Source organism: Microcaecilia unicolor, chromosome 1 (genome assembly GCF_901765095.1).
Source record: "Microcaecilia unicolor chromosome 1, aMicUni1.1, whole genome shotgun sequence".
Taxonomy (NCBI): domain Eukaryota; kingdom Metazoa; phylum Chordata; class Amphibia; order Gymnophiona; family Siphonopidae; genus Microcaecilia; species Microcaecilia unicolor.
Window position 1 is genome coordinate 617,480,371 of NC_044031.1, and position 144,179 is coordinate 617,624,549.

At 43.9% G+C, this 144,179-nt stretch overlaps 1 protein-coding gene across 1 annotated transcript; it reads left to right on the forward strand.

Annotated features, from left to right (window-relative positions):
- The first annotated feature begins 12,781 nt into the window (after positions 1 to 12,781).
- On the forward strand, positions 12,782 to 106,588 carry LOC115460477 (UPF0598 protein C8orf82 homolog). The gene is made up of 3 exons (XM_030190241.1): positions 12,782 to 13,026; positions 23,500 to 23,548; positions 105,698 to 106,588. Exons 1-3 carry the CDS (start codon positions 12,886 to 12,888, stop codon positions 106,147 to 106,149), a joined length of 642 nt encoding a protein of 213 aa, XP_030046101.1. The 5' UTR covers positions 12,782 to 12,885; the 3' UTR covers positions 106,150 to 106,588.
- Positions 106,589 to 144,179: the final 37,591 nt, after the last annotated feature.

A 144,179-nucleotide genomic window follows, 5' to 3' on the forward strand; every position in this document is an offset into this window, starting at 1 on the left:
ACTCCTCCACCGGGGAGGGCGGTTACATTAGACCTATAAACAAGAAATGAATAACTAGCATAGGACTGAGTGTGGGTGTGGGGGGAGGGGTTACATTAGACCTATGAACAAGAGATGAATAACTAGCACAGGAAAGTGGAGTACAGAGAAGATTTTACACAGTCAGCATAGAAAAACTGGTGAACCAGAGAAATGCAAATTCGGTACCACTGAACTGGAAATGGTTATACAATTTTTTGTGGCTTGCGATGAGCTGATGTGGGAAGACTTATTTATTTATTTATTTACTATATTTATAGTAACAGATGACAGATAAAGACCTGAATGGTCTATCCAGTCTGCCCAACAGTCGCATTCATTCTCAATTCATGGTAAAATCAACAATGAATATGATGGATGTGATATTATATACTTGATCATGGTCTTTCTTTGCTGTTTCTAGGACATAGACCATAGAAGTCCACCCAGCTCTGTCCTTATGTTCCAACTACTGGAGTTGCCGGCAAAGCCCACTCCAGCCTATCTGAATCCGTCTTGTCATTTGTGGGACACAGACCATAAAAGTCTGCCCAGCACTGTCCTCGCATTCCAAATTATTGGAGTTTCCGTCAATACTCTCTACAGCCCACCCTAAACCAGTTTGCTATATGCAGGACTCAGTCCGTACAAGCCAGCCCAGCACCAGCCTTAGCTGATACAGCCAGAGTTGCCATCTAAGCACCACTTGACATGCAAATATATATGCAACCCTTTCAGTTTTGTTTTTTATACCACTCATTTTCTACTTAGTGATCCTCAGTGTTCATCGCACACCATACTGAATTCCTCCACAGTTTATTTTCTCCACCCCCCCCCCCCACCCCCCTTTGGGAGAGCATATCAGGCATCAGACACCAATTCTGGTCACCACATCTCAAAAAAGATATAGTGGAATCAGAAAAGGTACAGAGAAGGGCGACAGATGATAAAGAGGATAGGATGACTTCTCTATGAGGAAAGGCTGAAAAGGCTAGGGCTCTTCAGCTTGGAGAAAAAATGGCTATGGGGAGATATGATAGAGGTACATAAAATAATGAGTGGAGTGGTAGATGTGAATCACTTGTTTACTCTTTCCAAAAATACTAGGACTGGGGGACATGCAATAAAGCTACAAAGTATTAAGTTTAAAATTAATCGGAGAAAATATTCTTCACTCAACATGTAATTAAACTCTAGAATTCGTTGCCAGAGAATGTGGTAAAAGCTTAGCGGGGTTTAAAAAGGTTTAGATGGCTTCCTAAAAGAAAAGTCCAAAAGCCATTATTAAATTGGACTTGGGAAAATCCATTTCTTATTTCTAGGATAAGCAGCATAAAATGTATTGTACTTTTTTGGGATCTTGTCAGGTACTTGTGACCTGGATTGGCCACTGTTGGAAACAGGATACTGGGCTTGATGGACCTTTGGTCTGTCCCATCATGGCAATACTTATGTACTATATTAATACCTTTCAAGTATTTAAACGTCTGTAGCATATCCCCCCGGTCCCTCCTCTCCTCTAGGATATACATATTTCGGTCTTCCAGTCTCTTATATGTCTTTTGGCACAATCCCCATATCATTTTTGTTGCCTTCCTCTGGACCGCTTCAAATCTTCTTACATCTTTAGCAAGATACGGCCTCCAAAATGGAACACAATACTCCAGGTGGGACCTCACCGATGACTTGTACATGGGCATCAACACATCCTTTCTTCTGCTGGTTACACCTCTTTCTATACAGGCTAGCATCCTAGCTACAGCCACCACCTTATCACACTCTTTCATTGCATCGATGTCCTCAGATACTATCACCCCAAGATCCCTTTCCCTGTCTGTTTATATCAGCCTCTCACCACCTAACACATTCGTCTCTCTTAGATTTCTACTCCCTATGTGCATCACTGCAATTTTTTGCACTGAATTTTAATTGCCAAACATTAGACTAACTAACGTATAGCTTGCCTATCACCTAGGCTGGGTACAAGTAAACATACACAAAAGGGAAATGGATATACATAATCTTGTATACAGAAAGGCATAATAAGGTCAGGCATGAGTTATCAGCCAGCATGTAAAACTAATGGGCTGATGATCAAAAAGAAATGCGAGCACTAAAGGCTATTAACGCCATACTAGCGCCTGCGTTTGCTACCGCCCCATGATCAGAGCCCCCGAGTGCATGAAACAATGCGCTTGCAGGCTCTTACCGCAACTAGCATGCAGATGCCTGCTAAACAGGGCTCTTATCGCAAGTAACATGCTAAACATATTCCTCCCCAGTGATCAGTGGTGTTTGGTGCACTGTCTGTGGCAAACCCTATGCCAGCTCGGAGCTGGTGTTAGGGTTTGTAAACCATTGGGGAGGAATGGTGAGCCCTGTTCAGCATGCATTTGCATTCTAGCAAGCGCCCCATTCCTCAAAATAGAACCGCTCCCCACAGGAGCAGGAACCCCGATCCCCCACCCCAACCCAGCGACATGGGGATGGGGGCTGAAGATTTGGTGGATCTCCAGCCCCCCTGTCATCCACCCCAAAAAGCCCTGGTGTCCATGTGAGCTGCAAACCAAGCCCCCCCCCCCCCCCCCCCCCCCCCACCGCTGGTGGTCTAGCAGCCCTCTTCCCTTCCCTATACTTTTGTTGGAGGAGGAAGTAGTACACTCCCTCCTCTTTCAGAACCACCTTGAAAATGCCCAGTGTAAAAGGATTGAGAAAAATTACAAGAGGACCTTACGAGACTGGGTGACTGGGCATCCAAATGACAGATGACATTTAATGCTAGCAAGTGCAAAGTGATGCATGTGGGAAGGAGGAACCCAAAATATAGCAATGTAATGCAAGGTTTCACGTTAGGAATCACCAACCAGGAAAAGGATCTAGGTGTCACCAATACAATGAAGGTTTGTTTGGTTTTTCTTTTTAACTGAAATGAGCCAGCACCAATGGAAATTTCTCTCATTATGCTCCTTTCACATTCACACAAATTAGCATGGGGACAGTGCACTTTCCCTAGGCCTGACACAGCACCATCTCTGTTCACTTTCTCCAAATACCAGTTCTTTCTCCTTCTTTACCATCCACAGGCAGCACTTTTTCATCCCATCATCCCACCCCTTACGGGCAGCACTTACCATGCCCCTTCCCTTTTGGCATAACTTTTTTCATCTTGGCTCCCCTCCAGTGACAGAACTTACCCCCAGGGCAGATCATGACAGTCTGCTACCTGAGGCAAGGGATGAGGTGATACTCCCTCAAAGCATCCAAAACTCTGATTAGGAAGGAGGATGAGTAGGTCCTCTCACTCTAAACACTAGTCAGGCAGTTGCCCCAGGAAAAATAGAATGCAACTTATATTCCCAAGGTACACAAAACAAACAAACAAACAAACAAAAACTGCCAACACTGGCTATACTTAACAAAAAGTATCTGAATTAAATTATGTTGCCTGGAACTCTAATATAAAAAAATTACCGACCCATGCCTCATCATTGTCACAGTGTTGAATAAAAGCATATATTCTGCATCCACAGTGTGTGCAGAACTGAACCGGGATTCACTACTACTACTATTTAACATTTCTAAAGCGCTACCAGGGTTGCGCAGCGTTGTACAATTAACAAAGAAGGACAGTCCCTGCTCAAAGGAGCTTACAATCTAAAGGACAAAAAGTGCAGTCAATCAAGATTGAGGCAGTCTAGATTTCCTGGATAGAGGTACAATGGTTAGGTGCCGAAAGCGACATTGAAGAGATGGGCTTTGAGCAAGGATTTGAAGATGGGTAGGGAGGGGGCTTGGCGTATGGGCTCAGGGAGTTTATTCCACACATAGGGTGAGGCAAGGCAGAAAGGGCGGAGTCTGGAGTTGGCGGTGGTGGAGAAGGGTACTGAGAGGAGGGATTTGTCCTGTGAGCGGAGGTTACGGGTAGGAGCGTAAAGGGAGATGAGGGTAGAGAGGTAGTGAGGGGCTGCAGATTGAGTGCATTTGTAGGTTAGTAGAAGCTTGAACTTCAAAATAAACTACAAAATAAAATCTGATTCTGGTTTCATCTCAGTATGAGCAATATAACCCCTCTCTAGCAGACATATTGGACCCAATATTCAGCTGACGGCAGTTAGTGTTTTGCTCACCACTCCTGACTTTACTCCCGGATAGTCAATGCCAAGCCATGTCCATGCACTGGCACTGAATATTCAGGCATACGCGGCTGGATAAAACATAGCTTGTGTGATATTCAGCACTTAACTGGCTAGGATGAACCTATTTAAGAAAGTACTGTGTCTGATGCAGGTATCCTAGCTGCTTAAGTGCTTTATACCCCTTACAACTCATCATTCAAAAATATTCAAATTGTGATCACCACCACCTCAGAAACAGCAAATGCTTAAAGCAGACAGGTTTTTGTTTGCCCCCGAACCTGCTTTCAAATAGGGCCAGAGCCAGACACTGTATAAAATAATACAAAACCCTGAAAAAAAGACACTCAAAACCTATACAGAAAACATAACAGCCCTATCCTACCTATGAAAGGATAGTGCTATAAGCCCTAGAGCACCAATATACCTGCTACTGGGAAACTGGAACAATCTGGATTGTTACACATTCCTACACAAACACTACACGCTAGCAGAATCCTTCACCTAAGTTGCACATGCAGAACATGGACAGACCCTCACATGATACAAAATAGGGAAAAGAGGGAGAGTAGTGAAAGGATCTTCCAACATAGGAGACTATCACATAGGTAATTGGCAGTAAAGCCTCTTGAACAATTACCTGCATGTTAGTGTCCTATGTTGGAAGACCCTTCCACTACTCTCCCTCTTTTCCCTTCTGGACTATTCATAGTGGTCATCTGTTCCTCCACCTCTGTGGTTGTTATCACTATTCAAAACAGGGAACCACAGAAAAACTGAAATAGAGATCTCCCGCAAGAAAGCCGGACTCTGTAAGCAGTGCAAACACTGGTAAAAGGAAAACAGAAATGTATTTTCTCCTGTATTCAAAAATAGAAAATATGTACATTTCACAAAGCAGGCATATCTCAGTCCTTAAAAAGTATTAAATAAAAATATTTTTCTTTTTTACCTTTGTTTTCTGATCACTTTTTTTTTTCTAATTGGGCTGGTCCCAATCTCTTTTCCATGTGTCAGTCTTCTCTAAATTCTTTTCTAAGATGGATTTTCCATTTCTTCTTTTGGCTTCTTCCTTCTCTACATCTGTCTAGCAGTGACCTTTCATTTCATGTTTCCTCCTCCCCTTTTTTCTCCTCTTTGTTTATCCCCCTTTCTCTCACCTTAGTCTCTGTTTCACTTCTCATCTACCTACTAGCTTTTACCACCACCCTTTCATTCCCTCTCCAGCACTCCCATTCAGGGCCGTGCTGATGCGGTAAGCGAGGTAAGCACCGCTTGCCTTCGAGGGGCGCCACTGCCCTGCCGTCTGTCTGCTCACTTGCAAAATCTTTCACCTGAACTTGTGATTCTCCTATCTCCACTGCCCGCCCCTTTTCATGCAAAGGAGCAGTATTAATTGAGGCAGGCACGCTCTTCAAGTTACGTGAGAATACAACCAGATTGCTATTTATGCTTCGGTTTGGGGCTAGCTCCTCAGTCAGGGTGAGTTTCAGAGCTTGAAACAGCATTCAAATTAAAGAGAACCTGAAATTTTAAAAGTGCTAAAAATAAGTTTTAAAAGTAGTTGCCTTAAATCTAATTGCAGAATTCAGGTGCTGGGAGTCTGTACTTGGTTGTCATATGCTCAGATTTGTTTAAATCATATGCAAATTAGTCCAGTGTTTTTCACTAAACATTCCCATGAGTGTCTTATGTTAATCTGCATTCAAATAGAGCTCTCTGATTGGATGATCAGCTTCTGTTAAGAAATCTGCCCGGGAAGTGAACAGAGTGAGAGCTGTCCTTTGCCAAGAGAGACATCCAGCTGTGACTTCCTGTGTTTGTTGACTGAAGTTATAAAAGAGTGCCTGATTGTGGTAAATGAGAAAATATAAGTGAAAAGAGATTGGTGGCGATTGAAGTTTCTCTAGTGAGAAAAGGATCTGAATATTTCAGGATTACTTGAAGTTTATGAAGAATAGAAAAGGGTGAATTTCAGTTTAAGAGTGTTTAAATCCTGTAAGCTATATAAAGGCTAGGTAGATTTAAGTGACTGTAAGCAAGGAAACCTTAATATTTGATCTGAAATAAATATTTGATCTGAGATAGTTGATCAGAGATAAATGTTTGATCTGAATTATATCCTTTGGTGCAAAGGAGATTAGAATGCAATAGAGTATTTCTTTCTGTTTACCAGTACAGTCAAATAATTCCATTCCACTTAAATAATTTTTTGTTATATATATGAGGGAGTAGTATCTGGATTTATTGTAAATCAAATTGATTACATTCACAGGAATTCATATTCACCTTCATGCATTCATCCGATATTATCTTTTAAGGATGAAGTTTTATTTTATGTTCACTCTGTCTCTTGTGAGCTGAGCACAGTTAGTTTCCTCGGCTGGCACGACTACTTATTAGAGGTATTTTGATACTGTGTGAAGTTTTACCACAGACGGGTGACATATATAAAACATTCTCCTTGGATAGGATGTGATATGTGAAAATACATTTTGCTTTAATGAAATTGCTAAACTTGTCAGAGACTTATCAATGAGGGATAGGAAATACTGCTGGGCAGACTTATACGGTCTGTGCCCTGAAAAAGACAGGTACAAATTCAAGATATGAGTTTATCTTGGGCAGACTAGATGGACATGCAGGTCTTTTTCTGCAGTCATCTACTATGTTACTATGTTACAGTGCTATTTTTTCCTGAGGTCCAGCTTACTTGCCTGCTCCCTTCTGTTCCTGCTCTGCTGGACGGGGGGGGGGGGGGGGGGGGGGCGCCAACCGATAGTTTGCAGGGGGCACCAGAGACCCTAGGCACGGCCCTGCTCCCATTGCTCCTATCTCTCCCAATTTCCCCCCCATTTCCTTAGCCCCCATTCCCATCCTCTTAGTGCTCATCTACCCTCCACTGGATCTCATCACCCTATCAGTCCCCAGCTCCATCCCTGTCTCTCCTTCATTCCCTTGCCTCCAAGGCCATTCTTATATCTCTTACCCTGTACCCCATGCCCAATGGCATCTCTTTCGCCATTTTTTAAATTAATTTTTTACAAATTTTTACAAGTTAAACACTTGAATGAGCAATACAGACAGGACATTTTTTGAAAGCACCCAAAAAATATATGAAAGTATAATTATAAATCAGTCCTAGCAGTCCACTATAACCTTGAGGATTGTGCTAAGAAAGGATAAGGAGACCCAAATATAAAAGAAAATAGTTAAAGATGCAGGCTTAGCATAATTCCCTCGCCCTTCTACTATAATCCCAACAAAACGGCTAAACAGTTCCAGTGACCAGACCAGCTTTTTCATGTCAAGAAAAGTCCTCAGCTGTTCCGGGGGGGGGGGGGGGTACACATATCTGATCCCCAAGTATTTCACTATACATTTGCAAGGATAGACTAACAAATATGTAGCACCCTTCGCTAAAGTTTCAGATCTCATAACTAAAAATCATTTTCTTCTTTCTTGAGTCTGTTTTGTCACATCTGGATAGATCCATATTCTCTTCCCACAAATTAGAGCCTTAGAATCACGGAAGTAGAGTCGCATCACAGCATTCAAGTCTTGTTCGAAAACAAATGAAACTGCTAAAGTAGCTCTCTCAGTAGTATCTGATAAAGATGACTAATAATTCAGACATGCCCAAAAGATCTTCATTATTTGATTTTGAACACCAATCCCTGATAATTCATCTGAAGAAGGTTTTGAGGAAATATAATACACCCCCTCCTCTTTCATCATCTTTTTAACCCCATTTCCACCATCACTCAACCCCTTCAGAGAGCCATATCCCTCTCCGAAATCCCCATCCCTTTTCAGTGCCTCTCATCCTCTCTCAAATCTTCCATGTCATTCACATTATGTCTCAACCTTTCCCCACATCATCCCCTTTTCTTGCCTTTCTTCTCATAACCCTCATTTCACACCCTCACTCATTTTCCCATCAATACACCTCCCATTCATATCTAAAATTGCCAAGTATTCACTGCTTCCTCAAATTCCCACTCCATCTCTCTTATCCATAATTCCCTGCTCTTTTCTCCTTCCCCAGTCATGTTTCTATCCACCCACTGCCCTAGCCCTATCCATCTTCTGTTCTGATCCCCTCCTTCTACCCACATCCCCTAGCCCCATCTCCTACTCCATCCCCCCCCCCCAACACATATTAGCCTCATCTACTCTGTTCCCCTATCCTCTACCCATACCCCATCCATCTCCTCCTGCTCCTTTCCCCTCTCCTTCCATCTTTTGCTCCTTCTCTCAGCCCCCACTTCCCCTTCCCATCCATCTTCTGCTCCTTCCTTCCCCCCACCCCCAAGCTCATCCATCTTCTGCTCCTTACTTCCTCCCTTCCCCTCAGTCCCATCAATCTACTGCTCCATCCTCCCTCCCCATCCCATCTTTTGCTCCTCCCTTCCTCCCCCAGTCCCATCTATCTACTGCTTTCTGGTATCTCCTATTTGACTTTTTTCTTTCCCCATGTCCACTGTCATTCCCTCTCTGTCCTGACCAGCACCTCCTTGTCCCTATTCCCATTCTGCGCCATCTGAAACTAAACATAACCAAGACTGAGCTTCTCATCTTTCCCCCTAAACCAACCTCTCCTCCTCCCCCATTCTCTATTTCTGTGGATAACACTCTCATCCTTCCTGTCTCATCAGCTCGTAACCTTGGGGTCATCTTTGACTCCTCCCTCTCCTTCTCTGCACATATTCAACAGACTGCTAAAACCTGTTGTTTCTTTCTCTATAATGTCACCAAAATTTGCCCGTTCCTTTCTGAGCACACTACCAGAACCCTCATCCACACTCTTATCACCTCTCGCTTAGACTATTGCAACTTGCTTCTCACAGGTCTCCCACTTAGCCATCTCTCTCCTCTTCAATCTGTTCAAACTTCTGCTGCACGATTAATATTCCGCCAGTGTCGTTATGCTCATATTAGCCCTCTCCTCAAGTCACTTCACTGGCTTCCTATCCGTTTCCGCATACAGTTCAAACTCCTCTTATTGACCTATAAGTGCATTCACGCTGCAGCTCCTCAGTACCTCTCCACTCTCATCTCTCCCTACATTCCTCCCCGGGAACTCCGTTCACTGGGTAAATCTCTCTTATCTGCACCCTTCTCCTCCACTGCTAACTCCAGCCTCTGTTCCTTTTATCTTGCTGCACCATACGCCTGGAACAGACTTCCTGAGCCGGTACGTCAGGCTCCATCTCTGGCTGTCTTCAAATCTAAGCTAAAAGCCCACCTTTTTGATGCTGCTTTTAACTCCTAACCCTTATTCACTTATTCAGAACCCTTATTTTATCATCCTCACTTTAATATTCCCTTATCTCTAGTTTGTCCTGTTTGTCTGTCCTAATTAGATTGTAAGCTCTGTCGAGCAGGGACTGTCTCTTCATGTTCAAGTGTACAGCACTGCGTACGTCTAGTAGCGCTTTAGAAATTATAAGTAGTAGTAAGTAGGTACCCCTGTTGTCCTCCTCATGTCAGTTCAATCCTTCCATTTTGCTTCTCATCCTTCTCTTTTCCTCCATCCCCCTTTCACACCCCCTTCTCTTCTGTGTCCTCTCTGCCACTTCCCCTCCCATCCTTTTCCTTGCATTTTTTCCAGCTCATACTCCATCTGGATTTTCGATTTAGAGTGGAATCCAGAATGCATAATGAGACCTCGTTGAAAATGAGGAAAAGGCCCCAGTTTGATTTGTTTGTGTTGAAAACAGAATGGAAACAGAGATTGATTGTGACAAATGATATGTCTTTGATAGAGATGGTGGATGGCTGGAATGCATCTTTGTTGGAGTCTTTGGATGTTGTTGCGCCTGAGAAATGTGTAGTTTTGAAACAAGGATGTATGAAAGAAATGTGATTTAATTCTGCTTTGAAGGAGGTGAGTTGTGGTGTATGGAAAGCTGAACAAATGTGGGGGAAAAAACGTGACGTATTGATGACCGTGACTCTTATGTTTTAAGACTGACTGAGTACAAGGCTCTCTGTGAACAGACTGGAAATTTGTATTACCAAGATAAGATAAAAATGGCTTTAAATCAATCTGAGTTATTCCAAAGGGTTACTTTTTTGGTTAATGGTGGAACTGAGAAAGTTTGTGATGTGAATCTGACACTTTAGATTTATGGTGATTGGCTGCATGAAAAGGTGTATGTGAAAGGGATGCAGTTAATTGCAATAGAAGATAATGTTAACTCACATTCTCCGATGAGTTTTTGGAGTGAGTTTGCTTTTGTTAATGTTTCTGATATACCTGAAGTTGTAGCATCCTTAACTCCTACTTGTTCTCATTCTGATACTTGTTCATCTATATTGTTTTGTCCATTGTCTGAGATGATAGTGCCATCTTTGGGTAAAATAATTAACAAATCGTTATCTGAGAAATATTTACCAGAAAGTTTGAAATTTGTGACTGTAAAACCATTATTGAAGAAGGGAGTGGGAAACGCAAATCTGAAATGTTAAAGGCCTATTTCTGTGCTACCATTTTTGGCCAAAATTATTGAAAAAGCAATTTTAAGACAGTTACAGGAATTTGTTAGGAGCCGTAGTGTACTGAATGATTTTCAATACGGTTTCAGGGAAAACCATAGTGTTGAGTTTCTCTTGTTATCTTTTCCCCAATGTATATAACTTTGTATTTGTTCACATTAAATTTTATCTGCCATTTGGATGCCCAGTCTTCCAGTTTCCTAAGGTCTTCCTGCAATTTTTCACAGTCCGCATGGGTTTTAACAACTTGAATAGTTTTGTGTCATCTGAAAATTTAACCACCTCACTTGTCATTTCGATTTCCAGATCATTTATAAATATGTTAAATTGCACTTGTTTGTCTGTCCTAATTAGATTGTAAGTTCTGTCGAGCAGGGACTATCTCTTTATGTTCAAGTGTACAGCGCTGCGTACATCTAGTAGCGCTTTAGAAATGATAAGTAGTAGTGGTATGTTCAGTATCTGCCATCTGTGTACTCATCCCTCCCCGTCTCGCTTCTCCCCCTTCTTTCTCCTGTTCTCCCACTGCAGGGCCAGCATCTCTCCCTCTTCTCTTCCCTGCCCCCTTCCCATGGTACTGCATCTCGCTCTCCCCCTCCCATGATACAGCATCTTTCCCAATCTGCCCCCCCACGCATCCCATCTTTCTCTCCCACCCCCTCATCTGTTTCTCTCTTCTCCCCAGCAGGTCCAGTTTCTTGCACTCTCTCTTCCCCAGCTCCTCATCCAAGCTCTTGCTTCCCTCTCCCCCTCCCCCATGGTCTGGCATTTCTCTCCTTATCCCCTGTGATGTGGCATCTCTTTAACCTTTTCCCTCCCCATTCATAGGTGCAGCATTTCTCTCTCTGTCCTTCTACCGCCCCCCAGCAAAATCCAGAGTTGCTCTCACCAGCAAGATTTGATGTTGCTCTCCCTCCCTTACTTTCTCTCCCCCCCCCCCCCCCTTGCAAGGTCCAGTGTCACTCCCTCTCCCTCCCTCCCTACAAGATACAGTGTCACTCTCCCTCCCTCTCCCCTCATAAGGTCCAGTGTCACTTTCCCTCCATCTCTCCACCACGTCCAGTGTCACCCCTCCCTCCCTCCCCCACAAGTTCAGTGTCACTCTTCCTCTCTCTTTCCCCCCACAGAGTCGGGGTCACTCTCCCTCCCTCCTTGCTCACAAGTCCAGTGTCACCTGCCCTTCCTCCCCCACTCCTGCAAGGTGCAGTGTCATTCGCCCTCCCTCCCTGCCTACAAGGTCTGGTGTCACTTGCTTTCCCTCCCTCTCCCCCCCCCCCCCGCCACGCCACGCCACGCCACGCCACGCCACGCCACCACCACTGCCAGGTCCACATATTATATACAGGTACTTATTTGTACCTGGGGCAATGGAGGGTTAAGTGACTTGGACAGAGTCACAGGGAGCTGCCTGTGCCTGCAATGGGAATTGAACCCAGTAGTTCCCCAGGACCAAAGTCCACCAGGTTAACCACTAGGCCACTCCTCCACTTAATATTGTTTATTACTACTAGAGAGACTGAATAATCATAACACCAGACTTCCCATGGCAGATTACAACAGTTAAGATGAACCCATCAGGAAACCGGATATCCTCACTAAAATTTGGCCATCTGTATTGTATAGAACAGTGTAGAATGAGCACAAAATACAGAGTTCATAACTGCTTTTACTATCAGCTGCAATATTTTTTTAAGCTTAGTGATATTCAATTTTTATTCATGATATTTATATCTAGACATGGGAAGCTTTCAAATAAATAAAAAAAAAGTTAAAAAATGTTTTTGTTTTTTTTTACTTTGTTCTCCACCTTTTAAGGCACTGTCTATCCAACAGGAACAGCATTTTGACTTTTTATAGATGGACCACGTTTAGGCAGTAGACCCTTATTTCTAATCCTACTACTACTACTTAACATTTCTAGAGCGCTACTAGGGTTACGCAGCGCTGTACAAATCCTGTGCTATTGTTTTGGCCGGGTGTACCAAAACCGCGGCAAGCCCCGCCTACTGGCTTCAGCTCATATAACGGGTTAGATAGGTTCTCTTCGACTCCAGGTTTTTGCAACCTCCTTCCCTCGTAACGTCTTTTGTTCTCAAGGTGTACACTCCACCCCTTCCGGCTCCCTGCCCTTGCCTGGTCTGGTGTTGCCAGTGACGCGCTCCCCGTAGCAACCGAGGCCGGTCAGGAAGGTTCCGGTGGGATTTTCTGCAGGTCTCCGGCGGCTCTTCACGTTATGCTACGGGTGGCTTTGCTGCTGCGGGGGTCCTGGCGCTCCCTCCTCCAGAGCCCGGTTCGGCCTTTGAGCTACGAGCAGGGCCAGAGCCCTGAGCCCAGTATTCGAGAATATTTCTATTATATCGACCACCAGGGCCAGGTGAGAAGAAGGGACAGGGAGTTGCGGCATGTGACAGTCCCGAGGTTGGGCATAACGCCCTGTTGATGACAGCAGGGGGCCACAGCTGTCAGCGCTCTCTCTCTCCAGAAAAGCACTTCGGTTCCGCACAGCTAACTTCCAGGAATGGGCAGTAGCTTTCTTAAGTATACCTGGCTAATAATTTTATATGGACTTTCCCTCCTCGAGTTTGTCCACTTCTCGTTTTAATACCACTGTCTTGGTCGTCACCACCTCCTCCCCTCCCTCCCCCCCGTCCTCTCCTTTAACCATTGATCTCCCTCCCAATCTGGTCACTACCAATCTCTTTCAGTGATGCCCTGTTCACCGCCGTACCCCCCCCCCCCCCAACTCACACATTTTAGAGCTGGAGAGTCATCGCCAACCTCTTCTAGTGATCTCTTTCCCTCATTCTGCAGCTAGAGCCTCTTCCAATCTCATCTAATGACCCCGTGTCTATGGTCATCTACCCTCATTAAGTGGCCTTCTTTCATCCTGCACTATGATCACCACTAGACTCCTTCAGTGATTCTGTGCCTCCATCCTATGGCTATAGCAATTTTCAACTTTCTTTAACCCAATCCTGGGGTTATGATCACTTCCAGCCTCTCCCAATAGCCCCTCCCCTCCTCAGTGCTGTGGCTATGGTCAGCACCAGTGACCTCCTTTCACTCATCCTGGGACTATGGTCACCTGCATCCCCCTATGATGAAATGGGGCTTTTGTCCTTATAGTCACCACCCTACTCCCGACTCCTCTGGCCATTTTGCCTCTTCTTGGGGATTTGGTTCCTTTTCCTAGTGATGGTGAATGCTCCTTTCTTTCCCAATGTGCATGAAAACACTCGAAAATCTGTAGATTATTCAACTTTCAGTTTTTCCTCAGTGGCTGTGCTCTTACTGGACCTCTCCTATGCTTCCTGTAGCATTCAGAGAGGTTATAAGTACATAAGTATTGCCATACTGGGACAGACCAAAGGTCCATCAAGTCCACCATCCTGCTTCCAACAGTGGCCAATCCAGGTCACAAATACCTGGCAAGATCCCAAAAATGTACAAAACATTTTATACTGCTTATCCTACAAATAGTGGGTTGTGCTAGTCTAATTGCATGAATGGAAATAAAGCTCAGTAAACAAAAACACTACCTAAGGTGGTACTGTTTTCTTGGACTACTACTACTTAACATTTCTAGAGTGCTACTAGGGTTATGCAGCGCTGTACAGATTAACAAAAAAGGACAGTCCCAGCTCCAAGGAGCTTACAATCTAATGGGCAAAATGTCAAGTTGGGGCAGTCTAGATTTCCTGAAAAGAGGTATGGTGGTTAGGTGCCGAAGGCGACATTGAAGAGGTGGGCTTTGAGCAAGGCTTTGAAGATGGGCAGGGAGGGGGCCTGGCGTATGGGCTCAGGGAGTGTATTCTAGGCATGGGGTGAGGCGAAGCAGAAAGGGCAGAGCCTGGAGTTGGTGGTGGTGGAGAAGGGTACTGAAAGGAGGGATTTGTCTTGAGAACGGAGGTTCCGGGTAGGAATGTAGGGGGAGATGAGGGTAGAGAGGTAAGGAGAGGCTGTTTTCTTGGACTAAACTATATTTCTTGAGTGTTACATTGTTTTCACCTCTTTGAGACTGCTTTTAAATATAAAACATATGATTTGTTTTCTAATCCTGCTTGCACCTACTATGATACTTTTGCCAAAGAATTTGTAGAAATCACTTATTTATATGTCTCAACTGGATTGTAAGATCCATGGAGAAGAGAACTGCTCTGCTTTACCTGACTGTACAGCACTGCATATGTCCATTAGCAGTATAGACATGTTTAGTAAGTAGTAGTAAAAGCTAGTGAGGAAATTATATTAGTCCAATAAAATGGGATCTTATTAGTTTTGTTGCATGGCCTTTGATACAGCAGAAATAAAAGGTCCAGAAACATAAAAATAAAAGTTGATAGTGCAAGAAAGTACTGTCTATAAACAGGAAAAATTGAAACACTGCATTTGGATCATTAAATATTTTATGTAATAATATGTTTTGTAATTATGAGATGACAAGTAGATAAAATTGCATACATTGCTTAGAGGACAAGATGAGCATGGAGTATGCTCTCAAGTTTAAGGAAACTATTATAGATGGGTACACTGAATCATTTCACTGATCTACAACAAATACATGTGCAATGTGAAATAACAATTACAGATATATTACAAATAACTGATTAAGAAGAAGAAACCAAAAGTGTTGATTGTAGAGATTTTTATACACTTTCAGGGGCATAATCGAAAGAGAAGGGCGCCCATCTTTCGACACAAATCGGGAGATAGGCGTCCTTCTCTCAGGGTTGCCCAAATCAGCATAATCGAAAGCCGATTTTGGGCGTCCCCAACTGCTTTCCGTTTCAGGCACGACTGAAGTTCATGGGGGCATGTCGGCACAGTAGCGAAGGCGGGACTGGGGTGTGATTAAGAGATGGCGTCCTCGGCCGATAATGGAAAAAAGAAAGGTGTCTCTGACGAGCACTTGGCCGACTTTACTTGGTCCATTTTTTTTCACGACCAAGCCTCAAAAAAGTGCCTGAACCGACCAGATGGCCACCAGAGGGAATCGGGGATGACCTCCCCTGACTCCTCCAGTGGTCACTAACCCCCTGCCACCCTCAAAAAAACTTTAAAAACTTTTTTTGCCAGCCTCAAATGTCATACCCAGCTCCATGACAGCAGTATGCAGGTCCCTGGAGCAGTTTTAGTGGGTGCAGTGCACTTCAGGCAGGCGGACCCAGGCCCATTCCCCCCCCTACCTGTTACACTTGTGGTGGTAAATGTGAGCCCTTCAAAACCCACCAGAAACCCACTGTACCCACATGTAGGTGCCACCTTCACCCCTTAGGGCTATGGTAGTGTTGTACAGTTGTGGGGAGTGGGTTTTTGGGGGGCTCAGCACACAAGGTAAGGGAGCTATGCACCTGGGAGCAATTTCTGAAGTCCACTGCAGTGCTCCCTAGGGTGCCCGGTTGGTGTCCTGGCATGTGAGAGGGACCAGAGCACTACAAATGCTGGCTCCTCCCACGACCAAATGGCTTGGATTTGGTCGTTTCTGAGATGGGCGTCCTCTGTTTCCATTATCGCCAAAAACTGGGGACGACCATTTCTAAGGACGGCCATCTCTAAGGTCGACCTAAATGTAGATTTGGGGACCCCAACCGTATTATCGAAACGAAAGGTGACCACCCATCTTGTTTCAATAATACGGGTTTCCCCGCCCCTTTACGGAGCCGTACTGCGAGGACGGCCCCAGGAAAACTTGGGCGCCCCGTTCAATTATGCCCCTTCACGTTATATTGAATTGAAAGAGGATCCAACCGAACAGCTTAAAACTGAGATTGCACAGGTAGTTAATTCAGTGTACAGTGCAGGGTACATTACATTAAAAGAAAGAGATTTCCTCATTGTAAAATTTCCTTTAATACCCACCATTTATAGGCTACCAAAAGTACACAAAGCATTAGAGAATCCTCCCGGTTGTCCAATTATTTTAAGTTATGGCTGTGTTTTGGAGCCACTTTCCAAATTTGTTGATTAGTTTTTATAAGACCCTTTGCCCCATCTATTGAATCATATATATGAGATTCTTCATAGATGATAAAATGGCTAGAGGAATTTGATGGAGACTTGAATGATACAATCATGGTCACACTAGATATAGACGCTCTATATACGGACATCAGTGGTATTTCTTGGTTGGCTGCCACCCGGGGTGGATCGCCGCTGTTCACCCCCCCCCCCCCCCCCCCCCCCGGGTGCAGTGTCGTCCGTCCCATTCCGGGTACAGCAGCATAAAACCCACCCTGGGTGCAATGACAACCCCCCCCCCCCCCCCCCCGTTGCAGCATCCCCCTCCCCTCGGTGCCGTGTCGTCCCTCCTGCGCATCACCTCCAAACCCCCACCCTCCAGGTGCATTCTTCTTACCTGCTGGGAGCAGCCGCGCGGCTGTCGACTCCACTGGTTCCCTGCTTCCTCTGCCCCAGAACAGGAAATAACAGCAGAGGAAGCAGGGAACCAGAGTAGCCAACAGCCACGCGGCTGCTCACTGCACCCCTCCTGCAGCGTGCACCTGGGGCGGACCACCCCCACCGCTCCGCCCTCGGTACTCCACTGACAGACATCCCTCAATTGGAAGCCCTTATAAAAAGAACAGAGATGTGATGTATTCTAAACCATTTCATATTGACTTTGGTCACAATAGCATTGACGCAAAACTATTTTGTTTTTTTGTGGAACATTCTTTCAACAAATTAGAGGTACAGGAATGGGGTCAGCTATGGCCCCAGATATTACTAATTTGTATGTGGCAGAATTCGAAAGGTGGTTTTTGTAAGATCATTCATATTCAACAGATCAAATTTTTATAAACGTTACACAGACAATATTTTTTTGTTGTGGAGAGGTGACATCAATAAATTCTGTTTCTTTGGTTGAACACAAGAAATCCTAATTTACACTGCAATATGCATTATCGTGATAGATTCCTTTCTTAGACATTTTAATTTAAAAAACTGCATATTGCGTTAAAACTACAATATACAGAAAACCTACTCATAAAAATAATTATTTACATTTCACTAGTTTTCACAATCAAACTTCAAAAGAAAACTTACCATTCTCGCAATTTTTAAGGTTGTGAAGATTATGCACAGATTTTCGTGATTTTCATGAACAATCAAGTTAGATGTCCAGTAGATTTACACACGGGGTACCCTCGGAAATGTATTGATGACTGTTTATTCAAAGCAAAAGAAAAAGACAAATGCTTCTGAGTGGCACTACTGACAAACCTAAACCTGATTTGGTATGTACAATAAAGATTTTCAAAATTTGCAGGTAATATTAGGAGAATTATCAAGAAACATTGGGAACATATGAATGTTTTCAAAAGAAACAACCAGTGGTTGCATATTCACGCAACCAGAATTTGAAAAAGTTCCCTCAGCTCTCCCAGATCCTCAGGTTATGAGACCTAGTGCAAAAGGCTTTACAGTGTGTGGGAGATGCTCCGTGTGTAGACATTGTTTTAACTATAACATCTTTTGTCATCCTTCTACAAGTAGAGTCATTCGAATACACCACTTTTCGGATTGCAACACATTGTTTGTAATATATATTATTATTTATCCTTGTAAATTACTCTATGTGAGGAAAACCAAAAGGGCAATCAAAACTTGAATAACTGAGCCTAGAAGTTACATAGGAAGAAATATACAAAGTACACCTTTAGTCACACACTGGTATGAGAAGGATAATTCAATAGATGATATAAAGTTTTTTGTGGTTAAGAAATTAGAGCTAACATGGCGAGGAGGAGATGTCAACATCAGACTTTTAGGTGAGGAACAAAGTTTGATATATACACTAAATACTTTTACACCCAATGGGTTAAATACTGAAGTTGACCTCTGTTCTTTTTTGTAGTTCTCCCATCCCATGTGCCTCCTCAGAAGTTTTGTATAGTAATTTTATGAAACACTGATCTGGTACAAATAGTATATATTGTGCATTCTTTGTCTCTCTTTTTGTTTAGGGAGAATGGACAAATATATATCTTCATCTTTAAATGCATTTTATACATTCCTTTCTCTGGTGGTTTATTAACACATAATGCAATTTGTAATATATACTTTTTAGGTAGGTTTTCAGATTTATATATAATTTTTTCTGTGTGTATTTTGCCCCATTTATGCATGTATATTAGAATACATTTCAGTGATATATTTACTCTTTTATGATACATATATTTTTTATAAAACCATTATATATGTATTTTAAGAAATAACCCCTTTTAGTTTCATATTTTATTTCAATTTTTTATTTCAGTTTTAATTTTTATGTCAACTTTTCGGTGCTGTTTTCAAGCTGACGTCAGCGTCAGCTGTTTTAAGAGTAGTGCGAGCAGATGAACTTTTCTCTACTGTTGAGAGCGGCGTTTAGCAAGCATCATTGCTGCTAGCGATGCGATTTGTTTTATACAGATGCTATTTTGTATGTTTCCTTTTAATCTTTCTTTTTAAGATACCTATTTCTGGTAAGCCCACTGTTTATCGTCAGCTTGGAGTAGTTTTTAACTTGATTTGTTATTATTGGATTTTGCTGGTCCAAGTCCGTTTTCAAAGTTACCCTCAACCTTTTGAATAGTACATAATGATTTCACTGTTTCATGTATATATGTACCAGTGCATCTTTATGACATTCATTTTTATATTTTATTTTATAGTGGGCACACACACACATCTCTCTCTCTCTCTCTCTCTCTATATATATATATATAGATAGATAGATAGATAGATAGATAGATAGATAGATAGATAGATAGATAGATAGATAGATCTGGCGTCATTGCTCTAAGTAGATATGACATCATTGTCAGTATTTCTTGAGTAGAGCATGAAGGCAGCTTTTTTTTTTTTTTTTGCTTTTTCATTGTTGGAATGAAAAGTGTTTATTAAGCCACTGACCTGTATAAATGTGTTCTGCTCTGCATAGATGCTATATTTTTTTTTATGTAAGATCTTTTTAAGAGTGATTTTCAGTTATTTGAGTCTCACCACTTAACTTTGTTTTAGTGGACAATTAATTTCTCTGTGGAGTGGAATGGGTAGACACTTGCAATCTATTGGTCATGCCGTAGCATTCTGAATTAGTTGGAGCTGGTGCAAACTCTTTTTGGTTTTGTCACGCCCCTCACCTGGTCTACAGCAGCATATCATGACAAGATGGATCTGTTCTGCATGGACAGTGATCATTTAGCTACACAGCTGAAGTAACGCCCCAGTGACATCACTGACCCGGCCTTTCTAAAGCACAAAAAACTCAAACAGAGCTCTCTGCACATGTCCCTGCCTTCCCGCCACCAATAGCCACTATATATACTGTACACTCAGCCTTCCTGCCTCAGTTTCTTTTTGTCCGTGGTATGGAATGACCCGAGTTGCTTTTTATCACATCAGTTATTTTCAATTTTTCAGTCATTGTTAGAGAATTATTTATTGGCTTTTGTTTACTATGTTGACAAAATAATAATAATATGAAAATAATAATTATATATAGTGCTCCACATCAAAGTGCTCCACTTGAGCATTGACTTTATATTCTTCAGTGGACCAAACAGTACCTGCTCTCCCCCTTGCCTCTGTGCCCGGGGATCAGGTTTCTCCAGTGCCTGCTCTCCCCCTAGCCTTAGTGCCTGGGGATCAGGTCATTCTTGATAAACTGTTGTGTTCACCCTATCCTCTTGGCTAGTGCCGCTCTTTGTATTTATGTTCCTGGTCTGCAGAATTCGTTCCTTTGTTCCTGGACACTTATCCTGGACAACTTATGACTGCTATTTTTGCAAAAGGGGGTTTTCCCCAAGTTTTGAATCAAGGGTGCTTAAAGACTTATGCAGTCAAGATTTTGGTTTCTTATTCTTAATAACTTTTGCTGTTTTAATATTTTGTCTCGCATGTTGAATATGTTGTGGGGGGTCAGGGAAATAGACTCTTTAGTGCATTTTGAATTAGATTTGAAAAGGTTCATGATATGAAGCCTTTTTTTTTTATAAAATACAAAGGTCAGCAACCCAGTTGTAGATTAAAATGCTTTTACTACACTTAACAGATTGGTGACTAGCTTCCCAAAGCTCTGCCCTCTTCATCTAGTCATTGGAAGATAATATCAATTATGTATGACTTGATTGTTGACCGTTTAATTTAAGCGTAACCATAACTCAATATATATAGCACTGTTCCTTGAAGTGAGTGTGCATGATACGAGAGTTCTCTAAGCTCTGCAGACAGGGGTGGTAAAATATAGCACCAGTCAAAATTTTATAGGAGCTACTAAATGTAGGCCTTTATGAATACTATCTTTTTTGCTTATTCTTATTTTGTCTGTATTTCAAATTTGTTTTTAAATTTTGGATAATTTTTCTTTGCTTATAGTGCTGTTAGGGGGAGGGGGAAAGTTTGTTTCTAAATTGTTATTAATAGCTTTTTTAATCAGTACATACAGTGGTATTATTTTGTCAGCCTTCTAGCCTCTGGTGCAAGTATCCCAAAAGCTAGTGTTAAGTTCAGCCATGCTATCAGCAGTCTGGTAGCATGGCTGCTGCCTGAACTATTCAATAATAGATGCAACTGTGGTGACAGTAATCCACCCCCTCCCAGCATCTCAATCAAAACCTCCCAGCATCAGATCCCTCAGCAGATTCCCCCCCCCCCCCCCTCGGTAGTCTAGTGAAATGGAACGAGTGTGGTCTCCCTCTATGTATGACTAGGTGTCAAAATGGCATTGATGATCTCTAGGTGTAGTCTTTGGTACTACCACTAGGTGTCATTGACACGATTTTGATGCCAGGAGCTAGATCAGGGTTGTCAAACCTCGATCCTCGAAGGCCGCAATCCAGTCATGTTTTCAGGATTCCCCCAATTAATATGCATGAGATCTAGTTGCATGCACTGCCTCTATTATATGCAACTAGATCTCATGCATATTCATTGGGGAAAACTCGAAAATCTGACCTGGCGAGAGCTGAGGTTGGACACCTCTGAGCTGGATAAAGTGGGTTCAGTGATTCCCAAACTTGTCCTGGAGAAACCCCAGCCAGTCAGATTTTCAGGATGTCCATAATGAATATTCATGAGTTACATTTGCATACACTGCCTCCTTGGTATGTAGATCTTATGTATTTAAGAACATTTAAGACTTTGTGTAAACATTTAGCAGTTTAAAAAGTATTTAAAAGCACACTGTTTTGTGAAGGCTTTTCTGGGAAGATGAAATTTATTGATTGGACCCAAATATGAAAATTCAGATGATGACTGATATGGTTTTATGTATTTGAGTTTTTCTTTTTAAGTTATGTATGCTTGATTGTAACTTGCTTTGGTTAAAGTAGGATATTTATTTATTTATTTATTGCATTTGTAGCCCACATTTTCCCACCTATTTGCAGGCTCAATGTGGCTTACAGAGTTTGGTTATGACATAATCATTCCATGTTATCAGATACAATTAGTATTGTACAAAGATTAGGTAAGGGAAGAGAGAAGGGAGGTGTTAGGTAGGATAGAAGGTGGACTTTAATAACTGGGTGAATTAGTGAGGTAGTTTTGTAAGGCTATGGGTTCTCTTTGTAGGCCTTGTTGAAGAGATGTGTCTTCAATGATTTGCGGAAGTTAGTTATAAATGTGGATCAATTAATCTATCTCATGTATATTCAGAAAATCTGACTGGCTGGGACTCCCCCAAGGACAGGTTTGGGAACCTCTCTCTTAGAATAAGGAACAATAATAATCTTTTAAAATCCAAGTTTTCAACTGTTTACAAAAAGTCATATAATCATGCAAATTCTTTAAGTCTGCAGGATGCTTGTTCCAAAGTCCTAGGACTGTGCCAGAAAAACACTGTACTTGTGTTCTTACTAACCTAAATTCTTTAGCTGATGGGAGGTCTAAATTCTGTATATCCTTAGAGCGCAATTCTCTCTTTGGGATATGAATTTTTAAACAGCTTCCTGAATAGGCTGAGCCAAGCCATGAATAGCTTTAAACACTATCCCCCTAATTCTGTAAAACTTAGCACCTAAATGAAAGCACTATTTGTGCACCAAAATGATAGAATATTATCAGTTATGCATTGTGAATGTTACATTCATGTGCACAAGTGTGATGGGTAAGCTCAGTGGTATCTAGAATGTGAGCGTGCAGGGTGCATAGTGTCTCACATTCATAGGTAGATGCACACTCGTACCTTATAGAAGTTATATTCTAAAGAGCAATATTTATACACACAAATTTATGCCCACCTTTTATAGGGCCTGAGTGATAGTGGGCAAATGCCGGCTTGCACTCTATTCTATCATGGAATCTGGCCACCCCAAAACTTATAGAATTTATGCTCAGCACAGTTCATTTGAGCAAACTTTATAGACTTGCCCCCTATACTCAAAACCTTAAACAAGAGGTGTTTGTTTTGGGGGGGGGGGGGCTGGGAGATGTGTCAGAGTGTGCTGGGGGGTTAGAAGGAGGGAGTGCTTACACTAGGTAGGATCAGATGGGAGGGGGAACTGTGCTAGGGAAGGTTCGGGAGGCTGCACCTCTGCCACTGTTGCTTCATCTATGCTTGGACAGTGTGGACAGCACTGAGGCTGCCACTTTGCATGCACCAGCAGGTAGCACAGGTGCACCCACGCTGTCTTCAGGTGCATGTATTGCGGTTGCCCATGTGGTAAATGTCTCCCTGTCTTGGGCATGGTGCATGGGCTTTGCATTTAGCAAACCTTAACTTTGGCAGTGAAAGGGCCCCTAAGTGTCTCATGATTGCGATCATAAAACAAACCAATGAAGCACTGTATCTTTGGTAGCTGAGCTGCCTTTCATCTTCAGACTTCTATGACACATTAACCTCACCTCATGTCTTGTTTCTCAGCTTTTTCTGGACGATGCTCGAGTGAAGAATTTCATCACCTGCTTCAAAGGTATTTGCTATGTTTACTGCTCAATAGAACCAATCGAGTATCAATGTCAGCTGTGGCCCTGCAGCCCCTAATGTGATTCTTTTCTGCATGCTTTAAGCTTGGATGTGAAATTACTTAATTGTGTTCTGTTTCATCAGGGCTGTGCTGATGCAGTAAGCAAGGTAAGCGCCGCAGGGGGGCGCTTGCCTTCGAGGGGCGCCACTGCCCTGCTGTCTGTCTGCTCACTTGCAAAATCTTTCACCTGAACTTGTGATTCTCCTATCTCCACTGCCCGCCCCTTTTCATGCAAAGGAGCAGTATTAATTGAGGCAGGCATGCTCTTCAAGTTATGTGAGAATACAACCAGATTGCTATTTATGCTTCGGTTTGGGGCTAGCTCCTCAGTCAGGGTGAGTTTCAGAGCTTGAAACAGCATTCAAATTAAAGAGAACCTGAAATTTTAAAAGTGCTAAAAATAAGTTTTAAAAGTATTTGCCTTAAATCTAATTGCAGAATTCAGGTGCTGGGAGTCTGTACTTGGTTGTCATATGCTCAGATTTGTTTAAATCATATGCAAATTAGTCCCGTGTTTTTCACTAAACATTCCCATGAGTGTCTGTATGTTAATCTGCATTCAAATAGAGCTCTCTGATTGGATGATCAGCTTCTGTTAAGAAATCTGCCCGGGAAGTGAACAGAGTGAGAGCTGTCCTTTGCCAAGAGAGACATCCAGCTGTGACTTCCTGTGTTTGTTGACTGAAGTTATAAAAGAGTGCCTGATTGTGGTAAATGAGAAAATATAAGTGAAAAGAGATTGGTGGCGATTGAAGTTTCTCTAGTGAGAAAAGGATCTGAATATTTCAGGATTACTTGAAGTTTATGAAGAATAGAAAAGGGTGAATTTCAGTTTAAGAGTGTTTAAATCCTATAAGCTATATAAAGGCTAGGTAGATTTAAGTGACTGTAAGCAAGGAAACCTTAATATTTGATCTGAAATAAATATTTGATCTGAGATAGTTGATCAGAGATAAATGTTTGATCTGAATTATATCCTTTGGTGCAAAGGAGATTAGAATGCAATAGAGTATTTCTTTCTGTTTACCAGTACAGTCAAATAATTCCATTCCACTTAAATAATTTTTTGTTATATATATGAGGGAGTAGTATCTGGATTTATTGTAAATCAAATTGATTCCATTCACAGGAATTCATATTCACCTTCATGCATTCATCCGATATTATCTTTTAAGGATGAAGTTTTATTTTATGTTCACTCTGTCTCTTGTGAGCTGAGTGCAGTTAGTTTCCTCGGCTGGCACGACTACATATTAGAGGTATTTTGATACTGTGTGAAGTGTTACCACAGACGGGTGACATATATAAAACATTCTCCTTGGATAGGATGTGATATGTGAAAATACATTTTGCTTTAATGAAATTGCTAAACTTTAGAGTCAGAGACTTATCAATGAGGGATACATACAGTGCTATTTTTTCCTGAGGTCCGGCTTACTTGCCTGCTCCCTTCTGTTCCTGCTCTGCTGGATGGGGGGGGGGGGGGGGGGGGCGCCAACCGATAGTCTGCAGGGGGGCACCAGAGACCCTAGGCACGGCCCTGTGTTTCATAGTATTGCAGAGGGCTCTGGGTAACGGGATACTGCTTTGGAATTGCCCTTTCACAACACTTATACAAAATAACAAAAACCAAACAGGGCTCTTCTCTTGAAATGGGGATTTATTTTAAACCATATAAACCAATTACACTGTCTCTCTCTCTCTCTCTCTCTATCCCATGTGCACATTCTTCAAGCTGTGACTGGCTTATGGAGTCACCACAAGCGTGACAGTTTTCATGGTAGGCCCTAGACAGGGTGACATTGGCAGTAGCTTGGCCAAGGCCACAAGAGGCCACTGTGGAATTTTGATCTTGGGCCTAAACCAGTTACTTTGGCTTATGAATTATGGCTAGATGATAAAGACAACAGAGACGCATAATAAGAATTTTTGGTGATATAGTTCGTTAAATTCTTGTGTGTGTGCCGTATTGAGAGATTACCTTTACTAGTCATATTGCCTGTCCTCTGTTATGGATCTTATTAAAGGTTCAGTCTCCTTGGCACACTTTGCACAGTCATTATCTGCAGAGCAGACATTCACAACATCCAGGGAAGGAATTATGGTCATTGTTTCAGGTTGTTAATAACTATAATGATGTCATGATTTGTATAACACATACAAAATGAATGTGGTCCTTAAAAGAGAGAAATTTGTAAAAACGTATTTATTCGATAAATATTTGATTAATGATTAGTTTTCTAAGAGCCCTCTTTACTAAGGTATGCTAGCGAACCTATAACGCAGCTTAGTAAACAGGGACCTTAATTTGAACATCCATACTGTTTTTAATTATTATAATTATTTATTCTTTTTTGTTTTAGACCTTAATGTACACTGCTTTGGACCTTTTTATGGATTAAGGGCTAGATTCTATATATGATGCCTAAAAAATTGCCACCAAAAATAAATACTCCTAGGCGTATTCTATAAAGTACATCTAAATTTAGGCGTACTTTATAGAATACACCTAAATTTCCACGCAGTGTATAGAATACGCCGAGTGCCCGAGCACATGACTAAATTTAGTCGTGGGCAGTTATGTCAAGTAAAACATGGTGTAAATGCTGACGCCTAACTTAGGTGCGGACCGGGTGTGTTCGATAACAATGTGCATAGATTTTAAAAATGCCCATGACCCGCCCATTCCACACCCATGGCCACACACCCTTTTCAACTATGTGATTTAGAATTTACATGCATCGTTATAGAATACACTTAGTTCTTCACGTAAATTCTAATTAATTCCAATTTGTGTTAATTGCTTAATTGGCAATTATCGGTGCTGGTTGACTTGTTAACTAATTAAGTTGCTCGCGCAAATCCAGAATAAGACCAGATTTGCATGTGCAACTTAAGTTGCTCTTTATAGAATCCAGGGATAAGTGGGTTATAAGAGTGAAGGTTAGATTAGATTAGATTTTTTCTGTGTAAAGCGTGTTTTTCACATAAAAATGGTTCTTATAAAATTGTTTAGCTGAATGTGCATACATGTTGACAAGATGGTGCGTATTTGTGCTTGCACCTAATGCAAGCACTCCTAAGGGGTAGTTTGGGCAGAGCTGCATAGCACATGCATGTTTATAAAATGTGCAGATATGTCAGAGGAAAAGCAGCTGTGCTGGCTGGATCAGTGCTGATCAAATCCAGGGCCCACATCTGGTTTTCAAGTTAATAAAAAAAGAGGCAAATACATTCATGAATATTCATTTCAGTTTTTTGAACAGCAAGCTTACTGGGGGCGTCTGGGGGATGAGCGGATTTGATAAAGACCACTGTCCTAATGTATTTTCACTAAAGGAACAAGATAACAAAAAGCTTTTGTTCTGATTATTCTATATAAAATCCATTTGCTTTTGCTTGGAAAAATCCTACTGTTTTGAAAACTCTGTAATTAAATGGTGTGCTTTGTTTTCACAGTGTTTAATGCTGGAGTTTTGACTGGCAGCTCCCTGTGTGCTCCTGGCCTTTTTTCTGTAAGCTGATGTAGTTCTGGAGAGGCATATTATACTTATGGTTCCCAGGAATTACCTATGTTGCATAGAGAACAATCAGGGTAGCTGGGTATAGTTTGCCATCCTCCTTAATTCCTTGGACCTGGCCTGTGTTAGCTTTACTTCTTACTACAACTGTACCACAATGCACTTATGGAACGCACTACCTACAGACCTGAAAACAATCGACAAAATAACTAACTTTCGCAAATCTCTGAAGACATATTTCTTCAACAAGGCCTACAAAGAGAACCTATAACTTCACTAATCCACTTCACCAACCCACCCAGCTTTGAAAGTTCACCTTCTATACTCAACCCTAATCACCCCCTTCCTTCCTTCTTTCTTCCCTTACTTAATCTCTGCACATCACTAATTGTATCTGATATCCTGGAATGACAATGTCATAACAAAACTATGTAAGCCACATTAAGCCTGCAAATAGGTGGGAAAATGTGGGCTACAAATGCAATAAATAAATAATTATCAGTTGGTTATCCTCTAGAACTACTCAGTTTTCAAGCACCCTTGCTAGATGTCTTACAAGTTATCCCAGGGCTGGTGTTGGACGTACTGGGCAAAGGCAGAAATTTGGAAGGGGGCCCAGAGTCTGCCAACAGAATGCGCCTTCTTCAGCTTTGGTCAGGCTTTGGGACCCCCTGTGGCATGGGGGCCTTGGGCAATTGTCCTGTTTGCATCTCTCCTTCGTTTATGAGGCTAAAAAGATGAATCTCCAAATGGATCTCCTTAGAGTGTCTTACTGATCCCAAGTAATATCAAAACCAAGATCTTTTTCTAGATACCCACAAAATTCTGCTGAAGGTCATCAAACCTCAACACTGATCACTTAATTGTACTTCATTTAAGGTAGATGTTTGTTTCATTGTCTGAGGTTTAATAAAAGTCATTGGTTTGTTGAGGGGTCAAAAGATGCTTTATTGTAAGAAAGCAAATTTAAAGTATCTGGCAGGATGCATGTACAGAATAAAAAGAAGTCATACAGACATGCAGATGTTTATGCAGGCAATTCGATCTGATGGGCCACTCCTAGGGCAATGGAGGTTGGATGTTAATGAGAACTATTTCTATAAAACTGAACTAGCAGCTGAATCTGTCTGGCAGGCTGCAAGCACAGTAATGATGAAAAGTCCAAGTGGGAATGCAGGTGTAGCTGTGTTATAAATAGCTCCCAGATAACCTGAGAACCTATGCAAAAAGAACTTATAAAAGCAAATTGGTGAAACAAGTCTTAATTAATTTATTATTTCAAAAATACACTTTTGCAAGAATTGGTGTCTCTGAGAGCAAGTAGGCACACCCTTCCTTCATTTTTACAGTTTATATATTCTTTCTCTGTGGTTACATTAGGTGTCTGCTGCTAAGTTTCTCATTGGATATTGATCACATTTACCCCCCTATTACATGAGAGTTGGCTATCATATGTAAGTCCCTTCTGAAATTTTTCCATAGACAGAGCCTCTATTCATTGTTTTTTCTTCTGCTCGGTTTACATTTTCTTATCTTCAAACCTTCATGCGAAAACTCTGCATTAGTAGTTTCATACATGGTATGCTTCACCTCCCCCCCCCCCAACCCCCCTTTCTTCTGTTCCCTTTGTTCATAGTTTCACAGTTTCATGGTCTCATGCCTGGCTACATTTTTATTTCAGCTCTAAGGCCTATCCTTTAAACTTTCATACATCTCTGTCTTAGCAGTTTGGGCTTACTTCTTTCTCCCCCTGTCTCAGCATTCCTTATCAATTTGCACACGTCTCTTTAAACTAACACAGTTTCTTTGTTAGTAATTTAGAAAACCATAATGTGGTCTGTTAGAAAGGGCCTACACAAATATAGTTATACCCTTACCCCTGAAGAGTTCATTTCTACCAGGGCATAAGCTATATATTCTATCTTCTGAAATGCGGGGCACCTGGGGAAAGGAAGAAGCTTTATGGATCATCCTGGAAAGGGAAGATGGAACCTGTATCCACACAGTGGTTATCTACAGACCTCCGGCACAAATAGAGAAGCTAGACAAGGATCTGATAGAGGATATTCAAAAGATTGGTATGAAAGGGGAGGTGCTACTGTTGGGAGATTTCAGCTTGTCTGATGTGGATTGGAACGTCCCGTCTGCAGAATCAGAAAGAAGTAGGGAGATTGTGGACGCCTGTCAAAGTGCCTTGCTCAGACAAATGGTGACGGAACCCACGAGGGAAGGGTCGATGCTGGATCTAGTGCTCACGAATGGAGGAAGTGTTTCTAATATCCGGGTGGATGCCCACCTATGTAATAGTGATCATCACACCATATGGTTTGATATATGGGCGAAAGCACAGTGTGGATGCACAAAACTAGAAGTACTGGATTTCAGACATACTGATTTTGATAAAATGGTGGAATACCTGAAAAAGGAGCTGTTGAACTGGGAAGGCGTAGGAGAAGTGGAACATCTGTGGTCAAAGCTGAAGGCTGCTATAAATATGGCGACTGATCTTTACGCGAGAAAGTAAACAAAACCAAGAGAAACAGGAAGCCTATATGGTTTTCCAACCAAGTAGCTGAAAAAAAATAAGAGCAAAAGAGGCTTTGTTTAAGAAATATAAAATAACACAACAAGAGGATCACGGTAAAGATTATCAGATTAAACTCAAAGAAGCAAAGAGGGAAATACGGCTCGCGAAAGGGTGAGTGGAAGAAAAAATGGATAAAGATGTAAAGAGAGGTGACAAGACCTTTTCAGATATATTGGCGAAAGGAGAAAAGATAGGAATGGAATTGTGAGACTGAAAAATAATGAGAATGGTTATGTGGAGAGTGAGGAGGATAAAGCGAATGTGCTAAACAATTACTTCTCTTCAGTGTTCACGGAGGAAAATCCTGGTGAAGGACCGCGGTTGGCTGCTGAAGGAATATTTGGGAATGGAGTGGATACTGCGCCGTTTACGGAAGAGTTTATAAACAGCTTGAGAATCTGAAGTTGGACAAAGCTATGGGGCCGGACGAGATACATCCCAGGATACTGAGGGAGCTCAGGGAGGACCTGGCGAGACCTCTTAAAGATTTATTTAATAGATTTTTAGAGACGGGAGGGGTTCCGCGAGATTGGAGACGAGCAGATGTGGTCCCTCTTCACAAAAGTGGAGACAGGTAAGTCGCACGTCGGTGGTAAGAAAAGTAATGGAGTCGCTGCTGAAAGAAAGGATAGCTAACTTTCTAGAAGACAACGGGTTACAGGACCTGAGGCAACATGGCTTTACCAAAGGAAAATCCTGCCAAACGAATCTCATTAACTTCTTTGACTGGGTGACAAAAGAAATGGATGAAGGCCATGCACTAGATGTAATCTACTTGGATTTCAGCAAAGCCTTTGATAGGGTCCCCCACAGAAGACTCATGAATAAGCTGAAAGGGCTGAACTTAAGACTGAAAGTAGTGAACTGGATAAGAAACTGGTTGACCGACAGGTGGCAGAGGGTGGTGGTAAATGGAATCCGCTCGGAGGAAAGGATGGTGAGCAGTGGGGTTCCTCAGGGGTCGGTGCTGGGGCCCATTTTGTTTAATATATTTGTGAGAGATATTGCTGAAGGGTTGGAAGGAAAGGTTTGCCTTTTTGCGAATGACACGGAGATGTCAAATAGAGTGGATACCCTGGAGGGAGTAGAAACGATGAGAAGGGATCTACGAAAGTTAGAAGAATGGTCGAGGGTCTGGCAGTTAAAATTTGGTTGGTTTGGAGAGTGGCTAGGCTCCATCACAGTTTGCATAACGTTCCCCTGAGGACGCAAATGCGAAACATTCCGAGCATGTAGGGAACCAGGAACAGCTTCTACTGAGAGAAAGCCGGATTTCAGTCCCGAGTTTAGGGAGTAGTTCTACACTACAGTTCTGGTTTTAATTACACTGCGGATGGGGATCCCCACAGGACATGGACACATCTGAGCACAACCACTACTCCGGGATGAGCTAAGTAGCAGTACTTGTCCTTTATACTTTTGAACAGCTGTTGCATGTAATTGATATATGAAGCATAAGTTCCATACTTTGTGCAGTAATAAATAGGTAGGGAGGTGGTGTGCAATGATGTTTTAAAGGGGCTATGGCAGTATGTACTGCAAGTGAGTCCTGTGGATGTAACCCCCTCCACTGAGCACTATCAGCATATTTAAAATTATAAAAAAAAGTATTGGTGTTTCACAATGCACTATTTTAGGTTTGATAGGTTTCTTGATATACTACTTAGAAACAAGTTGACAGAAACCGGACTATATTTAGCTGCCCCAGAAAAGTGTACTAAGTTAAAATTTAATGCTAAGAAGTGTAGAGTGATGCATTTGGTGTGTAGAAACCCAAAAGAGAGATACCGAATAGGAGGGGAGAGATTAGCAAGCTTGACTCAGGATGGGGTGTTGGTGTCAGAGGATATGTGTCACACTAGTCAGGAAATCTGTCACACTGGTCAGGAACAGTGAGCCCTTGGGTCGCTACCATTAACCGGCAGCGGCAGGAGAACCACCCAAACAGGCAGCAAGGCGGACCACAGTCAGACAGGCACAGGCCGGACTGGAGCAGCTGGACTGGAACAGAAGCAATAAGCAGTAAGCAAGAGAATAGTCCACGAATCAAGCAGAGTCTTACTGGCAGGCAGCAAAGCAGAATAAACCAGGAAACAAGCAGGGTCTTGGCAGGCAGCAAGCAGTAGAATAAAACAGGAAACAAGCAGGGTCTTGGGCAGGCAGCGAGCAGTAGAATAAACCAGGAAGCAAGCAGGGTCTTGGGCAGGCAGCGAGCAGTAGAATAAACCAGGAACCAAGCAGGGTCTTGGGCGGGCAGCAAACAGAAGAATACTCCAACAAACAGGCAGGGTCAAAAGCAGGATAAGGAGTAACAGAGTAGCACTACAACAACACTCACTGACGAGAAGCTCATCAGATGACCTCTGTTGCAAAGGCAAACTAGAAAGTTTCCAGGTGGTTAATAAAGGCAAAATACCAGGGAGGTCACCAGATAAGGGTGCTGCTTAGTTCCAAAAATCCCAAGACAGGCTAGAAGATCCAGGCCGGACCAGAATGATTTCTGGAACATGGGAAACAACAAGCAGATAGTCCATCGCAGCCACCAGGTCTGACCACCAGGTGGCGAAATGAATGAGAGCATGAAACATGGGCACAATCGTGACAATATGAAGATGAAGAAACAATGTGACAAGGCGACAGCCGTGGCTAGAAGGATGCTAGGCTGCATAGAGAGGGGTATAACCAGCAGAAGAAAGGAGGTGTTGATGCCCCTCAACAAGTTGTTGGTGAGGCCCCACTTTGAGTATTGTGTTCAGTTTTGGAGGCCGTATCTGGCTAAAGATGTAAAAAGACTGAAAGTGGTGCAAAGAAAAGCTACAAAAATGGTATGGGATTTGCATTGCAAAACGTACGAGGAGAGACTTGCTGACCTGAACAGGTATACCTTGGAGAAACAGGGGTGACATGATACAGACGTTCAAATATTTGAAAGGTATTAATCCGCATATGAACCTTTTCTGGAGACAGGAAGATGGTAGAACTAGAGGACATGAATTGAGGTTGAAGGGGGGCAGACTCAGGAGTAATGTCAGGAAGTATTTTTTCACGGAGAGGGTGGTGGATACGTGGAATGCCCTCCCGCAGGAGGTGGTGGAGATGAAAATGGTAATGGACTTCAAACATGCGTGGGATAAACACAAAGGAATCCTGTTTAGAAGGAATGGATCTATGGAATCTTAGCGGACATTGGGTGGCGACACCAGTGCAAGGCGGGCTTCTACGGTCTGTGCCCTGAAAAAGGCAAGGACAAATCAAACTCTGATATATGTATAAAGTGTTACATACCATGTAAAATGAGTTTATCTTGTTGGGCAGACTGGATGGACCGTTCAGGTCTTTATCTGCTGTCATTTACTATGTTACTATGTGAAAAAGCTATATTTTTACACATTTCTCACAGCTGGTTCTGTCTAGCAGGCTGGCTGTTCAGGTGACTGTCATGTTCGTACTGGTCTTTATTAGAAAGATTTGTGGATATTCCTGAATAATAGATCGTTTCAGGATTTGGTTACTACTCGTAGTTCTCTGATATACCATTTAGAATGTAGAGGGCCTCAGGGCTCTGCACTCTCCCCAATTTTGTTTAACTTTGATACAGAGTTTTGGACTTAATGCTTATTGTTACACTGACGATATTTTGGTTATTGTAATAGTTTCTCCCCAAGCCTTGGATATATCTAGGTTACAATATGATGTAAATGCTACATTAAATTGGTTGGGGGCCCATCATTTAGTGGAAAAAAATCAAGACCTGATAGATTACTGGACATCTTGAGTGCCTAGATGTAGTACCTATTTTACTTGGGAGAGCAATTAAACCTGTGCCATATTTCAGATATTTAGGAGTTCTTATCAATTCTAAGTTGACATTCAAGAACCAGATCAATAAGATTGTGAAAGAAGGTTTCATAGTATTACAGAGATTATGTTCACTAAAACATTTGTTCAGTGACTCAGCATTGCATACGTTACTGCATGCACTTATTTCACGATTTGACTACAGTAATGTCATTTAAAGCCTTTTAAGGTGTAATCTAAAAAGACTGCAAACTTTACAAAATGCAGCGATTAGATTATTAGGTAACAAAAATAAATTTGATCATGTTACCCCATTATTCATACATTATCATTAGTTGCCCATTACTTACAGAATTCACTAAGGTATTGGTTTTGGCTCATAAGGCCTTTTATGAAATACAGCCACCATATTTAAACACACTAGGGGTACTTCGACCAGTACAAGATTTCAGAATTGTGGCCCCTGTCTTAAATAGAATAAGATGGGAGAGAACAACAGAGCGAGCCTTTTACTGTAGGTCCCACATCTTAGGATTAGGTTACCAAAGGATTTGAGAGTGGAGTCTAGTTTAAAAAGATTTTTAAAACTTCACTCAAAACTTATTTCTTCTGTCAAGCATTTAATCTACCTGAGGGAACGGAATGGGAGGATTTACTGAGTAATTGCAATTTGAGAAAGCCCAACTCTCCCTTTATGCTTGAATGTAGGTCTGTCCTGTGAAATAATAGCGTTCCTTTCTTTTAATTGTATTTTGTTAACCGCCTAGATCTAGCAAATTCAGTTGGCATGTAAAGCTTTTTATAAACATAAGACAGTAGGGTTGCTGGGTGCAGAATGAGGGATCCTTTATGCTTTTCTTTCTGATATGGTAGAGTACAAATGCACAAGAGAAACTGACCTGGATGAAAGTTAGTCTTACACAAAGTCATGCTCCGTGGCTGGCAGCTGCAATATATTCTTACCAGAGTGGAGAGGAATAAGTGGGGAAACAGATGGACCAGTTAACAGACATGTGGCTGAATGGACCAGTTAACAGACAGGTGGTTGAAGTAAGGCTTGTGATGCAAAGATCCAGCAGGCTGGAATTGGGAACATCAGGAACTATTTTTTCACAGGAAGAGTTCTGGATGCTTGGAATGCCCTCCAGACATGGTTAGTGGAAGCTAAATTGGTAATGGACCAACAATGGATGTGATAAACATGGAAGATCCTTAATTCTAGAAAGTGAAGGGATCGCAGAATATCTGCAGGGACTGACTATGCTTGATACCGACATGTTGGTGAGGAGGGAGAGGCTGCATGTTTTAGACAGTGGATTCACTAATTTTGGTCACTGTGTATATTATAAGAAAACTCTTGTCACATGGTGTTTGCTGATCGGTTGGCTGTTCTTTTGTTCTCTCTGTGGATTAACTTGCATACATAAAGGAATTATTCAAGCCTATCAGCTGCTTCTCAGAGAAAGTTGATTGTGACCCCTGAGGCAGGCGCTTTGGCGCCGAAACACAGACCGTGTCGGGTCCTTGATATTGATATGAATATTCTGAATAAACTGGTTTTTGATATTATCTCCCTATTGATTTGCACATTTGTCAGCCTCTACTTTTGCTGTTTTGCTTTGACTTTCCGTGGAGGCTCCTCCTGTCTTCTTGGATTTGTACAACAGGTTTTACCAACTTACATTGTACTAATAGTATATTAAAATGGCCAAATGTCAGTGTAATGCACAGTTAGAAATAGGCCCGTTCATCGTAGTAATAGCAATTATCTGATAGCGTGTTAGTATTGCACATTAAACAGAAATATGCTCACACTGGCAGCACAATACAATGAAACATCTACACAAGCAGCAGCGAAGACATATATTAAGGCCAGAGCATTGGGATAAATAAAAGTGGTTGGCTAGATTGAAGGAAAATTGGATGGAGAGTTGGTGTGTAATTGGTCTCAGTTGGGGGGGGGGGGTGTGGCAGGCTAGTCCAGATATGGCGTGTGTGAGCACAGCCATTAAAAGCTGGAGAGGGGAGCCAGGCTTTCGCCTGCTTCCTGAAGCAGAGATAGTCTTAATGATGCGTAGTTCCGCCAGAGAGAGTTCCAGAGTACGGGGACTGCTCCTGAGAAGGGTCACTGGTGTTCTGATAAGATGTGACCTCGTTTGGTGAGGGTACGTTTAGAGTTCTTCCATTTTTCCTTCCCTCATTGGCATCTCTTTTCAGTCCTCTGTAGCTTTACTCACATATTATCGCTCATACAAACCTTTCTCCTTTACATTTTCTATTCTCAAACCTTTCCAATTCTTTTATTTATCTGCAGTTCCCTGCATGACCTCTTCCTATTCTTCCATTTCCACAATGTCCATCACTGGACCTTTTCTGTTCTTACCCTTTTTGCTTTTTAGAGCTCTCAGGTTCTCTCAGTGTCTCTTGGTGTTGTGAGATACTGAGAACATAGCCCACATACTTGTCTGGACCTGATCATTAGACAGTGGTGAATTTTCTATGACATGCTTAATTAGGTATGATAGCAAGCTAATTGGGAAACTCTGCATTACAGGAAACGTGGGCAAGGAGCCCAGCCCACAGAAACAGTAGTGTAGCATGGGGGCCAGGACTGGAAATTCAGATGTGAAGAAACTCTGTCAAAAGGAAAAGTAAAGTTGGGTCATTTGAGCTACTACTACTACTACTTAACATTTCTAGAGTGCTACTCATGGCACTCCTGTGTCCCAGCCCCTCGGTAATAGGAAGCCTGGTTGAAGAGAGCGAGGCTGCAGTAAGGCAGTGAGTGCATGCATCAGCTCAAAGACTCTGTACTTACTTTTCCTTTTAATGTGGTGTAGTTCCGTAGATCATTGGTGATCCAGAGGAAGGGAATTAGAGAGGGGGTTGCTGGTTGATGGGAAAATCTGTTGGTATGATATATCAGGAAACAGCCACAATAATAAAATAAAGGAATTCACCATCAAAAGACACTATGAAACAAGCACAAGGTGAAATAGGACTACACAGGAACAGAGAGGGGATGCAAAATTGCTGGAGGCAGGTTCCTGTGCACAACATTGATTTTTTTCATAGTAACAAAGCTTAGAAAAAGTCAATTTGAGCAAGCCAAGACGCGTACCGTGGCTGAAGAAGCAGTTTAGGAGAGACTGTTCTGATTTTTATTCAGTTGCTTCTTATTTTTTTTATATGGCATTGATGGTGAATTTTGTCACAGAGGAGCTCCTTGATTTGAGGAGCCTGTCATGTCCCCTACCTCAACGCAAGTGGCGTCCTTGGGCAGTGCGGGGTCCCCGTCGACACGCACACTTGACTGGCACAGCCCTGAGCCATGCGTGTGTAGTTCTTCTCTGGCTGCAGGCTCCTTGATTGCTTTGCTTCCGTGCACCTGGGTCTGCTCTCTCTCTGCCTGACTTCCAGGCTCCTTGATTGCTTTGCTTCCACGCACCTGAGTCTGCTCTCTCTCTGCCTGGCTTCCCCTGCTTCTCTCCTATTGGTCTTCCGGTTCCTCCTTCCCCTGCTCTTGTCCTATGGCTGTGCTCCTTCTCCCTGCTGGTCCCTGCTGATGTCAGACGCCAGCACTTTATCAGCTGAGCTCTTCCTGGACTCCATGCTTCGGCTTCTACTTTGGTAGGGTGTTACTTGCTCAGTAGTGTGCTTCTTCTCTACTTTGTCCCTCGTTGCTGACTTTGCCTGTGCCTGGATTACTGTCTTGCCTACTGACTTTGCTTGTACCTGGATTACTCTCTTGCCTGCTGCCTGCCTACTAACTTTGTGTGTACCTGGATTACTCTCTTGACCTGCTGCTTGCCTATTGACTTTACCTGTGCCTGGATTACTCTCTTGCCTGTTGTTTGCCTATTGACATTGCCTATACCTGGATCACTCCCCTGCCTGCTTCCTGCCTGTTGACATTGTCTGTTCCTGGATTACTCCCTTGCGTGCTGCCTGCCTATTGACTTTGCCTGTACAAGGATAACTCTCTTGGCTGCTGCCTGTCTAGCCGTTACGTTCACCACCTCGCTCCCTGCTCCGTCTCGTAAGTCCTGCAGGCTGCCTGCACCTAGGGGCTCAACCTCTGGGGAACGGCGGTCAGCGCAGCTGAAACCCGGGGTTGTCCGGCTGCCAAGCGGAACCTGGTCCAAGTACCGGGCTCGGCAGCACTCTACTTGGTACAAGAACTCACAAGTCTGACAGAGTCTCAGTTCACTTTGAAGTGGTATCTTCCAATATTCAAAGGTTTCATTTGCCATGGGAAAAGATGTATGGAATAACAAGAGATGGTGCTCCAGCAACATTAGGAGGTCAAATGGGCTGCCAGTAAAAGTTTGAAGAAAGTTTCAGAAAACAGTGTTCAGTTATATTGTATGATTCACCATGAATTATTGTGTGCAAAAGTGATCAAACTGTGAAAATGAAGAGTGATTGTAATGAAGACAGTTAATTATATTTGACTGAATCACAGGTAGTTTAGGAATTTCCACACTGAAGTAGATGCAGAATATGCTGATACGATCTGTTATTCAAAACACAAACAGGAAAAACCTCTACGTCAGAAAGACCAAACAGAAAAAAGTAGAGGCTGATCAAAGGACGAATCCACCACTGGAGATGTTATGGAGAAACACTTTATTGATGCAAATATTAAGGGACCCGACACGGTCTGTGTTTTGGCGTATCGCCTATATCAGGGGTCACATCAGATGGGGAATTAACCTGGTCAGAGAGAAGCTCATTAAGGGCACAGCTCTAGGCTGTGTCCTGGAAACAATGGTTCAAACTTATGAGAAACGTATGAACTGCTATGGACTTAAAATGCAAGCTGGGCTAGGGAAGAAAAGAAAAACCCTCCCTGTGCAGTGTTTGCATTAATTTTGTGGGTTTTTTTCCTTTGAATCCTCAAGCACATGTCAGGGGGACTTGTGCTGTGTTTTGAACTGTGCTTATGGAATCTAAAGTTTGTGCTGAATAAAAGCTCTTCATGTTTTGGAACCTGGTGGCTGTGTGAGCTTCTGAGCTGGAAAGTTGGAAATCCTGGACCAGAGTGGAATCTGGATCAGGGGAATTTTTCCTGACCTCTTCCAAGGAAAGTGTAAGAGGGAGCAGACCTGATGATACAGACCGTTCCACGACCTGGTGTGACATTGCAATATTCAAGATATATAAAATAGGTATACATTAGATACAATTTTTTCACTTTTTCCCTAGGCGACCTATCATAGAGTTACAACCCAGCCTATGAAAAGAAATAAAAACAAGACTAAAGAAGCCATCACTGAAAAAGTAGCCAACCAAGTAAAAAGTTGATCAACATCATGAGAAATCTGAAAAGTATTTCTTTTAAATATTGCAGAACAAATTTACACAAATTCAAAATAAATACTTTAAGAGCAATTTTCATACTTTGTGCAATATCTAGAGGTAGATTTTATCTGAAGACTTTGTTTCTTTTTTCAGCGTGAAAGTCTCCACATACTTTCCATTTGAAAAAAAGGGCTTAACAAAAAGATACTGCAGATACTTACTCTTCCCTTTTCTCAGATGTATTTTCTGTCAAAAACAACAGGCATATTTCTAGAAATATAAAATTGTGTGTTGTCACTAATCCCTGCTCTAATGTCGCCTCCAAGAACACCTACATTTAATGCTGGTAAAAACACACAATATGAAACTTAGCATGGACTTCTATCATAGTAACATAGATGACGGCAGAGAAAGCCCTGTACGGTCCATTCAGTCTGCCCAACAAGACAGTCATATGTGCTACTTTTGTGTATACCTGACTTTGATTTGTATCTGCCATTTTCAGGGCACAAACCGTAGAAGTCTGCTCAGCACTAGCCCCGCCTCCCAACCACCAGTCCCACCTCCCACCACCGGCTCTGCCACCCAATCTCGGCTAAGCTTCTGAGGATCCATTCCTTCTGAACAGGATTCCTTTATGTTTAACCCACGCATTTTTAAATTCTGTTATCGTTTTCATCTCCACCACCTCCCGTGGGAAGGCATTCCAAGTAGAGGTCTGCACGGGAACGGGGTTTGCGGGGATCCCGCGGGTTCCCCCCCCCCCCCCCCCCCCTGGTCAGCAGGAGTGTCGCGGGGACGGAACGGTACATGCAGGATTCCTGTGGGGATCGAGGCCGCGGCCGGCAAAAAAAAAGGCCTGCCAAAAAAAAAATTGGCAAAAAAAGGTCGGCCAAAAATCACGGCCGGCCAAAAAAAAAAGCTGCCCAAAATCCGGCAACCCGCACACGGCATGAAAAAGCCGCAGCGGGTCTCAGAAAGGGGCAGCAGAAGATTCAAATTTCAAACAAAGCATGGGTACATGAAGATTCAAAAAGAATGTCTGCTGCTGGTTCGCCCCTTCTTCTTTTAGTGGGCGGAGACACCAAGCTCTCCTCCAATGAGGCGCCACTCAGAGTCAGAGAGCAGGAGAATGAAATTTCTCGTCTTTTTTGCCAGCCAGTTGGACTTCGTTAATGATGTCAAACTGCTGAGAACAGCAGGCTCCTGCCAGGTCCACTACCAGTGAATAAAGGCAGACTCTGACCATGCTTAGAATCAGAGACTCGTCATCAGTGCTGTAGGAGGAGAGAGAGGAGGACAGCAGCAAGCAGCAGCACAAGGAGCACTGCAGGAGGAGGAGGACTTCTCTCAAAGGTAGCAGGAGCAGATCAGCTGTGTCACAGAGGAGAGAGGGAGGGAGCAGGATGGAGCAACTGGCACTGAAGGAGAGAGAACTGGAAGGCAGCAGAAGTTCAGCAGCTGTGGTACTGTGACCAGAGCCAGACCAGAAGAGAAGGGGCAGTGAGTACTGCTAGTGACTGTGAGTGAATGACTGAGTCATCCACAGAAGAGAACTGCACAGAGGTGAGCTCAGCTAACTACTTTTATTTTTTATATGTATAGGCAGTTTATTTCTCTCATGGTGGGAACTGGCTGTTTTATGAGGACGGGTGGGGATGGAGGAGATCACTCACGGGGACGGAGGAGATTACTCACGGGGACGGGTTAGATTCTGGCGGGGATGAGCGGGGGGACAGGTTTGATTCCGGCGGGGATGGGTCACATTTCTGTCCCCGTGCAACTCTCTAATTCCAAGTATCCATCACTCTCTCCGTGAAAAAATACTTCCTAACATTTTTCTTGAGTCTGCCCCCCATCAATCTCATTTCATGTCCTCTAGTTCTACTGCCTTCCCATCTACACAAAAGATTCATTTGAGGATTAATACCTTTCAAATATTTGAACGTTTGTATCGTATCACCCCTGTTTGTCCTTTCCTCCAGGGTATACATGTTCAGGTCAGCAAGTCTCTCCTCATACGTCTTGTAATGCAGATCCAAAACCATTTTTGTAGCTTTTCTTTGCACAGCTTCATTTCTTTTTACATCCTTAGCAAGATATGGCCTCCAAAACTGAACACAGTACTCCACGTGGGGCCTCACCAATGACTTATATAGGGGCATCAACACCCCCTTTCTTCTGCTGGTCATACCTCTCTCTATACAGCCTAACAACCTTCTAGCTACAGCCACCGCCTTGTCACACTGTTTTGTCGCCTTCAGATCCTCAGATACTATCACCCCAAGATCCCTCTCCCCGTCCGTGCCTATCAGACTCTCCCCGCCTAACACATAAGTCTCCCTTGGATTTCTACTCCCTAAGTGCATCACTTTGCATTCTTTGCATTGAATTTTAATTGCCAGACCATTCTTCTAGTTTCTGCAGATCCTTTTTCATGTTTTCCACTCCCTCCTGGGTGTCCACTCTGTTTCAAATCTTAGTATCATCCGCAAAAAGGCAAACTTTACCTTGTAACCCTTCAGCAATGTCACTCACAAATATATTGAACAGAATCGGCCCCAGCACCGATCCCTGAGACACTCCACTGCTCACCTTTCCCTTATCCGAGCGAATTCCATTAACCACCACCTTCTGGCGTCTGTCCGTGAACCAGTTCCTAATCCAGTTCACCACTTTGGGTCCTATATTCAGTCTGTCAAGTTTATTCAAGAGCCTCCTGTGGAGAACCGTGTCAAAAGCTTTGCTGAAATCTAAGTAGATTACGTCTATAGCACGTCCATGATTCAGTTCTCCGGTCACACAGTCAAAGAGTTCAATGAGATTCGTTTGACACGATTTACCTTTGGTAAAACGATGTTGTCTCAGATCTTGCAACTTATTGGCTTCCAGGAAATTCACTATCCTTTCCTTCAGCATCGCTCCCATGACTTTTCCAATAACCAAAGTGAGGTTTACCGGCCTGTAGTTTCTAGCTTCTTCCCTGTCACCACTTTTGTGAAGAGGGACCACATCCGCTGTTCTCCAATCCCACGGAACCTCTCCCGTCTCCAAGGATTTTTTAAACAAATCTTTAAGAGGACCCACCAGAACCTCTCTGAGCTCCCTCAGTATCCTTAGAGAGGGTAGGATATTTGTAAGCACCAATTTTTGTGTGTAAAATCTGTAGAAATAACTTTGAAAATAGTCTCCCCATAAAATAGCTGTTCTCTTCTGACCTGAGGAAGGGAGTGTGAGATCCTGAAAGTCAGTCAAGAATGATATTATGTTAGTACAATGAAAAGATATCACCTGTCACAAAGCTAAGCTCCCTGGGTCAGGACCTCAGCCACGATTTTCCTTTACCTTAAACAACAGTATACTATTTACATGCTTCATTTACAATTTGAATTTTCACCATGTGCTTCATATTAACAATGAGGGTAATATTCAGCCCACTGTAGTAAGCTGTTTGTAAGCTACTCACAGTTGTGGGCTGAACTAACTCCAGATATTCAATGCCAGGGCATGCACAGAGCATGTGCACTGACCTGGAAGTTAACTGGGCACTGGCCAATATTCAGTCCAGTGCCCAGTTAACTTGGCATATAAATTCTGGCCACAGACTGCTTCTAACTTAGCCGATTAGTGAATGGTCAGTAGCGGAGATATATTCAGTGACACTACTCAGTTAAGTACCACTGAATATTGGTAGCCAGCTCAGCGGAGTTTAAGCAGGCAGTAGCTTAACCTTCCACAACTACCATGTAACTCCTTTGCACAGCTTTATCCAAGGTGCAATTACAACAGGTAACAAAGTTTTGTAGGTATAGCTTGATCCTCTATGATACAGATTACAGTCTATGAGCTTTAATATACCATTTAACTTCTGCAACCAATATACAGCTTCTTGCACAACTTAATCCAAAGTGCAGTTACAAATGGACGATGATATTTCCCTAACCATAGCTGTTCTGACTCTCTCTCTCTGATACATACTACAGCCTAGGCCTTCTAATCTGCTAGTTGATTTTCTCTGCCAGCTTTCTGAGTGCATCTCTTAGCCTTTCTATCTTTAACAATCAAGGACCTTAGCCTCAGTGTTAATCTAATCAGGAGGTTATTTCACCTGGACCCCCGATCAGTAATATTCTTCAGCCCACATACAGCTCTCAAGCACAACTTTAAACTGGAGTGTATTTCTAATGTAACTAGAGGCATATCCATGTTGCCAGTAGTAATGCAATGTTTATACGCAATCAGTTTTGTTTTAAGCATTCACTTTGTTTGTCCATTATATTTAAAACCCCAAGGGCAGATAATCAAATATATCAATACATGAAATAGAGGGGGTTTTTTTTCCCAATGGGAGTCATTTTCTGTTGTTCCTTTTTTCGGGGTTCCATTTGAAACCAGTTGTGGAGGGTGTGAAGAGTACAAGGACATGGAGTGGGAATGGCCAGGGAAGGGGAGAGAAGGGCTCCTTCTGGGTGGCCGAAGCCCGCCCGTAGGGTGGTCGCCGTACATCTGGTCCCCAAGGATCCAGCATATTAGGGACAGCAGTTGGCCACTTTCCTCAGAGGAAACAGTGAGAGCCAAGACTACAATTCCCAGCAGCCCCTGAGGGAGACACCAAGTAGAGCCAGGGACTACAATTCCCAGCAGCCCCTGAGGGAGACACAGAGTAGGGCAAGTAAGAATTATTCACACTACCAGTCCCAGAGGGCTAAGGGGAAGGAGGAGACTCTGAGTAAGTTCAATCAGGGGAATGAAGAGCAGCTGGGAGGGGCAGGTTAGAAGAACCCATGGATTGGCAATCAGGGGGACAGTGGGAGAGAAGAGAGGGAGGGCGAACCTGGAAGAGGAATCCATGGATATCTGAGCTCTTGCTAAAGGTAGAGACTTAAGAGGGCAGATGGCAGCCTGTTCTCTGGTTTGATGCAGGGAGGCAAAAGGTGGCTGCATCAGAGGTGGGATTAAGGAACAAATTTTCAACCTGGGTTAATTGGGAGGTTGTCAGGAGTTGGTGCTGACAGTGAAAGGGTGGGACCCTTACATTCACCTGGCCTGGTAATAGGTGGACAGGGGGAAAAAGGTTGAAGTGGAAAGTGAACTGTTTAAATTGGTTTTTGTGGACTTCCGGTGGGGGCATGGAGCTTGTGAAGACGTGAGGAAGGGTAGCTCCGGGGCGCCAACATAAACCAGCACTAGTAGCAGCTTAACCTCATTGAAAACGATCCGCAGTACCTTGAAGGGAGCAAACCGCGAACATTTACTGAACAACGCGGAGCTCAAAAAGTACCGGATGGCAACCAAAAACAGCTCGGAAAGAGCTCAAAGAAAGACTCGCGCCACAGACAAAATGGCGGACAAAAACCGCTGCCGGCGTCCGCCACCGCTTAGCTCACAATGGCCACTGAAAATTACCGAGGAGGTAAAGGCGGCGGTGGAGCAGGCGGGTGGGAGTCAAACTACAGCTTATTTTAAGACAAGCTTGAAGGCTGACCGAGAGAAACACACAGCTGATTACCGAACTGCAGGCGGTCCAGCAGCGAGTTGGGCAAGGCGGAGGAGGACATAATAAAAGTCTCGGAGGAGCAGCCAAGAATTTGCAGGCGCCTCGCGGAGGTGGAGGCGAAGCTCGATGACCTCGAGAATCGCTCGAGGAGGACTAATCTTCGCCTCGTGGGGCTGCCTGAAGCGTTACCTGAGAGGAATTTAAGTACATTCTTAGAAAAATGGCTGCCAGAAGCGCTGGGAAATGAGGAGATGGTGGCAGCTCTGAGAGTGAAAGAGCGCACGAAATGGGGGCTTGGGGTCAGAGGAGAGATGAAGCAGGTCGACCCAGAGTGGTAATATTCAAGATCTTAAATTATGCCCACAAAATGCTTATTCTCCAAGAGCTGCGTAAGGGGAAGCACCTTGAATAAAAGGCAAAAAAATATTGTGCTTTCAGGACTACTCCACAGCAGGTGTCTGCGGCAAGAGAAAAGTTTTGCGCCATTGTGTACGAAGTTGTTTGGGCTCAAATACAGATTTTAGCCTCCTGTACCCGGCCAAGCTCAAATTGATGGAAATGGCCAGGCGGTTGTATTTTGAAAAGGTGGAGGAGGCGAATACATATGTGGAGAGGATGCTTGCCACGGGCCGTGAAGGATGAGAGCTTAGAGGCACGGGAATCAAGGGAGCAAACACCAAAGAGCAATATTGGTGGGCTCAGAGACTAATGTTTCGCACTGTTGGATTACAAGTTAATGGACATAGCGGAGGACAAATTGGAACTGAGAGTGGGAGAGCCTTGAGGACTATACTGAAGGAATTTTCCAAAGAGGTTTGAATTGCTGTTGTTTGGTTATTGTGAGTTTACAGCAGGACCAGTTGTCGGCTGGAGCAGGGTCACAGGGTGCAGAATCCAGACAAGTCAAGAGGTTCATCCGGGACGAATAAAGAGCTCTGGCGAAGGGCAGGAATAAAGATGGACTTCTTCTGGACTTTATTTTCACCTAGTGGTCTGGTGAGAGAAAAGGGGGGTGGGAAGAGAATAAGAGGTTAGATAGCCGAGGGTTTTTTAGAGGCGCCCTAGCTCGGTACAGAAGGAAGTTATGCTTAGTGGCATGAGGGGATGGAAAGTGGGAATGGAAGGGGGGTGGGATGGGGGGGAGGGAGAGGGAGGAGGGAGGGGAAATTCCTGTATGGCTGTTGTGGCATGGTGAGAATGAGGAAGATCTGGGGGGTAGGCCGAATAGGGCTGAAGAGGGACTTATATCGGGCTGAGAGGGTGGAGGCTGGGACACTCTCTCGGAATATATTGCAGGGAAACAGACAGGCAGTGGAGTGGTGCAATACAGAAAGAGGGGTGACATGACAACCTTGCAGATAATAACATGGAATGTGGGGGTATATCCTCTCCGATCAAGAGACAAAAAATACTAAAAACACTGAATGATAAGAAGTGTCCATAGCATTTTTGCAAGAAACGCACCTCACCCGGGAAGAACATAAAAAGCTGAAAGCTGGTGGGTGGGGGAAGTGTATGAAGCAGCAGCAGTCAAAAAAAAGGGAGGAGTAGTGATCCTAATTAGGAAAAACATTAATGTGGAGGTCAAAAGAGTGGTGGCAGATCCAGGGGGGAGGTATGTCCTTGCATCAGTGGTGGTGGAACACCAGCCATTAGTGTTGTGTAATATATATGCTCCAAACAATTATGATAAGCAGTTTGTAATGCAGCTTATTCGCAAGATTCATGCAATGGGTGAAATACCACTGGTGGTGGGAGGGGACTTGAATGATGTAATGGACCCAATATGGGATAGATCTAAACCGACAGGGAAGGAACTGAATAGAAGGGAAAGGGGCACTACGAGGGTACGTGATGCATTAGAGTTGGTAGATGTCTGGAGATTGTTACATCCGATAGATAAGGACTTTACACACCTCTCCAGAGCTCATCATACACTGTCTAGAATAGATTACATAATGCTTTCAAGGGAGCTTATCACCAAAGTGGAGGAAGCTCAGATAGGCCCAATCATGGTCTCTGATCATGCTTGGGTGAGAATGCAGATCCGGTTGAGAGGAGGGAGATCCGCACTGGGAACTTGGCGCTTTCCCGCATATCTGTATCGGGATGCTCAATTTGGGCCTTTCCTGGTGGAGAGATGGAGGGAATATAGTGCTCACAATGAACAGCATAGGTCAGATCCAGTCCTCTTTTGGGAGACGGCTAAGGTAGTCCTCAGGGGGGACATCATCTCTTATCTGGCCTTCAAAAGAGAGCACGGAATAGGGAGGTGCATAGATTGGAGAAGCAGGTGGTGGCATTGAGACAGAGGTACGGCAAGGGTCAGGATCTGGGTGTGAGAAGGCAACTGCTAGAGACACAACAGGCCTTAAATGAACTTCTGCAGGAGAAGACCTCAGAAAGCAAACATATATTATAAGTATCAGCTTTATAGGTTTGCCAACAAAAGTGGGAGGTTTTTGGCTCGACTCGCCTCTCAGAGGCTTAGTGCTAAGAAAATCCTCCACAATGGAGGATGGTGCAGGAACACGGGTAAATACAGATGAGGGCATAGTGGCCATTCTAAGGGATTTCTTTGGCAGGCTATATACAAAACAAGAATATTTAGTACACCCCAGTGGGACGTACCTACATAGTATGGACCTACCGAAGGTAACTACAGAAGAAGCAGAGGTGCTGAACGCAACCATTATTGAGGAGGAAGTAGAATTAGTGATTAAGGGAGTAAACTAGGGAAGGCTCCGGGGCCGGATGGCTGGAGAAGTGAATTTTTCAAATATGAAGCTGAGGTGAGCCCATTGCTCGCGGCCGTATTTAATCGCAGCCATTCAGCAGGGGCAGTTGCCACGGCATCTGAATAGGGCGCAAATCAGCGTGCTGCCCAAGGCAGGGTAAACGGCAGCATAGACCCAGAACGCGTATAGAGCAATTTCACTAATAAATGTGGAGTTTAAAACTCCTGGCAAAGAGATTTAGCAAATCGATTAGCGGAGTTTCTGCCCACTTTTGGTCATAGGATTCACAAGTGGGATTTACATGTGGGAGGTGGATAGCTAAGAATATGAGGCGAATCTGTGTTGGTTGCGATTAGGAGGGGTGAGAATAGAACAGACCTCCCGGCTTTGTTAATCAGTTTCGACCGCTTGAAGGGGGAAAAAAAAGCGTTTGACAGAGTGGACTGGGGGATACCTCTGTGTGGATGCGCATGCGAGCTTATGGGGATCACCCGGGCTTTTTGAGAATGGCGGGGGTAGAACACTCTACGCAGGCCCCTCAGGCACAGATACATGCGAATGGTCTACAGTCTGGATGGTTCCCGATAGGGAGAGGGACAAGGCAAGGTTGTCCACTATCACCGCTTCTATTTATACTAGCGTTAGACCCCCTTCTGAGGGAGATCCAAAATAATGTAGATATTCGAGGGGTGGTGATTCGAGAGCATACCTTCAAGACAGCTGCATTTGCGGATGATCTGTTGGTGCTAATTACGGACCCAAGGCGCTCCCTGTCATATCTTATGGAAAGCTTAGAGGAGTATGGGGACTTTTCGGGGTTCCGGTTAAACCTTTTGAAGTCAGAGGCCCTAGCCAGCTCTGAAGACCTGCAAAGGGGGTGGGGGGATGGTTTTCCATTGAGATGGGCGCAGGGTTCTTTTAAATATCTGGGAATACAACTTCCAATGGATACCAGGCAGATTTACGACCTTAATATTGCCAAATTGCTAAGTGACACCAAAGAACAGTTGGCACGATGGTCTATGCTCCCTGTGTCGTTAATGGGGCGGATACAATTGTTTCGCATGATAGTATTTCCACGATGGCTCTATGTATTACAGGCCCTCCCTTTGTGGTTGGCAAGGCGGGAACTGGGGACACTCAGAAGAATAGTGATGAAGTTCTGTTGGGCTGGCAAGAAACCTAAGATGAAGTGGCAACAGCTATTAGGGAACTGGAGGATGGGGGGTTAGGATTGCTGGATATGCAGGAGTACAACCAGGCATGTCTCCTACGACATCTGCGGGACTGGCTCCTGGGCTCGACCACATACACGGATGTAGGATTGGAAAGGGCATATTTCTTCCCATGGCATATGAACAATTTACTTCATGTTAAACGGCTAGGGCAGCTACCTGGTAGACTTAGAGAAAGCATGTTGCTGGGGCCGTTGAGGAAGGTGTGGCGGGAGCTACTGCAAAGGTGGGGACAGGACCCGGTTCCAGTGTATTCCTTTCACTGGCTGGGAATGATGATTTCACCCCAGGCAGGAAAATGCTGTGTTTCGCAGATTGCAGGAACAGGGCGTAGAGCTACTAGAGAGTTTTCTTCAAGAGGATGGAACCTTGATTACACTGGCTGACTTCCAGCAAAGATGTTCGGGGGGATTGGCGGTGCTCTTTGCCTATCAACAATTAGCACATTATGTGCGTAGCCTAGTGAAGGAGGGGTTGTCCCTTAGCTTTGGGAGACACCTCAGGGAATTTATGGAAGGGGATGCATTGGGGCAGGTTTCAGTCTCCTGGTTCCACAAAGAGTTAGAGAAAGGGCAACCAGAAAAACAGGTATCAGAGGTGGCAGCGAGGTGGAGTGCGGAAGCGCAACAACAAATTTCTGAGCATCATATAAAACAAGCACTGATGGGTATACCGAAGGTGGTTTATAGTGCAGAACTGCAAGAGTGTCAGTTTAGAATTTTACACAGAGCGTACTTTTCCCCTAGAAGGGCTTTTCATGCTAAAGTAGTGTCTTCAGACAGCTGCCCGAAATGTAAACAGAACAGTGCAACACTGGTGCATTGCCTATGGCAGTGTAGAGCTCTCAAAGCCTTCTGGTGGAAACTGGGCAGATACATGGGAGAGGTGCTAGGGTACCCAATTGCTCTCACCTTTGCGAAAATGATACTGGGTATCCCTGGGCAGTGGGGGGTTGGGACTCAAGGGGAGCGACTGCTTCTGAGCAAGACATGCATAGTGGGGAAAAAGTGCATTCTCAACCACTGGGTGGTGGATGTGCCTCCTTCTCATTGGTATTGGAGAAACAAACTACACCAACTGATGCTTTGGGAGGCTAGAGGGGCACGCTGGACACCAAAGAGAAGGACACAGTTTCTAAGTATCTGGGGGAAATACATAAACAAGATATCGCCCCGAGCGCGTAGTCAAGTGCTCAACGGGCTGCCCTGAAGATTGAAGGACAATGGATGAGCATAGGTACAAGAGACACATACAGGAAGGGGGGAGGGGGAGGGATGTAGGGGGGTGGAGAACACTTAGGAATGAGCATGGGGGTTAGGGAAGTGGGCGGGAAGGGTGGGGAAGGAATCTGGGGAAAAAAAGAAAAAGCAAATCATATGGGACATGTAACTGTTTTGGATAGATGTTATAAACATTGATTGTAACATAGCAAGCTGGGATCAGCAAACAGAAAATTGTGTATGTTGTACATGTTTTTAGTGTAATTGCAGTTTCAATAAAAATGATTTAAACATAAATTGGGTTTTGTGCTGTGATAAAAGTGAACTGTTTAAATTAGGGGTTTGTGCTGCAGCACTGACTCTCTTCCTAATCAAGAAAGTTGAAGGAACCTGAGAGAAAAGGTGGGGAGAAGGGAGCGCACAGTGACTCCCCTTCCGTAGGAAAGGAGAAGGAAGAGAGAGAGGGATTGTTTCAGAGGGAGTTTGGAGCTGAGTAGGGGAAGTGGTGGTGGAATCTGGGACGCACTGGGGGGCCACACCCACCTAGGAGTCTTAGTCCCAAGCAGGGGACAGCTAAGGGGGGAAACCTCCAGACTGTAAAAGCGAAGAGGTTGAGCGGGATAGCCCTGACTGTGGATTACAATATAGCTCTCCCTGTGGTCTGGTGGATTGCAAAGGACCTTGTGGAATTCCAACCCCCCAGAACACGGAGGGTACAAAGAAAACTTCCAGATTGTAAAAGTGCAGAGATCGAGCAGGGTGGAACACAGGCTGTGGGAGCCCTATCACGCTCCTCCGTGGCTGGGAGTTTTACAAGGGCCATCTATGTAGGCTTCCCGTGGCAGTTGAGTTTTCTTTTGCTTAATTGATTTAATTGAGTCAGTTCTCTTCCATTACTGTCTTGAGCAAAACTTATTTGTTATATTTTGTATATTTTGTATTTTTTGCTCTCCAAAATGTATATTTTTGATTATATCATGTTTTTATTAACACCTATTAAAGCAGATTTCTACTTTTTGTAGTATTGTCCAGTGCATATACAGAATTGAAAAACAGAGTTCTGCTCATGGATTTAAATTTTAATAAAGTCAAAATTAAAGTATGATGGTTAAATTGCACTGATTCTTCTATCACAACATAATTATCAATAGCTGATACTATGGTTTTGAAAGTGGATTTCTAGAGTTCTTGGAGTGCTTTTGGATACCACTTTATCTTTAACACCTTAGGTTAATGCTGTGATTAAGATATGTTTTTTTCAAATTGCACCAATTTAGAATGATTTTTTTTTTGTTAGTTGAAAAACATGTTTCTATTTTGATCCAGTCTGTCATATTAAGGGCCCTGTTTACTAAGGTGTGCTAGCGTTTTTAGCACGTGCTAAAAATTAGCTCACATTAACCGTGTATACATCCATAGGAATGTTATGGGTGTCTACACAGTTAGCATGTTCTATTGCTTAGGGCATGCTAAAAATGCTAACGCATCTCTAGCGTGGCTTAGTAAACAGGGCCCTTAGATATTGTACATAAGTAATGCCACACTGGGAAAAGACCAAGGGTCCATCGAGCCCAGTATCCTGTCCACGACAGCGGACAATCCAGGCCAAGGGCACCTGGCAAGCTTCCCAAACGTACAAACATTCTATACATGTTATTCCTGGAATTGTGGATTTTTCCCAAGTCCATTTAGTAGTGCTTTATGGACTTGTCCTTTAGGAAACCGTCTAACCCCTTTTTAAACTCTGCCAAGCTAACCGCCTTCACCACGTTCTCCGGCAATGAATTCCAGAGTTTAATTATGTGTTGGGTGAAGAAACGTTTTCTCTGATTTTGTTTAAATTACTACACTGTAGTTTCATAGCCAGTAATGGCTTATATTGCTTATTAGCTCAGGCACTTTTGCAGAATACTGTGGCCAAATTGATTAAAAAAAAAAGATTTGATCATGTCACTCCTCATTGATGTCTACATTGGCTTCCTGAAGTTAAAGCTCGAATATCTTTTAAGTTGGCGTGCTGGGTTTATAAACTTTTTGATAGTTCATGTCCAGATTATTTATCTAATTATTTACTTTTCCTGTATCTCCATCTGCTTCTAGAGCTGAAAGTTCTCGCTTTCTTTATTCCCCCTCTTACTAGGAGTCAAATACAAAAAGCCTTTACAATTTTCTTTTATATATCAAGTGGTCCAGATTTGAAATTCTTTAGCTGTAGAACTTAAAACTATGCCAACATACCTTTCTTTTCACAAAAATCTGAGAATTTATTTGTTCAGTGAAGCTTATTAATCTATTTAATTTAGTTGTAATCCACTTTGAACCAACTTATGTTGGGGAGCTGGTGGACTATAAATGCTGTATCATACCATATTGTTGGATTGCTAATTTAATCAAGTACTGGCAATGAATGACTAAGCGCAACCAAAATTGTGTGACTGCCCTATTTGTGTGGTACCAGCATTTTGATCATTAATGCGTGTACCCAGTACGGAGTGGAAGGTGCAGTTCTGGCCTGCCTTATTGGGTAGACAGGATGGGCCATGCGGGTCTGCTTTCGTGTACTGTAATACTCTTAACATCTGTGCATTCAAGTGAACTAATTCCACTTCAGACTTTTGTTTTGTGTATTACTAACTCCTCAGGTGTTGGGACCTGTGCCAACTGGCTGCCAACAATTCCTTTCCACGTAATAACTTTGGCAGAATTGTAGGTCCCCACCAGGTGCCCCACTTAGTTGTACAGGCAGCTTTGTTGCTCTGCTCTCCTTATTGGCCACACTGCTCACAACTATATTGTCTTCATTGGCTGCCGAGGCTTGGACTCTTCTACAGCCAAGAGGCAGATAGTATGTCACACTTAGGGCCCCTTTATACCAAGTTGCGGGGAAAGGGAACCTGCACTGGCATCGGTGCATGTTTTTGACGTGCGCCGAGGTCCCCTTTTACCACAGTGGGTAAAAGGTAGGTCTTTTTTTTTTTTTTTTAAGAAATGGCTGTGCGGCAAGTGAAGCACTTGCCAAGTGGCCATTTAGAGGGGTAGCCCTTACTGCCACCCCTTGAGGTAAGGGCTCCAGCGCTAACCCGGCAGTAAACATGCAGCGCGTGGCATTGCCCGATTACTGCCAGGTACATACCGGAGCTTCAAAAATAAATATAATTTTGACGGCATGCTAGGAGTGAGAGGTACCTCTGAGCTGCTGTGGTAGCCTGGTCCTACTTCCTTTTTAGCGATTACCGCCGCTTTGTAAAAGGGGTCCTTAATGTGCCCCCAGGGAGGCTGAAACAGACAAACAGGACCTGAGTTGTCATATATATTTTATATATAGCTTGTATTAATTTTTGTCTTAAATTAGAATTTTTGACAGAGGTCACGTGATGCTGAAGGAGCAGGTAGCCACGCTTCTGCACTGCTCCGCGATCCCTGCCCGATTTCCCGCCCGAAATTGCCGGGCAAATAGCCCCGAAAACCGACTGACCTGGTAGATTACGGCTGGCTGGGAGTGCATGGACCAGTATTTAGTGTCCATGTCGCCGGGAACAACTAGAAGAGTGCTAAACCGGAGAAAGGACAAGGCGGCTGGCACGAGTGGCGAATCCAAGATGGCGCCCGGAACGCCGAGAAGTGAGGCGGAGTTTTCGGCCCGTCAACTATCACAGCTAGTAGCGGCAGTGGAAACGGCGCTGGAACCCAGGTTCACATCGCTAAATGATCGCCTGGGGAAGGTGGATGGGCTGATGGCAACGCTGGTGAGTCGCGCAACGGAGGTGGAAACGAGGGTGTCCGCGTTGGAGGACGCATGGCAGCAGTGTGGCCCGGAGGTGGAAAGCCTTAAGGACAAACTACAACAGCATGTGGAAAAACTGGATGAGTTGGAAAATCGGGCTAGACGGAGTAATCTCCGCCTAGTGGGACTGCCAGAAACCATCCCGGAGAAAAGTTTGAGCAGAGTTCTGGAGGAATGGCTCGTGAAAGAATTTGCTTTATCAGACAGTCGTGGGCCGCTTTGTCTGGAGAGAGCGCATAGAATTGGGAGGCAACAACAGAATAATCAGCGCCCCAGAGTTGTCATTATAAAAGTACTGAATTATATCCATAAAGAAGAGATTCTCCGGGGCTATCGTTTGAAAAGGGAATCTCTGACATATGCTGGAGCACAAATAAGAATCTTTCAGGACTATTCAACTAGCTTACAAGAGAGGAGACGGAAGTTTCATCCAGTTTGTACCCGCTTAGTGGAAAGAAATCAGCGTTTCATGTTAATGTATCCAGCTACTCTAAAGATCCAACATGAGGGGAAATGGTTCCCGTTTGTATCAGACCAAGCAGCCATGCAGTTTATTAACAGAGACTTAAACCCAACGGGGGCATCCATCTGAAAGTGAACATTGGTCTGACGGGTCAGTCGGTCATGTAAGCTATTATATACTTGCAGAATGCAGGGGCAAATATGTAATGTTCTGAAAGTTTGTGTTTAAGAAATTTCATTTGATTAAAATGTGCAGTTGGAGGGTGGGGGTGGGGTGGGGATTGCAGCATGTTGTGACTCAGGTGTTATGGGAGTTTTCAAGTTGTGGGTTAATGAAGGGGGAGAGAACGTAGGGGGGGAGGGAGGGTGGGCAGATCAAGGGGGGGTTTTGAGGGGAATAAGGATGAGGGCAATGTCGCACAGTAATTTGAACTCAAGTGAAGGGGAAACTACTCGCAATGTGGAATGGTTAAGAAGGGAAGGTTCCGGGGTGGGGGCTGGGCACCCAGGGGCCTTGAAAACAACACTGTATTTAAGGAGAGTAGAGAGGGAGCCCTGGGACCCGGGTTAGATGCATTCGGTTAGATTAATATCATGGAATGTGGCGGGGATTGGATCGCCCATAAAAAGAACAAAAATTTTAAATGCCTTGCAACGTCACACAGTTTCCATAGCATGTCTACAGGAGACAAAACTGTCTGAGGAGGAAAGTCAAAAGCTCAAGCAAAGGTGGGTGGGAGAATGTTTTTTCGCTCCAGCAAAAGGCCGTAGAGGAGGCGTGGCAATCCTGATTCATAAGTCCCTGCAATGCAAGGCCAGAGTGGTAGCCCGGGATACGCAGGGGAGGTATATCCTTATACACTTGAACATAATGGGACAAGAAATATTCTTGCTTAATATTTATGGCCCAAATGTATATGATCCGACATTTTTTCAACACATCATTCACTTGGGTCTTCAATTCACAACAGCCCCCTGGCTCTTAACAGGTGATTTTAACCAGGTGATGGATGGGAAATTAGATAGATCAGCGCCGTCAGCGGGAATAGCATTGAGTAGAGGTAAGGGCATACAGCATCTGTGTAGGGCATTGAACCTAATTGACCCCTGGCGTCTGATCAACCCCACTGCACGTGATTACACCCACATGTCCCGGGCACATGGCACGTGGTCTAGGTTAGACTACATTTTAGCGGAGAGTACTCTGTTTCCACAGATTGTAACAGCAGAGATAGGGCCTTTGGAAGTTTCGGACCATGCCATGATATGGGTGGATATGGAGTTAGGAGCGGGTAGACTCAGAGGACAACAGTGGAAATTTCCATCACATATAGTGGGGGAAGTACACTTTCAAGATCATCTCAGGCAGAAATGGCAGTTGTTTGCAGACACCAATTCACAACATGAAGATGACGCCCTTCTCTATTGGGAAACATCAAAAGCAGTTATGAGGGGGGAGGTCATCTCATATATGTGTACCAGGGCAAGGAGGTTAGCCCAGGGTATTGTCCAACTGGAACATAAATATCAGGTAGCAAAGCGGAAACACTTAGCGGCCCCCTCATCCAGAAGTAGGGAAGAGATGGTGTCGGCTCTTGCGGCATTGAATTCTCTCATACATGAACGTACTAAAAAGCAACTGTTCCACAGATCATTCACTTTTCATAGATTTGGTAACAAATCAGGGAAATTACTGGCAAGAGTAGTAAAGAGGTGGGGGGGGGAATAGGTTCATCCCATCTTTGATAAAGCCAGATGGCACACGTGAGACCCGGCCTGGAGGGATAGTACAGATTTTACATGATTTTTATGCATCCCTTTATAGCGCACCAGGTGAGCGGAGTGGACCGGATCTAGTAGATTATTTAGAAGATTCAGGTATCCCACAATTAACAGCGGAGGTGAGAGATCGGTTGAACTCTCCTTTGAGTGCTAAAGAAATTCAGAAAGTGGTTAAAGCGTTAAAAAGGGGTACGGCCCCGGGCCCCGATGGGTACACGGCAGAATATTACCAGTGCATGTTGCCGCAGTTGTGTGGAGCCCTGGTCTCCTTTTTTGAAGCCTTGGTGGAGGGAGGAGGGGTTCCACGGAACTCCAACGAGGCGTGGATTACTTTAATACCAAAGCCGGGGAAGGACCCGGAACGCCCGGAATCATACAGACCGATTTCTCTCATCAATGTTGATCTTAAAATCTTAGCTAGGGTGTTGGCGGAGAGGCTCAGTCCACACATGGCCACGTTGGTGGGAGAGGGGCAGGTGGGATTTGTGAAGGGAAGGCACTCTTCTATTAATGTCCGCAAAGTTTGCATGGCTGTAGCTTATAGCCACATGTCACAAGAACCATTGCTTTTGGTGAGTATCTTGACGCGAGAAGGCGTTCGATAAAGTGCGCTGGGATACCTGTTTGGAGTCTTAGAATATGTGGCTTGATGGGGCTGGTTTGCACGTGCGATTGCTGCCTTGTATTTCTACCCCCAGGCCGCTATACTGGTAAATGGGACCCGTTCAGCCAAGTTTCAGATCTTGAGGGGAACGAGACAGGGGTGTCCTCTTTCGCCGTTGTTGTTCCTGCTCTACCTGGAACCTTTGTTGCGGCACAATTCAAAGAGACCCGGGGGTTGCGGGAGTTGAGATGCCCTCCCTCTCAGTAAAAACCTTGGCATTCGCAGACGATATACTGCTGACTTTGACAAACCCTTATAGGTCGCTACCGGGCCTTCTGGATATTATTGAAGAATTTAGCTTCTTTTCGGGGTTTACCCTTAACTTACAGAAATCAGTGGCATTCCCAGTGCAGAGCTCGATTAGAGAGGGGTGGGCAGGAGAATTTCCCCTTACCTGGTCCAAGGGGCCCTTAAAGTATCTGGGAATACTAATCCCAGCGGATTTGTCGGATCTGTATAATGTGAATGTAGAGCCGCTCCGCGTAGCACACAGCACACACTGCAGGGCTGGCACCTCAGCTTCCGTTGTCCCTCATGGGGAGAAATTGCACTATATAATATGATATTGGTGCCAAAGTGGACCTATGTGCTCCAAATGGTGCCGTTGTGTCTGACACAAAGGGATGACCAATGGGTAACACGGCTGGTAGCAAAATTCATATGGCAGGGTAAGAAGTCACGTATGCGAGCCACCCAGCTCTTTTTGCCAAGAACAGGGGGGGGGCTGGGGCTGCTGAGTATCAGACTTTTTTCAATTGCTAGTAACATGCGTCATCTCACGGATTGGTTCCGGGGATCATCTTATTTTTCATGTACGGGAGCCGAGACGAAGTTGTTTGCCCCAGACCACTTTAGTGCCTGGTTGCATGCGAAGCCGGGGAGTCTTCGGACCTCCGCCGGCTTTTGCACCAATAGTGATGCCCCTGAGGAAAGCTTGGAGGTGGTCTGTAAGTTTTACGGTATGTCTGCAGAGTCTTCTCTGTTACTGCCAATTCAGGGTAATAGAAACTTCATGCCGGGCATCAGTTCAGAGGAATTTATTAGGTGGGGGGAGAAAAACTTACAATATTTATATCAGTTATATGATCCGGAGGGCACTCTGAGGTCTTCTGCAGATCTGCAGTTGGAGTATGGGGTTAGGGGACTAAATTTCTTTTCTATGTTCCAGTTGCGTCATTATCTGAGGTCCCTGCCAGCTGCTTCTTTGACAACGCAGGCGTGGGAGCAATTGGTTACTATATTGGGATTAGATGCACGATTAAGGGTTCCACTCAAATACTATCATGCCTCATTGCGGGAACATTTGGGAGAGGTGGAATATGGTAAATTGACCGCTTGCTGGAATACAGAGCTAGCGATGAACCTCCAGATGGAAACGGTAAAGGTCTGTCTTTTGGGTACCAAACGACTGACGGAGAATGTGACGTTGCAAGAAACACATTATAAATTTGTAATGAGGATGTATATTTCACCCCATAGAGCACATAGGGCAGCGATGGGGACGGAGGATAGATGCAAGAAGTGCGCACAGTCCCCAGCTGACCTAGGACCTATGTTCTGGAGGTGTCCGAGGATCCTGGGGTTTTGGCGTCAGGTTAGTCAGCATGTGTCTGGGTTATGGGGGGTAGCTTGGAGACCAGCTCCAGCGCAACTGTTTGAGGTGTTCAGAGTGTCACCAGTTGCTCCTCGGGGCCTTAAAAGCTTCTTGAAAAAAACAGTCTTGGTTGGAAAGAAATCGATCCTTCAACAGTGGATAACCGGGGACCCGCCTACACTGCATCAGTGGAGATCTAATATGATACACCTCTGCGCATTGGAGCGTAGGGGAATAGAAGACCTATCCTCACCATCAGGAGATAGACTTTGCCAAGCCTGGTCCCCTTTTTGGGACTCATTGACTGCAGTAGCGCGTAGTAGGATTTTGAATTCTTGAGTGCGATAAAGTGGAGGAGTCTGGGGGGGGGGGTGGGGGGGGTTGAGCTGTTCAAGAGAAAGGGAAGGGGGGGCAAGATGGGGGGGGGTAAAGAAAAGAAAGAAAAATGTATTTGCACTGTTTTGCATTTGAACTTAATGAGAACACTTTAGCGATGTATGGAGTATCCCTCCAAGGGTAGTATTGTGTTTGTTTCTCATTGCACTAATAAACATATTTAAACATAAATTAGAATTTTTGGAAAAGTATTTTTAAAAGGTTTCTATAAGATTTGATTTAATTTTTTTAAATCTATTTACAATTCTGACACCATTTCTTGCTTAATTGTCTTATTTTTCTCTGCATTGGCTTGTCCATGTGATAAAATTGTGCAGAGATTTTCCAGCATTATCTGCAGTGCTACTTTTCCCTCTAGGTAGCAGCAGATCCTTTTTTTCTTTTCCTTATAGAGGCATCGCTGACAAGTTATGGATTAAGATCTCCTTTAGTAGCTGTGGTAAAGGTTCCCAGGTGAAGCAGGCTAGCCAAGCTTACTGAAGCATGCTTTCATTGTTCCAAAAGGCAGCTGTGCTCAACTTTGCAAAATCGAAATATCTCCACTTCTGTTCTGTGAGCTGAAGTATGCCTCACTGCTGTTGAAGAAGAAGAAGACGGCATGAGAGAATTTATTTGAACACTGACTTTATTTACCTCATGGCACTTTGCCCAACCTGGTAAACTACAAATGAGTGAGTTTGAAGATTTCCTGTTTCAGTGCCATGGTAGGTAGCCCACCTAAGTGCTGCGATCAGCACTGACACTGGATATTCAATGTTGGGCCGTTTCCGGTGACGGGCATTGAATATCAGGGGAGGGGGGGGGGGGGGTTGATGGCTCAAACTTAACTGGCTTAGGGGGTCTTTTACTAAAGCTTAGCTCAAGTTACCTGCAGCAGGGCCCATAGGAATAAAATAGGCCCTGCCACAGATAACTCGAGCTAAGCTTTAGTAAAAGACCGCCTAAATGAATATTCAGCACTGTCCAGTTAAGTTTATATCGGCCAAAGAATAGGACTGCTATTTAGGTAGTCCGATTTGGCCACTAAACTTAGCCGATCACATATAGCTGGTTATCTTTTTGGTGCTGACTGCAAATATTCAGCAGAGATAATCAGCTATCTCGCACTGAATATTAGCAGTTAGGCACCGAAATGCATTCTCAATCTGATTTCATACGGTCAGCCTGGCCAATGTTTGATGCTGATGGATTCTCCGTTGCCTTAGGAAGAGCCTATGTTGATTTTAAATCTGCTCCATGCAGTGAATTGTTCATGGGAGAAGTGGTTCCTTAACATCTGTTATAGCTAGCAATGCAGTTTGCTGAGAGGAATTACAATGAAATATAAATCCTGCATTTTGTCCACGCCAGCCTAATCTAGGAAAACCTTCCCTTTTACGCAGACTTAATACAGGACTACGTTAATTTATAAATTCTTCAGGGAAGAGGAAATGCATGTGATTCTAGTGATAAAAGAGGATATTAGTAAGGAAATTAAAGCGTGCTGAATTAGTGCAATGAAATATGGGGAACCACAATGGAAAACAGTGGCTGATTAAACAAGAAAATTGGTTAATCTCTCATCGAAAATTGGATGATGATAATACTCTGTAGTTGGGGGAATAAATAATAATGATTTGGATAAATAACTGTTTCAGACTTACCCCCTGAATACTCTCTTCATGCTAGCATGTTAGAAGTGTGCCAAGGTACCCCCCCCCCCCCCCAAATCTTTTTATGGCATCACAAGTCACATCTTGAGCCGATGCAAAATCTGACTGGGAAATGTGTTTACATAGACATCTGGTGAATATTTAAATACTGCTGTGGTATAAATGCACAAGAGGAGGAAGCTCAAATGAGGGGGTATAGGATGAAGATGTAAAGGGGATAGACTCAGGAATAACCTAAGGAAATACTTCTTTACGGAAACAGAAAATGTAGGCAGAAAAAGACCATATGACATATCCAGTCTGCCCATCCATGCTATTTACTTTTACCACTCCCTTAGGGATCCTATGTACATGTCCCAAGCTCTCTTGAATTCAGATACTCTTTTTGTCTTCACCACCCTTTCTGTGAAGCAGTATTTCCTCAGGTTACTTCTGAGTCTATCCCCTTTCACCTTCATTCTATGCCCCTTCGTTCCAGAGCTTCCCTTCCAATTGAAAGAGAGATTGCCTTCTTTGCTTTTTTTGCCACCTATGTATTAAATGCTCTCATATTTGCTCTTTCCCTCATTTCCTCCAAAGTATACATATTGAGATCTTTAGTCTGTCCCCAAATGCTTTATGACGAAGACCACTGACCATTTTAGTAGTCGTTTGGACCGACATCCATCCTGTTTGTCTTTTGAAGGTGCAGTCTCTAGAATACACAATATTCTAAATGAGATCTCACTAGAGTCTTAATACAGGGGCATTATCACCTCCTTTTCCTACTTGTGATTTCCTCTCCCTATGCATCCAAGCATCCTTCTAGCCTTCACCGTCGCCTCTTCTACCTATTTGGCCACCTTAAGATTATCACATTCGATCACATCCAAGTTCCGCTTCTGTTTCGTGCACAAAAGTTCTTCACTCCCTAAACTGTACCGTTCCCTCGGATTTCTGCTGCCCAAATGCATGATCTTGCATTTTTCAGCATTAAATCTAGTTGCCAAATTTAATACCATTTCTTTAGCTTTGCTAAGATCTTCCTCATGTTATCCACACCATCAGGGATGTCTACCCCTATTGCAGATTTTGGTATCATCCAAAAGGGTGGTGGATGCGTGAAATGATTTCCTGATAGATGTGATGGAGATGAAGACTGTATATGACTTAAAGACAACATGGGACTAACAAACAAGATCTCTGAGAGAGGAAGGGACAGTAGATGGTATGGATGGGCAGACTGGATAGGCCATATGACTATCTGCCGACATTTCCTATATTTCTCTATTACACATATACCTCTATGGTCTGCTGTCCAATTAATGGTGCAAAAAATTCAGGTATAGATATAGTTATGCCATTACCGTGCGGGCCCCTTGTCCAGCTTGGGACATGGGGCTAGTATTAAAGGCTCTTCAGTGTTCGCCCTTCGAGCCGCTGAGGCGAGCTTTGGAGAAGGATGTGACTCTAAAGGCAGTCTTTTTGGTGGCCATTACATCGGCGAGACGGGTAGTCTGAGCTCCAGGCGGCTGTCCTGTCGAGACCCATTTCTGCAGTTCTCAGAGTCTGGAGTAACGGTACATACTGTGCCTTCCTTCCTGCCTAAGGTGGTTTCAGCGTTTCACCTAAACCAGCCTATTTATCTGCCCTCCTTTACTAGGGAGGAGTTTCCGGAATCTTTTTGGCAGTTGCACCTTCTGGATGTGCGCAGTATCTGCAGATGTCTAATGCTTTCAGGACCTCTGTTCACCTTTTTGTATTGTTGTCAGGTCCTCGCAGAGGGTCTCCAGCGTCTAAAGCCACTATAGCCCGTTGGCTTAAGGAAGCCATTTTTTTTCTGCATATCTGCTATCTGGCCGGCCTCTGCCTGACACCTTTAAGGCACATTCCACAAGAGCGATTTCTTCGTCTTGGGCTGAGACGGGAGCACTCTCTCTTCAAGAGATATGTAGTGCAGCTACTTGGGCTTCTAAGCTCTCTTTTGCCTGTCATTACAGGCTGGATGTGGGCTGCCAGGAGGGATGCGCTTTTTGGAGCACAAGTGCTTGCGTGTGGTGTGGCTTGTTCCCACCCTATCTAGGGATTGCTTTGATACATCCCATTTGTAATGGATTCATCTGCTGCTGATGACAAGGAAGGGAAAATTAGGTTCTTACCTTGGTAATTTTCTTTCCTTTAGTCACAGCAGATGAATCCATGATTCTTCTCTGATTGACTCAGTTTTGTGTTCAGTTTTTCCTGCAGACATGTTCCCTCATTGGGAGAAGTTGGAAAGCAGTCTTCAGGATTTCTGTTCTACTACAGGAGGTTGAGTTTGTCCCTCCTTTGTGTTATTGCTCCTGTTCTGGGGCGTTCGTTCGCTGTGAGGAAAGTTCATGTTATGCTACTTTGCGGTTTAACACTGCTTTGGAAGCTTCAAAATACTGAGAGGCAGGTGGAGCTAGCCGTCCTAGAGGTGCTATGGTTTTCAGTGGTCTCTATCTCCCCCTGCTGGTAGGTGGACACAACCCATTCGTAATGGATTCATCTGCTGTGACTAAAGGAAAGAAAATTACCAAGGTAAGAACCTACTTTTCCCATTCAGCACTGGTACCCAGATAATCATCCAGTTGGCTTAGGACAACCTTTTATCTGAATATTGCTGATAACCTACCAAGGCTGTCCCCATGGACTGCCCTAGCATTACCAGGATAGTGCTAAGGTGGTCTGTCCAGATTTTCTGCAGTATCATCTAGATAATATTGCTGAAAATCCAGGTATGGCCCTGGTAAGCGGGACTTATGGTTCATATATAAGTAGCATCGCCATACTGGGACAGACCAAAGCTCCATCAAGCCCACTATCCTGCTTCCAACTGTGTTCAATCCAGGTCACAAATACTTGGCAATATACCAGATTTTATGCTGCTTATCTTACAAAAAAATATTGAATTTTCCCAAGTCCACTTAATAATGCTTATGGACTTTTCTTTTAGGAACTTGTCTAAACCTTTTTTATACCATGCTGCGCTAGCCGCTTTTAACATATTCTCTAGCAACAAATTCCAAAGCTAAATTACATGTTGAATGAAGAAATATTTTCTTCAATTTGTTTTAAATTTACCACTTAATAGTTTCATTGTGTGCCCCCCTAGTCTTTTACTTTTGGAAAGAGTGAACAGGTTTGACATTTGCACAGCTCACAGTCGGGTTTTAGTAAGGAGTATAGTACAAAAACAAAGGCAGATCTTTATTAGGAAAGAGGCAAAAATCTATCATCATGCAATTCGATCTATCCAGTGCTTTTGACTTGGTGGATCATGACCTTTATTACTCATTTGAGCGAGATTGGAATCATGTTTTGGAATTGGTTTCAAGGGTTTCTATCTCGAAGGTCATATAGGGTAAAAATGCTGGGAACATTATCAGAGGCATGTTGAAGGTGGCGTCCCTTAAGGGTCACTGCTTTCTCCTAATTGATTTAATCTGTTGATGCATTCCCTGGAAAAGAAATTGGGAAAGGCTGGCTATAAGACATTTATCTATGCAGATGACATCACTGTGGTACTCCCTGTGTCAGACTACAAGGGATATGCCGATTAGAATACGAGATTGTTTGCATTTAATAGACAATTGGATAACAGTGTGCTTGGAAATAAACTAAATTTTTGTTAGTTTTTACTATTAGCCTTTTTATACCAGATGGCTATTACCTGGAATTCTCTGCCTTTCCAGATCAGAATGTTAAAGAACTGTCAGTTTGGAAGGCAGTGGAGACATTGTTGTTGTCTGTTTCTTAAATGATTTTGATTCCTAGGGTTTGCTTGATATCTTTTGATTTGTGAGCCACATAGTACTGTTATGGTGTTTGCCAAATATAACAAAGATATGTAATGATTCACGCCTACCTGTTCCATTCCACACATGATTTTATAAACCTGTGTCATATCTCCCCTCAGCCTTCTCTTCTGTATGCTGAAGATCCCTATCCTTTTTAGCCTTTCCTCATAGGGAAGTCATTCCATCCCCTTTATTATTATATCCCCTTCTCTATACCTTTTTCTAATTTTGCTATATCTTTTTTGAGATGTGGTGACCAGAATTGAAGACCAAAATATGTGACTTCTCAAAAAATGGGGAAAATGTCTCATGCACTCCTGTGGCAACACTCTCACTTTTCAGGTGCACACAGCATAAAAAGTAAGCAGAGACATTAAAAAAAAACCTTAAATACTTTTTTTTAAATATGCAAAAAATGTATAAAAATATATATATAATTAAATTCTTCGCTTTTGAACGCCCAAACTGACAGCAAGAATTCAAATCACTTATCTTAGCCTGCTGTCCAGTTCAAATGAAGGGCGGTACTTCCTTGCTTCCAGAAAAACTGTCATGCAGTCCCAATGGTCCCATTTCACTCCGCTTCTTCAGGGAACCACATTGCCATAATCCGTTGGGCAGTGGGAAGTTAACCCTCCAGCATTTGGAGCAAAGCACTGGTAAGTGAGATTTTAAAAAGAAGTTTGCCTCAGAGGTAAAAAAAAACATTTTTTTAGGGACATACCAGTGCTTTGCATTTGACTTGCTGTTATGTTATTTTCTATTGTCTTCAGTCAGATTTTTCTTCCATTACTGTATGTAATGATGTGACTTCTGCTGAATCTGCTTGTCTACAATGTAATTTAACTAAACTTGATGCTGATTCTTGGCTTTCCCTCTCTAATGTCTATCAGAATTTGTTGCAAACCACGGGTGGTCAGTCAGATGCTTCTAATTTTACTACCTTTTGTCGTACTATGCAAATGGGTAATAGGAAAGCATCGAGAATATCCAAATGTATACATGACTCTTTCACATACCCCTGTCTTGAGCTCCAACATGGAAGGGAGTTGGAATTGTTCTGTCATGATGAAATTGATTGGCTAACCTTTTGGTCTAAATCCAATAGACCCACTCTCTCTGCTGGTATAACACAATCATCATTTTTTGTTCTTCATAGAGCTTATTGGACTCCTTTCAAAATGTCTAAACTAACCAGATCAACATCTCCTCCAAAATGTTGGTCTTGTTCTGCTCCTGTTGGTCACCTGAAGCATCTACTCTTTGAATGTTCCCATGTGTCCACCTACTGGAAATTAATTCCCTTCTCCTCGCCTGTTGATGTGATAATACTTTGTTCTTCAACCCCTAAACTTACACTTGAGGATCAATTTCAAAATCTTTTTGATATAATGATGGCTCTAGCCACTCATCTTATAGTATTTCATTGGAAAATAATTTGCATTTGAACTTTTGTGAATGGTGAAGTCATCTTTGTACTATTAGAAACTATGAAGAATCTGCAGCTTTTAAATTTCATCAATTGCCTACTTTTAAGACGCATTAGGCTCCTTTTGATTATTACATCAAAACATCAGCGTCTCCTAGAGATTAGATTTTTATATTTATACTTAAATTGTCACATTTGTCTATATGTAATGCATTTGGTTTTGTTGTATGTTTATATTGGTTTGAATTTTCTTGAAAACTCAATAAAAATGATTAAAAAAAATTTTTTTCTTCCATCTTCTGAAGGATGTTCTTTTAGGTCTAATAGCCTCCTTTACCTTGCTTAGTAACCATTCCAACTCTCATTTGACCTTTTTTACATCTTTTTTTAAATATGTGAATATATCTGGTTTGGGCTTCCAGGATGCTATTTTTGAACAACATCCACATCCGTTGTAAATTTTTGACCTTTGTAGATGGCTGCGTTTTGTTTTATGTTTTTTTTAACCATTTTTCTCATTTTATCATAGTCTCTTTTTTGAAAGTTAAATGCCAACATATTGGATGTCCTGTGTATAATTACTCCAGTTATTATTAAATCAAACTTGATCATGTTATGATCACTATTGTCAAGTGGCCCCAGCACCATTACCTCCTGCACTAGATCATGTGGTCCACTAAGGAGTATATGATCTGGTGTTCCTTGTCTTGTTGGCTCCTGAACCAGCTGCTCTATGAAGTAGTCCTTGATTTCATCTAGGAACTTTACCTCCCTACCATGCCCTGATATACCACAAATCTACCAAAAATCTAAGCTGTTTATAGTAACAATATATAATAGTGCAGAGTAGAAACTTAAAATAAAATTTGAAAAAAACAAAACAGCATACAAGAATACAGTATCAACAGACATGAGCAACACAAAATTTAAGATTGTATGAGCAGAGTTGGAGACAAAAGGGAAAGTATAAACAGCAAAGACAGTCTGAACCAGCCATGCACCAACTATCCAGCACAACAGGAAGGCATCCCTTCAAAGGAGTGGTAAGATATCCTGTCAACTTAGGCAAGAAATTTTTGGTGGCCTGTGTAAGCACTGCTATTTGCATGTGCAGATACTTTTAAGATTAAGGTAAAAGAGTCTTGCTACATATTTAGCAACAAGGTGGACAGTAGATGGGACACTTGCAAGGGCTGTGGCATGACTGCTGCTGTGGTGCTCTGTTCATAGACTCCCATCAGCGACATTTGACACAGCCACAAAAAATCTTCCCATTTGGAGAATAGACTAGCCTGATTTTATAATAGAATGCTTATGTGAGAAGTCCAAAAAGACACCGATTTTACAAATGTAACATAGATGCTTATGTGATTTGATTTGATTAATTGACTTAATATACCACTTTACACAACCAAGGTTTTAAAGCGATACAGTATAAAACAGATAACATCAAACAATATTGATCATTATACACCCAACTCAACTATAGCTTCTTTCAAATAGCCAAGTCTAGAGTTTTAGGAAAGATAACTAGAAGAACTGATCAACTCAGGTGGTAACAAGTTCCACATTGAGGGTCCTGCATATCAAAAAGCTTCTAGATACAGCCTCGATGGCACCCAAATGCTGATGCACACTTTTATAGCTGCTATTCCTGTGCTAACCAGTTAGCACGCGGCAATATAGGTGTGCTGATTAGCACAGAAACATCCACTCACTTCCCCAGATACGCCTCCTGAAAAATTTTAGTGTGTGATTAGCGCACACACTTTTGACACTTACCTCAAGATGCCTCAGTTCATCCCATGGTAGCCATTTTAAGCTGCATTCGACATGCGTTAGCACTTAACACAACCACCTTGATGGGTCTAAAAGGCAGTATATTAAAATAAACCTGAATCTAATGCATTTTTATAGTAACATAGTAGATGAAAGCAGTTAGACATGTATGGTCCATCCAGTCTGCCCAACAAACTCATAGCATAAGGTATGATGTGATATTACATATGCATACTTCATCTTGCTTTGCCCTTGCCATTTTCAGGGCACAGACCATGGAAATTTGCTCGACACTGGCCTTGTTCTCCAACTACCGAAGCTGAATCTGTTCAGCCATGATTAGGGCACAGACAGTAGAAGTCTGCCAAGGATTGGCTTTGCTTCTCAATTACTGATGTTGCCATCTAATCACTGCTAAGCTTGTTTGATTCCATTCCTTCCATACAGGATTCCTTTGTGTTTATCCCATGCATTTTTGAGTCTTTTACTGTTTTCATCTCCGCCACCTCCCCCAGAGGGTATTTCAGGCATCTACCACCCTCTTTATGAAAAAGTACTTCCTGATATTATTCCTTAGTCAGCCTCCCTGCAACCTCAATTCATGTCCTCTAATTCTGGAAAAGGTTTGTTTGTATATTACTACCTTTCAAATATTTGAATGTTTGTATCATATCACATCTGGCTCTCCTTTCATCCAGGGTATACATCTTCAGGTCATCAAGTCTCTTCTCATTTGTGGCGCAAACCCCATACCATTTTAGTCGCTTTTCTTTGAACCGCTTCAAGTATTTTTATGTCCTTAACAAGATACAGCCTCCAAAACTGAACACAATACACCAAGTGGGGCCTCACCAATGACTTATACAGGGGCATCAATACCTCCTTCTGCTGGTTATATGCCTCCCTATACAGCCTAGTATCCTTCTGGCCATGGCCACCGCCTTGTTGCATTGTTTTGTCACCTTAAGATTCTCAGACACCATCACCCCAAGGTCAGTCTTCTAAGCTGTGCTTATCAATCTCTCTCCTCCTATCTCGTACATCTCCTTTGAATTTCTCCACCCCAAGTGCATCACTCTGCACTTTTTTGCATTAAGTTTTAACTGCCAGACCTTTGACCATTCTTTTAATTTTTGGAGATCTCTTCTCATGGTTTCTATTCGGGGTATCCACTCTATTGGCTATCTTCGTGTCAACTGCAAAGAGGCAAACTTTTCCTTTCGACCCTTCAGCAATGTCTCTCACAAATATATTAAACAGAGTCAGCCCCAGTACCAAACCCTGAGACACTCTACTATTTACCTTCCTTTCCTCTGGCAAATTCCATTTACTACCACCCTCTGTCGCCTGTCAGTCAACCAACTTCCAATCCAGTTCACCACTTTGGGTCTTCTATGAGGAACTGAGGCTTTGCTAAAATCCAAGTAGATTACATTTAGCACATGTCCTTTATCCAGTTCTTTGGTCACCCAGTCAAAGAAATCAGATTCGTTTGGCGGGATTTTCCTTTGTTAAAGCCATGATGCTTCGGATCCTGCAACCCGTTAGATTCTAGAAAGTTAACTATCTTTTTCTTCAGCAGCGACTCCATTATTTTTCCTACCACTGACGTGAGGCTTACTAGCCTGTAGTTTCATACTTCTTCCTTGTCCCCAGTTTTGTGAAGAGAGACCACATCCACTCGTCTCCAATCCTGCGGAACCTCTCCCGTCTCTACAGAACTATTAAATAAGTTCTTAAGAGGTCCCGCCAGGATTTCTCTGAGCTCCGTCAGTATCCTGGATTGTATCCCAGCCAGCCCCACAGCTTTGTCCACTTTCAGATTTTCAAGTTGTTTATAAATGCTTTCTTCCGTGAACAGTGCAGTATCTGCTCTATTCTCAGTTATAGCTTCAGCAGCTGACCATGATCCTTCTCCAGGATTATCTTCTGTGAACTTCGAAGAGAAGTATTTGTTTAGCACATTCACTTTATTCTCATCACTGTCCACATAAGCTGTTCTCATCTTTCAGTCTTAGAATTCCATTCCTAACTTTTCTCCTTTCCTCAATATACAGTAGCTGAGGACGGTCTTATCTCTCTTTACATCTTTTGCTATTTTTTCTTCCACCTGTGCTTTTACTAGCCATCAGCTCCTTCTTCAGGTATTCTCCCATTTTAACAAAATCTGCATGTCTGAAATCCAGCACTTTGAGTTAAGTGCGTCTACACTCCACTTTTGTTCTTATATCAAGCCATATCATGTGGTGATCATCATTACCTAGGTGGGCACCCACCCGGACATTGGAAACACTTCCTCCATTTGTGAGCACTAGATCCAGAGTCACCCCTTCCCTCGTGGATTCTATCACCATTTGTCTGAGCAAAGCACTTTCACAGGCATCCACAGTCTGTCTGCTTCTTTCCGATTCTGCTGATGGGATGTTCCATTCCACATCAGGCAGGTTGAAATCTCCCAGGAACAGCACCTCCCCTTTCATTCCAAGCTTATGGATATGTTCGATCAGATCCTTGTCCAGCTTCTCCATTTGTGATGGAGATCTGTAGATAACATCCATATAGATGTTTCATCTTCTCTTTCCAGGACGATCCATGTAGCTTCTTTTTTTCCCCAGGTTCCCTGTATTTAAGCCACTGTTGATATTATTTTGCACCTACAGTGTCACTCCTCCACCTCTTCAGCCCTTGTTATCCTTCCTGAAAAGCTTATAGCCCAGTATGGTTGCATCCCATTCATGGGAATCATTGAACCACATGTTTCTGTAATAGCAATAATATCCAAGTCTTCCTCAAACATCAGGCCTTGCAAATCTTGAACTATTTACTTAGACTACAAGCATTTGTGCTCATTGGTTTCTGTGTGATATTAAGTGAATTTAGATGGTTTTCTATATTAACATTACCTTCTCCACTACTGTCATGTTTTTCCTTGCTTCCTTTTGCCACCCTACCCTCTAGTTTAAATGTCTTGAAACAAACTGTCTGAATTTCTTCCAAAGGATCCTTTTTCCTGTCACAGAAAGATGTAGCATACAGATTAGAGAAGCTCTTCAGATCTGCATCAATATCAGATGCTACATAGTAGATGACAGCAGAGAAAGACCTGCACAGTCCATCCAGTCTGCCCAACAAGATAAACTCATATGTGCTACCTTTTGTGTATACCTGACCTTGATTAGTATCTGTCATCCTCACGGCACAGACCGTAGAAGTCTGCCCAGCACTAGCCCCGCCCCCCACCACTGGTGCTGCCACCCAATCTCCGCTAAACTTCTGAGGATCCCTTCCTTCTGAACAGGATTCCTTTATGTTTATCCCACGCATTTTTGAATTCTGTTACTGTTTTCATCTCCACCACCTCCCGCGGGAGGGCATTCCAAGCATCCACCACTCTCTCCGTGAAAAAGTACGTCCTGACATTTTTCTTGAGTCTGCCCCCCTTCAATCTCATTTCATGTCTAGCTCTACCACCTTCCTATCTGTGGAAAAGGTTCATTTGCAGATTAATACCTTTCAAATATTTGAACGTCTGTATCATATCATATATATAGCAAATCCAACACAAATTCTCAAAAAATTTCTTTATTAAAATATCACATGATGTGGTCCACATTTTGCCCACACATGGGCTGCTTCAGGGGTACAGTACTAAAAATAACCATAAAATCATATAAACATACAAGATATAATACATAATATTTCTTCAGTCAACGAGTAATTGAACGCTGGAATTCATTGCCAGAGAATGTGGTAAAGGCTGTTAGCTTTGCAGGGTTTAAAAAGGTTTGGATAATTTCCTAAAAGAAAAGTCCATAAGCTGTTATTAGGATGGACTTGGGAAAATCCACTGCTTATTCTTAGGATAAGCAGCATAACATCTGTTTTACTGTTCTAGGATCTTGCCAGGTACTTGTGACCTGGATTGGCCATTGTTGGAAACAGGATACTGGCCTTGATGGACCTTCGGCCTATCCCAATATGTTCCTATGTTCTTATGTAATCTGCAAATCATAAAACATGCGAAGTATAAGGGATCCAAGTAATGAAGTTGTATGCATTTATAGTATATAGATCAACTTTTAAAATATAATGCATGCACGTTTATAGGATACACAAAATCATGCTTGAGAAATGGATGAACACCCATGGCAATTCAGAAGAGATAGCAGAAAATAGTCTGTGCGGTATGAAAAGAACTGGTGCCAAGCATGCTTCAAAGGGAAGAGAAGGGAAACGGGACTTGATATATTGCCTTTCTGTGGTGTTTTGCAACTACATTCAAAGCAGTTTACATATATTCAGGTACTTATTTTGTACCAGGGGCAATGGAGGGTTAAGTGACTTGCCCAGAGTCACAAGCAGCTGCAGTGGGAATCGAACCCAGTTCCCCAGGATCAAAGTCCGCTGCACTAACCACTAGGCTACTCCTCCTCCACTTTCTTTGTAAAGTGTAAAAGGACTGCAGTGGAACCTCCATGATAAGTAAACTAAAAAGAGAAAATATAAAGGAACAATATGAGATAAAAAGTGAACCCTCAGAACCCTGGACACCTCCTTGTGGTGTACCACAGGGTTCCCTGTTATCTCCCATTTTGTTCAATGTCTACATGACCTCTTTTGATCCGGGATTTAGATGTAAAATTAAAATCATATTCGGACAATATGCTATTACTGATTCCAGTTAATGAAAATCCGGACATATTGTCTGCTGTGGCCACGTGTTGCCAGGATTGAACATTATAACTCAATTCACCAGTTTAAACTAAACAAAGAGAAAACCAGTTGCTTTGCTGGATCATTCTAGCAGCCTGATTCCCTCTGAACTATCAGTCATCCCAGATTTTTCTTTTAAAGTTGAATGTATATCTAAGGTTCTAGGGGTTATCCTGGACACCACTCTCTCTTTTGAACCTCATATTAATCATAGTGTTCAGACTATATTTTTTAAGCTTCGGCAACTGCAAAATATTCAGCATTAGTTTAATGAAAGGCATTTCATTTTACTGGCCCAGGCTCTCATTCTATCACATCTGGATTATAGTAACAGTTTTTTTCTTCTCTTTCAATTAAATTGTACACTAAGCTCCAGTTATTGCAGAACACGGCCACCAAGCTTATTTTTCATCTGAAAACATTTGACAGTGTGACGTCCTCATTGACTACTCTTCACTGGCTCCCAATTCAAGCCCATATTTTTTTAAAACTGGCTTGTCTGGTTTTTAAGATGTTTGATGGAACTAGTCCAGAGTATCGTATTGGTCTACTCTCATTTCCTACTAACAATCGAATTTCTAAATCTAGAGATGCCTATCTTTTGGTTTATCCATCGTTTTCTGGAGTATCAGGCAGTTCATATTTGGCTCTCTCTACCTTTGTATGTTTGAGCCTTTCTTTCATGTTTCTGTAAGAATTTGAAAATGTATCTTTTAAAAAAAATTTCGATTTGGATTCATTTGACTTTTATTTCTCTGTTTATATTTAGCTTTTGTTACCCACTTTGAACCTCTAGTCAGTGGGAGTTAGTGGGATACAAGAACCACATTATATTAAACTAGTAAAAGAGGCCCGTTTCAGAGCAAATGAAACGGGCGCTAGCAAGGTTTTCGTCACCAACACCCCCCCCCCCCTCCCTGGCCAACCCGTTCATTGTTCTGCCATTGCTTCGCCCTCGAGGGCGGGGCCCGGAGCAATTTTGGTGGCTTCACCACCACGAACCTTCGAACCTTTTTGAAGGAAGTCAGGGCTTAGCTTCACTGATGTCAGTGTCCTCAGAACGTTGAGGGTGAGTTTTATTATAGTAGATTACAAGTCTATGTACCAACTAAGACAATGCAAAGCACTTGACACTCTTGATTGGATATAGCAGAAATTCTTCAATGCTATAAAGGGATAAACTAAAAAGACCAATAAGTGCTTTTAAAAAACACTAACAGCACCGTGTGTAAATCAGATTTAGATAATTAAAAAAAACAGCTGCATAAAAAGAAGCCAAAATTCTCAAGATTCAAAGTTCAGGTGAGGTTGAAAGCTAATGGAAAAATACTTGTACACATGTAAAATAAAAATTCATAAAGTTCTTACTAGCCTCGTAGCAGCACAGCACACACTATCCTTTCATGGGCAGCATTCTAAATGCTAAGCATGAAAGGTGAATTTAAAGCAAACATTACTGATATCACAAAACAATGCATGGAATAACATTTCCACGCACTAAAACAAAACAAAAAAAAATCCCTTCCGCCCTCTCCTATAGCCTCACTCAAATCCCCTCCCCACCCAAATCAACAAACAAAATATTGTCAGGAGATTTTGTTATATCTCCAAACAATAAAACTGTACAGTATAGAAAGACATAGCGGTATCCCAACATTCACAACAATTGTAATCTATTTAACACAAAGTTTCGTGCTCTAGGATGTAATGATTGGGCATAATCCATCCACACAGACAAAAACCGTTTTCTCCTCTTAAAGGTATGATTGGCATCTCTTAATTCTAACAGCATTAAATTATGGTGCTGGACCTCCATCACCAATCGAGGAATGCTTTTCTTATTGATAAGGCATGCTCTGCATACAAATAACTTTTTCCCACCCCCACATCTATGCTCTGACTAAAATAGCACCCTAGGGTAAGCAGTGGATATGCTGACTCACCTCCCTTGTGACAAAGTTAAAAAGCCTTTTCAAAAAAAAAATAGGAGAACTCCACACTACATGGAGAAATGTAATCTGTGGGCTCTGGCACTAGAAAATATTGATGAGGATGCCACACCTATATGACAGGCTTGACGTTGAGTGACATATCCATGAAGAAGTATGTGGAACTGGCACTCAAATCAGCCGAATAGGTGTGTGGTGTGGTGATTCCTGTGTAAAACTCCCAGCCACGGAGGAGCGTGATAGGGCTCCCACAGCCTGTGTCCTGCCCTGCTCGATCTCTGCACTTTTAAAGTCTGGAAGTTTTCTTTTTACCCTCTGCGTTCTGGGGGTTTGGAATTCCACAAGGTCCTTTGCAATCCACCGGACCAGAGTATGGGTGAAGGACGTCCTTTGCTATGTTTCCGTCCCTGCGACGGCAGTTGAGGACATCCAAAATGTGGATGTTTCTGTGAGAAGGACGTCCATGCCTGGATGTTTCTGTAAGAAGGATGTCCATGCCTTGGCTGTGCCTCTGATACCCCCTTTATTTATTTGGATTTTGGATCACAAGTAGCAGTCAGGGCTATCCCGCTCAACCTCTTCTCTTTTACAGTCTGGAGGTTTCCCCCCTTAGCTGTACCCTGCTTGGGACCAAGACTCCTAGGTGGGTGTGGCCCCCAGTGCATCCCGCATTCCACCACCATTTCCCCCACTCAGCTCCAAACTCCCTCTGAAATAAATCCCTCTCTCTCTCCCTTCTCCTTTCCTACGGAAGGGAAGGAGAGTCTCTGTGTGCTCCCTTTTCCCCACCTTTTCTCTCAGGTTCCTTCAACTTTCCTGATTAGAGAGAGAGTCAGTGTTGCAGCACAAACCCCCAATTTAAACAGTTCACTTTTATCACAGCACAAAACCATTGGTTACCTGTGTGCTTTAGAATACAGTTTAAAGTTCAATGTTTGCTTCTGTGATTAAAATTATCTGTATCCACTAGGGGTTTGAGATCTGATTTGGTGAAGAAGTTAGCAACTGATTTGTTAGTGACTACACATTATACCCATACAAGGGCTGCAGCTTTCTCAGTTGCAGGTCCAGTTCTGTGGAATGCTTTGCCTGGCTACTTGCGCCTTTATGCGAATGCAAGAAGCTTTTGAAAACTAATTTTTTTGTTCAGGCTTTTTCCATGTTCAGGCTGGATGCAGTTGGGGACCAGCGGCTATTAGTTATTTTTAGGGGGATTTATGTGGATCATGTTGTATTTGTGGTGTATGTGCTCTGATTTTATTTATGTTATGCTGTGAGCCACTTAGGTTTAAGCAGGGTATATGTTTTATAAATAAATATTGGCAACTAGTAAAAAAGGCCCGTATCGGGTGCTAGCAAGGTTTTCATCGAAGTGTTTGTTTGAGAGAGTGTGTGTGTGAGTGACTGTGTGTGAGAGAGAGAGAGTGAATGTGCGAGTGTGTGTGACAGAGAGAAAGTGAGACTGGGTGCAAGTGTGTCTGTGAGAGAGAGAGAGAGAGTGTGTGATTCTCCTCTCTCCCCTGCCCCCCCCCCCCTCCAGCCACCCAGTGATTCTCCTCGCTCCCCTGATTACCTCCGTCAAAGCAGCCGTGTTATTGAAAGCCCTGCCTGTCTGTAGCCTTCCCTTCGAGTTCATTCCCTCAGAGTCCCGCCCTCGCAGAAAGAGGAAATGATGTCAGAAGACGGGACTCTGAGGGAACAAACTCGAAGGGAAGGCTACAGACAGGCAGGGCTTTCAATAACGCGGCCGCTTCGACAGAGGTAATCAAGAGAGCGAGATGAATCGCTGGGTGGCTGGAGGGAGTGCAGGGGAGTGTGGAGAATCACTGGGTGGCTGGAGGGGGGGCAGGGAATCAGGGCTGTTCGGGACGGAGTAACGTTTGCTTGCGGGTTGCTACGCAGCCTTCCCTTCCCTCCTAGGGCAGGGCAGTGAGAGTGAATGCGATTGCCTGCAGTTGGTCCCTTCTCCTTTTGACGTCGCGAGGGCGTGGCGATTACGAACCCCAGGAACACTACACGGCTTCGCTGCCACGGAGTCAGCTTCAGAACGTTGGAGGTGCAAATTATTATATTAGATTTGTTCACCTCAGATCCAGTGTTAGCTCCACACCCAAATCCTCCACCCACTTAGAAAGAATAGACATAAAGTTCATCTGTCCCCCTCGCTGAAGCAACCTGCAGTGTAATTCAGAAATGGACAGCCTGTCTCCTGAAGGGGATTCCAGCCAGGTTCACAGAGTACTACTACAATGGGTGGAGAGACCCTCCCAATAGAGAAAATTAACATAAGGCCGCGTAGGCGCCTACACACGCCCTATGCGCACCAAATTGGAGTTACCACCCAGTTACCGCATGGCCCTTGTGGTAATTTCAATTTTGGTGCGCATCTGGAAAATATTTTTTATTTTCTGGGGTGCGTAACAGACGTGCACCAAGTGGCATCTGACGTGTGTAGGTCATTACTGCCCAAAGTTTTCACCACTAGGTGTATGGCTGGCGGTAAGGTCTCAGACCCAAAATGGATGCGCGGCAATTTTGATTTTGCTGCACGTCCATTTTCGGCAAAAAAGAAAGAGGCCTTTTGTTACAGGCGCAGTGAAAAATGGATTGGCACACGCCCAAAGCCCACGCCTACACTACCGCAAGCCATTTTTCAGTGCACCTTTATAAAAGGACCCCATAGTGAAGCAGCTGGCGATAAGCAAAACTATCATTGGGTCTGACCCAAGCGGTCTTAAGCAGATCCAGGAATGTCAAAAGACTATCTCATCCCCCCCCCCCCCAAATATCTGGGCTAAGCTTTGCGCGCGCGCACACACACTCAGTTCCATTGAAGAAACTATGTCATCAGGAGGACAGAAATATAGCAAATTATAGTGAGAGGAAAGGAAGCTTACCCCCGCCCCCCCCCCCCCCCCCCCCAACACCTTTATTTTTGTATAGGATAGATGGAGATAAAGTCAGAAACTTTTCTAGGAAGAAATTGAGAGAGAGACACACAGTTAAGAGAGACGTTTAGAATCTATGAATCAAACCAAACACAACAGTGTGAAAATACATAGATTCAGAAAAGCTTAGCTTTCAGACTTGCTGTGCTTCTCAGGAGTTCCCAACTCTGCAGGTAGCAGCCCCTCCCTTACAGACACTATTTAATATCTTGGTGACATAATTACTGTTTACCGAAAGAGTCTAATTTTATTGCACTGCAGAACTGAACTTCTAGCACACTTGCTGATTTTTCACATTTTTTATAATCCATTAGGGTAATCAATCAATGCACAGGATCCTTGTCTGTGAGGGATAAAGCCTGGGATCAGCACACAGGATCCTTAGCTGAGGAGGGTTATTGAGATTGATTGCATTGTGGCCAACTGCTTCCTGAGGAAAGTCACTAGATCCAAACGTTATTGAGCTTTGTTATATTTATAATGTTCTTGGGTATAGCTAGCAGGACTTCCTTGTGCAGCCTGACAACTTTTTACCAGAATACCTAAAGCCCTTACAAAAGTGAAAAGAACACTTTCAATGAAATGCTCTTTGTGGTAAGTGTGTTGCAATAACTGAGGTGCTCCTTTTGCTGGCTGGGTGTATTTTTCATAATCTCTTGAAATCCAGTTTGTGTTATTTTGCGCTAAATGGGAAACACTTCCTAGGCTGATCGAATACAGATTTGCTGCTAATGAACACAGTGGCTTTGTTTCAGATTTCTGCCTTTCTTCCTCCCCCCCCCCCCCCCCCCCCCTTTCCAGACACTATCCCAGATCTGGATCTCAGCCCTGTGAGCCCCTGATGAGTCAGGATAGCTGCCTCATAGCCCTGAATGTGCCTGGGCATGCTGACCAGTCTAAGGCCACATTATCACGGGAGGGGCAGGGACTTTGCAGGAAAAAAAACAAGATTTGCAACACAAGGGTTTGATTTATATATTTCAGCTTATTAGTCACTGAATTATTCAAGGAAATTGCTCATGTTGAGGTTCAATAAATAACATCATTACAAATGATATACTCGATGCTCAGAAAATAATAAAAGCTAGGTGCAGTTATATGTTTAAATTTTCTTCTAATTAGTATGAATTATAAGCTTCTGTCTGGTGAGAAATGCAGTGTAAGGCTCCATTGTAGTCACATAGTCTCAATGAATGTTGCAGTTCTTTGTGATTTTATTTTAATGTGTCTTTATTGAACAAGTTGCATGTAAATAGAGGTAAATCATGTACATCTCTGGAAGAGTTACACTCATCTGGCTCATTTCATTTTATTTATTTCCCATCAGGGTGCTAAAAGCACAGAAGATTTTGCTTTGCTTCTTTATCAAATTTGTTGCTATATGATGGCATCAGATTGCACAGCTTAAAATTCCAGTTATGTACCCAATCAAAGACATCAAGAGAAGATGTAAGAAAAAAAACATGTGATGCACTAAAATCTTCAGTGCTTTAGCTATAAGTGGGGTTACAGTGAGTAATCATAAATAGGCCCTCAGACCTCTGTATACTGTAGGTATCAAATCTACTCTACAGAAAGAAGGTCACTTTCTCCCATCTCATTAGCTCTATTAGTTGAGTTTCTGATAACCAGGATTAAGACTCAGGGCATCTTTCCACTAGCCTAGTAGCCAACAGTAATTGTTATACAAGCTTGACATGATGGGTCCGTGTGCCCTCAGATTTCAATAGTCCTAAAAGGCAAATGGCAGGATCAAGTGAAGGCTTAGACCCAGATCCTCCTGCTGATTTCATTTTTTTCTTGCATTCCCACTATGTCTGTTAGCATGCCACTGAGATAAAACACCTGTGGCATAATTCATATACTGTTTTTCTTCTGCACTTCACCAACTCACTTGTTCCAAGCAAGAACATGTGGCTGGTTTTCAAATGGTATTCACACACTAGATCCTTGTATAGCCTAGATGTATCTATCTTTAAAATCCAGCATGGTCCTAGAAGATTGGAGGGTGGCCAATGTAACGCCAATTTTTAAAAAGGGTTCCAGAGGTGATCCAGGAAATTACAGACCGGTGAGCCTGACGTCTGTGCTGAGCAAAATGGTAGATGCATTATAAAGAACAAAATTACAGAGCATATACATAAAGATGGATTAATGAGACAAAACTAATATGGATTTAGTGAAGGGAGATCTTGCCTCACCAATCTATTACATTTCTTTGAAGGGGTAAACAAACATGTGGATAAAGGGAAAGGGGGGGGGGGGAATGAGACGATATACCACCTTTCTGTGGTTACAATCAAAGCAATTTGCATATTATATACAGATATTTATTTTGTACCTGAGGCAATGGAAGGTTAAGTGACTTGCCCAGAGTCACAGGGAGCTGTAGTGGGAATTGAACCCAGTTCCACAGGATCAAAGTCTGCTGTACTAACCACTAGGCTACTGAGCTGGTTGATATTGTGTATCTGGATTTTCAAAAGGCATTTGACAAAGTACCTCATGAAAAACTCCAGAGGAAATTGGAAAGTCATGTGATGGGAGGTAGTATTCTATTGTGGATTAAAAACTGGTTAAAAGATGATAAACAGAGAGTAGGTTTAAAAGGTCAGTATTCTCAATGGAGAAGGGTAGATAGTGGGGTTCTGCAGGGGTTTTTACTGGGACTACTGCTTTTTAACATATCTATAAATAATCTAGATGTGGGAATAACTAGTGAGGTAATTAAATTTGCTGATGACTCAAAGTTGTTAAATCGCAAGAGGATTGTGAGAAATAGCAAGAGGATCTTATGAGACTGGGAGATGGGGCATTCAAATGCCAGATGACGTTTAATGTGAGCAAGTGCAAAGTGATGCATGTGGGAAAGAGGAACCCAAACTTATAGCTACATGATGCAAGGTTCCGCATTAGGAGTCACCGACCAAGAAAAGGATCTAGGTGTCATTGTTTAACGATACGTTGAAACCCTCTGCTTAGTGTGCACCGGTGGCGAAGAAAGCAAATAGAATGTTAGGTATTATTAGGAAAGGAATGGAAAACAAAAATGAGGCTGTTATAATGCCTTTGTGTCACTCCATGGTGCGACCGCACCTCAAATACTGTGTGCAATTCTGGTCACTGCATCTCAAAAAAGATAGTGAATTAGAAAAGGTACAGAGAAGGGCGGCAAAAATAAAGGAAATGGGACAACTTCCCTATGAGGAAAGGCTAAAGCAGATAAAGGCTCTTTAGCTTGGAAAAAAGCCAGCTGAGGGGAGATATAATAGAGGTATATAAGATAACGAGTGGAGTGGAATGGGTAGATGTGAATCGCTTGTTTATGCTTTCCAAAAATACTAGGACTAGGGGGCATGCAATCAAGCTACAACATAGTAAATTTAAAACAAATCAGAGAAAATATTTCTTCACTCAATATGTAATTAAGCTCTGGGATTCATTGCCAGAGAATGTGGTAAAAGCTGTTAGCATAGCGGGGTTTAATAAAGGTTTGGAAAAGTAGTCTAGTGGTTAGTGCAGCAGACGTTGATCCTGGGCAACTGGGTTTCATTCCCACTATGCTCCTTGTGACTCTGTGCAAGTCACTTAACCCTCCATTGCCCCATGTACAAATAAGTACCTGTATATACTAGCAGGCTCATTTTCGAAAGAGGACACCCATCTTTCTACACAAATCAGACGATGGGCATCCTTCGCACAGGGTCACCCAAATCGGTATAATCAAAAGCCGATTTTGGACGTCCCCAACTGCTTTCCGTCACAGGGATGACCAAAGTTCACGGGGGTGTGTCGGAGGTGTAGCGAAGGCGGAACCTGGGCATGCCTAACACATGGACATCCTCGACCCATAATGGAAAAAAAGGGCATCCCTGACGAGCACTTGGACGACTTTACCTGATCCTGTTTTTCTTACGCCCAAGCCACAAAAAGGTGCCCAAACTGACCAAATGACCACCGGAGAGAATTGGGGATGACCTCCCCTTACTCCCCAGTGGTCACCAACCCCCTCCCACCCTCTAAAATAATCTTTAAAAATGTTCTGTGCCAACCTCTATGCCAGGCGCAAATGTCATATGCAGGTCCCTGGAGCAGTTTTGGTGGGTGCAGTGCACTTCAGACAGGCGGACCCAGGCCCATCCCCCTCCCTACCTGTTACACTTGTGGTGGTAAATGTGAGCCCTCCAAACCCCACCAGAAACCCACTGTACCCACATCTAGGTGCCCCTTTCACCCATAAGGGCTATCGTAGTGGTGTACAGTTGTGAGGAGTGGGTTTTGGGGGGGTCAGCACACAAGGTGAGGGAGCTATGTACCTGGGAGCAATTTCTAAAATCCACTGCAGTGCCCCCTAGGGTGCCTGGTTGGTGTCCTGGAATGTCAGGGGAACCAGTGCACTACGAATGCTGGCTCCTGCCACAACCAAAGGGCTTGCATTGGGTTGTTTCTGAGATGGACGTCCTTGGTTTCCATTATCGCCAAAAATCAGAAACAACCAAGTCTATGGACGCCCATCTCTAAGGACGACCTAAATTTCAAGATTTGGGCGTCCCCAACTGTATTATCGAAATGAAAGATGGACGTCCATCTTGTTTCGATAATGCGGGTTTCCCCGCCCTTCCATCGGGACGTTTTGCGAGGACATCCTCAGCTAAACTTGGGCATCCCTTTTGATTATGCCCCTCTATGTAAACCACTTTGAATGTACTTGCAAAAACCACAGAAAGGCAGTATATTAAGTCCCATTTCCCCTTGCCTAAAAGAAAAGTCCATAAGCCATTATTAAGATGAACTTGGGAGAATTCACTGCTTATTTCTAGGATAAGCAGCATAAAATGTATTGTACTGTTTTGGGATGTTGCCAAGTATTTGTGACCTGGTTTGGCCACTGGTGGAAACAGGATAGTGGGCTTGATGGACCTTCGGTCTGTCCCAGTATGGTAACGCTTATGTTCTTATGTAGATAACAACCCTTTTTGTTTTTTATCATATTTCTAACTGATATAATTCTCTATTGAGACAGCTCTAATTTCTGGGTAGAGAAATTGAGTATTGAAAAAAATTGGATCCAATGCTCTGTCTGTCTTTCCACTTCAAGAAAAAAAAAGAATTGTTCACAACTAGGTCACTAAACTCTATCAGTATTAATTCCCCAACATGGACAAAGTTACCTGATAGTTCATTCTAGAGGAGGGTGTATATTCTGCCATCTTGCCAAGTGGTGGTTCTAGACCACCCATTCCTACCTTCTTTAACTGCCTGCCATGTGAGTACGAGGGACCTGGTTTACATATATTCAGGTACTTATTTTGTACCAGGGGCAATGGAGGGTTAAGTGACTTGCCCAGAGTCACAAGGAGCTGCAGTGGGAATTGGGGGCATGCAATTCCCCCAGATCAAAGTCCACTGCACTAACCACTAGGCTACTCCTCCACTCCTTAGAAGAGGATGGTCTTCTTATTCACTCTGGTGTCTTTATCATGCTTAACTGAGGCTTTACACTAACTTCCACATTCGCTCTCTAATTGCAATTTATTTCTGTGAAGCATTCTTAACACTCTCTTTGAAGGATTTCAATACTGTCATTTTGTAATATGTTTCCAAATGCGGACATCCTAATCTCTCCTCCTTCAGGGAACCATCAAATGCTTCCAAATCACTCTAGCTTTCTTGCTTCCCCAGATAAATGTATTAATTTGCTTTTCAGAAAACCTCTTGGGGAAAAAAATCAGCAATTTGAGTAAAAAGAAACACATTTAGGAACAATCATCATTTGAGTGCTGAAATTTTGTCCCACCAGCTAACATTCAGTTTGTCTTACCTCTCTAGCTCCTTTGTTAGATTCTGCTCTGTTGGGAGGTAGTTGAGAGCAAAGCTATATCTGAAAGATAAACTCTTAAGTCCCTTTTCAAGATAATCTCTCCTTGTAGTTTCTGGTATGAAACCCCCGTAGCTAAGGCTTATAGTCTATCTAAATGGACCATAAAGCCTGAGTGTCGTGAAAATTCTCAACAGCTGGAGGGATGGATTTCACTGGATCCCTCATAGTAGCATAGTAAGTAACAGCAGATAAAGACCTGAATGTGACCAACAGTCACATTCATTATCAATTCAAGATTTAAATTAACAGTGAAGTTGATCATGGTCTTGTGTGTGTGTGTGTTTCTGGGACATGGACCATAGAAGTCCGCCCGGCTCTGTCCTAATGTTCCATATACATATATATCATTGTGTCATCAGACAACTGGAGGGATAGATTTCACTTGTTCACTCATTTCAACATTGTCTCTTCAGCACTGAGAGATATCTATTAGTGTATGTTCCAGGAGGATATCCTTATTCACCGTGATTCTGTACACTGACAGAGCAAAGAAGAAGGGAGTTAGCACTCCTGCCTCATTTCACTTTCCAGTTGAAACTTTCCTGATTGGAAACCATAAACCAATATGGGTCCATTTGGTTTGCAGTATAGCAGTTTATAAGAAAATTATGACCCACATTCAGTCTTTCATAGGGTGAACAGGTAACTCCAATGTACCCTGTCAAATTCTTTTTCTGCCTTAAAGGCAACCTAGAGAGCTCTCTGTCTCCTCCTGTTCACCTCCTGAATTATATTCAGGGCTCTGAAATTTGCCTACCCTTAGTAAATCCCATCTCAAAGACTGGGTGTGCAGTCTTTAGTTCTCCACCGTACTGTATTTGCCATAACCTTGGCTTGTATGTTGAGGTCATAAGTGTTTAACAGGCTCTCTCCCCGGTCCACCTCTGCGCCCCCCCCCCCCAAATTGCAGAGCTGGCTATAGCCGGGGAGAGAGCCTGTGGGGGGGGGGGGGGGTGGCAATGCATTACTCTCTCCAGGAAAAAAAGAATTAAATGCTCCCAGGTTCCAATCTAATTCATGTTTAATGTTGGGATAAAATGCCATAAATAAGTAAATAAATATAAACTTTTAACGTTGAAAACCTGATTCTCATAACATGATGTCTGTTTTAGAAGCCCTTTACCAGGAAAAAAAAAATCTCTGCAGTATACCCAAAATGATACAAACCAAATTAGCATACAGACCATGAATTAGGAGAACAGACAGTCTTGTCAACTCTGAAAAACAATGTGTTATCAAAATCTCAGAACCTAACAAACCGATCCCTATTCAGACACTTGGCCTTGCAGTCATACATGCAGAACTGAGAGAGCCCCTATTCAAATTCTTCAAATATTAACCTGAAATCCTAAGAAGTTAGACTTTGCATGCAGCACAATACCAGAAAAACAGAAAGAAACACGTTGCTATACACTGCAAAATATGAGAGCAGATGTAAATTCTTAAAGAGGACATATTCCAAACACTAAAATGAAAATAATTTTTTCTACCTTTGTTGTCTGGTGACTTTGTATTTCTGATCATGCTGGCCCAGTATCTGATTCTGCTGCTCTCTATCTGTTCCCTTGACTCCTTTTCCAGGGCTTCCTTTCCATTTATTTAGTTCCTTTCCTCCTTTCTTCTTCATTTCTGGTCCTCCGCAGACTTGACTGTCCATTGGATCCAGTTTTTCTCCTCTCTTCCTTTTCCCTCATCTCATCTCCTTCCTCTCTCTTCCCTCCATGTCCAGCATTTTTTCTCTCTCTCCCTTCCCTCTCCTCCATCCAGCATTTTTTCTCTCTCTCCCTTCCCCTCCATCCAAGTGCATCTCCTTCCTGTCTTCCCTCCATCCATGTCCATCTCCTTCCTGACTTCCCTTCCCTCCATCCATGTCCAGCAACTCTCCCCTTCCCTCCATCCATGTCCATCTCCTTCCTGTCTTCCCTCCCCTCCACCCATGTCCAGCAACTCTCCTCTCTCACCTGCCCCCTCCATCCATCCATATCCAGCATCTGCCCTCTCTACCTGGGCCCTGCCTTCCCATCCATATCCATTGATGGCTTTGATGCTTCTCGCTCCCATATTCACCTGCCCGCCCTCTTCTCTCCCCCCCCCCCCCCCCCCCAACATCCCTCTTTTTGCTCCTACCGCCTGGGGGGTTTAAATCTTTGATTTACCTCCGTCGCAGCAGCCGCAGTGAAAGCCCGTCTCTAACCTTCCCTTCGTTTCCTTTCAGGGTCCCGCCCTCATGGAAAAAGGAAATGATGTCAGAAGAAGGCGGGACACTGACGGAGGTAAATCAAAGATTTAAACCCCCCAGAGCGGCGGGAGGTAAGCATGGCTTGTGGCACCCTCCTGCCATGCTTACCTCACCGCCAGGTTGCACTGCCCCTAGGAGCCAGCTCGCCTGCCAGAACAACCGACTCGCAAGAGCTTTAAAAATTTAACAACCGGCTCTTGCGAGCCGGTGCAAGCCGGCTCCAGCACACCACTGCTTATAGCCATTATACAGATCTATAATTAAGCATCAGATTTATATGAGCTAAGTGCTATTCAGGGTCAGGGACTTGCTATACTACCTTTCTATGGTACAATCAAAGCGGTTCACATATTCTATGCAGGTACTTTTTTTGTCCCTACTAGGCTCACAATTTTTAAGTTTTGTACCTAGGGCAATGGACGGTTAAGTGCAGTGGTGTGCTGGTAAATTTTTAACAACAGGCTCTCTCCCTGGTCCACCTCTGCACCCCCCTCCCAAATTGTAGAGCTGGCTATACCCAGGGAGAGAGCCTGGGGGGGGCAATGCATTACTCTCTCCGAGAAAACAAAATGTAAATACTCCCAGGTTCCAATAATTCATGTTTAATGTGGGATAAAATACCATAAATAAGTAAATAAATAAATAGAAATAAATAAGTAAATAAATAAATAGAAATTCTGAACATTGAGCACCTGATTCCCATAACATGATGTCTGTTTTAGAAGCCCTTTACCAGGAGAAAAGAAATCTCTGCACCAATAACAGGGTTAGTTGTCCTTATAACCAGCCCCTCCAAATGACACACTGATTACAATTTATAACAAGTTACCACTCTACCTATGAAAAGTTATTCCCTTATTATATTTCCTCTGTGTACATCCTATGCACAAGCCGGAGGCATTTTAAAAAATGTAACTTTTGTTTTTTTTACAGTATCCACCCCACCTCACCTACCTATTATAGACCTCATCCCCACTCCCCTGAGCCGAAGGGTCCCACTCCCAGTTCTTACCTGAAGGCAGCATCCCTGGTGGTCTAGGGAATTCTTCGGGGTAGGAAAGAACCCCCGTCTTTCCTGCCTGCTGCTGACGCTGACCCTCCTCCTGCCACATCTTCTTTAAAATGGCTGTAAGTCTCAACACAGACTTAAAAGGGCGGCCTCGTAAGACATCTTCCTCTTTCTTCCCACCCCTCCATCCATATTCATTTCCTTCCTCTCTCTTCCCTCTCATCCATTTCCAGCTTTTTTCCTCTCCCCCCTCCATGATTCAGGTCCAGCATTTCTCCTCTCTCCTCCCCTCCATCCATGTTCATCTCACTTCCTCTCTCCCCTCCCTCCATCCATGTCCAGCATTTCAACTCTCTCCCCTCCCCTCCATCCATGTGCATCTCCTTCCTCTGTCTGCCCTCCCCTCCATCCATGTCCAGAATTTCTCCTCTCCCCTAAATCCATGTGCATCTCCTCCTATGTCTTCCCTCCCCTCCATCCATGTCCAGCATTTCTCCTCTCTCCCTGCCCTCCACTCCATCCATGTCCAACATTTCTCCTCTCTCCCCTCCCCTCCATCCATGTCCAGTATTTCTCCTGCCCTCCCCTCCATCCATCCATGTGCAGCAACTCTCCTTTCTCCCCTGCCCTCTTCTCCCATCCATGTCCAGCAATTCTCCTCTGCCCTCCCCTAACCATCCATGTCCAGCAATTTCTTCTCTCTCCCCTACCCTCCTCTCCCATCCATGTCCAGCAATTCTCCTCTGCCCCCTATCCTCCCCTTTATCTCACAGAAACATCCAAATCAGTATTATTGAAACCTCTTTTTGGACGTCTTTCTCTGAAGTCCGTCAGAAGGATGTCCAAATCTCAAGGGGGCATGCCAGGGGCATGTTTAAGGCGGGACTTGGGCAATAATGGAACAAAACAAAGACGTCCAAGACTAAAACTTGGACATTTTGAGCTAGACCTGTTTTTATAGCAAATAGCTGTAGTGGGAATTGAACCCATTTCCCCAGGATCAACTCTGCTGCACCAGCCACTAGGCTACTCCTTTACTCCACACAAGAGGTGCCCCAAATGACCAGATAACCACGGGAAGGACTCGGGGATCACCTCCCCTTATTCCCCCAGTGGTCACTATCCCCCTCCCACCCCAAAAAATGTGATTAAAAATATTACTTGCCAGCCTCAGATGTTATACTCAGGTCAATTAGAATAGCATGCATGTCTCTGGAGTAGTCTAGTAGTGGTGCAGTGCACTGCAGACAGGTGGACCCAGGCTTCTACCTCCCCCTACTTGTTACACTTGTAACCCACCAGAAACCCACTGTACCCACATATTTATTTATTTGTTGCATTTGTATCCCACATTTTCCCATCTATTTGCAGGCTCAATGTGGCTTACATTATGTCGTAGTGGTGATCGCCATTACCAGAGTGAGAAATACAAAGTGGTAATGCATTACAGTTCATAAGTGATAGAGTGAGTAATTTAAGCAGTCAAGTATAGAGAGTTCATTTCCAGAATGAGAGATAAAGTGGTATTGCGTTAAAAGTTCATTAAAATCAAAGTAGTTGAGGTAGTCAGGTGTAGAACTTCGGTTTCGTCTAGGTCTGGTATAAGTTTCGGTTTTTGGTGCTCCCTTCACATATAACGGCTCCCTTCACATGTAACAGCTATGCTAGTGGTGTACAGTTGGGGGTGGTGAGTTTTGGGGGGCTCAGCAGACAAGGTAAGGGAGCAGTGGTCAGATGTGTACCTGGGAGCATTTTATAAAGTCCACTGCAGTGCCCCCAAGGATGCCCTATTGCTTTCCTTGGATGTCACTTTTCCACTATTCTACCTGATGCCAAGCTTTCTATTTTTTTATAACATCTGGGCCTTGTCTATTGTTTATCATTAGATTTGGGCTTTGAATTCAGATCTATAGATGAAAAGGAGGTCTCATTACATATATCTAAATACCAGAGTGCTATTTTTCCATACTTTATAGCAAGAGTGTACATTCCCTAATTACCTATCCCAATGCAACTGAAGCTTTTACCTCCTCAGTGCATGTAAATGGTTTCATCCCTGTGTGGATTCTCTGATGCCATTTGAGGCTTTCTTTCCAACCAAAGCTTTTACCACACTCAGGACATGTAAATAGTTTCACTCCTGTGTGTATTCTCTTGTGCATTGTAAGGTTTACCTTCTGACCAAAGCTTTTACCAGACTCTATACATTCTAATGGTTTCTGTCCCGTGTGGACTTTCTGATGCACTTTGAGATTTACATTACAACCAAAGCTTTTACCACAGTTAGATTATATGAATGGTTTCACTTTATTGTGGATTTTCTTGTGTATTTTGTACGTTTTGCATTTGGATGTATTTGTTTGAAAATAGACCAAAAAATAAAACATCCAAATCACAAAACATTTTTCCAAACAGCATTTTCGAAAGGAAAAGATAGACTTTTTTTTGTAGAAAATGACCTTTCCTGTTCTGATTTTGGACGTTTTACAAAAAACGTCCAAATTCAGACTTAGATGTCATATCCAGAAATGCTCCTTGTACATTTGACTTGCCCAAAGTCACAAGAAGCAGCAGTGGGAATTGAACCCGTGTTGCCAGGATCAAAGCCCGCTGCACTAACCATTAAGCCACTCCTCCTCTGTTTTTGGACTTCTTGCATTTGGACATCTTTTGTTTGAAAACGGACCAAAAAAAAGGACATCCAAATCACAGCACACCCATAGTATTTTCGAACACAAAAGATAGACGTCCATCTTTTTCGAAAATGACCTTCTTTCCTGTTCGAAATTTGGACGTCTTTTTAAAACGTCCAAATTCTGATTTAGACGTTTCTTTTGAAAATGCCCCCTCTAAGTGAACCAGTACCAGCAACAACCTGTACTGACTTCCATATCTTTTCCATATCATCATGCTGATCAATCCATAGACTGGTGGGTTGTGTCCATCTACCAGCAGGTGGAGATAGAGAGCAATCCTTTTGCCTCCCTATATGTGGTCATGTGCTGCCGGAAACTCCCCAGTATGTTCTCTATCTCAGCAGGTGGTGGTCACACACAGCAGCAGCTCTGGCTAGGCCTCCAAGCCTAATTTTTAGGTTTTGTTGAGTGCCTGGGGTTGAGGGCTCTTCTTGAGCAAGTGCAAACCTGGTGGCGCCAGGTCCCTCCTTTTCTCCCCCCCCTCCCGCTGGCTCCGTTAAAAAAAAAAAAAAAATTTTGGACGTCCTTAAGGTCGTTTATTTCAACGTTTATTTAAACGTTTATTGCAGCTACTCACTGGGACACCAGGTCGTTACAGCTCGGAGCGAGAAGCAGGTAATTTTTACCTTTTTATAGCAGGCAGGGGGTTCCCCGATTGATCTCCACGTGGCCTATGGCGTCGGAGGGCGAGGGCGCGAAGAATCGCTCCCCGGACCGCGTGTGCGCTTCTAGCGGGGATGCGGGGGTTTTAAAGTCTGATTCGCCCTTTTTGGGTGTCAGTTTTGAGGCCGGTCAGTGTCCCGGGTCTTCCTCCGGCGCGGCGGTTTTTCCCCGCCATAAACGCCCATCCCCCGCTGCTCGCCTCCGCCATCTTGGCCGGCCACTCTGCTCGGACGGCTTCTTCTTGGGCCGCCCTTGAGCTGGGAGACGTTCATGCCATGGCCGCCCTTGATTTGGGCGACGGCAAAAAAGCGGCTAAAGTTAAGCGCCGTTCTTCCCGCGCGGCTCCTTCGCGGAGTGTCGCGCCGGACGCCATCTTGGATGCGCAGCATGTTGCTCCCCCGCTCTTGCGAGCGCCGGTTGAGGGTGCGTCTAGGGCTGTGGCCCAGGCTGCTGAAATACACAGTCTGGGGGGTTTCTCCCCCGAGTTTATTTTGCTGCTGCATCAGGCTTTCCTTATGCAAAACGCTGCCCCTTCTCCCTTGTCCGATAACGGGGTTGAGGCCCACGGAAGTAAACGCCCTCGGGTGGATTCCCAGGCCTTAGAGGACGCTGTTTCCTCTGATGTAGATGAGGGCAGCGTATCTGAGTTCTCCCAATGGTCCTTTGGGGATTCCTTGGAGGAGACGGATGCCCGCTCGGATGGAGCGGATAACCCCTCTGCAGCGCGGATCTTTCGCTCAGAGGATTTGCCCAACCTGTTACTGCAGGCCATGAGCATTTTGAAGATTTCCTCGCCAGAGGACGTCTCTCCCTCAGCCCCTGTTGGCTCTGCCATTATGCTGGGGACGAAGCGCCCGCCTAGAACCTTCCACGTGCATGATGCCATGCACACCTTAATTTCGGCTCAATGGGATGTCCCGGAAGCGAGCCTCAAAGTGGCTAGGGCTATGTCCCGCCTCTATCCTTTGCCTGAAAGTGAACGTGAGGCCTTTCTTTGGCCTACCGTGGATTCTTTAATCACTGCGGTGACTAAGAAGACGGCGTTGCCGGTGGAAGGTGGCAAGGCCCTAAAGGACGCCCAAGACAGAAGATTGGAAGTGGCTTTAAGGTCGTCCTTCGAGGCGGCTGCCTTAAGTTTGCAGGCCTCAGTTTGCGGCTCCTATGTGGCCAGGGCGTGCCTGACAATGGTGCAGCGGGCTTCCCCCTCGGATCCTTCCTTGAGGGCTGACTGGCCGGCCCTGGAATCGGGCTTGGCTTATTTGGCAGACTTACTGTATGATGTCTTGAGAGCCTCGGCTAAAGGCATGGCTCAGACAGTCTCTGCGCGGCGCTGGCTTTGGCTGAAACATTGGTCTGCGGACCACGCCTCTAAGTCCCGCCTGGCTAAGTTGCCTTTTAAAGGCAAGCTGCTCTTTGGGGTCGAGCTGGATAAAATCGTGACCGATCTCGGCACGTCTAAGGGCAAGAGGTTACCAGAGGTCAGGGCTCGGGCCAGTGCTCGCCCCGGTATCTCCAGAGGACGGTTTCAAGAAGCCCGTCAGTACCGCCCGGGCAAGTCGGGCTCCTCTGCCCCCTCTTCCTTCAAAAGGAACTTCTCCCCCAAGCAGCATTCCTTTCGCAGAGACCGCCGTTCCGGAGGTACGCCCTCCGGTCCTCCCCCAGGGTCTCGTACCCAATGACGGGGTCCTGGTCCATGGCCCAGTGCAGATTGGAGGACGCCTGTCCTCGTTTCTGGGCGAGTGGACCAAAGTAACTTCAGACGCTTGGGTGCTGGAAGTCATCAGAGACGGCTACAAGTTAGAGTTCTGCCGACCCTTAAGAGACGGGTTTGTACTCTCTCCCTGCAAGTCTCCGGTCAAAGCTGTGGCAGTGCAGCAGACCTTGGACAACCTGATCCGCCTTGGTGCGGTCGTTCCGGTGCCAGAAAATCAGACTGGCAAGGGACGTTACTCCATTTACTTTGTGGTACCAAAGAAAGGAGGTTCTGTCCGGCCTATCCTCGACCTCAAAGGGGTCAATCGGGCCTTGAAAGTGCGGCACTTTCGCATGGAGACTCTCCGCTCTGTTATAGCGGCAGTGAAGGCAGGAGAGTTCTTGGCTTCCTTGGACATCAAGGAAGCGTACCTGCATATTCCCATCTGGCCTCCTCATCAACGCTTTCTGCGTTTTGCAGTCCTGGGCCGACACTTCCAGTTCAGAGCCCTCCCTTTCGGGTTGGCTACTGCTCCGCGGACCTTCTCCAAAGTAATGGTGGTCATCGCGGCCTTCCTGCGAAAGGAAGGAGTACAAGTCCATCCTTATCTGGACGACTGGTTGATCCGAGCCCCCTCTTATGCAGAGTGCGGCAAAGCTGTGGACCGGGTGGTTGCTCTTTTGAGCTCCCTGGGGTGGATCATCAACTGGGAGAAGAGCCAGCTGTGCCCGACTCAGTCCCTGGAGTATCTGGGAGTTCGATTCGACACCCAAGTGGGCAGAGTGTTCCTGCCAGACAATCGGATTGTCAAGCTTCAGGCTCAGGTGGACCAGTTCCTAGTAGCCTCTCCTCTTCGGGCTTGGGACTATGTGCAGCTGTTGGGCTCTATGACGGCCACGATGGAAGTAGTGCCCTGGGCCAGGGCTCATATGAGACCACTACAACACTCTCTGCTGCAGCGCTGGACTCCGATGTCTGAGGATTATGCTGTGCGCCTTCCCTTGGACCCAGCAGTGCGCAAGGCGCTGAGCTGGTGGATGCAGACAGACAAGTTGTCTGCAGGAATGCCTCTGGTGACCCCGGAGTGGATTGTCGTCACGACGGACGCCTCTTTGTCGGGCTGGGGAGCCCACTGCTTGGGAAGGACAGCGCAGGGGCTCTGGTCTCCTGCAGAGGCAAAGTGGTCTATCAACCTCCTGGAACTCAGAGCCATTCGGTTGGCGCTTTTGGAGTTCATCCCGGTACTGGCGTTGAAGCCAGTACGGGTCCTGTCGGACAATGCCACGGCTGTGGCCTATGTCAACCGCCAGGGAGGTACCAAGAGCGCCCCTCTAGCCAAGGAGGCCATGAATCTATGCCAGTGGGCGGAAGCGAACCTGGAACAGCTGTCAGCGGCCCACATTGCCGGAGTCATGAATGTCAAGGCGGACTTTCTCAGTCGCCATACCTTGGAGCCCGGAGAGTGGCAGCTATCTGCTCAGGCGTTCTTGGACATCACGAAGCGCTGGGGCCAGCCGAGCCTAGATCTGATGGCGTCATCGGCCAATTGCCAAGTGCCGCGCTTTTTCAGCAGAGGACGGGACCCTCGATCCCTGGGAGTAGATGCTCTTCTCCAACAGTGGCCGACACAAGAGCTTCTCTATGTGTTCCCGCCCTGGCCCATGTTGGGCAGGGTGCTAGACCGGGTGGCAAAGCATCCGGGCCGGATAATCCTGGTGGGTCCGGACTGGCCCAGACGTCCCTGGTATGTGGACTTGATCAGGCTCTCAGTCGACGATCCTCTGCGGCTGCCAGTGGAGCAGGGCCTGTTACATCAGGGTCCCGTGGTGATGGAGGATCCCTCCCCCTTTGGTCTTACGGCCTGGCTATTGAGCGGCAGCGTCTGAGAAAGAAGGGCTTCTCAGACAAGGTCATCGCCACTATGCTGAGAGCGAGGAAGCGCTCTACTTCTACTGCTTACGCCAGGGTTTGGCGTATCTTTGCAGCGTGGTGTGAAGCAGGCTCACTTTCTCCCTTCACTGCTCCAATTTCTTCAGTGTTGGCGTTCCTGCAAGAAGGTCTGGAGAAAGGCCTGTCGCTCAGTTCCCTTAAAGTCCAAGTAGCGGCTCTGACTTGCTTCAGGGGCCGCCTGAAGGGTGTTTCCCTGGCTTCGCAGCCAGATGTGGTGCGCTTTCTCAAGGGAGTTAATCACCTGCGCCCTCCTCTGCACTCAGTGGTGCCTGCGTGGAATCTCAACCTGGTGCTAAGAGCATTGCAGAAGCCGCCTTTTGAACCCTTGTCGAGGGCATCTCTGAAAGACCTGACGTTGAAAGCAGTCTTTTTGGTGGCTATCACTTCAGCCAGAAGAGTTTCCGAGCTCCAGGCGCTCTCATATAGAGAGCCTTTTCTGCAGTTCACTGAGGCAGGAGTGACTATTCGCACAGTGCCTTCCTTCCTGCCCAAGATTGTTTCTCGCTTCCATGTGAATCAGCAGCTCTGTCTCCCTTCCTTTCGTAGGGAGGACTACCCAGAGGAATACTCTGCTCTCAAATATCTGGATGTGAGACGTGTCATCATCAGATACTTGGAAGTGACCAATGATTTCCGGAAATCGGATCATCTGTTTGTCCTGTTTGCAGGTCCTCGTAAGGGTCTGCAGGCTGCTAAGCCTACAGTGGCAAGATGGGTCAAGGAAGCCATTGCAGCGGCTTATGTGGCCGCGGGGAAGGTGCCGCCTATCCAGCTGAAGGCTCACTCCACTAGAGCTCAGGCGGCCTCGATGGCAGAGGCCGGGTCCGTCTCCTTGGAAGAGATTTGCAAGGCGGCAACTTGGGCTTCGGCCCATACCTTCTCCAGGCATTACCGCTTGACTGTGGCTGCTCGGGCGGAGGCCCGGTTTGGAGCTTCAGTGTTGCGGTCAGGGATTTCAATGTCCCGCCCTGGGTGAGTACTGCTTCGGTACATCCCACCAGTCTATGGATTGATCAGCATGATGATATGGAAGGTAAAATTATGTATCATACCTGATAATTTTCTTTCCATTAATCATAGCTGATCAATCCATAGCCCCTCCCAGATATCTGTATTGGTTATATTCTGGTTGCATTTCAGGTTCAAGTTTAGTCTTCAGTTCCTGTTCAGGAGGACTTCGTGTTCAAGTTTTTCAATGGATTCTTCAAGAGTTGAGACGAATTTGTGTTACAATGAGCTGCTGCATTCCTCTCCCCTCCGTTTTACGGGGCTGGATTGAGACTTAAATTCTGCCGGCGCTCCCTCCCGCTTCGTGCGGCAGTAGGGCAGCTTTGTACCCCTCCCGCTTCGGCGGTGTTAGGGTCAATCAGCTCCTCCCGCGGTTGCGGTTGCAGGATAAGCCAGATTCCCCCCGCATCGGCGGGTGTGGTGTCCCTCCCCCGCTCCGCGGGGATGAGCTGGACAGATTCCCCTCCCCCACTTGTGTGGGGATGAGCTGGGTTAATTCCCCTCCCCCATTTCGGCGGTGGTGAGCTGGGCAGAGTGTCCCTTCGTGGGTGTAATTCTCTAAGTGCTGAGTCCTGCGGATGGAGCTTGGATATCGACATACTGAGGAGTTTCCGGCAGCACATGACCACATATAGGGAGGCAAAAGGATTGCTCTCTATCTCCACCTGCTGGTAGATGGACACAACCCACCAGTCTATGGATTGATCAGCTAGGATTAATGGAAAGAAAATTATCAGGTATGATACATAATTTTACCTTTGTGTTAAATTACACACTGCACGAGAAACAGAATCCCACAGGCTTGATTTTCAAAGCTATAGGCATGAGACTGTGAACAGAGCAAGAGAGGCATGAAAATAAAGAGTAGAAATCCAAGGGAGCCCTATGTTCTAGGAGGTGAGAAGCTAATGTGCACAGACAGGGAAAGGGACCTTGGAGTGGTATCTAAGGGCAATGAAACAGTGTGACAAGGCAGTGGCTGTAGCCAGAAGGATGCTAGGCTATATCGAGAGAGGTGTAGCCAGCCGAAGATAGGAGGTGTTGATGCCCCTGTACAAGTCGTTGGTGAGGCCCCACCTGGAGTATTGTGCTCGGTTTTGGAGGCCTATCTAGCTAAGGATGTAAAAAGACTAGAAGTGGTCCAGAGGAAGGCAACAAAGCTGGTATGGGGTTTGAGCCAATAGACTAATGAGAAGATACTGAAAAACCTGAAAATGTATACCCTAGAGGAAAGAAGGGACAGAGGAGATATGATACAGACATTTAAATACTTGAAAGGTATTAATATAGAAACCAATCTTTTCCAGAGAAGGGGAAACGGTAAAATTAGAGGACATGAATTAAGATTGTGGGGTGGTACACTTAGGAGTAATGTCAGGAAATTATTTTCCATAGAGAGGGTGGTTGAAGCCAGGAATGCCCTCCCGAGGGAGGTGGTACAGGCAAAAACAGTGACAGAATTCAAAATGGCATAGGATGAACACAGAGGATCTCTAATTAGAAAATAGATGGTATAAAAAAAAAACTAAACTTAAATGGCTGCCTAGGTGTGGATGTGCTGAGTGACGTTCAGATGGCAAATCTGGCTGTGATGAACTAGTGCAGTGCTGAGTGGTCTTTTACGGTCTGTGTCCTATAAAGACAAGATAGATAGGCTGGCATGCACAGCAACTCCAGTAGATGGAATATAAGGACAGGGCGGGCTGCTAAAGCCTATGTCCCAGAAGTGCCAAAGAAAGACCATGATTAAGTATTTTACATCACATTTATTGTTGTTTTAATCATAAATTGATAACCAGTGTGGACACACAAAACCAAAACAAAGGAAAAAAACACTTCCACAAGTAATCACCAGTCAAGCAAAGAGAGTGGAAGGCACCAGGACAAAGTCCAAGATAAGAACACAAGAGTATCCATACTAGGTCAGACCAGGTGTCCATCTAGCCCAGTATCCTGTTTCCAACAGTGGCCAAGCCAGGTCACAAGTACCTGACAGAAACCCAAATTGTGGCAACATTCCACGCTACAAGTCCCAGAGCAAGCATTTGCTTCCCCATGTCTGTCTCAGTAGCAGACTGTGGACTTTTCCTCCAGGAACTTGTCCAAATCTTCTTTAAACCCAGATACACTAACCGCTGTTACCACATCCTCTGACAAAGAGTTCCAGAGCTTAACTACTCGATGAGTGAAAAAATATGTCCTCCTATTTGTTTTAAAAGTATTTCCATGTAACTTCCTTTAGTGTCCCCTAGTCTTTGTATATTCGGAATGAGTAAAAAATCAATTTACTTCTACACGTTCTACACCACTCAGGATTTTGTAGACCTCAATCATATCTCCCCTCATCTGTCTCTTTTCCAAGCTGAAGAGCCCTAACCTCTTTAGCCATTCCTCTTACGAGAAGAGTTCCATCCTCTTTATTATTTTGGTCGCTCTTTGAACCTTTTCTAATTCCACTATATCTTTTTTGATATACGGCGACCAGAACTGAACGCATTACTCAAGATGCAGTCGCACCATGGAACGATACAGAGGCATAGAATTTCGATCTTATTCACCATCCCTTTCCTAAGAATTCCTAGCATCCTGTTTGCTTTTTTGGCTGACACCACACACTGAGCAAAAGATTTCAGTGTATTATCTACAACGACACCTAGATCTTTTTCTTGAGTGCCCGACTCAATAACCAGTTCCTAATCCACACCAGAACCTTGCCTCCTATCCCATGACTCTTTATCAAAAACTTTCTGAAAATCTAGATAGGCCAAGATGCTCAGTTTATTTCATAGAGAAGATACCACTGATTTTTGCATCAGTACACCCGTTTATCTATATGTTTCAGATTAGCACACTGGCTGTTTGGCCTCATTAGACTTTTGCGACTTACAGTTTTAGCACTGGTGCAACGTTGACAGGTCCTCTGATGAAAGGCATATGTGCTGAAACATGGCCTGTGTTGGGAAATTTTTGTCTCGTGTATCCTGTATACTGTATGTGAAGACTGTATTGTGAATACTTCTATTGGTTTTGTCCTGATGCCTTCCACTGTCTTTGATAATGAGTGTGACAGGCAGACTGGATGGTCCGTTTGGGTCTTTATCTGCTGTCACTTACTATGTTACCTCCTGACTGCCAGAGTTATCTCATATACAAGATAAGTAACTTGCCCAAGATCACAAGGAGCAGCAGTGAGATTTGAACCAGGCTCCCCTAGTTCTCAGCCAATTGCTCTCACCATTAAACTACTTCTCCATCACCAGGGTGAGAGTTTTCATCTAAAGTGTGAGGGTGACATAGTAAAACCCATTCTGAGACCTTTAAAAAAACTTTTTTCAAACTTCAGCATTTTCCTCTGTTTATACTTCCTCCGCTCTGATGCCACTGGATGACCTGCCCAGGCCTCTGAGGTACCTTTACTGGCCAGCATGGATGTACCCTCTGAGACCCCCCTCCCCGCCCCAATTATCTGGGAAATGGAGCCCTGATCTGCCAACACAAAATTAAAATGAAATCAAAGCTTGTCTCCACCATGTATTGAATGGCAGAAGTATTTACATTACAAAAGCTGTTTTATAGCGAGAGAGGTCACCCTTTGCAGACTTCCATATCTTTTTGTGTTAAATTACACACTGCACGAGAAACAGAATCCCACAGGCTTGATTTTCAAAGCTATAGGCTTGGGACTGCAAAGAGAGCAAGAGAGGCATAAAAACAAAGAGCGAGCAGTGGGAAGCCATTCTTAACATCCAGCTTCAGCTGCGCTTCATGCATACTGAGCAGAACAAGGATGAGAAAATAAACTGAAAAGATTCAGCATTGGATCGTGAGCATGTCATATATGAATACAGTCTTCTGCAGGGTAGAGAAATGATTATGGGGATGGAATAGAATGAAAAGAAGCTATGGAGGTTAGGACCTTTCAGCTTAGAGAAAAAACAGCTGCGAAAGAGGTATGATAGAGGTCTTTAAAATCATGAATGGGGTTGAGCAGCTAGATAGCAAATGGCTGGATTACCCTTTCAAGTACAACAGAGACTAGAGGACACTCTGACCTTAAGAGGCAGCACACATTCCAGGGTAATTCTATAATGTGTGTGTGAACATTTACATGTCAATTACACATGTACTTTAAAGGATTACCCCTAAATGTGCACCATCGCTTAGCTTCGTGGAGAGCCCTCTCAGTTATATTTGAAAGGAAGCCATTTCCTATGTAAATGGCAAGGAAGGCGGGAGTGCCAGAGAGGATGGGGAGGTTGGCACTGGGATGACAGAGTCTGTGATTGGGATGGTGTGTGTTCTTCAAGGGGTCTGTGATTGAGGGTGTGGGTATCTATTCCAGGAGGGGGTCTGTTAAGGGAGGGGTTGGTTCGGTGGGGGTCTGTGATCAGGGAGTTGTCTGTTCTGTGATCAGGAGGTTATCTTCTGGGAGAGGGTCTGTGATCAGGTGGTTGTTTAAAGAGGGATCTATGATTGGGGGTGTGGCTGTCTGATGAAGGAGAGAGTCTGTGATCAGTGGGAATTGTCTGATCCATTGGGGGGGGGGGAGCTGTGATGAGGTTGTCTCTTCTGGGAAGGGGATCTGTGATCGGTGGAGACCTGATCGAAGGGATGGACATGATGCGGAGGGGGTTGGATTGGGGGGCAGTGTAAACTGCTTTGTCTTTGTGTGCTACATATGTACGTTTGCTGAATGAATGACTTACATGTGTCTCTGCCGCTGTTTTGCAGTTTACATATGTGTCAGCACAGATAGTTTATAGTTTATTTCGATTTGCTAGACCACTTTATGTGCTAAAGCAGTTCAGAGCGGTGTACAGGCTAAAAAAATATGAAACAGGAAAGGAACTCCAACTAAAAATAGTAAAGGTCAGCATTCACATCATAGTTTAGACAGACAAGCAAGGAGAACAGTAAAAGAAGATCTGTAGCTGGTGATGCTCATGCCATCTAATCAGTCTGACCAGTGCATGTTTTCTAGCAAAAAAGGTGCCGGTACTCAAATGCCAGACCACCCTTCAGGGGTGGGGTGATCACTGAGGGACCCACCCCACAATAGCCAGGCCCCCTGCAACCAGTCACAGAATCTATGAAAAGGCAGAATTGGTGTGTAGAGCCTGAGCTCTTTTACTATAACTTGGGGACCATGAGTCAATTTTAGCAGACAATGAAAAAGGTGCCAGTACTCAGTACCCCCAAGTACCCCCTCAAAAAAAGCCCCGAGTCTGACCTGACCATCCAAAAGCCTGCCTAAAAAGCCAGGCCTTCAGGTTGGCCTTGAAGGTTTTATGTTTCAATCTTTTTTTATTGCAACCAACCACAATAACACAGTAAACAATGACTGTCCAACAGTTTCAAACATGCACAAATATGCTTGACCATGAAAATTATGCACTTTGTCAAACTAACTCTTATCTGGTTACAGCATTTGCTTATTCCCCCCCCTCCCCCCATCCTATCAATCCTTAACCCTTTCCCACCCCTACCTCTCCATTATAGAGCATAAGAATCTAAACATCGTCTCTTCACGCATCAGTACAATCAAGCAGTGGCGTTCCTAGGGGGGCTGACACCCGGGGCGGATCGCCGATGCGCCCCCGCCCCCCGGGTGCAACGCCCCCCCTGGAACAGCGCGACCCCCCCCCCCCCCCCCGGCTGCATGCCGCTGGGGGGGGGGGGGGGGTGCCGCGCGCCTGCCGGCTTTTCCTTTTCATGCTCCCTCTGCCCCGGAACAGGAAGTAACCTGTTCCAGGCAAAAGGGAGCATGAAAACGAAGAGCCGGCAGGCGCGTGGCACCCCCCCCCCCCAGTGGCGTGCACCCAGGGCGGACCGCCCCCACCGCCCCCCCCCCCCCTTGGTACGCCGCTGCAATCAAGGTAACCTCTAGAGGTTTAACAGGTGACTCCGGGCTGCCGGTGTGAGAGTTTGCCATAAGGGAGCCCAACATCGTTGAAATTTCTTCCCCGCTACTGAGTCTAAGGTAGAATGTTCTTGATGCTCTAGGCGCATTAAAAACAACATTCTGACTCTCCATGACTGCTTAGTAGGTGGCTTTCTTGATATCCACTCTGCCAAAATCATTTGCTTGGCAGCGATAGTTGCTTTTGTCACAAATTCCGTATAACCCTTGGGCCTGGGCGTACTCAGCCTAGGGTGCCCGAGCAGCAGGGCAGCGTCATATGTCCAATTTGAGCCCCATATCTGTGATACATAAGTTAAAATGTCTCTCCAAAATCTTTTTACTGTCCTGCATCTCCAGAACATGTGGCCTAGTGTTGCCCCATCTCCACCACACTTGGGGCACAAGCCCCAGGGGACACTCCCAAATGGAAGGCTCTACGAGGGGCCACGTACAGCTGCAACACAAATTTGTACTGCACTTCCCAGTGGCTCGCTGCTTTAGTTAGGCGCCTGATGGTTAAAATATGCGTTTTCACCTGTATAGCCATAATGTCAATCAATAGGTCCTCTTTCCACTGCTTTGCCAGTCGCATATAATCTACTTCTGCTGCCGTATCCCGGATGTGTCTGTGATGATAGGTTAGTGGCACTTCCTGCTGCGCCCCCCAGTGAGAGGCCTTGAAGGTTTTAAAGGAAGATTCACTACGAAGGGGAAATGGGAGATTGTTCCATGTATGTGGTGATAGAAAGAAGAAAGCACTGTGCCTAGTAGATTCATAGTGGACAATCTTGGGGCCAGGAAGGACAAGGCGATGGTCATGGAGAGAGCAAAGGGTGCAAGCAGGTAAATAAGGGGTGGTGAGGCATGCTAGATAACTCGGAAGGCCAGAGTGAAGCGCTTTAAAGGTTAAGATTGTTAACTTAAAGATTATACGCTGATCAATAGATAACCAGTAATGTTGTTTTAACAGAGAAGTGACGTGATCTGAACGACGGGCGTGACACAGCATTCTGACAGCAGTGTTCTGAAGAGTTTGCAATTGTTTTAAAGAAGATTGGGGTAGGCCTGTGTAAACAACATTACAGTAGTCAAGATGTGAGGTGAAGAAGGAGTGAATAAGAGCATGAAAATCATTGTGATTGAAAAGGTGACGAACTGCATGAAACTGGCAAAAAAGAAGGAAAGAAACTTTTGTCAGGTGCGATATTTGGAGTTTAAAGGAGAGAGAAAGGAGTCCCAAATGATCCCAAAATTCTGGAAACTACTGACCAGGGAAATTTGCGACCCAAGTAAAGAGAGTGAGGGGGGGGGAGGGGGTTAGAGAACCTGAGAACTAACAGGCAACAACAGTCTTGTCCGGATTAAGAATCAGATGATGCTCAATAAGCCACTGGGCAGCTGAGTCTAGGCAGGATTAGAGTGGGGCAATTGAAGGGGGAGAAGAGTAGGACGGGTAGGTTGGTAGATAAGGAGGATGTTGTCTGCATAACAATAAGCTGAGATACTGAAAGACTGGATGAGGGTTGCAAGGGGACTTAGAAAGAGGTTAAACAAAAGAGGGGAGAGAACGGACACCACAGTGTAACTCCTTAGAGCTCAAGGCAGATGACACAGTGAAAACCTGAAAAGAGCAGTGGGGTCAAAAAGAAGTTAACCAAACAAGTAGCTTGCCAGTAATACCGAGGGAGGAGAGGTGGGAAAGGAGTAAACAATGGTTAGCAAGGTCAAAATCTGCACTAAGGTATAGGGAAACTGCCAGAACAATCTTACGTTGGTCAAGGAGTTTATGAATTTCACTAAGAAGTGCTGACATTACTGTTTCTATGCTATGGGAGTCCTGAACCCCAATTGCCCTGTGTTTCCTATGTTTATGTTTGTAAAATTGATCCTCCCTCTACACATAGCCAGCACCTAACCTAGACATCTTTTCCTGGAGGCCGAGATACTGAGGCAGCCTGGGCAAAGAAATCATATTTGTTAATTTGGTGTTTAAATTTGGTTCAGTCCTGTAAAGTGGAGGAATGCCATCTGGGTTTAATTTACTCAGAAGTCTAGCTTTTGCTAGACCAGAGGTTAGAAAGGTCAGAGAGAAGTAATTATTTACCACATCTGGATACCATTATAAGTAAGGCATATTGCAGGCAGTTTAAAGGATTAGGCTAATGCTGGTTAGAAGGAGATAGTTTAGAGATAAATAATTCTAGATGATTTAGAATTTGTCTTATAAGGAATTCTGATTTCTGCTTATTTTAGAATATGTCTTATTCTGTGTAATTAATAAGTTCTATTTCTATGTAGAATATCTTTTCAATTCAGTGTTACATCTTTGACTGACTTTTCAAGTGAAGCTTTGTCTATAGTTTAAGAGGTCATCATCTGGTTTGAATTATCCACAGTCCTAGCTAGTTCTGTGTAGGAAGCTAGGTGAAAGAGGTCAGGGAAAGTCTTGATTAATTATAGCTAAATGAAGGACTGGTTTTCTGAAAGTAATAACAAATCATGTATGTGTGCTATTAAGCAAGATTGGCCCTTGACCCCTTAATGAATGCCAGAGTCCAGTTAGCAGTTAGTATGAAGCTATGACTGGGAATATGAGAATGTACTACTACTACTACTACTTAGCATTTCTATAGCGCTGCCAGGGTTACGCAGCGCTGTACAAGTTTAAACACGGGGAGGGAATGTAATAATAATAAAATGCAAGAGATAGGTGCCACATTGTCTAGTGTGAGAGGCCCCAGGTCATAGGTCAGTTTAGGAAATATCTCAAACCTATGTAACTGATATTTTTAAGTAATGTGTAAGTAATAATTAGTTCAAGGCAGGGTAATCAATCTATTCTTTACCATCTGGTGAGAAAGGGGGGCTAGAGAGGTGTAGGACCCTATATAACTGGGAGCAGAGGCAGCTTACGTTAGAAGAAGAAGAGAAGGAGCTGAGACAGAAGCCACAAGACACAGAGAGCTGAGAAAGAGAAGAAGAGACCTAGTGCTGATGTCCTACTTTGTTTGCTGGCAAATGAAGAAGATTTCTCTCTCATTCTGGTGTGTGGTGTTTGACTCCTGAAGTACCACAGATTCTGCTAACAATAGTGGTAATTCCTGCAACAATACGTCACTTTTAGATGGACCTATATGTGCATCCAGCCTTTTAAAATGATTCTCAGATTCTACACATGGTCACTTCCACATTTATTTTTTGCGGTAGACATTTGTGCACATGTGATCTGTGGCACTGAATATACATTTTATCTGTTAGGCTGTATGTGTAGCAATGATATCCAGCTACTGTCTGTATAGCTAAGCACTTTCATTTCCAGGGTCATACTTAGAAACTTTCCTAATAAAATCACCGTGGTATTTTAAAGCTTGAGGATGCCATTAGCATGGAATTGTCTGAGCATACTGTTCCATGTTTTTCATAGAGTGTTATGAGCAGGATGTGAGGTGGTCTTGGGTTAAGTATGGGGAGGGTCACATCTCTGCTATAGTGGGGCCGATGTGACTATCAGGAGCATTTTCGAAAGAGAAGGGCGCCCATCTTCCTACTCAAATTGGGAGATGGGCGTCCTTCTTTCAGGGTCGCCCAAATCGGCATAATCGAAAGCCAATTTTGGGCGTCCTCAACTGCTTTCGGTTGCGGGGACGACCAAAGTTCACAGGGGCATGTCGGCAGTGTACCGAAGGCAGGATGGGGGCGTGCTTAACACATGGGCATCCTCGGCCGATAATGGAAAAAAGAAGGGCATCCATGATGAGCATTTGGCCGACTTGGTCCCTTTTTTTCAGGACCAAGTCTTGAAAAGGTACCCGAACTGACCAGATGACCACCGGAGGGAATCGGGGATGACCTCCCCTTACTCCCCCCCAAGTGGTCACCAACCCCCTCCCACCCCAAAAAAAAAACTTTTTAAACATTTTTTGCCAGCCTCTATGCCAGCCTCAAATGTCATACCCAGCTCCATCACAGCAGTATGCAGGTCCTTGGAGCAGTTTTTAATGGGTACTGCAGTGCACTTCAGGCAGGCGGACCCAGGCCCATCCCCCCCCCCACCTGTTACACTTGTAGTGGTAAATGTGAGCCCTCTACAACCCACCCGAAACCCACTGTACCCACATGTAGGTGCCCCCCTTCATCCCTAAGGGCTATGGTAGTGGTGTACAGTTGTGGGGAGTGGGTTTGAGGGGTTTGGGGGGGCTCAGCACCCAAGGTAAGGGAGCTATGCACCTGGGAGCAATTTGTGAAGTCCACTGCAGTTCCCCCTAGGGTGCCTGGTTGGTGTCCTGTCATGTGAGGGGGACCAGTGCACTACGAATGCTGACTCCTCTCACGACCAAATGGCTTGGATTTGGTCGTTTTTCAGATGGGCGTCCTCGGTTTCCATTATCGGCGAAAACCGAGGTCGCCCATCTGTAAGGTCGACCATCTCAACATTTAGGTCATCCGTCTCTTAGGTCAACCTAAATGTTGAGATTTGGGTGTCCCCGACCATATTATCGAAATGAAAGATGGACGCCCATCTTGTTTCGATAATACGGGATGCCACGCCCCTTCGTGGGGACGTCCTCTGAGATGGGCGCCCTTAGAGATGGTTGTCCCCGTTCGATTATGCCCCTCCACGTGTGTTTTGTTTATTTTCTTAGAATCTGCCTTTACTAATCAGGCAGCGGAAGCAGTGGCCCGTCTCATCTCTCTGGGCAAAGTTACATATGCCCTCCAAATATCTAGCTTTCCCAACCTTTGACTAATGACAGTTTGTATTTTAAAATTGTGTATGTGACTTGTTACCCGTTCATTACAATGGATTATGTATTTTTTTAAACAATAAAGTAGGATTTTAAAACTGCAGGAGAAGAAACAATTTAGGACTCTGTTTACTAAGCCGCGCTTCACTCTTCAGCGCGCGCTAAAAATTATCATGTGCTAACAATAGAGACACCCATTATATTCCTATGGGTATCTCTAGCATTAGCGCATGCTAATTTTTAGTGTGTGTGCCTACAGCACGGCTTGGTAAACAGGGCCCCTAGTTTGTTGGAGAAAGGATTCAAGTTGTTTCCCGGAACTCTTTTTGGGAGGTGAATCATGTTCCTGCACTCCATGACATGGTTTACTGTATGAATATTGTATTTTACTTTATTTTCATTTGGGGGAAGGAGACCTCTGTGCAGTTTGGGAATAATTCTGTAAGGAACTTCTAGATTTAGGTGGCAAGATTGAATGCAGATGCCAGTATTGTAGGCTTTTATGTGTATATGTGAACTCGTAAATGATCAGTTTCTGATTAAGAGCTATTCTGTAGCTATGTGCCTGTAAATTGAAATCACAAGTAAAAACCCACCTATTCTCAGAGTCCTTTGGATAATTTGTATTCCGTTGTCACCCCTCCCTCTGCCTCCTCCCCATTTGTTTTATAATAGTTTTGTAAACTGTGCAATAGCCATGTTAGACCTCATACGGAAATAAATAAATAAATACATACATAAATACTTGATGATGATGTGTACTTTAAGGTGGACATGTTCAACCATGGAGCTTGAGTGGGTTGCACATTTACATGCATAGATTACAAATTACTCTACAAATTACTCTAGATCTACCTGCATCAAACAATCTAGTCGCTTTCCTATGCATCAGCGCTGCAATTGGCGTAAGTGCTCATGCCTAAAATATAGGCACAGATTTGACCTGTTAGGCTAGTATTCTATAAAGAAAAACAGGCACCCTTTTAAAGAATTATCGATACCTGGGCTTCTACATTTATGGGCCTTTTGTACATGTAGATGTTCAGCATAGCAGCACTTTCACTGTGGCAGCAAAGTTTCTACGTGGTGTTCCGTAAGGATGTGCATAAGTGGCAGAGTGTGTGAATGGAAGGTATGAGCGGTGCTCCCACTTATGCACATCACTTATAGAATACTGTCAGTTACATGGGTCCTGCCATGTTTAGGTGTTCACAGTTGTGCCAGGTTAATGGCTGGTGTAACTACGGGTACATAAATGTGAAGCTCGCTGGTGCTGGGTTACACTAATATTCTACACATGATTCTGGATGTCCAGATGCAGTTGTAGATTAGGTTCTCATTGTGTGGCATCAGGGCATCCTATTATATAATTAACCCCTTTATGTTTAGCAACTGCTATTTCTCATGTAATGGGAAGGAACTGAACATTTTATTCTTTTTTCTTATTTTGTTTACAGAGAAGCAATTCCTTGTTTTTTTCTTTAAGCAAATAAGAAAGAACCAAACAGGCCGCTATGAGGAGGAGTTTCCCTATGTCTCACCCTGTGGCAGAGAAAGGAACTTCATTCGCTGCGATGACCGCCCCATAGTCTTCACACACCTCTTACAAGACCCCAGCTCCAACAGTGAGCTTCTTTCCTATTGTGGTGGTGCAGAGAAGCTGACCGTGAAGTTTGAGCCAGAGAAGTTGGTGATGTTCCGAGACAATGGACGGGTTTACCATCCAGCCCCTGAGAAAACCGGAGGTGTAGGGTTGGTGAAATCAGCACTGGCATTTGAATTGAGCCCCTGCTTTGAATATGCAGCAGGCCCTGACAGCAGCCCCCCAACACACTTCAGATGGAACAACAAACGCTACAGCCTTACCAATGAGATAGTGCAGTTTATTGAATCAGAGAAAGGCTCCTGATAATAAGTATGGTGAAATCTGAAGTAAAACTGCCACATAGTACTGTGCCAGATATCTCCAGTAACACGGTTTGGAGCTAATCCCAGATTTTTCAGATATACTCAGTAGAGCCAAGATCAGGAAAAGAGGACTAAAGCAGAACTGCAAACTTGAGAAGAAAGCAATGTGCCTTTAAATAAACCAACAGCACCCTTGAGTTCTGGAGGAAATCTACAAATCCTTGTTGAGTAGAATGTAGCTGCATGATTTCCTCCAATGTTTCTGTATAAGTTAATCTTTGCCTCCTCACTTTTTGGTCTGCATAACAATTACATACAATTACGTATTCTGGACACAGACTTTGTATTTATTGATCTGTTTTTTTTCTGTATATTTGCATCTTGGGTAAACCCCATTGTACAAATCAACAATAAAATATGTCATGCAAAATGCTAAAGGATCAGGGACTGGACTTTGGGGGGGGGGGGGGGAATGTAAATAGAAGTAGGAGAAGCTCAAGGTTGAGGTGTTAACTAGTAAACAACTGCAATTTTAAGATTTATTAATTTTCCCAAAGTAGTTTCTAAATCTGCAAAGAAAATGTAAAAAAAATGTATGATTGAGATTTTGAAGATCACAAGGGTTAAGGGTAAGGGTCGTGCATTTGATATACCGCCATTCTGTGGTACAACCACAGCAGTTGTGAGAAGAAATCCGCTGAAACACGGAGAACTCAAACGTCCCACGAAAAAACAAGTGCTTCTGATGGTCCCCTTCTTTTTTTTAAAAAACAGTCTTTCTAAAGACTACTACGTCACACCTGAAGGATCATCTTTGATATTATTTAGCAATATTCTGTTCTAGAGTCTGCTGTAGGATCTCCAAAGGTTTGTCATTACTTTTGCTCCACAGCACTGTGTAAAGCAGACTCCTGATGCAGGCCTGACGGCCAAAACACGACGTTGTGTCGAGTCTTCTAATTATTAATAAAGTTGTTTATTAACGAACATCTTCCAGTTTCTGGTATCCTTGGTCGCTCTCCCACTTTTTTTACCCAACCACAGCAGTTTACATATTATATTCAGGTACTTTCTCTCTCCCTAGTGGTCTCACAATCCAAAGATTTGATGCCACTTATTTCTAGGATACATAAACCATAGTCCCTATTATTTACCATCTTTATTTTTTTCAACAATTTTTATTGAGAATAGAATCTAAAAGAAACAAGCAATGCAACAGAATCTTCTCACTTTTACAAAAATGTACCAACTCATCCCCCTCGTAATTCCATAGATACCCATTTTCCCCCTCAAGAACGAGAGAAAAGACAAAAACCTATAAGAGGTATGTTTTCTTATAACCTCTCACCTCCAATTATGAAACCCATTTCCAAAACCCCTCTTCCCCTATCCAGTACTATCCCCATCACTCTCCCCTTCCTATCCCATTAAGAAACAACCTCCCCTTTAATCCAAGAAATACTGAAGCATAGGGAACAAAACACATTGACTATTAAATAAAGCAACTATTTTAGGGGCACTTTTACTAAGCCGTGTAAGCTTGTACGCACACCCAATGCGTGCCAAAATGGAGTTACCGCCCAGCTCTTGTAATTTCATTTTTGGCGCGTGCCCGAAAAATAATTTTTATTTTCAGATGCGCGTATTGGACATGCGCCAAGTGGCATTTGACGCATGTAGGTCATTGCTGCCCAGTTACCGCATGAGACTTTATCGATGGGTCAATGGCTGGCAGTAAGGTCTCAGACCCAAAATGGACGCGCGGCAATTTTCATTTTGCCGTACCTCCATTTTCGGCAAACATTTTAAAAAGGCATTTTTTCAGGTGCACTGAAAAATGATTCTGCAAGTGCCCAAAACACGCGTCTACCACTACCGCAGGCCATTTATTAGCACGCCTTTGTAAAAGGGCCCCTCAGAGAATTAAGAACCAAGCTTTGAGCCCGTGGGGACAGTTATTGCAAATAAGGCTCCCAAATAAGCAAAAACTATTTATTCCGGCAAACAGTAAGGGAAGCCCCTCTTATTTACCATCTTTAAAAAAAGAGACCTTCTGATGCTGAGCAACCTGAGGTGCATTCTGTGGTTGTGTTAGAAGTTACAGCTCTACTTGAGAGCAGTGTTGTAAGGGTGTGTCCAAACATGACTATGGAAACTCAGACGAAGAGAAGGGAATTTTTCTTTTGAAACCTGCAATACTCCAACTAGTAGCCCAGTTTTTCTTTAAATTTCAATGTAAATTTTAATTAAGCCATCAAATATGTTTTTGAGCTATCTCAGCATGTTTCTTTTATAAATACCCAGAGAACTGTAGGTGCTCCTGTGGTGAATACTACATAATCCATCCTTTAACCTGGGAGAAGAGGACTGACGAGGCTGCCTAACTTTATTTTCCTATTAGTCTTTTGGATTGGATCTTTCCCTGTATGGTGGGCTTCAGTAATATGGGCAAATTTTCCTTTTCCTCTTTAAGGGGACCTTTTACTAAGCCACGCTAAAAAGTGCTGGCCGGCGGTAGTTTTAGCTTGTGGGTTTTCCGTGTGATCCAGCCAATTTTTAGCGTGGCTCAAAAAATGGCCAGATTTCAGTTTTTCCATTAATGGCAATGTGCTAATTTCCAAATTAGCACGTGGCCATTACCGTCTGAGCCCATAGCGCTTCCTATTTAGTAGGCAGTAAGGGCTTATGCGCTACTCTTGTGGTAATCGGGAATCAAGGCAATGTGCCTGCGCTGCCCTATTACCGCCAGGAATGCCTACTCCTCACCCCCGCGCTAGAAAATAAAAATTATTTTGTAGTGCGGGAAGCAGCGTGCAGCAAACTCAGAACTACCGCAGGGTGCTTGAGCCCTACCGTGCCTTTGTAAAAGGGCACCTTATTTTGTAATTCCTTGTTTATTTGGTTTGGATTATATTATTTGATGTACAGGTATATTTGCTTGATGGGTTAAACAGAAAATTAGTAAAATAATATATAACTGAGACAAAAAACTCCCTATATGTATAAAAAATAAAAATTATGCGGCAAATGCTGAGAAAATAAATTATAAAACTACGATAAAGGCACCTAAAATAAATTTTGAACAGAACGTGCCTGAGAATATGAGATGAAACCTGACATCTTTATAGAAATAGATAAATAAAAGAACAAGGCGTGAGAGAGAAATGAAGAGAGTAATTCACATACTTCAACCTATATAAATAGTGCACAAGAAGCAAATCTTTCTCAGCAGAAAGGATGTTTAAAGGGATAAACTTAGCGACACAAGAAATTATTTCTTTAGGAAAGGGTGGTGGATGTATGGAAGGAGAGGAGGCCAAAACAACCACAAATGAGAGAGACTGTGACCAACCAAAGGTGAATCTGTACAGCAAAATGAAGGGGCAAACAGAAGACTTATTCAGCAAAATTGATAAATAAAGAAACAGGGTACACAGGTATTAGTATAAATATAAGCTTAATCAACGTGGAGGGGCATAATCGAATGGCGCTGGCCATCTATATGGAAGGCCCCGTAAAGCGGCGCCCCGACCGTATTATCGAAATAAGATAGCCGGCTATTTTTCGTTTCAATAATACGGTCAGAGCCAGCCAAATCTCAGCATTTGGGCCGACTTTAGAGATGGCCGGCATTGGTTTCCGGCGATAATGGAAACTAATGCCAGCGATCTCAAACCTGGCCAAATCCAAGGTATTTGGTCATGGGAGGAGCCAGCATTTGTAGTGCACTGGTCCCTCTCACATGCCAGGACACCAACCAAGCACCCTAGGGGGCACTGCAGTGGACTTCAAAAATTGCTTCCAGGTGCATAGCTCCCTTACCTTGGGTGCTGAGCCCCCCCCCCCCCCCCAAATCCACTCTCCACAACTCTACACCACTACCATAGCCCTAAGGGGTGCACCTACATGTGGGTACAGTGGGTTTTGGGGAGGGGTTGGAGGGCTTCCATTTACCACCACAAGTGTTAACAGGTGGGGGGAATGGGCCTGGGTCCACCTGCCTGAAGTGCACTGCACCCACAAAAAACTGCTCCAGGGACCTACATACTGCTGTCAGGGAGCTGGGTATGACATTTCAGGCTGGCATAGAGGCTGGCAAAAAAATGTTTTTTAATTTTTTTTTTGGTGGGAGGGGGTTGGTGACCACTGGGGGAATAAGGGGAGGTGATCCCTGATTCCCTCCGGTGGTCATCTGGTCAATCGGGGCACTTTTTTGAGGCTTGGTCCTAAAAATAAATTGACCAAGTGAAGCCAGCCAAGTGCTCGTCAGAGCCGGCCTTCTTTTTTCCATTATCAGCCGAAGCCGGCCATCTCATAACCACACCCCCGTCCCGCCTTCCATACCCTGTGGAAATGCCCCCTTTAATTTTGGCCGGCTTTGCAACGGAAAGCAGTTGGAGACGGCCAAAATCGGTTTTCGATTATACTGATTTGGCCGGGTTCTATATCCCATTCAAACGTAATCTATCGGAAATTATGGATGATATCAACCACAGCTTCCAAATTATGCATTCATGGGCGAATGCTTTTCAATTAATACTTAACGCAGAAAAAACACAGTGTCTTATACTTACATCACAATTTAATACAAACAAATTCACCTCCATAACCACTCCAAACTTTTCCCTTCCTGTCTCAGACACTTGAAGATTCTTGGAGTAACCATTGATCATAACTTCACACTTGAATGCCATGTTAAGAATACAACTAGGAAGATGTTTCAATCAATGTGGAAACTCAGAAGAACAAAACCTTTCTTCCCAAGAGGCATTTTCCGCAACCTGGTACAATCAATGGTGTTGAGCCATCTAGATTATTGCAATGCGTTGAAAACTGACTGTAAAGAGCATATCCTCAAGAAACTTCAGACAGCCCAGAACACCGCAGCTAGACTCATTTTTGGAATGTCAAAATACGAAAGTGCAAAACCCCTAAGAGAGAAGCTCCATTGGCTCCCAGTTAAGGAACGTTCTGTGTTCAAAGTTTGCACACTGGTTCATAAAATCATTCATGGAAATGCTCCGGCATACATGTCAGACCTTATTGATTTACCTCCCAGAAATGCTAAAAAATCAGCATGCACATTCTTGGGACTCCACTTCCATAGTTGTAAAGGTTTAAAATACAAACTAGTTCATGCGTCCTGCTTTTCTTACATTGGCACGCAGCTGTGAAATACATTACCACTTGACCTAAAAAATATTCATGACCTTATCAACTTTCGAAAATCACTAAAGACTTACCTTTTTAACAAGACTTACCATAATCTCTACTATAATAAAAAGCACCTCCAACGTTCTGAAGCGGACTCCATGGCTTCACTGAAGTGAAGGGTTCGTAAGGTTCGTCAGATTCGTCAGTCTGTCACCATCTCTCTCTGCCCCGCCCTCGCGTCAAAACGTGATGACGTCGAGGGCGGCTGACCTTTCAGAGGTGCGAGGGCGGGGCAGAGAGAGATGGTTTCAGACTGACGAATCTGATGAAGCTTAATAACCCTTCACCAGTGAAGCCACAGAATCAGCTTCACAACGTTACAGGTGCGTTTTATTACACTACACAGCTCCCTAATTTTGCAGATAAACATCGCAGGGTGGCTGGGGGGGGAGGGGAGAGGGGGGCAACGACCCTGGAACTGGGAGGGGGGGGAGAGAGGGGGAACCGACCCTGGAACTGGGGCGGACCCTGGAACTTGGAGGGGGGCGGGCGGACCCAGGAACTGGGAGGGAGGGGGAGAGGGCCGACCCTGCAACTGGGAGGGAGGGAGGGAGTGGGGGGGGGAACCCTGGAACTGGGAGGGAGGGGGAGGGGCCACCCTGGAACTGGGAGGGAGGGTGGGAGGCCCCTGGCACACACTCTCATTCTCACACACACAGTCTCGCACCCAGTCTCACTCTCTCTGTCACACACACTCACACTCACTCTCTATCACACACTCTGTAAAACACACACACTCCGAGGAAAACCTTGCTAGCGCCCGTTTCATATGTGTCAGAAACGGGCCTTTTTACCTAGTAATCAATAATAGGAACTCAAGCACATCACTACTTACTAGATAATCTGTCTGTTTTCTGATTTATCGAATTGACTATATCCATTATGTTACACTTGTTTTTTATGTAACCAATTGTTTTATCTACTCTTGATTGGCAATTGTCAGGATGTATTATTATAAGCCACATTGAGTCTGCAAATAGGTGGGAAAATGTGGGATACAAATGCAACAAATAAATAAATAGTCTAGCCGCATAGACAAGAGCAGCCCTATTCTACTCTTGCCCTGTCTGGTTTCAGGTTTCAAAATAGTCATCCTGACCCCTAGTGGTAGTCTCACAGTACCACAGCTATGGGTCATTCTTCCATATAAGGGCAATTCCTGGCTCCCTTTGAGGAGTAACACTGTTTTATGCGTGAAAATGCATACACCAGAAATCCAAAAGCATGTGCATAAGTTTACTCCCTGAGCTAGCTCCATCTCCAGGAATACCTCCCCTGGTGTGCTGGGGAACTATGTGCTTAAGTTTGCCCACAGATATGGTGGGTAATTTTTTAAAAGTCCCTGTCGAAGCATAAAACCCTGTTTGAAAATTACCCTCAAAATTAGCTTTTCTAAATGTATTAAGTGCTTGGAACTTATTTTGTGTTTCATGCGTGCTTCAGACTACTCTCATCAATTGGTTTACTCTGCCCCACTTTGCCAAATAATTAGTATAATGTGCTTTATATTTAAACTTTGTCATGTAAAAGTGAAGTGACCCAGATGGTTCATATATGCCAAGCTACCTAGTGAACCAGAACCAAACCCAAAGATCTTGAGTAGCAGCTGAAACCAAACTGGAACCAAACCAAAATATAATGGTTTCACTCCCTGCCCTTCAGAGTTTTATCCCATTTGTCTTAATGTTTCTGCTTATGGAGAGAGCAGTATTATAAATGATTGAGGATGTGCCTATTATATTCTACGAGTGGTACGACATAGCTTGAATGACTAATAATTCGTTTTCATGGATTTCTGGTGTAAAACCTAGACCTCCCTACTGGATTGTATGAAATGTCTTAACAGCTGAGATGTGGGAAATGGCTCAGAAAAAACATCCTAGGAGCTGGTAGGATCTTTTAACTTCCCCTCATGTCCCCACAGATTTCTGGAGGTGTCTCTTGTTTCTCTGCATAGAGCATTACATTCTGGTGGTGTTCTGTACACTTCTGCTTCTGAGCTTGTCTCAATCATCTGAATGACTATTCTACAGAAGCTGCTACAATGGGTTCATTTTGAAGAAACTATCACATAAATATTGTTTTCTGGATTCCTGTCCTTCTTAACTATTGGAAAAAAATACCCTTTCTGGCATTATGAACTGGCTCACCAAGGGCCCTGTTTACTAAGGTGCGCTAGCGTTTTTAGCGCATGCTAACTGTATAGACTCCCATAGGAAAATTATGGGTATCTACATGGTTAGCATGCACTAAAAATGCTAATGCGCCTCTAGCACAGCTTAGTAAACAGGGCCCCAAGTTTGTTAACACTTCTTTACAAGAAAGTCATTATCTAGAAGGTCTATCAGACGTAGTGTTGACACCTCATATTCGTAGATAATTATTGTCCTGTTGTCAGTATTCCCTGGTTGGCTAAATTGGTTGACTTTGTAGTCAGCAACTAATTATTACATTTTCTTTCTTCCCATGATGTTTTACGTCCTACTCAACACGGCTTTAGGCTGTTACATAGCACAGAGTCTTTGCCCCTGACTATGATTTCTGAAATCAGGAATAAGCAGAGGGAGGAGGCAAGTCATTCTCTTGCAATTTGACATTTCAGCAGCTTATGATGCTATAGATCATGTTTTATTATTATACAGACTCAGTGAATTAGGTATGTTGGGATCAGTTGTAGACTGTTTCTTTGGATTTCTAATGAATTGAAAATATTATGTGGAAAAAGTATGACAAAGTATCTGCTGTCTAGCAGACAGGTTGTGGCATTCCCCAAGGTTCACTGCTATCATAATCATTATTCAATATCTAAGCCCACTGGGGCAACATTTATCATGATTAGGAATTTTGATATTAAGTTATACAGATGACATCTTTCTTCTCTGTCCAGAACAAAGCTCTTTTGAGAAAACAAAAATTAGTGAATACATTTCACAGATAGATATCTGAACTAACGAGAATCATTTGAAACTTAATAAATTAAAAACAAAATTGCTTTGGTTTGGAAATTATGATAAAATTCCAGAGAAAGAGCTTACTTTAATATCAGGAGAAGTTTTGAAAATAGAGTGTGGGTACTGGGAATTATTATGGATTCCAAATTAACATTTGAGTCCCAGATTAACCCCCACTGTTTACAAAGCCACATTAGTGGCTGTTGCGGTAATGCCAACACAGCCCATTCACTTTGAATGGGCTGTGTTGGCATTGTCGCACGGTAGCTGCTAGCTTGGCTTTGTAAACGGGGGGGGGGGGGGTAAGTCTTTAACAAAGAGATTCTTTTTTAAGTTATGACAGCTAAGATTAGTCATGTCCAACCTGAGTTCAAACAGTTTCAGAATTATTACTCAATTAACATTATTACCACAATTAGACTACTGTAATTCATTACGTAGGTCATTGATATTGAGGTAGAGTGCTACTCCTTTGTTGAATGAGCTGCACTGGTTGCCTGTTAATTTATATATTGAGTTTAAAATGGCATGTCTGGTCTTCAAATCTCATCATAATATGAATTCAGAGAACTTAACAGATATGATTACTATTTGTAAAAATTGGAATACTTCTAAAGATCAACATAATTGGAAGATTTATTTTCCTTCAATGTAAAATATTTCAAATAAAAAACAACTCAAGCAGTCTTTTTCATTTCAGGGAGTAAAAGTATTGTAAGTCCTGCCCCCTCCTGAGAGTCAAACCTCCAGGAAAGTAAATCAGAGTGCCTTTTGTCTGTAGTCGGGCCAGGCGCTCTGAAGCTTTCTCAGGAGCAGGGTGAGGGATAAAAAAAAAACACTACTAAACTCCTTGCTCACCTTAGGAGGATGAATAAGGAAGTTAGACTCAATTTGTTTCCCAATTGAACTCAGTTCTCTCAAAACTTAAAAGAATCAAACCTATGACTTTGAAAGCTAATACTGTTTTTTTATTCTTATATTTTCAAATTGAGCTATTCAACTATGTAATGTATAGACAAACTGTTTCTTTACAAATGTAATTCCACATTCAGTTTTGGTTTACAGAACCATCTTCAGTTCAAGTAAGTATTTTATTAACTCTCACTTTTGCTTTAAGCAAATTCAGACTGACAAAGTTTTCATTTAGGATTGGCACTTATCTGCAATAGATCAATCTGTAGCCAATTAGAGCAGATTCTTTCTTGCGTGGGGGCCCTTGTAGAAATCTTTGGTGTAGGATGCTCCACGGGTTTCTTCTCCCTAAACCTCACTTTAAAAAAATAACACAAACTGGGAGGCAAAACTCTAAACTCCCTATATTTATTCCAGAATAAACTCCTTCCTGGGTGACATGCAATTAGTGCATAATACTGTGGCCACATACACTAATTAAAATAAAATAAGTCAGAGGGATTTCTCTCTGCAAAACCTATTTCTCACTGTGTGTCCCTATTCTAAAGTGCTGCAGCAGGCTCTGGCACTGCACTCAAGCACCTCACACAGTCACTCATTCCATAATCAGTTAGCACTCCAACATTCCAGCCCACAGACCTTACATAAAGTCAGCACATTTCCCCTTATAACAGCTGGATTTTCTTTAACTTCATAAACCCCTGTTTCAGATCACTGCCACACCACATTCCTTTCACACAGACGTAGCTTTAAAATTTCCTTTCTCACAGATTAAACTCACCTACAAACTCCCCTCAGACACCCCTTTAACTTCCACACTCTCCCCCAGACCTCCTTATCATTTTCCCCAATTAGTACCTGTGCCAATCAAAAATCACAGTCCCTCTCACTCTCACCAGTCACCCACAGCCAGTGTCTCCACTGTCTTCCCGACATTTATATCTTCCCTAAAGAAAACTTCAAATTATTCCTCTCCCTATCACAGATCACCACAGTCCTCTCACTTTCAGTGCTCTTCATCTGTTTCTTCTGCCCAACTTTCACACTCAAACATACATATATCCTCTTCATCTGTTTCTGCCCAACTTCCAACTGACCAGGGTTGCCAGGTAGAAATTTTTTTTCCAGCCCAATCCAGGCCAGAAACCAGCCCAAAACCCGCCCAAACACAAACCCCGCCCCTGACACCCCCACCCCTGCGTCACCGGCCCCGCCCCCGCCGTCACCGGCCCCGCCTCCCACGTCATCGGGCCCGCCTCCCCGTCATCAGCCCCGCCTCCCCATCATCAGCCCCACCTCTCATGTCATCGGCCCCGCCTCCCACGTCATCGGCCCCGCCTCCCACGTCATCGGCCCCGCCCAAAACGTCACTAACCTCGCCCAAAAACGTCACTAACCCCGCCCCCCGCGGCCGAAAAAAATCAAAAAGCCCAAAAAGCCGCCCGGAAGCCCTAAAAACCGCCCAAAAAACCGCAACCCGCCGCGGGCAAAAATTTCCCGCGGCGGGTCGCGGAAAACCGCCCAATTGGGCGGTAAAACCGCCCACCTGGCAACACTGCAACTGACCAGCAAGCTGTTGCCAAGGCAACCAGGTCTCAGCTTGCTCAGCTGTTGTTCCATGGTGATGTCACTTTAGAACCCATATTTTTTCCTCTGGAGCCCAGTCAAGATTATTTTAACCCCTTGGGTTACATTATGGAACCAATTATCTACGCAGATTAGACAGCTTTTGTCTTATTATTTATTCCAAAAGGCTTTGAAAACTTAGGGGGTCTTTTACTAAAGCTTAGCTCGAGTTATATGCAGCAAGGCCCATAGGAATAAAATGGGCACGATGATGAAGAACTTAAACAAGACCTCGGCTGGGCTGGCGGGGGTTGGAGTCCCCCACCAGCTGAAGCAATATTTTTAAAAACCGGCAGGAGGAAGCGGACCTCGGGGGTAGGTGACGGCGGTAGGCGGGGAAAGGGTTGACGGCGGTAGGCGGGGGAGGGTTAACGGCGGTAGGGGGAGGGTTGACGGCGGTAGGGGGCTGCGGCCGGGGGGGCTATAATGTGCCCCCTCACTCTAGCCCCTGCCCCCCCTACCGCCAAACCTCAGATACGCCCCAGTTTGAGAAGGGAAATAAAAATGTTAAAGAGGACTGACTGCAAGGTGAGGGGAAAGGAGGGAGATGGACTGTGGTGGGGAGAAGGGGAAGCCTGAACCACATAGATGGAGAGATCAGGGAGAGGGGGGTTCAGGGATCAAGGGCCCCCTCCTTAATCTCTGGCCTGGGCCCCACTATGTCTAAAACTAGCCCTGTTTCTAGTTAACAATCATCAGGCAAGAAGCAAAGAACAGCATAACCAATTAAATGAAGAGGCTTCTATCCTGTCAGTAGGTAAATAAGATTCATTTCACTTTATTATGCTGACTGTTCTGCTGGTGAGTAATTAGAGTTTCTACGCTTGTGAGGAGGAGGGGGTGGGTTCTATCTTTCCTGCATTGTCAATTTTCTTTCCTTTCCTTAATTCATCCTCTTGGATGGATCACCCTTTCAGGCTGGAAACGCCGCTTGGAAGAGATGTCAACAAATCCAGAAAATACAGACTGAAAAAGTCCTACAAACTGTAGAATTTGCACTAAAACTGCAGAAGACATCAGCAAAGTGCTTGAGAGAATGTGGAAGATTTACCTCAGTAATCTCAGACATGAGGGAGCTAAGTCTTCAAGGAGGGTGCTAACTTTTAGGTGCCAAGAATGCAGACAAATGCAAATATTTTTATGGAAACCGCTTAGAGTATAAGTGGGTTAGAAGTGTTTAAAATAAATAAATGACCAGATTACAGCGTATATATGCATAATTGCCAATAATCCAGCTATGGCTATGCTATATAATGGTGCCTAGATGCAGTGGCATATAGTCAGACTCTGGGCAAAACCCGGGTGGATGCACAGTTATGCATGTAAATTCTAGAATTATGTGTACACATTTGCCCTGCTGGCTAGTATCCTTTCAAGCAGGGGTGTCCAACCTAGGCCCTCACCCAGTGGGGCTTTCAGGACTTTTACAATGAATTTGCATGAGATCTATTCGCATACAGTGGAGGCAGTGCATGCAATAGATTTCATACATATTCATCGGGGAAATCCTGAAACCCAACTGGGTTGCGGCCATTGAGGACCGACGGACACCTCTGCTACAAAAAAAAGTAGGCACCTGCTTTCCATAATAAAATAAGCCTCAGAAAGGTGCCCTCCTTGTATAGAATTGCCCTCTAGGTCTGTTTCTCTACCTAGTCCTCAGGGCACACCTAGCCTGTCAGGTTTTCAGGATATCCACAATGAATATGCATGAGAGAGATTTGCATGCACTACCTCCTTGGTATGCAAGTCTATCTCATGCATATTCATTGTGGATATCCTGAAAACCCCACTGGCTGGGTGTGCCTGAGGACTAGGATGAGAGCCCCTTTTCTAGGTATCTGTCACTATTTCCCCAAATAAAACCCATTAAACCTAATGTGCATGTGTCAGCACCTGTGTTTGGTTAGTATGGAACCTCCTCTGCTATTTCCTGCCATGTACTCTTTGCATTTTGCTTGAGTCTCCTTGATTTTATTTATTATTTTTTTTTTTAATTTTTGTTACATTTGTACCCCGTGCTTTCCCACTCATAGCAGGTTCAATGCGGCTTACATATTATATACAGGTACTTATTTGTACCTGGGGCAATGGAGGGTTAAGTGACTTGCCCAGAGTCACAAAGAGCTGCCTGTGCCTGCAGTGGGAATCAAACCCAGTTCCCCAGGACCAAAGTCCACCATGCTAACCACTAGGCCACTCCTCCCCTCCCTTTTCAGCCCTGCGTTCTCTGTATTATGCGAGAGTTTTCCATAGCTGCCAACCTAGCCCATTCCAGTAGGGACATTTTGAAAGTAATTTTATAAGAGAGAGTCTACTAAAAGTGCAGTTCAAGTTGCCTATTTTAAGCCCTACTTTTCTTTATCAAGCACTATTGGAGCCCATTTACTAAGCCGCAGTAAAAAGTGGCCTGCGGCAGTGTAGATGCATGTCATAGGCACATGCAGGGCCAGTTTTTACCATGTCTGCAAAAAAAGGGGGAGGGGCATGTGCTAAAACTGAAACCAGTGTGCATCTAAAACTGGCCTGAGCCCTTAACGCCACCCATTGATCTGGCGGTAAGGGCTCACGCGCTACATGCGCAGTAACCGGTCGGCGCACGCCAACTGCCAGTTACCACTGGAAATGGGGCATGTGGGATGAAATAAAGAAATAATTCATCCAGGCGTTATGGGCACGGCCCAAATCTGAAATTACCACCAGGGAGCGCGCTGGCCTTGTAGTAGTCTCATTTGGGCGTGCACTGCACACGTGTAGAGCCTACTGTGGCTTAGTGAATGGACCCCTAGTATAACTAGCTGAAAGGATGCCTTGATTTAAGGCACAATCACTTACATGAGCTCCACATATGAGCTACCCAAGCACCACCAACGTGAATGCCCACAGTAAAGTATACACCGTGCAAACAAGGCACATATTTTTACGTTGGTGGGTATTTTATAAGAGGGTCTTTTTGCACATATGTGTCCACCTACACATGTAAATGATTAAAAGACCACCATTTACATGCATTCTCACCATCTAACACTAGGTGGCTCTTTATAAAATTAGGTGGCTCTTTATAAAATTACCCCCTTTATGTTAACTAGAATTTCTGACAGTCTGGGGTCAGCAGCACTGATTCCAATGGGTACCACACTGCATTAGGGATGGTCTAAAGTGTCCCTACTGGAACTGGATAAGTTAGCAGTTATGGAATTTTCCTCTGGTACTTTCATCCCCTATCTCTACATTTTGCTGGAATCTCTTACTTCTTCCTGGTATTTATAGCCCCTTATTGTATGTTTTACTTCACTTTTGTTTCAGTTGTCCCAAGTACTCTCCATATAAAAGATACACATGATGGGAGTGCTAGGGAAAGCTGTTAGAAGGAATCTGATGAGTTCGGGAACATTTGCTGGCTTGAGGTTCTTTCCCTTCTCCTATTCTGGTCTGTTGAATCAGGATAATAATAAGAAGGTAGTAAAACTCCAGCCCAAAGCCCCACCACAGCTAACAACTCTGCAACTGTCCCTTCCCAGAAGACAGAGCCTGCTTTTCTGACCCACATTAATCCTTTGACTAATCTAATCTGTTTCTAGTGGAGGGTGAAGTCATCTTGATCCTGCACCAAGTCCACATCACAGGTTGGCAGCATCTTAAAACAGAAACTCCTTCATATCTACCCTATCATAGTATAGCCCTCTACCACGTCTAATGTGTGACTTTAGCCATCCACCACATCTAACCTCAGACTGCAGAATAGTTACAATAGTGTCTTCTCATAGTCCCCAGAGAGGCCCTGCCTCCTTGTGGGGTGGGGTGAGTAAGGCTAATGCACAGGCCCAGGCCTAGGCCCCTTCATGGAGTTTTGCCACAATTTGAATTTCTGCCAGGTACTTGTGACCTGGCCTGGCCACTGTTTGGAAAACAGGATACTGGGCTAGATGGACCATTGGTCTGACCCAGTATGGCTCCTCTTATGTTCTTATGACAGTGGGCAGGGATAAGAGGCTGGGAGTGAAGATGGTCATGGAATTAGTGATGTGGAGGACAGGGGAGTGACAGACTTCCACTGGGATCACTAGGAATTCTACTGCTTATTTAAAAGTCTTGCTAGCCATCAACCTCCCTCAACAAAAAGTGGCCAAATTGGAGTAATACTAGTCCATAGGCAACCCTGCAACCTGGGATTTATTCAAAGGATAGAGGATTGGTTTTAATTTTTTTCAATCTATCCCACCAAATGGAATACTAGAATTCAGACCAAGGGAATTTCTTGAGAGAAAGATATTAACATTTTCAGTAACTGACGAAATACAAACCTCCAGGGGGGGTAAGTGTTAAACACTCAAGAAAACAGAACACAGAATTTATTCAGCATCCCTAAATGATTTGTATAATGAGGTTTTAGATTCCTTAAAGTAAGTCTACTTCTTTACCTGGACAAATACATAGGCAAAGATCCACAAAGGATAAGATAAAACAAGGTAGCAGACCAAGGTATTAAACATTCATTCTTTAATTATTTTGGTTGATCTGCTATCTTGTTTTATCTTATCCTTTGTGGATCTTTGTCTCTCTGTGGGATCTTGTATGATTTATGTAATTTTATTTGCTTATTAACTTGGGCCATTACAGGGGATATGTGCAACTGATCCTCAAAGCTGAAGGCATCTGCCCTCCTCTCTAGAGCAGGGCTCAGACAGGCTGATTTTCAGAGTAACCAAAACTCATAACACTCAGTCCAACAGCAAACAGACCGCCATCTGAAATAACCACGATCTGAACTACTCTTAATGGACTATTCTGACCGAACTTTCCGATCACACCACACTGCCTCCAATATGTAACCTGTTTATATTAATGCCATTGTAAGCCACATTGAAACTACCAATAGGTGGGAAATTGTGGGGTATAAGTGCATTAAATAAAAATACATAAATTACTCAGCATGTGAACATATATCTGATAAGAGCATAAGAATAGCCATACTGGGTCAGACCAATGGTCCACCTAGCCCTCCTGCTTCCAGCAGTGGCCAATCCAGGTCAAAGTACCTGGCAGAAACCCAACTAGTAGTAACATTCCATGCTACTTATACTGGGGTAAGCAGTGGTTTCCCCCATGTCTGTCTCAATAACAGACTATGGACTTTTCCTCCGGGAACTTGTCCAGATCTTTTTTAAACCCAGATACGCTAACCACCGTTACTACATCCTCTGGCAATGAGTTCTAGAGCATAACTATTCTTTGAGTAAAAAAATATTTCCTCCTATTTGTTTTAAAATTATTTCTATATAATTTCATTGAGTGTCCCTTAGCCTTTTTACTTTTTGAAAGACCGAAAAATCGATTCACTTTTACCAATTTTACATCACTCAGGATTCTATAGACCTCAATCATATCTCCCCTCAGCTGTCTCTTTTCCAAGCTGGAGACCCATAACCTCTTTAGCCTTTCCTCATATGGGAAGAGTTCCATCTCCTTTATCATTCTGGTTGCTCTTCTTTGAACCTTTTCTAATTCTGCTATATCTTTTTTGAGATACAGCGACCAGAATTGAAAGCAATACTCAAGGTGAGGTCGCACCATGGAGTGATACAGAGGCATTATAATATTCTTGGTCTTATTTTGCATCCCTTTCCTAATAATTCCTAGCATCCTGTTTGCTTTTTTGGCTGCTGCTGCACACTGGGCAGATAATTTCAGCATTCGGCACCTAACTCTTACCATTCACTAAATCCAGACTGCCCCAATTTGACCGCCCCTATCGGACTGTCCGTTCACTTGTCTCTTAGATTGTAAGCTCCTTGAGCAGGGACTGTCCCTCTATGTTAAATTGTACAGCGCTGCGTAACCCTGGTAGCGCTTTAGAAATGTTAAGTAGTAGTAGTAATATTGTCTACAATAACACCTAAATCCTTTTCTTGAGTGCTAACTCCTAAGGTGGGCCCTAGCATCAGGTAACTACGATTCGGATTATTCTTCCCAATGTGCATTACTTTGCACTTGTCCACATTAAATTTCATCTGCCATTTGGATGCCCAGTCTTCCAGTTTCCTAAGGACTTCCTGCAATTGTTCATAATCCCTGTATGTTTTGACAACTTTGAATAGTTTGTGTCATCTGCAAATTTAATATTTATTTATTAACCACCTTTATGAAGAGATTCACCCAAGGCGGTGTACAGCAGGTACACTTTAACATAAAACTTACAATTTTGTTAACAGCATTACAAAAGTAAAATAACCAAGAATAAACATAAATACAATAAATGAGGTAAACTTGAAAACAGTAAATTGAAACCTAATAATAGAACTACCGTGAAACAGTATCATAAATATACACATTTAACAGCACTGGAATTCAAATTCTAGAGATATAATACAATGTTAGCATTATACTAATGATACACCTAATAAGAATGCTTTAGAACATTCAACTAACAGATATGATGCCAAAGATTTTCTACAATAATGGCTTACCATATAGCTGAGGGACCAAGAGCAGATATATGATGGGAACAACCTCACTTGTCATTCCAGTTTCCAGATCACTTATAAATATGTTAAATAGCACCAGTCCCAGAACAGATCCCTGTGGCATCATCTTCCTCTACTGAAAAAAAAAAGGTCATTTAAACCTACCCTTTGTTTTCTGCCAATAACCAATTCCTAGTCCATAAACATCCTGCAAGGCACACCTGCCTGTGGCTTTCAGGGACCACAGTTGTAAACCTCTGACCTAACATTTAAAGAACACATTAAAAGAATACATAGATCAATTATAACACTAATTTAACATCTATATACTGTCTAATCAGTACCTGGGAAGATCAGGACATATAATTGTTCACAGAGCAAAGAGATCTGTTTCCCTCTTCTTCCAGGCCAAGACTGAAGCAACAGACAGCATTACTAGGCAATTTCAAACTCCAGGCCAGTCAGAGCCCAGTCAACAAGTTTTAAATGTATGCTGCTTGATTCCTGCTTGTGTTAAAGAAAAAGAACATTCAGGGGCCCTTTTACTAAGCCGCATAAGCGTCTATGCATGCCCAAAGCGCACCAAAATAGAGTTACCGCCCGGCTGCTGCGTGCCTCTTGCAGTAATTTCATTTTTGGTGTGCATCCGATACACGCGTCTGAAAAATAATTTTTATTTTCGGACATGCATAGGTCATTACCGCCTGGTTACCGCATAAGTCTTTACCACTAGGTCAACGGCTGGCGGTAAGGTCACAGACCCAAAATGGATGTGCGACAATTTTGATTTTGCCGCATATCCATTTTCGGCAAAATGTTTAAAAAGGCCTTTTTTACAGGCGTGCTGAAAAATGGATCGGCACACTCCAAAACCCTCAACTACGCTACCGCAAGCCATTTTTCAGCGTACCTTAGTAAAAGGACCCCTCAGTTCCCTATAACAGCTTTAAGCATAAACATGCACCATCTGCTGGCCAAATAGGGGAAATACACTTCAGACATTAAAACAGGGAAATATCCAATACATTTTATGGGCTTCAAACATAGTGTTTCTTCACACTAACATTTAAAGAACACATTTTTTTAGGTGTAAGGGGCTCCTTTTCTCTGTGTAGACTATTTAAACAGCACTTATCCCTCAGAGCTTACAGAACTATGTATTTCTTCCCAGTCTCCTCCCCTTCTTCAGCACATGCAAACTCTTCTCCAGGGCTCACTTTTCTCCAAGGATTTCCATTCATGGCTCAGGTGTAAATTTCACAAATACCTGGAGACTGATATGGGGTTCTCCAACTAACTGTATTGAAGAATTGTGCAAAACATAGAGGAGGCAATTCTACTACTAATCATTTCTATAGTGCTACTAGACATTGAGGAGTATTTTCAAAGGAACTTTGTAAGTCTAAGTGCTTTGAAAATGAGCCTCATAGTCAGCTGTATATACATTATGGGGGAGATTCTATATATGGCGCTTAAAAAATCAGCACAGAAATCAGTGCCAACTAAGCATATTCTATAAGCAGTGCCTAGAGTTAGGCATGGTATATAGACTACGCTTAGTTGGCATCCTATCTCCTAAATCTACACGTATCCATTTACACAAATGAAAATGTGGTGTAAATTTTAGCATGCAGATTTAGGTGCACTGGGCCATATTCTATAACTACTAACATAAATTTCTTAATGCCCATGAAATGCCCATTTTCTTGCACATACCCTTGCCCCTTTTGCTTGTGCGTATTAGAAGTTAGGCGCACTGCTTCACAGAATGCACTGAGTTGTGCACGTAAATTCTAATTATTGCCAATTAGTGCTCATTAGTGCTTGTTAAGAACTATTATCAACACTGATTAGCTTGTTATGCTAATTAAGTTATGCACGTTGTTATAGAATATACTTGGATTTCAGCGCAGATCTCTAGGCGAGTTATATAGAATCCGGGGGTACAGTGGGGGAAATAAGTATTTGATCCCTTGCTGATTTTGTAAGTTTGCCCACTGACAAAGACATGAGCAGCCCATAATTGAAGGGTAGGTTATTGGTAACAGTGAGAGATAGCACATCACAAATTAAATCTGGAAAATCACATTGTGGAAAGTATATGAATTTATTTGCATTCTGCAGAGGGAAATAAGTATTTAATCCCTCTGGCAAACAAGACCTAATACTTGGTGGCAAAACCCTTGTTGGCAAGCACAGCGGTCAGACGTCTTCTGTAGTTGATGATGAGGTTTGCACACATGTCAGGAGGAATTTTGGTCCACTCCTCTTTGCAGATCATCTCTAAATCATTAAGAGTTCTGGGCTGTCGCTTGGCAACTCGCAGCTTCAGCTCCCTCCATAAGTTTTCAATGGGATTAAGGTCTGGTGACTGGCTAGGCCACTCCATGACCCTAATGTGCTTCTTCCTGAGCCACTCCTTTGTTGCCTTGGCTGTATGTTTTGGGTCATTGTCGTGCTGGAAGACCCAGCCACGACCCATTTTTAAGGCCCTGGCGGAGGGAAGGAGGTTGTCACTCAGAATTGTACGGTACATGGCCCCATCCATTCTCCCATTGATGCGGTGAAGTAGTCCTGTGCCCTTAGCAGAGAAACACCCCCAAAACATAACATTTCCACCTCCATGCTTGACAGTGGGGACGGTGTTCTTTGGGTCATAGGCAGCATTTCTCTTCCTCCAAACACGGCGAGTTGAGTTCATGCCAAAGAGCTCAATTTTTGTCTCATCTGACCACAGCACCTTCTCCCAATCACTCTCGGCATCATCCAGGTGTTCACTGGCAAACTTCAGACGGGCCGTCACATGTGCCTTCCGGAGCAGGGGGACCTTGCGGGCACTGCAGGATTGCAATCCGTTATGTCGTAATGTGTTACCAATGGTTTTCGTGGTGACAGTGGTCCCAGCTGCCTTGAGATCATTGACAAGTTCCCCCCTTGTAGTTGTAGGCTGATTTCTAACCTTCCTCATGATCAAGGATACCCCACGAGGTGAGATTTTGCGTGGAGCCCCAGATCTTTGTCGATTGATCAGTCATTTTGTACTTCTTCCATTTTCTTACTATGGCACCAACAGTTGTCTCCTTCTCGCCCAGCGTCTTACTGATGGTTTTGTAGCCCATTCCAGCCTTGTGCAGGTGTATGATCTTGTCCCTGACATCCTTAGACAGCTCCTTGCTCTTGGCCATTTTGTAGAGGTTAGAGTCTGACTGATTCACTGAGTCTGTGGACAGGTGTCTTTCATACAGGTGACCATTGCCGACAGCTGTCTGTCATGCAGGTAACGAGTTGATTTGGAGCATCTACCTGGTCTGTAGGGGCCAGATCTCTTACTGGTTGGTGGGGGATCAAATACTTATTTCCCTCTGCAGAATGCAAATAAATTCATATACTTTCCACAATGTGATTTTCCGGATTTAATTTGTGATGTGCTATCTCTCACTGTTACCAATAACCTACCCTTCAATTATGGGCTGCTCATGTCTTTGTCAGTGGGCAAACTTACAAAATCAGCAAGGGATCAAATACTTATTTCCCCCACTGTATATGCAGGTACTTTCTCTGTCCCTAGTGGGCTCAGAATCGGCACTCCACTATTCACCCTCCTCCATTGCGAAGAATGGTCATTTAACCCTACCCTTTGTTTTCTGCCCAATAACCAATTCCTAATTCTCATGATATTGGGAGTTGCAAGAGCAACAGGCTCTTCTTACACCTCAACATATATCAGTTACTGCAAAATTTCTAAAATGCTGTCTGATGTTATGATAAACTAAAATTATATTAAAGTTTTGATATCACCTCAGAAATCTCAACACATAATATCTCCACTGCAATTCACTGTGCAGAAGCTTGTGCAAAAACAGATTTGGAATCTTACCATATCAAAAAGATGCTAACTCCCAGGACTCTAAGAAGAGCAATCTTATGCGTGAAAAGATAGCACTGTAAATATTACACCAGGCCCTAAAACAGTACTATATCACCAAGTGAGAAAACAGAACATATGGAACTGCTACAAGATCTCTACAGAGAAACTACATGCTAGAAGAATACCTCACCCCAATCACACACACAAGACCCTGTCCCTCAACAAATATGGAGCAAGGGACTACCGATCAGTAAGAGAGAAATGAAGGCAAAAACTGGATTGTAAATCTCAAGAAAGACTCTGGATGTAGTGGAATACTAGATAAATAGAAACTGAAATACAAGATACCAGTGATGCACATTTCCCAAAGCTGACATTCTAATTAAATAAATTCAGAATAAAATATGTCTATCTTTGTTGTCTGAGCATTTTATTTTTCAATTCACTTCGGTCTCAGTGTTTCTCTCTGGTTTTTCTCTGTTTTTTCTTGTTTTTTCAGGTTCTACTGTCCATTTGACATTTCTTCCTTCTCCTTGTTCATATATCTTTCCTCTGAGTCCCTATCTGTCCTGTCCAGTATCTCTCCTTTGTGACCTTGTCCCTATCCCACCCATTTTCTAGCATTTCCCTTCTTTTTCCCTGTCCCTATGATCTCTCCATTGTCCCTTTCCCTCCCCTCTTTCTTCCCATCTGCCCACACCCCCCACCATGGAGCTACTCTCCCTCCCTCTTCTTGCTCCCCCCTTCAGTCCCGTGACTCTTCCCCCTCCCCCCCCGATCCAGTCTCTTATCCAGCATCTCTTCCCCTTTCCCCAGGCTGGTCTTTCTTTCTCCCTCTCTCTCTCTCCCTCTCTACCACTCCCCCCCAGTCCAGCAGCACCTCTCCCTCTCATACTACCTCCAGATCTAGCAGCATTTCCTCTCATCCCCTAGGTCCATCAGAACTTTTCCCTCTCACCCCCCCCCCCCACACTAGGTCCAGCACACGTCTCCCTCTCTAACCCACCCCAGGTCCAGCAGCATGTCTTCCTCTCACATTTCCCCCAGGTCCAACAACACCTCTCCCTCTCACCCCCCCCCCAGATCCATCAGCACCTCTCCCTCTTAGCTCCCCACCCCAGGTTCAACACATCTTTCCCTCTAACACTCCTTCCAGGTCAATTAGCACTTATCCTTCTTCCCCACCCCCACTCCCCCAAGTCTAGCAGTACCTATTCCTCTCAGCTCCTTCCCCCAGGTCCAGCAGCACTTTCTTCTCTTACCCACCATTAGCACCTCTCCCTTTCCATGCCCTTCCCCACAGTCTGTCCTCACATGCTCGATTGCTGCCAGAAGTGGCAGCACAGTGATTGAAACAGGCAACTTTGAGGCCTTTGCTAGGCTGCACCCCACCTCCACAGAAAGGTAAAATTAGTCCTTACCTGTTAATTTTCTTTCCATTAGTCCCAACACATCGATCCAGAGACTTGTGGGTTATGTCCCTCTGCCAGCAGGTGGAGATAAAGAGAATTTCAGAGGTTTGCTATATGTGGTCATGTGCAGCTGCCTTAACCTCAGTATTGTTGATACCAAAGCAGTGGAAGAAAGAAGAGAAAATCCAACAGTTTAGCTATCTCCTGCCTCTATAAAGTAAATGTAAGCTCCTCAACTGCTACTGAGGGAGAGAAATGTTTGATGTGTCTAGTTGTTGTTGTTGTTGTTTGTTTTCTTTTGCTAGAAATACCAAATGAAGGAAACCGACATGTAGCAATCAAACCAATTGAAATGGAAAAAAAAACTCAGTCAAGATCAACAGAGGGTGAGCCTCTGGATTGATCTGTTGGGACTAACGGAAAGAAAATTAACAAGTAAGGACTAATTTTGCCTTCCATAGCGTCCCACTGATCAATCCAGAGACTTGTGGGATATATTCCAAATCAGTCTTCAGGTGGGGCGGGACACTGCAACCCCAGCCACCAGGACTGAAGTTCATGTGCAACTTTCTTTAAATTAGTCACCTTATTTTCTAACTCCTCTTACTCTCTTACCTATCTATATGTTCTATCCTTGCTTATATCGTTTAATGAGTAAAAGTGCACTCAAGCTTATCTAATAAATAACTGAAAATCCAACACTGGCTCACATTGCCTGTGTAAAAATATCGTGGAAATCACATAGAAGAAGCAGCCTAAACAACAATTTTTATATAAGTGGAGAAAAAAGCTTCAGAGTCGCCACCCAGCCAATCACCTCTCGGTGGGATTATAAGGCATGAGCTCGGCGTGCTATCATTTAGCTTTAAAAAAAACTCCACATTTAACTAAGCCTTTAAATTTCAATTCTAACTCTTACTATGTGTGTCCACTATTCCTTCTGTTGATGTACTGTATCTAATTGGTGGAACTATTAAAGAGACACAGATTCCATCCAATCACGTAGAATGCAAATATAGCAAAAATATTATCAGAAAGTGTCAACCAGAACAACTTAACTTTGTATTTTCATTGAATGTCCTTCTCCGGGTGACACTTGTCCTTTGATAACCCAACAGGGAGCCCCTGTTTCGCGAACATTAGCAAAATTCGCCCTTTCCTCTCTGAGCACACCACCCAAACTCTCATCCACTCTCTCATTACCTCTCGCCTTGACTACTGCAACCTACTCCTCACTGGCCTCCCACTTTGCCATCTATCCCCCCTTCAGTCCATTCAGAACTCTGCTGCACGTCTTATCTTCCGCCTGGACCGATATACTCATATCACCCCTCTCCTCAAGTCACTTCACTGGCTTCCGATCAGGTACCGCATACAGTTCAAGCTTCTCCTATTAACCTACAAATGCACTCGATCTGCAGCCCCTCCTTACCTCTCTACCCTCATCTCCCCTTACATTCCTACCTGTAACCTCCACTCTCAAGACAAATCCCTCCTCTCAGTACCCTTCTCCACCACCGCCAACTCCAGGCTCCGCCCTTTCTGCCTCGCCTCACCCCATGCCTGGAATAAACTCCCTGAGCCCATACGCCAGGCCCCCTCCCTGCCCATCTTCAAAGCCTTGCTCAAAGCCCATCTCTTCAATGTCGCCTTCGGCACATAACCACCATACCTCTATTCAGGAAATCTAGACTGCCCCCACTTGACACTTGAGATTTCACCCATTAGATTGTAAGCTCTTTTGAGCAGGGACTGTCCTTTTTGTTAAACTGTACAGCGCTGCGTAACCCTAGTAGCGCTCTAGAAATGTTAAGTAGTAGTAGTAGAATGCTGCGTCAGGGGTAATTTCCAAACTTCATATGCTCAAAATTGCATCCACTGTCATTTCTCACCATTCGCTACCAACTTTCACTGCCAAACGGTTGACACTTTCTGATAATATTTTTGCTATATTTGCATTCTACGTGATTGGATGGAATCTGTGTCTCTTTAATAGTTCCACCAATTAGATACAGTACATCAACAGAAGGAATAGTGGACACACATAGTAAGAGTTAGAATTGAGATTTAAAGGCTTAGTTAAATGTGGAGTTTTTTTTAAAGCTAAATGATAGCACACCGAGCTCATGCCTTATAATCCCACCGAGAGGTGATTGGCTGGGTGGTGACTCTGAAGCTTTTTTCTCCACTTATATAAAAATTGTTGTTTAGGCTGCTTCTTCTATGTGATTTCCACGATATTTTTACATAGGCAATGTGAGCCAGTGTTGGATCTTCAGCTATCTTTGCTTATACCATACGCTGTCTATTAAAATGTTCTATTACTTATTGTGTTGACACTGTAAGTAGTATACTATGCCATACTTTGTATTGTTATTTGAATATTTTTATTTTCTGTAATTGTACTTATGCCTATTGCTTATGTTTGATTTATTCGTACTGTACACTGCCTTCAGTAAATTCTTTCAAAAAGGTGGTAAATAAATCCTAATAAATAAATGCATAAGGCTGCCACTTCAAAGGACATTTTAAGAGAAGACTCCAACTTACAGTCTTGGGAATCTTTAAGAGCCATGCCATCTTCCACAGGCAAAGTGGTCTTCTTTGCGACTGCCGTGATTAAGGAATCCACCGTGGGTAGCCACAAGGATTCCAGTTCTCCCATCAGCAGTGGGTAGAGGCACACAATAGCCTGCGCCACTCACAAATTAGCGTCCGGTGAATCCCTTTGTGCCAGGATGAGGACCTTCGTGGCCTCATGAATATGAAAGGTTCTAGGAGGCCTCTTAGTCCCTGAAATAAAGGAGGGGGCAGATGGCGCCATGGACGCGGACTCTGGGGAAGAGATGTTTAAGACCTCAAGTACCTGGACAATAAGGGCTGGAAGCTCCTCCTTCCTAAAGATTCTTGCTGCCGTGGGGTCATCCCCCTCCTCTGGTGGCAACTCCCCTTCCTCAAGCATTTCTGAAACAGCTGGTAGGGAATCACTAGAGAACCGGCTTTCATTGATGTCTGAGATCATGGAGACCCCATCCTGGTCCAAGGGAGCCTCAAAACATGGCCATTTAGGCAACAGAGGTGGTGGGAGACCGAGAGACCCCTTAGAGCTAGAAAGGAGTTGAGAAACCTAGGGACCTTCAGGACTCTTTAGTAAAAGAGCCTTGTGCATTAAAGCACAAATTCTGGGGAGAATAGGGCATCCTCCACCTCAGAGCCTCTGTCAGTGTCATAGTAATGCTTGAAGGTTTTCACTTATATACACTGTCAGCTAGCACATTTGCTTATTTCCGATCTGACGAAGAAGGGCAACCTTCGAAAGCTAATCAAGAAATGTATTAAGTTATGTCCAATAAAAAAGGTATCATCTTATTTTCTTTTCCATGTTTTATTTTGTTTGATTTCTATTGATAACCTTAAGAGTGGACTAACATGGCTACCACACTCCTCTACCCCAGAGATCCAAAATCAGGCAGGCCAGAGATAGGAGACAGCTCCAGATGAGTCTCTCCTAGCGATGCCTCAGAGGTCACAGCCGCATGCGGAGGAATCGAAAAATTGGCACCCTGGGGAGTGCGTGAAGATGAAAGGCCAGTGGTACCTGCCAATACAGACTCCAATGCCTCCGCATGTTCCCCCGAACCAGGCCTCCTGCTTCTGTCAGACTGTGGCGGACCATTCACGGCTTCCTGTGAACATGCTGCACAGATCCCCAAAGCTGCTGTCCGGTTTCCACACCGGAAGCAGCGCTTTACAGACTCAGACCGCGTCACCATGTGCACCACTGAGCACCGTCAAACACTTGCCTCACTCACGCTGCTTTCCGACTGCTGCACACCGATCCTCCGTCTGATTTTTTTGTTGTTACGGGCTCAACAGCTGAGATTTACGTTCAGTTTTTTTTTTTTTTTGTAGAGACAGGAGAGAGAATCTGGAGCTAGACACCCAGGGCACAATAACCCAGGCAAACAGAGGGGATGGCAGGGGTAGGAAAAGGAGGGACTTGGCACCACAAGATATACCCTAGTAGTCCCAAGGCAAGGAGTCCTCAACCCCAAAAAAAGACTGAACAACCCAGGAGATGGGCCAGGAGCCAAACCAAGCCAGAGCTGCACAGGTATGACCCTCCACCTGCTAGATAGAGAGAATAATGAGGTTAAGATGGCTGCACATAACCACATATAGCAATCCTCTGAAGTTCTCTCTATCTCCACCTGCTGGCAGAGGAACATAGCCCACAAGTTTCTGGATTGGTTTGTGGGATTCTATAGAACAGGAAGTTGCACCAGAGGAGGTAGGGCATAGCCTAGTGAAGGCCCCGAAGCTACCTGTTTCAATCGCTGTACTACAGCTACTGGTAGCAATCAAGCAAGCGAGGACAGATTGCGGGGAGGGGAATGGAAAAGGAGAGGTAGTGCTGGACTAGGAGGGGGAGGAAGAGGTACTGCTGAACCTAGAAAAGAAGGAGGGAGGGAATTAGAGATGTAGCACTTGGCTCTTGTGTGTGTGCTTCTAGGGCACCACGTACCCCTGCTAATGTCTCACATTCCCATTGGGATACATGTATGAAATGCTGGGAACCTCTACTTTATAGAATACTAGTGTAACCAGATATCAACCACCTAACATTTAGACACAAGAACTTACGCCAGTCATAGAGCTGGTATATATATGAATTCTGCCCAAGTGCTTAAGGTACCCACACATCTTACAAGTTACGCATGTATACAATCTCCTGCTTTTGTCCTGCCTGTGTCCCATCCCTGTGAACCATCTGTCATGAAATGCCTAGCCACCAGGCTTAGGCTAACCCTGTGACCACTTAGAGGGTCTATCCTCAGCACAGCTCAGATCCGCCTGCACCTGGGCATGTGATCTACACTAGCACCCTCTTCCCACCGACTTGATCCCAACCACCTCTGGGTGAGTCTCCCACTCTTAAGTTATTCCTGTTGATTTCTAGGTTACTGGGGCCACACTCCCAGTGGACCCACATTTCCTAGAAAGCACTTACAGACCCAGCACACAAACCAACAGGATTCTTAGTCAGTCCAGACAAGCAGAGTCAATAAACTATAAAATTTTATTGTCATAAAAAACTATTGAACAGTGAACTATAAAAACAGTTGGAAAATAACAGGTAGCCAAATAAGGATCAATTATAAAACTATCTAAACATTTTATTAGTACCTGGATAGTACCTGGGCAGTACAGGAAATATAGCTGCTCACAGGTTACAGAATATAACTGCTCACAGGGTCTCAGTAAAGAGGTCTTTCTCTCTCCACTTCCAAACTGAGATTGGAGAAAAATCCAGTATTTCTAGACTGAATTTGAGCTCCTGGGCCAATAAGAGCCCAGAACAACATTTTTTAAAAGCTGGCCACATCACTGCAGGTCCTCTTTGTATTAAACTAAAGAAGGAACAGTCATTTCTCTGTAACACATAAAACATGCACCTTCCTGCTGGCCAAACTAGAGAAATACACTTCAAGAAATAATACAGTTTACAGGCTTACAAACCCACTGTTTTGTCACATCCTCCCTTGCAAATACACACTATCAAGCTCCTTTTCAAAAGAGAAGGATGCCCATCTTTTGACACAAATCCCTGTCCTCACAGGGATGCCTAAATCGGTATAATCGAAAGCCGATTTTGGGCGTCCCCAAATGATTTCCATCGCGGGGACGCCCAAAGTTCACGGGGGCATATCGGAGGCGTAGTGAAGGCGGGACTTGGGCGTGCCTAACACATGGACGTCCTCGACCCATAATGCAAAAAAAAGGGTGTCCCTGATGAGCACTTGGACGACTTTATCTGATCCTGTTTTTCTTACAACCAAGGCACAAAAAGCTAACCGAACTGACCAGATGACCACTGGAGAGAATCAGGGATGACCTCCCCTTACTCCCCAAGTGGTCATTAACCCCCTCCCATCCTCAAAAAAAATCTTTCAAAATATTTTGTGCCAGCCTCAGATGTCATACTCAGGTCCATGACATCAGTATGCAGGTCCCTGGAGCAGTTTTAGTGGGTGCAGTGAACTTCAGGCAGGCAGACCCAGGCTCATCCCCCCTCCCACCTGTTACACTTGTGGTGGTAAATATGAGCCCTCCAACACCCACCAGAAACGCACTGTACCCACATGTAGATGCCCCCTTCACCCCTTAGGGCTATGGTAGTAATGTACAGTTGTGGGTAGTGGGTTTTTTGGGGGGGAGGGGGGCTCAGTACACAAGGTAAGGGAGCAATGTACCTGGGAGCAATTTCTGAAGTCCACTGAAGTGCCCCCTAGGGTGCCCGGGTGGTGTCCTGGCATGTGAGGGGGGCCAGTGCACTACAAATGCTGGCTCCTCCCATGACCAAAGGGCTTGCATTTGGTCATTTCTGAGATGGGTGTCCTTGGTTTCCATTATCGCCAAAAATCAGAAACAACCAAGTCTAGAGACGACCATCTCTAAGGATGACCTAAATTTCAAGATTTGGGCGTCCCCAACCATATTATCGAAACAAAAGATGGATGTCCATCTTGTTTCGATAATAAGGGTTTCCCCGCCCCTCCATCGGGACATTTTGCGAGGACGTCCTCAGCAAAACTTGGGCGTCCCTTTCGATTATGCCCTTCCACATAAGATAAGTGGGTAGTTGCAGAATAGTGCTTAGGTGGTGTGTTGAAGTACATATACGTAAATGTGCACACACAGGAATATATGTTAGTATCCTAAACATTTATGCATGTAACTAGCCGTTAAGCCCGTAAAAACGGGCGAGATTTCCAGCTGCCCTCCTCGCCGCCGCTCCCTCCCCCCTCTGTGCCGGGCCCCCTGCACTAACCTGACAGCGCCTCTCACCTCCATGTGAAAGTGCTGCAGACAGCAGCAGATCGCTCTGCTGCTGCCTGCAGCACTTCCACACGGAGGTGAGAGGCGCTGTCAGGTCAGTGCAGGGGGCCCGATGCGGAGGAGGGCGGGAGCGGCGGCGGGGATGGGGGGGAGGGTGGAGGTTGGTGCGCACGATGTTTGTTTCCAGGCGGCAGTGTCTGACAGTGACTCCAACTCCGTTTCCATCTCTGTTCTGCCCTCTGACATCATCACGTCTTGACGCGAGGGCGGGACAGAGAGGGAAGTCTCTACTGCGCATTTGCAGGTGAGTCGGTTACTTGCCGTTTATATGTTTGATGTTACAGCCTAGTTTATGGAATTGCTCCGATACTGCTTCAAGGTAGTCTTTTTTTTTCCAGAGGTTGTACCACATTGGTTAAACCTTGTTTCGGTATAATAACATACCATACAGCTCCTTCATCTGTGTCTATGATCCCTTTACATGGTTAGTTTTGTTGGATTGGTGGTTTCCCAAGTGCTAACCTAATCCCTTGTGAATGAACTTTAAAAGGCTTTTCTCTCCTTTAAAGGATCCTTTTCCATACAGATTCTCCTCCAAATGGGAGTCATAAGAACATAAGAGTAGCCATACTGAGTCAGACCAATGGTCCATCTAGCCCAGTATCCTGTTTTCCAAAGGCCAAGCCAGGTCACAAGTACCTGGCAGAAACTCAAATTGTGGCAACACTCCATACTACAAATCCCAGGGCAAGCAGTTGCTTCTCATGTCTGTCTCAATAGCAGACTATTTTTTTTTGTTACATTTGTACCCCGCGCTTTCCCACTCATGGCAGGCTCAATGCAGCAGGCAATGGAGGGTTAAGTGATTTGCCCAGAGTCACAAGGAGCTGCCTGTGCCAGGAATCGAACTCAGTTCCTCAATTCCCCAGGACCAAAGTCCACCACCCTAACCACTAGGCCACTCCTATGGACTTTTCCTCCAGGAACTTGTCCAAATCTTTTTTAAACCCAGGTATGCTACCCGCTGCTTCAACCTCCTCTGTCAAAGCGTTCCAGAGCTTAACTATTCATTGAGTGAAAAAAATATTTCCTTCTATTTGTTTTAAAAGTATTTCCATGTAACTTCCTTGAGTGTCCCCTAGTCTTTATTCTTTTGGAACGAGTAAAAAAATTGATTTACTTCTGCTCGTTCTACACCACTCCGGATTTTGTAGACCTTAATCATATCTCCCCTCATCCATCTCTTTGAAGCTGAAGAGCCCTAATCTCTTTAGCCTTTCCTTATACGAGAGGAGTTCCATCCCCTTTATCATTTTAGTTGCTCTTCTTTGAACCTTTTCTAATTCTACTATATCTTTTTTAAGATATAGTGACCAGAACTAAATGCAATATTCAAGATGCAGATGCACCATGGAGCGATACAGAGGCATTCTAGTATTTTCAGTCTTATTCACTATCCCTTACCTAATAATTCCTAGCATCCTGTTTGCTTTTTTGGCCACTGCCGCACACTGAGCAGAAGATTTCAGTGTATTATCTATAATGACACCCAGATCTTTTTCTTCAGCGCTGACCCCCAAGGTGGACCCTAGCATCAGGTAACTGTGATTCGGATTATTTTTCCAATGTGCATCACCTTGCATTTGTCCACATTAAATTTCATCTGCCATTTGGATGCCCAGCCTCTCTCAATACCTTGTCTCCTTTGGTCAAGCACTGAGGTTGTTTTTCTCCATCCTTCTCCATTCTGGGGCTTATAAAAGCTCCAGAGTTCACTCCTTGTTTTCTGCAGTCAGACAGTGTGGTGGGTAAAGTCTCTGACTTCTCACATATACCTTGCAAAGGACAATTACTTAAACTCAAGGAAAGTTTCTTACAAGACATTCATTACCTAGGCCCAAAGGCTGAAGCCATTGCTACACAGCAAACCCACAGAATCAAAGCAAGATCTACACATATCCTAGTGGTCCCTAACTTATATAGATTTAGGGAAAACTGTTAAAGTCATCCCATAACGGTATGCTACATTAGGGTGGTATGGTCCTGTTGTACTAGTGAGAGTCCAGAAGAAATCCTTGCCTAAGATAACCACTTGGCCGCTGGTGAGAATGTTGCAGTTAGTAAAAGTCCTCTGAAAGATGATTAATCTTGGCAGGGTTGGATTTTGCAAGTTATTGGGAAAAAGCAATTGCAGGGTTGAACTTTATTCATCCTTCTGCTGAACATATACTTATTGTAGCTGGGGAGAGCTGTACCGCTACTAAACCGCTACTAAACGGACTTGGAAAAATCCACAATTCCAGGAATAACATGTATAGAATGTTTGTACGTTTGGGAAGCTTGCCAGGTGCCCTTGGCCTGGATTGGCCGCTGTCGTGGACAGGATGCTGGGCTCGATGGACCCTTGGTCTTTTCCCAGTATGGCATTACTTATATATGTACCTTCCTCTGCCCAGGAAAGACCACACAATTCTGGAAGCTGGAGCCAACCCAACAGAAAGCTGGAGTTCTTACATGCCAGCAGAAACTCCAAAGCCCACATACAGGACTACCGCTGGATAATTTTTGTGAAGGGGTCACTGGAAGGCATCAAAGCCTGATTTTTGCCAAACCTGGTACAAAAGCACCACAGAATGGAAGATGCTGCAGACTTAATAAGATGCAGATGACTGCCTGCCCCTCTGAGCTCCTGGACAGCATGGCTAGGCACATATTTCTCATAATGACAGAGCTATGTGAGAACATGTCTCCTTGTCAGCAGCTCTCTCTATTAGCTGGTTTCTGGGATATACATCCTCTGCCAAATCTTCACTTTCAGCACTGGGCATCTAGCCAGGCGACACCAGCTGCTCCCTTCCAGAAGCAAAGCAGGCTACAAGATTAAAGGGTAACTGCCACCGAATAGAGGGGAAAGCATAGAAACCTGCTATTAACCCTTCAAGCCACAGCAAACAATGTATATGTAGTGACAGGAGCACATAAGTTTCTCCCCAGCACTGCTTCCTCGCCTCCAGCCCTTTTCTTTCTCCTCGGCAATCCTTCTCTTTTCCCTCTCTTCTCTCATCTGACTGCTCTCTCACATTGTCTCAACTGTGTCCCTTGTTTCTCCCCATAGCCTTTCCACAAATGAGTCCTCACATGGCACTTCCATCCTTTACCATTTGGTTTCACTATCAGAAACGCTGGTCTCAGCCATCATCTGCAGAGACCTGAAGGCTGTTTCCTCAGCATGTCCACCCCTGGCCTGTCAGAGTAGCCGGGAATGAATTTAGCAGATTGTCAAAACTTTGGTGCATCGCCACCTGCTCCTTGTCAAATTCAGATTCTTTGTGGACCTGGTTATCAATAGAAATCAAACAAAATAAAACATGGAAAAGAAAATAAGATGATACCTTTTTTATTGGACCTGAAAATTTGTAGATGTTGCCAAATAAACAAATAGTGAAGAAGCATAACAGTAAAATACAATTACAAAGTACATAAAAGCAACGAGTGGGGTGATGCAGTTGAGGAGTGGCCTAATGAACCAGGGGAACTGGGTTTGATTCCCACTACAGCTCCTTGTGACTCTGGGTAAGTTACTTAACCCTCCATTGCCCCAGGTACCAAATGTGCATTGTGAGTCCTCTAGGGACGGAGAAAGTACCTGCATGTAATGTATGCAGCACTATAGAAATGATTACTAGTTGTAGGTTCTGGTACTGATTGGTTATTTCCCTGGTCAAGTGACATTTGTGGCAGGATTTGACATGTTTTGCCACTATAGCTGTTATTCCCCCCCCCCCCCCCCCCCAAGGATTATAGAGAGTTTTCCTGCTCCATCTTTTGTGGGAAGTGATTCAGTTTTTTCTGTCAGCTTTGGGAATATGCATCTGATATCTTTGTATTGTGCATAGTACAGGAGAAAATGCATTTCTGATCCTATTTCTGCAATATTGCACTATGTGATATGTTATCTTGAAGCCTTATGATTTTACACATTTCTTGAAAAAGAAGAAAATTATATTTAACACCTTCCTTTACCTGTTACAGTTGTCTCTTATTCGTAACGTAGTAGATGACAGCAGTGTGAGGCCAGAGTGGTCCATCAAGTCTGCACAGGAAGTGCATAGGATTGTTTGTTGAGGCTCTGTGTGAGACAGGTGAAGTATTTTAACATACATGCTCTGTGTAGAGGTCAGTAGCCTATCCTCTCGTACTGGAGATATGATAAAAACATTTAAATCCCTCCATGGCATAAATGCACAATAGGCAAGTCTCTTTCAATTGAAAGGAAACTCTGGAATGAGGGGGTATAGGATGAAAGTGAAAGGGGACAGAATCAGGAGTAACTTAAGGAAATACTTCACGGAAAGGGTTGTAAATTTGTAGAACAGTCTCCTCGTAGAGGTGGTGGAGATGAAAATTTTTATCTAAATTCAAGAAAGCATGAGACAAGAACATAGGATCTCTAGGGGAGAGGAACGGTAGATGGCATGAATGGACCGACTGGATAGGCCATAGGGTCTTTGCCTTCATTTTTCTGTTTCTATGTCTCAAACTGGGTTACTCTTGTGCCTACCATGACAGAAATGAATCTCTCTCATCAGTCAGGGTATGGTGGATATGATATCAGTTTTTCTCAGATGTACTGCTAGTGCTCATGTCAAATTGCAGTACGCCAAAGAGAGCCTCCTTTGGGAGTTGATAAGGTATGATATGTGCCGGCAGAATGTCTATTCATCAATCACAAAAGCCGCATATAATGGCATGTTCCTAATATAAAAGGAGGGGAAAGACCTCAGGAAATGTTACCCATCAGTCATCAGACATTCATGGACTAGCGAAAAAAATCATCAGTCAAAAAACCTCTTTCACCAAAAATGTGTGAAAAAACACCCTGTGTGCTCTACAGTCACAAATAACTACTACTACTACTTAACATTTCTAAAGCGCTACTAGGGTTACGCAGCGCTATACAAATTAACATAAAAGGACAGGCCCTGCTCAAAGAGCTTAAGGAAATAAAAAATACATTAAGCAGCAAAGTGTTCAAAATGTTGTAGTTAAGGTGAACCCTCTAGTTACTAGTGCATTAATAACCCTCAGTTTTACCATTTAACACGTGCATTATTTGACCGGAAAGCACAAAACACCTCATTATTATTTAAACAAAATAAACCCAGCTTGTGTTTAACTTTGCAAGTACTGTTAGTCCTGGATGGCATTATTTTTCTTCCGTGGGGTGGGGGCATCAGACCACTAACGCAGTCCTAATGTTTGTGGGGAACCTCTTAAAGGGGCCAGCACCAATCACAAATTCCATGACCCCACCCCCCAGTCCCTCCAATACCAAAAAGCAATTTTCACACCCCCTATACACTTCCCCAATCCTCTGATTCAGTTCTTCACTCCCCATCCTCCCCACCTTCCCAGGACCTACCAGGGGCAGGACAGATCCCCCATTATTCCTGTCCGGTCAGGTGTCCGGGTTCAAAATAGTGTTGGTCATCTCCTAGCGATAGTCTCACAGTATTTTTGCTAGGGTTAAGATGTCAAAAGGCTACTGAAAATCTTCATCTCCTCTTAAAATCTATTTTGAGAATCACTTCCAAAGCCATGACTTTTCATGCTTTCCCTACTTATTTAATTTAACAGTGTGCCTATGCATTCTTATCTTTTTTTTTATCATTTTCCCTTGTTGGGCAAGTCACTTAACCCTCCATTGCCTCAGGTACAAAAATGTCGATTTTGAGCCCTCTAGGGACAGAGAAAGTACCTGCATATAAAGTGTATAGTGCTGCGTACATCTAGTAGCGCTATAGAAATGATTAGTAGTAGTGAAGTGTGCTATTAATTCCCGCAGAGTCCTTGCTTTGTATATTTGATATAGGAAATGTTTTGCATAATCTTCATTCTATTTTCTTTGTACTTTGGCATGTGGAAATAAATCTGGATATTTGCCTTTAAGTTGGAATCACATCTTTTGATGGGTTTTGCCTGATTATTTACCACCCCCACATACAAGTATCCTTGACTCTCTCTGGGCCCTTCCTGGTACTTTGGTCTCTGGATAGGCCTCTCCTGCTGCACCTGTTTTTGGATGGGCTCCTAATGGTCCCTGTTTCTCTGAATGGGCCTTTCTTGGTACCCCTATCTCTGGATGGGCCCTTCCTAGTTTACCTGTCTCTGGACAGGCCCCGTCTGCTACCTTTGTCTCTGGATGGACCCATCCTGTTATCTCTGTCTCTGGACAGGCCGTTCCTGGTAACTCTATCTCTAAACAGGCCCTTCCTGGTAACCCTATCTCTGGATGGGCCCCTTCTGATTTATTCCACTAGAATGTGTTTGTGCTTTCTACTCTGGCTCAGCACGATGCTGTGAGTATTTTTACTTCATTTGTGATTCAGCATCAGCACAGTCTGTGTCCTCTTTGGCATCCAAGTCAACACTCATGGTTGAACTTGTGGAATGTTTACTCTGGTTTCCTTGTACTGTAACAGAAAGGAAAAATGGGCAGAGATTAGATGGGTCTTATAGTCTTTACCAGTTGTCAGATTCTTAATTTCTAGAAGGCTCTATCTCAGTTCTGCATCCCTGAGTGAGTCACTTTACCTCCCTGTGCCTCAGTTCTAATCCCAGCTTTGCCACTGGCTCTCTGTGTGACCCTGGGAGAATCACTTTCTCTGTACCTCGGTTTTGTAACTCTGTCAGTGGCTCTGAAAACCCTTCTGATGGATTCCAAGCTGATTGGGCCACCTAAGCTTTGGTGATATTGGTGTTGAAAGATGATATCATTGGCCACTGCAGTGGCAGGGAGAGTCATGGGGTAGAGTGAGGAAGCAATGGTGATGGAATTGGAGGACTGCAGTAGAGTTCCTGGACCCTCAGTCTGCATCCAGAGGATTTAGGGGTCCTTTTACAAAGCAGCGGTAAAAAGTGGCCTGCGGTAGTGTGGGCACGTCTTTTAGGCGCACGCTGGGCCATTTTTAACCGTGGTTAGGAAAAAGGCTGTTTTTTAATGGGCCTGAACTAATATTAAAACTAGCGTGTGCCTATTTACGACTGAGCTCTTGCCGCCACCCATTGACCTAGCAGTAAGGGCTCATGAACTACCCATGTGGTAACCATATAGAATACGCCAACGTGAGCACACAGCCAGTTACCGCTAGGAACGCTCCCCATGATAGAAAGTAGAAAATTAATTTCTACTGCAGGATTCAGCACACACCAAAATCAGAATTACTACCCTGGTGGTAGTGTTGATTAGGTGTGTGCTACCCACATAGCCCTCTTGTGCTTTTGTAAAAGGGCCCCTTACTATAGTAAGGAGGACTCAGGTAAGTAATTTATCACTGCAGAGGATTTTTCCTTTGGCAAGACCTTGATAATTTACATTGGAGGAGATATGGAAGACAATAACAGAACTGGATTTTTCCTTTTCTGTGCAAATTGTTATGTAATCTTCCTTCTGAACTTTGTTAAATGACAAATTATTTTCTATTTTGTAAAGCTTTGAAAACTTATTTGTAAACTAGGTTTTGAAGTTTTTATTGTTTTTTTGATAAATTTACTCTTGTTTTTATTTGTTAGCTTGTTCACAAATTTGCAATTTGCCTTTAATCTTAATTAAGAGAGTTGGCTTGTAGCAAATCCTTATTAAAATAACACAACATAACATAACATGATAGCAGATGAGAACACAGTTTTGTAGAATACTGTGCCATCACAAGGAGGTAATTAGTGGATAATGAGAAGATGGTTGAAACCCTGGAAGTAAGTACTGAGAAATTTGTGGGGTTACATGAGGCTGTGTTTAAGGACCATCTTTATCTGTGTTCCAGAGTGCAAAATTAGGAGGACGAGAGAGCCACAGTGAGCCTTGAACCCAATTCCTCTAGTTTTCAGGCCACTGTGTTAACCATTAGGCTACTCCTCCACTCCTATTTGGTTGAGAGAATGAAGGCCCTAAAGCAGTGCTCTTCAATGCAAGGCCTGCAGGCCAATTGTGGCCCCCATTGTCTTTCTTTTTTTTTCTGCCACTCGTCCAAGCTCAGGACAGAAAGGGGAAAGTGATGGGGTGGGGGTGGGAGGAAGAGCCTCATGCTTAGAGGAAAAGGCATTTCTCTATAGACAAAGAAATGCACACGTCCTTGAGGATACCACAATGAAAAGCTTGAAGGTGTGCCGGTGGGGATGGATGTCTTTGATACACACACTGGTCAATAGTGTTGCAGCCTCACATCATGGGAAGATATTTGGCAGCTGTTCTTCAGCTCTTTAGAATCCAAAGTGGTCCTGACTTAAAAATTAGTGAAGACCACTGGTTTTGAAAACATTATTTGCTCCCTTTTAAGAAGATAGATGAAGTCTGGACTGTTTGTTTCTCTGTTTTGTTTACTACTACTACTATTTAGCATTAGTAGTAGTAGTAAACAAAACAGAGAAACAAACAGTCCAGACTTCATCTATCTTCTTAAAAGGGGGCAAATAATGTTTTCAAAACCAGTGGTCTTCACTAATTTTTAAGTCAGGACCACTTTGGATTCTAAAGAGCTGAAGAACAGCTGCCAAATAGCTTCCCATGATGTGAGGCTGCAACACTATTGACCAGTGTGTGTATCAAAGACATCCATCCCCACCGGCACACCTTCAAGCTTTTCATTGTGGTATCCTCAAGGACGTGTTTCTCTGTTTATGTTCAACTAGGAAAAAAGGCCCGTTTCTTCACAAATGAAATGGGCGCTAGCAAGGTTTTCCTCGGA

Bases quoted from the DNA above. Each gene is read 5' to 3' on its own strand.
- LOC115460477 (XM_030190241.1), top strand. From the start codon at position 12,886: ATGCTACGGGTGGCTTTGCTGCTGCGGGGGTCCTGGCGCTCCCTCCTC. The intron at 13,027-23,499 runs GTGAGAAGAAGG...CTTGTTTCTCAG, and splicing joins ATATCGACCACCAGGGCCAG to CTTTTTCTGGACGATGCTCG. The intron at 23,549-105,697 runs GTATTTGCTATG...TTTTGTTTACAG, and splicing joins TTTCATCACCTGCTTCAAAG to AGAAGCAATTCCTTGTTTTT.